The sequence below is a fragment of the Lepidochelys olivacea genome (assembly GCF_965140295.1).
Source record: "Lepidochelys olivacea isolate rLepOli2 genome assembly, chromosome: 13".
NCBI lineage: Eukaryota > Metazoa > Chordata > Testudines > Cheloniidae > Lepidochelys > Lepidochelys olivacea.
In genome coordinates this window covers 22,861,347-22,988,335 of record NC_140423.1, presented here as the reverse complement: position 1 = coordinate 22,988,335, position 126,989 = coordinate 22,861,347, and the positions used below count along the sequence as shown (strand labels likewise).

The window sequence follows — 126,989 nt, the reverse complement described above, 5'->3', positions numbered from 1 at the left end:
TTAAGGATGTGAATCAATTTGACAGCTTGGGATAAGTTTTCAAACAAGGGCATAAGTGACTTGTTGGCTGGAATGCCCAGAGGGCCATGGGACACCAGCAGGGATACATGGGCAGGGCGTAGACAACTTCAACATGTGTGTGAAGTGATGATAGTAAGCACCGAATGGATATCTCAGAGCACAAAATGGGGACTTAATCCACCGGCAGGTATTTATTTGGTAGATGCAAATGCAGGTTTTCACGGGTAGGATAGGTGCACAGGCACTTCTGTAGATATATTGCAAGTGCCCTCCTTTAAGAATATAGTCCTTATTCATTTTTAAAAAGCACTATAGCTACAATCCTGTAATATCTAGCACTTGGGGGCCATTCCGGTAGGATGCTTTGATTATTTTGTGGCGTACAATAGCTGACACTCAGCTACTTTGTTGGAGATTTTAGTGCCACTAAAAAGTTGAGAATAGAAACCATCTCAGGATTTGCATGTCTAGCACTTAGGTTAGTAGAAATTTTTTCTTCTCTTTTAGCGTTCTGTTCTTGGCCCAACCATTCAAACTCTGTTCCCCCTAAAGCCTACACAGCTGTCTAGCCTGCCTCTTTGGTACAATCCTCTCCTTCATGCATGTTCCCTGTAGGCAAGGGCAGCCTGGCTCTGTTAAAATCTGAGTATCAGTGGGGAAGCCGGTCAGACTCTAGCTTTCTTAGACATGAGCCCAGGGTGTAAATTTCAGATCCACCTTTCCCCAAGCTTTTGAGGAGGTTGATCCAGCTATCATCCAGTTATTAGTTACCACACCCTGAGAGTTGTGTATGGGCACAACCTTACTGCATGCAAGCCTTCATGATATACTGGGGCCCTAGGGTTGCTAGCAAGCTAATGAAGAGTTGGAGGGAGCTCCAACTGCCATGCTAAAGGACCTTCTTCAGATGCATAATAGTGCCTAGGAGCAGTCTCTGCCAGCTCTTGATCCAGCCAAGCAATATGCATAGCAATAGGCTATTAATTGTTAGAGATGGGCTTGAACTATAAAGTTAGGTTCTCATTTCAGACCTAGATCCAAACTTTCCCCTTCAAGATGTTGAAATTTCTTGTCCCATTTGAGCTCTTAGAGCAAGGCCTCAGTATGGAGCTGGATCTGAATTTCTTCCACAGTTTTGAGCCTAGTGTTCTAGCTTGGGCTCTGATGAGATGTTACACAGGGCAGAGCCTCCCCTGTGTTAGGGAAGGAAGGGGATGATGGTCACAGGGAGAGTTCCGGTAAATAGCAATAATGAGACAGGGCAATACCCAATGGGTATGATGAATTCTGTTAATGCAAAGTGGCTTTTCGCTGATAAGTTTGTAGGTAGATGTGAGCATTTATAATCCCCTAAATTGCATTGAGCCTCATTCTTAGCACACTTCACCTTGATGTTGGGCATCTGTTCTCGCAGCCTTCTGTGTTGAAACACTATCGGTCATATACTGAAATAGGAATAGTCCACTGGGGGAAGCCCTAGAACTATTCTTTAAAAGATCTCAGTGGCTTAATTGGGGTCAGCCTGCCTCGAGGTGTTCTCCCTGTCTATGGGTATATCTATGTATTACCAAGCTAGCTAAAAATAGCTAAGTGCACGTGGCTACTAGAATGCGGCTACTCTGTACAGCTGGCTTCAACTGTTTTGACAAAATGGCTTTTCAAAGGAAAATCTTCTTTTTTTCAAATGTTCACTTCCTATGAAATTTTTCAATTTGAATTGCAGAGTTTTGTTTTGCTTCTTTTGTTCTCCCATCTCTCTTCTCTGCTTTTCGAGTGAGAGGAGAGGGAATCTTCCCTCCCACCCAAAATTGTATTTGAATTGAAATAAAACAGATTTTCAGCAGTCCTGTGATACCTGGAATAAAAGCATAATGAGTTCTAGTTGTGTTAGTTTGGGGCTATGGTTGAAGTTATACTCAGGCCTGGCATACACCTGAGTTTCAGCTCTGGCTCCTGTCCACTGGCCATGACTTGATTCCAACATCAAGTCTGGTGCCAGCATTAAAATCTTTATTCTTTCTCTAGCTTTGATGTCCTGGTGCAAGCATTATGAGCACTACATGTTCTTCCTAAAGTATTATCTTACTAGTAACTGGCTGATTTATAAATGAAAACTTGTGTAAGGTGAAAACTCCAGGTTAGCTTTGTTCTTCTCGGGTCATAAGGGTACACAATGAGATGCAAGTCCTTGTGTATTTTAACAGATGGTGTTGGCACATCACATTCTGTCCACAAAAAATGTTTCATTGTTGTACAGTAAGTGCCCAAACACAATGGCAGTATTACGAGCTGTAGTCCATTACTACACGACACTGTAATTTTTCTAAGGCTGTAAAGTGGGGTTTGGAGTTACTGAGCAGTTTCCAGGCCTGATCCTGCTGTCTTCATGCAGGTAAAGCTGCCAGTGTATAGTTGCCTACACAGGAAGAGTATGCTTGGATTCTTTACGGGTGCATCTGCTACTGCAAACTTACAGCTTGTAATTCTCCGCTGTTGCAGTTCTATTGGTGGTAGCAATGGTGGAAGGTCTAGAAAGAAGAGTCAGGCATTTAAGTTATCTGGTGTTCAGTCCCATGCCTGAGCCCAGTCTATACTCCAGCCTCCACCTGAGCCAGTGGAGAACAGGTTTTCAAAAGCCAGTGTGGATACACCCTTAGTTGAGCCTTATCTGACTTCTCAGCATCTAGACTGCAATTTTGTCGTTTTTTCCAGGAGAAGGAAGCAGTAAACCAACTTCAGTGGCATTTGTAGGCCTGGTACAGCTAGGTTCGGCTGCTGCATATCCAGGACATATCAAAAGGATGCCCAGCCGTCTGCAATAATTCATGACTCCATTGAGCTGTAGTAAATGATGTACAAATAAAACTAGACAAAATGTATTTTATGTGAAAAAATAATGTAAGAGAACTGTATATTGTATTAGCAGCTTTGTGTATAAAAATGGCATTTTGGCAATCAGAGTAATATATTTAAAACTTTTTAAAAAAGGATATTTGATATTGTATGGAATTAACTTCATATTGCTACTGTAAGTATGAAAAGATGGTTTCTTAACATGTTGAAGCAATGCATTAAATATCAAACTGTACGTAAATCTCATGCCAACAGGATATGTATGACAGTATTAGCATCTGACTTCTCAGTGTCTTTAATAGAATGATTGAATTTTTTAATTTAAAAAAATATATTAAATTTCTTTTGATAATATCAGGAACTGCAGATGGGGTCTTTATTTACTGGCTTAATATGTTTGAAATCTATGGCATCTGATTTTTAATATAACAATGTACCACCACTGCGTGGACTGTACCTAAATGTGTTTCCTCCTCTGATGCAGCCATGGGCTTTGCCAACATAATGTGTCTGGAAGAGCTGGCAGGTGGATAAAATGCAGTGATCTTAAATCAACCGATGATCAACAGAAGTGTGAGGTCTTAGGATGATGGGAATTGACTAGTGTTCAAGCCCATGGCCTGGTGTCCTTAATTACCAGATTTAACATTGCATGGAGCTTTGAGCTCATGGTGGACTCCTCATTAATCCTGTACATGCAGGTTGCCACAGTAGCAAGGACTTCTTTCATACGTCCTCAAATACCCAGGAACCATCACCCTTTTCTTCCACAATTGAGGATTCAGCAGTTATGTTTGACTCAGTGCTTAATTTGTGCCAGGGCTGAGCCCCAGCACCTCTGGGTTTGGCAGGTCAGAGCCCAGGCACCTCTGAGCTTGCCACATCAGTTATAAAAGTAAAATATTCCTTAAGCCCCAGAACATAATTGCTTGAGCACCGGCACCTCTTTCATAACAAATTAAGCACTGCTGCAGCTCTCTCTACTGGGGCCTGAGGGTAACCATCACAGGTATAACAGGAGCAGTAAAAATCACAAACCCCTCCCCATCCCCCATAACAAACAGGCCAATGTGCAACTGTCATGCTGGTCCTTCATCAATTCCACTGTCTGTTTGCTTCAGGAGAGGGGCTATTATCTCTCTGCAAGTTTGGGAACAGACCCTTGCAGAGAGAAGAGGAAGAAAAGGAATTAAGCCTCTTAAGGCTTGTCTTAATAGGAAAGTTTTACTAGTTATACCAGTAGAACATTCTGTATGGACACTTTTTTCAGCTTGGCTTATATTGGAAGAAGAGCATGCACACAGTTACACCGGTATAACTTTCCTGTATAGATAAGCCCTGGAGTGAGGGAAGATGTGTATGTCATCCCTCCCTTGATCACAAATACCAGCAGATCCAGCCACCGTAAGGGCTACAGGAGTTTTCCACTGCCACTAAGGTCTTGTCTTCACTAGGAAAGTTAGCTTGACAGCTGAAAAATGCACCCATGTTAACTAATGTGTTTAAACTGTAGTGAAGACAAGGAATTGTAGGTTGAACCAGTGGTAACCTACCTGCAGGGAGGAAGGGTCACATGCCCCGCCCCAAGCGCGGGGGGGGGGGGGGCATTGCTAAGGACTTCTGCCCTTGGTGCAGGGAGTTTGTTTATAAACAAAGAAGGGGTGATTAAGATTATTTAATTTAATGGGAAGCCTTTTATTAAGGATCCTTAGGTGATCTTGAAAGCATTCCCAGGCACTCCAGTTAAAAGACATGAAACAAAGGATAGGAATAAATGGCCCATTTTCAGAAGGAGAGAAGTAAATAGAGGTGTCCCCAGGGGTCTGTACTGGTCTGGGGTCAGTGCTCTTCATCATATTCATAAATGATCTGCAAAAAGGGGTAAATAGTGAGGTGGCAAAGTTTGCAGATGATACAAAATTACTCAAGGTAGTTAAGTCAAAAACAGACTGCAAAGAGTTACAAAGGGATCTCACAAAACTGGGTGACTTGGCAAGAAAACAGCAGATGAAATTCAGTGTTAAATGCAAAATAATGCACATGGCAAAATATAATCCCAACTATACATACAAAATGATGGTGCCTAAATTGCTACCCATCAAGAATGAGATTTTGGACTCATTTTCAGTATTCCAGAAGCACTGTTTCCAGAGGACTGCAAATGTAAGAATCCTTCTCACTATGCCTGTACCATCCTGAACTCATTCTCCAGCTTCAGAAGACTTAAAAATTATCTCCAGTCATCAATGGGGCAGACGCAACAGAATAATGTAGCTGTCCTTAACATGCAGGTCACCTCGGGGGGCATGTGCCCCCCTTTGTATCCCTCCAACGTGTCCCTGTCAACAAGTACTCCTTTTCTTTTTGTCTTCACTATGGTTCTAACACAGGTGAAAAATACACCTCTTTTCCTTGTGAAGGCACAGCTTCAGGGCAGAAGCAGCTGTCTGCAGAGAAAGCGTTCGCATTTAGCAGAGTTGGAGCTGGCAGTGAAATAACAGAGACCCCTTAAATCTGTGCTACCTCTTCCCATCCCCCTGCAGAAAGGTAATGCCCTTTTCTCCCTACCATTTGCTGCCATTGAAACATTAATTTGCCTCCGTGTTTCATCAGACCTAAAGCTTCTAGCCCTTTTTTCTCTCAGGACTTTCCCCCCTACCTCTGCTAAATGCAACAGGCTCATAACAGGGGATGGGCAGCGGGGATTTTGGATGCTTTCGCTTCTTTGCCCGTACCCCTCTTTTCAAGTGGCATAGTACAACGGTATGTTCCTTGGTTTATAAAGACGTGCTCTGTCGCTTGTTAAACGCAGCCCACTAAATAAGGAGCTCATCATGAGTAGAACAGGTCTGACTCTGCAAAGAGTAATAAGTCCACATTTCCAGATTCACTTTTCACTTAGCCCTTGTCTAACAACCCTAGTAAAAAGCACAGAGAACTGGAAATGATCCAGTGACGAGAGAGCTGCAAAGTAAAGCCTGCAGCCAGCCTGGGAGGGGGAAAATGTTTCAGACTCCCCACACAGCCCAGCCCCTGGCACTGCTCAGGGGGTCGAGGCCAAAACCTGGCTGCCCCGTGCTGCTGCCCAAACTCAGGGCAGTCCGGCTCAGCGTGCCTCCCAGCAGCAGCCGCGGGGTGACCGGGCCAGTGCCGGCTTTACAATGGCTCCACGGAGCCGGGCCCTGAGACCCCCTTGGCTCCCCTCGCCCACAGTTTGCTCCCCTCGGCCTGCCCGCCCCCTGCTTCTCTCAACCCCCTGGCTGGGCCCCAGTGCACCTCAGTCTCTGGGCAGTCTCTGCTTCCCTCGGAGGAGCAGGGAGCGTGCGGAGGCAGGCGCGGCGGCGGGGCTGGCTCGCCTAGCCTGCGGGGCACAGAAGCCGGCCGGAGCTGGCGGCGGGCCGAGCTCGCCCTAGCGCAGAAGGGGCGGGCTTGGCCAAACACATTCAAAAGCAGCCAGCCAACCACAGCGGGGGAAGGAGAGGCAGCGGCCTCCCCAATCCGTGGCGGCGGCGCGGCAGCTCGTTTGGATTCAAACTCTCTATAAAAGGCTCCCGTACGGCCTCAGCTCTGCCCCCTCTCGGATCAGCTCCCCTCTCCTCGGGCTGGTGGTTAGCAGCGGCCGCGGCTCCCCATGGCGAACCAGTCCCAGTGCCTGGAGGACGCGCCCGGCCGCTGGCCCCGCGGGGAGCCGAGCTCGCCCGAGCTCTACAGCGAGGCGCAGCGGCTGGCGCTGGAGGAGCTGGTGGCGGGCGGCCGCGCCGCTTTCCGCGCTTTCCTGCGCCGGGAGAAGGTGCCCGGCTTCCTCTCGGAGCCCGAGATCCAGGCCGTCCTCCAGGCGGCCGCGCCGCCGGCCGGGGCCGAGAACGGGGCGGCCGAGCCCTCGCTCAGCGCCTCGCTGGACTGCTCCTCGCTCACCTACTTCCCCGAGCAGTCGGACGTGGAGCCGCCCGTGCTGGAGCTGGGCTGGCCGGCCTTCTCCAGCGGCTCGTACCGCGGCCTCACCCGCGTGGAGGCGCTTTTCCAGCCCAGCTTCGGGGAGACCATCTACAGCTGCAAGGAGGCGGTGCGCAGGCAGATCCGCTCGGCCAGGGAGGTGAGTCCCCAGCCCGGCCACTGCGCCCCCTTCCTGCCCGCGCCGCCTCCTCCGGGAACCGCGTCCCTTGCCCTGGGAAACCCGCGGGATGCTGCGCTGCACAGCGCTCCTCTGTGCCTGGGGAACTGGGGGTGCTGCGGGTGTAGAATCACCACCTGGCTGGAAGTGGTTTCCATCACGTACAGGGGTGTAGAGCTCGGTCCGTACCCTCGCTATACAAACTGTTCCAGCAGCACCCCATGGAAGCTGGGCTGCAGGCTAGAATATAACCCGCCCTGCTGTTGTGTCCTTCAGTGTGAGCAACCTCTAGCCCCTTGCTCTAATGACTGGGTGAGTGTTTAATCTGGCAAAAAGAAAAGGAGGACTTGTGGCACCTTAGAGACTAACAAATTTATCTGAGCATAAGTTTTCGTGAGCTACAGCTCACTTCATCGGATGTTGTAGCTCACGAAAGCTTATGCTCAAACAAATTTGTTAGTCTCTAAAGTGCCACAAGTCCTCCTTTTCTTTTTGCGAATACAGACTAACACGGCTGCTACTCTGAAACCTGTTTAATCTGGGAAGTTAGTGAGGGTGAGTTGTTGGTACGGAACGAATAAATCCCTGTATTCATACTGTACACATTATTGCAATAACCTTTGTACAAAGAATGCCTTGCCAGAGGTATCCTTTGAAAACCTATACTTTTCTGGTGGTCAGTGTTATTCCTGGTACAGTGTGGCCACACATTCTATGTGAAGTTATAACATTTCTCTGTGTGGGGTTATTAACACAGGTTTGAAACCCCACTGCCCTATACAGGCAGAAAACAGGTCTGTCCTAAACAAAAGAGGGAATGTGTGCATGCTTTAATTTGCATTTAAGCTGAAAACTGAATAATCAAGCAGAGAAGAAAATCAAAGGACGCTTACATATGTGAAAAAAAACAAGCAGGGTATATCCTTTCACATAGACTGTCTCTTTGGGTCTCTGCTGGAAATGTTTTTCAAGAGTGGGACTGAAACTATAAAAAAGGAGATAAAGGCCCCAAGACACCCCACCCCATACACAGACCTTGCCCATCACATTGACTGCCCCTAAAGAGACAAAGGAAGCAGCTGTTAAACTCTGTGGGAGGAGTCCTGACCTGTGGATTGGTCCTTATGACTGCAGAAAGCATGTGGTGAGAACTTTGCTTTGAATCTAATATAGTTTGTTAGGCAGTGTTTTATCTTGTAACCATTTCTGACTCTTATGCCTTATTACTTGTACTTTGTAGTTAATAATAAACTCGTTTTGTTTTATCTAATCCAGTATGTTCAAGTTGAAGTGTCTGGGTACCTTCCTTTTGGGGTAGTAAATTGTGTGCTTATTATTAAGGCTATGATTGTGTCACGGAATCCGTGACTTCCAGAGACCTCTGTGACATTTTCTTCCTCGGGGCTGGAGCTGTCAGCTGGCAGGCCGCGTAGCTCTCAGCTGATGCTGGTGGCCGAGCCCCTGAGCAGCAGGGGGACCCTGCAGCTCCCAGCCCCCGCAGGTGGTGTGGTGGGGACCCTGCAGCTCCCACCTGCTGAGGATGGTGGGGGAACCTCCCCCACAACTCCAGGCAGCAAGGGAACCTCACAGCTGCCACTCCCTGTGGGTGGCCAGGGGTCCCCTGCTGTTGTCCAGCGGTGGCGGGGCCCCCCAGAGCTCCCAGTGCCTGTGGGTGTTGGACCCTCCTTCCTCCCCATTTCCTCAGGGATATTTTTAGTAAAAATTACAGGTCATGGCAATATACAAAAATCCATGGAAGACTTTGACCTGTCTGTGATTTTACTAAAATATTCCTGACAAAATCTGAGCCTTGCCTATTATTCTCTTAAAGGAATAATGGACTTAACCTATTTGTGCTGTCCAGGAGAGGGCTTGGCAGTACAGGACATATATTCCTGAGGAGAAATGTGGGAGTGTGTTGGGATCACCCTGGAGTAATCTTTAAAGCTGGCAAGAGTCAAGGTGTGCTGGTTGTCTGTAGCGCATACAGACATAGCTGGGAGCGATTTACGTTCTGGAGGCTGTTTGAGAGCAGTCCAGGTTGGAGACTACAGCAGCAAGGCATTGTAACCTGAGGTGCCCTTTACAGGGCAGGGATAACACAGCTACTCATTGGCCTGGACTGTACCCTTGTATGTCACACCTGGGGCTAGTCAGACTCTTGGGCTGCGTCGCCCTTGCCAGTTCTAACTAATGCTCTCCAACATCGTGGTTTGAAAAGCATCCCTTAGTGTATTTCAGGGTATGTCTGTAAGAAGGGGGAATTTGGGGCAGTGGGAGGGGAAGGCAAGGCAGCACTGAAACAAACCATGACTGTAGGACGCTTTGATGTACAAGAAAGCAAAACAAACCCTCATAAGCCTCCGAATGCAGGCAAGGGATTCCCTGCAACTTTCATACTATGCTTCCAGCCTGTGCTGCTTGTAAGGAGCAAGGCTGGATTGAGGTGTCTGAGTCAGGGACTTGATCATCACTAAGATGTCCTCTGAGCTGGTTATAACATGTTGTGTAGCTGGGACCACTAGTGCCCCAGTGACTGGGCTAAAACCTTGGACTGTCTGATAAGCTGCATGGATATGGACCTGTTGATGTTGACTTCTCCAGTTGATGCGGATTACAGCAGGAGAACATCTTTAGCACTGTAATGGCCTTCGCTATGCAAAATGGAACAGCTTTTCTGCTATGAGGAGAAGGAAACTTCACATGAGACCGTGTATCTAATGTATGCCCAGCCCTTGTCATTGCTGCACTTATTCTTGCAATGCTAACCAGCAATATGGTTAATTATACCTGTTTAAAACTGGCACTAATATGATATAAAGGTTGAGGAAACAATGCACTTAGAAGTCAGAAATTGTAGAGTGAAGGTTGAATGGCCCCTTGTGCATATGCCTTACTTTGCATGTAGTGTCTGTCACTTTCAATTTGTAACTTGTCAAATATCACACTTTCTATAGAAACTGGAAGCTGTTACATAACCGTGCATACAAGCTGTACTACTGTATAAAACAGACTAAGCATCTAACATGCTATCCTAGCCAGAATATTGGGATGTGTGTCTGCACTGATATGACACAATGTGAGCTTTAATCTCTTCAAAACAAATGTCAAATTATAAAGTCAAAAGATTAGGAGAAATAAGAACATATTTTTAGTGTTAGGGTCATAATGATTTAACCACTTCTTGATTCGCAATAGTTTCTGTATTGCGGAAACGGTAAAGTAATTTAAAAAACACTAAACCTATTACACAATATATTATGAATGTACTGGTCTCTCTCTGCCTTACTATCTCCTATCAAAAACATCATGCACAAACTTGTCCAGTCTTAAACAGCTTAGAAATTTTTTTAAGGATCTGTTTGGATCTGGGCCACAACCATTAATTCTTTCCCTTCTAGCAATGTTACACAGTTACATAAATATTAAACTCCATCCTCCCTTTATGCTGCTTGCCAAGACATTCCAAATCTTTTCATCCAACCGTTCCACTGCTCATGAGCTGAAGTTTGTCTTGGCCAAACCAAACGGACCCTTAATTGCTCCCATATCAAGTTCCTAACCAATTTGTCTTGTGTAGCTGCAGTTCCCTAATAAATGCCATGTTGCCTTTCAAAGTTCTTGCACATGTAGCTTCCCTCTCTGATGCAATAGGGTTTTATCTGCAAAGACAACCCTCTGGCCATAATGCTGTGATTATTTTTTTCCCCCCTCAACTCCCTAGTCTGTAAACAGCTGATGTTCATAGTTTTGCTCAGCAGCACCGGAGTTAAACTTCACCTGATGCTAGCCAGTTTCACTACTGCTAGTGGGACCCCCCCTCCCCACCCCCCAGGCAGCTATGAAACTGTCAAATGTCCATTTTACACTGTTTGTGGGGAGCAAAAGAGGCAGGCATTTGGCTGCTTGGTGGGTGGGTCTGAAGATGCCAAAACTGGGAAGCTGGCAAAAGGATGGCCTAGAAGTCCTCCTTGTTCTGCCCTGCTGCATTTGGGGGGGTGTGCTCCCTCCCCGCCCCAGCCAGAAGGCTCTGCTATGGGGAGAAGAAAGCAAGCTCCATTTTTTTTTTTTTTCAGCAGCTAGTATCTGAGGTAAGGGGACATCCCTCATCTTTGCCTCCAATGTCTACTAGTGAGGCTGCTAAGCAAGACTGAGCCCCTGTGCAGAGTCTAGGGCTAGCAGGCTTCTCGGCAGCTGAACATGGCACAGTAGCTGGGCTTTGCACTAGAGGCTGAGCCAGTAGGAAAGTATTGGTTTTGTTGGTTAAAGTTAGACATTTAAACCATGCCCTAGACCTAATCTAGTTGATAAACACCACACAAACATGCACTTCTATCAAAAACAATTGCTAGAGGCAATGGGCCAGATCCTGTTTTGTCACAGTAACGTAACCTCCAGAATAGCTGTTTATCTCTACTGAAGTAGTGCCCAGATCTTTGGGCCCCATAGCTCCTATAACTTGTATCTTAGGCCTGGTCTACTCTTAAAATTAGATTGATCTAGCTACGTCACTCAGGGCTGTGAAATTTTTCACACCTCGCATGCTATAGCTACATCAGTTTAACTGCTGGTATAGGTGCATCTGGGTTGATAGAATTCTTCCATCAACCTAGCTACGACTGCTTGGAGAGGTGGATTAACTACGTCAATAAGAAACGCCCATCCATCAACGTAGGACATACCTCCTGTGGCCCTACAGCAACACAGCTGCATCGCTGTAGTTGTGTTACTGCAGTGTAGACATAGCCCAAGATGTCCTACAATGCTACTAAGACCCAAGCAGGCATCAAACAACCGAAAGAGAAGGTCTTGCTCGTTTTCTCCCTTGTACTCCAAGGTTTGACAGTGGCCAATACCTGAGAAGACAAAAGCAATATCTCCTCTTCCCCCCCCCCCCCCCCCCCCCCCAAGACTTTTCTATAATTGAACAGTATTTTACAGGCACCTGGAGGATTTTTTTTCTTGCTTACCGGTAACTTACACTCAAACTAACACCGCCTTCCACCCCACCCTTTGCCAACTTGAATTGGTTTCTGGTTGCCATTTGAAGGTATGCGTATTATGGGAGGGAATACAATGAGCATTTGGACAATGCATCTCTGGAGTGAGCGAGGTCAGGCTTTTTAATCTGGGAGGATCATGTTCTGAATACACTTCTTTTGGTTGCTAACAAACAATAACTTTAAAAATACAACTTGGAGTTTAAAAAAAGCAATTTGTCAGGTCAGCTGTTGATCTGTATGTGCATGACAACCCACAAAGATCCCCCCCTCCCCAAAACACAATAGAACAGGAAAGGCCAAGTGCTATGGGGCAGAATTTTTAAAGACGTGTAGTCTTGAGGTCCAGGATTCCATGTCAATCAGTGTTAAGTTATGAAAGAGCGAGTAACAGGTAAGATTTTTTTATGGTGCCCTACAATATGAGGGAAAAGGGATCGCTTGAGGAAAAAAGGACAAGAGAATTTATAATGAATAAAAGAGAACGACTTGAAATGGTGTGTAATCCACCTAAGGAATTTGCAGTCCCAAGAGATCAGTCAATTACTATAGTTGAAGTTAATAAAAATAGCCTAGATAAAATTAGGACCAATAACGTGTAGAGACACTAAAAGCAGTCACTAAATCTCACACTTCAGGGCATAAACTGAGTTAGGAAGAAAGTTATTTTCTTCCTTTCCCACCCCAGCGTACAACACTGTGTACCTGGCTTGGTACTATGTGCTCTGTATAGAGGTTGGGGATGGGTTTCCTCTGAAGCTATGGGTATTAACTACAGCCAAAGGCAGGATATTGGATTAGAAGATGGACCAGTGGTCTGACACTTCTTCAATAATAATAGCAGGCTCCTGATTCAGATTTTTCTTGGTGGTTAAAGACTAGCTGGAAGGAAGTGCCAGGCCTGGCTATGAAAATCTAAAATACGTGAATGGAAACATTGCTCTACTTGTGTTTGGCTTGGATTGCTGGTCTGTCCAATGCAGTAGGAAAACAGCACCTCTTTCCATATTCTTATACCTGACAGTAATGGGAAGTGGGAGGATTGGAGTTGTGTGGCTTAGATGTAGATGTGGACCTACAACAAGAAACTTGACCTTGTGACTAGTCCAGTTGAAGCATACACGTAGCTCACCGAGGAAGGGAAAGGCCAGATGTGGTGGTGGTGGCTAGAAATACATCACGGTACTCAAGCAATGGGCTTAACTCCTAGCATGTTACTATAGCACTGATACCCAAATTCTGGAAATCTCAGATTCAGTAGGGGCATGGTTACTGGATAATCCTATCTGCTAGGGATAAACCCACTTCTTCTACAGGTGCCAGAGCTACTTGAAATCAAATTGTCTGCTGTAACTTGCATACAACTCAAATTTACTACATGAGACTGGCCTCTTCTTCAGGGATTACCTCTGTCACATAATGCCTGCATAGAAACTTCCAAATGTTGCGAGGTATTGTGCATTTCTTTATCTTGGGTTTTTATCACAAAGGAAAGTTGCTGATTCAGGCCAGGACTTGCAGTGCCTTCAGGGGGCTAATCAGTTCCAGCTGGTGTGGTTCAGTAAAGGTTGTTAGTGTAGCATTCTCTCTATTCTATATGGGGAGGGATTAAAACCCCAGAAGAGAAGTGAACAAGTGATTCAGGTACTGGAAATATCAAGGGAGGTATAGCTATTAAACTGTATTGTTGTGCATAGCTGGTGCAATGAAGGGAAACGACAAGAGAATGGGTAACTTATACCCTCCTGTGCCTGTATATGCACCCTTCAGTGGCAGAAACTAGTCACACTGCTCACCTGAGACTAAAACATACTCCTGTGGCCTAAAACACACACTAAAGCTGAGGCCTGGATCATCCTGCAGGGATCAAAATATGGAGAGGGTCTACTATATGCCCATCCTTCATGTGCACACACATCCCTCCTGAAGCAGTGAAGAATGAAATTTCATGAGTAAGAACAGGTGACGGAATGCAACTACACGAGGGGGTATTCTACCCTTATTTGGGTGAACAGTCCCTTGGTCTCTTTGAGCAGTTAAGATCCTCAGTTCCAAGCTTCCTCTTGAAGACCAAGTGTGGTAAAAAGGAGAAATTGCTTTCACTGAGTTTCTCTCCCCTTGCAGAGCTTAGAGAAGTTCTCTATTTAAAACTGCAGTTCAGAAATGTTTGAAGGTCTGATGAATTCAGCACTTGGTTTAAAGACTTGGATGATACTGGCCTTTCTAGTCCGTCCATAAATTTGGATGGAGTGTGCATTATTTTTAAAAAGAAAGACAAACTTACCCCCTCCCAATTTCCAAGCAACTTCTCTGATCTAGTATGTACCTATATCTGCATGTTAATAGCCTGGTATGGTGTGCATCTGTAACATGCCATAATTCCCTGTAAAACCCCAGGTTCAGAATGAACTTTGCCCAAACTGTACATGTGGTCTGTCTCTTCATAGACTTCACTTTTTCTTTCCCCTCCTTTCCATAGCCTTATAACGAGGCTTAAATATCTCTGGAGGCATGTGTTCCCCTCCAAGCTAAAAAGAAAGTTACGGTGGTGGGTAAGTGGTTCTCTAACACTGGTGGATGAGATCATGGTTCCAATGCCACTTCACTTCTAGGTGAGCTCTACTGTTTGCTGAATTGGGGAGCTCATTTGCAGTAGAGGTGACCACCTGGAGGAAGAAATGCTAGCCAAACACTTCATAATACTCTTCTGATGGTCAGTCCAAGGAGTAGCCCTGTCATCTTCCTAGTTATAAGGCTATGTAACTAGGCAGCTTTGATGTATGGCAAAAGGACTAGTGACACTTGTGTATGGGGTGGGGGAGTGGATGGATAAACTTTCAGCTTGAGGTCATGCACAATCCCAAATGAGGGAAGGGTGTAAATGTATTAAACAAAATGAATTAAACAGTGAGAGAGATGACAGCAACAAATTGTTATTGCCTAATGACTGGTGAGTCAGTATTTGATTTTGATTGAACCTTGGGGAAGCTAGTGACTGATGGACTGGTAAGAACGCCCTGAAGCCAGAACGTGTGATCACAATGCATTCACGAGCATCTAGCTTTCCAAAATAAGTCACTTGTACCCTGTGAACCAGAAAGGTAGTTTCAGTCACTGGTATTTTAGTTTCTGCCACTGTAGTTCCAGTCATACAAAGCAAAAGGTGAGGACAGTGCATCAGGAGTCTTTGTCTACACCAGGGGTGGGCGAACTATGGCCCATGGGCTGGATCCAGCCCGCAGGATTGCTGGCCCCATGGCGCAGCCCAAGCCCTAATGTCTACACTACACCACACCTTAGTCTGAGCCCTGCAAGCCTGAGCCAGCTGGCATGGGTCAGACATGAGTTTTTAATTGCAATGTAGACATACCCTTTTTGGCCCGAGGGCCACATCGGGGTTGTGAAACTGTATGGAGGGCTGGGTAGGGAAGGCTGTGCCTCCCCGAACAGCCTGGCTCCTGCCCCTACCCACCCCCTCCCACTTACTGCCCCCCTTAGAACTTCCAAACCATGCCCCCCCCCCCCCCACTCCTTGTCCCCTGACCACCCCCTGGGATCCCACCCCCTATCCAATCCTCCCTGTTCCCTGACTGCCCTGACCCCATCCACCCCCCTCCCCCAACAGGCCCCCCCAGGACTCCTACACCAATCCAGCCATGCCCCGCCCTCTTCCCATGCTGCTCAGAGCAGCAGGAGCTCGCAGCCCCACCGCCTGGCTGGAGCTAGCCCCGCTGCTGCACTGCCTGGCAGGACTGGCGGGCCAGAGCGCTGGCGTCGTGGTGAGCTGAGGCTGCAGAGGAGGGGGGACAGCAGGGGAGGGGCTAGGGGCTAGCCTCCCGGGCCAGGAGCTCAGGGGCTGGGCAGGATGGTCCCACAGGCTGTAATTTGCCCACCTCTGCCTTAGAAGCACCTTCACTAATGACGCCTTTCAAATTGCAAGTGTTGGTGAGATTACAGCTGCGTGAATAAAGTGCAGCCAATAACTTGTTTGACCGATTTTAGAATGGGCTTTTCAAAAGCGGCCATTGTTGGTTTAACTGCTCCCCTTGAATTAAACAGGAGTTTTCTAGCATTGACTTTGTGGGAGCAGAAGTAGACCAAAACTGAATGCTTTGCTAAATACCTTTAGCTTCCCTCTTCTGGCTGTACATTGTCACAACACCTTTATTGTTTCCTCAAATTATTCGCCAAACTTCTGTGAATAATTCTTGGAGTGTAGCTTGTTGCAAGTGCTCAAGAGCTAAAATTCAAGCTGTTTAACTTTCACTGGACACCTAAATCACAGGTACTGTTTATCTTCCGTGATTTGATATGCATGACTTTTAGAATTGGGATTCTTGTGAAAATGTGGAGTTTTTCAACTCAAAATCTACTTTCAGTGGATATTTTCTAATATCTACTTAAGTTTTGGTTTCTGCAAATGCTTTCTACAGTAAACTCTTGTTAGGACACATGCAATAAGCAAATCTGTTTAAAAACACCTGAGTATTTCTGCAGACTCTAATTACCAGTGCTTCGGAACAGAGTACAATGGTGAACAAAAAAGTAAATCTCTGTACTTGTGGGAAGTAACTTTGTGTGTGAGCAATACCACACAAGTGGTGGTTATGCAGCATGCCTGTACGCACCTTGGGGCTGGGTTACACCTGATAAGTGCCGCTCCCATACACCTACATTACTTGTACAGACACTCTCCTTTGATGTGCCAGTACTCTGGAATATGGCGAAACAAGCCATCAAACTGAATTTTTTTTACTCATCTCCATCATCCCCAAGCCAGATGCACTTCCTCTGAATGATGATGGGCTAGATATCTAGGTCTGTGATGACATTTGGAGTTAGCTAGATGGGTTTCTAGAACACACATGGCTGTGGTACTAGTTCTTAATGGCCTGGAAGAGAAGAATCTTCCTGTCTTGGGCCCTGACTACACTAGAGGAATTAATAGCAGAAAGCATGCAGTGGTGCTAATGCTGGTGGAAGGATGATCTTTTGGTGAAGGCACTGGACTGGGATTCAGACTAATAATACCTGGCTCTATCAGGGTTCAGTTCCCAGCTCTACCCCAGACTCCCTTTGTGACTGTGGGTAAGCAGCTTCATCTCTGTGTGCATGGGGATGATGTATCCCTATCATGCAGGGGTATTGTGAGGATCCAATCACTGAAGCTTGAGAGATGCTTGGATACTACAGGGATGGAAGACATGTTAGATTGTCCAGTATAGACAGAAGCTTTTTATTTCTAAAACTCTCTTGAGCCGCAGTGAACTGATCAGCAACTGTAGGGCTAAGACAACCCCCTGCAGCAGGAGGCGTTCAGCCCAGCGTATCTGGGAGCAAGGGAGTGGAGCCAACTCTGCAAGACTGCTGACTGTGCCTCGCCAGCTCCCCAGGTGCTGAAATAAGATGTCATTATCCAAGGTTGTGCAGAAAAGCAAACCATAATGTGAGAGCATTAACAGGTGTGGGAATAATCCATCTGGGATCATCCTGTATACTCCAGGGCATAGTGAGTTTGACTAAATTGTGGGAACATAAGATTATCATTTTGCCTCCCCCCCCCCCCCCCCCAAAAAAAAAAAAAAGGCAGCATGAAAGAAACTTGTCTGGCTGTACAATACCACTGAATGAGAACTGACTGGGGGAGCTACTGATCTAGACAGGCAAAGTCATGCTTATTTGTGTAATGAGAGAGTCAGGCTCTGGGCCTAATGGCTTCTTCTGTTTCTGCAGGTGATCGCTCTAGTTATGGATTCCTTCACAGATATTGAGATCTTCAGTGACCTTCAGGAAGCCTATAGAAAGCGGAAGATTCCAGTCTACATCCTTCTGGACCAAGATTTTCTACCCCACTTCATGGAAATGTGCAGGAGTCTGGGAGTCTGTCCTGAGCAGGAAGGTGTAAGTATTAGAGGAGTTTTCTATGGTAAATTATAGCACTGCCTTTGAAAGACACACCAGTATTTCACATGCTGCCTAGAGTTGAACATTTTAGGTACTCTCTTATGTTTGCTTGGAAGCCTCTGTGTATCCCAAATGTTGGGGATTTATACTGCAGGCTTTGAATATGGGCTCTGCATTAACCCAATGTGATAGGCTCCCAAAACCAGCAAGAGCCATGTAGAAGAAGCATATTGGCCCTTATCCCAACTTATATGTATTGAATTGCAATACTGTGCAGAGGCCACAGTTGTAGTGAGCAGCCCCATTGTGCTGAGTGCCATACATACATGTAAGAGACTGTCCTTGTCCTGAAGAGCATGCATTCTAAATCACTACTTGCAAACAGTGTCTTCTGCTCAAGTGAGAGTTTGCTAAATAGAACAAGCCAGCCCTCCTCCCCACCCAGGAAACAATAAGACACACTATACACGCGTGGCTTTTATAGTGTCTGTTCTACCCTCCCCGCATAACATGCATTTCTTTTTAAATGAAGTGTCAACAAAAGTGTTAATGTCAGACCCATGTGTTGTAGTCATGTAGGTCATGTGACATATTCCAGTTCTTCAGAATCAAAGCTTTAATTATGAATAATAATAATAATAAAAATTTTAGCTCTCGTGGTTGACGAATCTTCCAAGTGTAAAGCTATGCAGTGTTGCCTTAAGTTTTCAGCTATCTTGACGTGTGAGCTCCCCTGTCCCTGATTTACTCTCACTGAGAGGTTGATGCTAAAGCCCAATGATGACATTCAGGGGACAGAACAAGGGAGGGGGTAGGATTTGGAAGTTCCTGCAGGGCAGGAAATGCAGAGGGACAAAAAGGGTAGTGGGGACAAAGGTAGGGAAGAAATAATGGTATTCCTAAAGATGAGGCTATTTTCCCAATAAGTGTTGCTGAATGTGAAAATCTGGTACTAAATCACTAATGATTAAAAGTTCAGTTATTACAGACAAGGCCATTTCTACCTTCGATCTTTGTGCAAACCTCCAGTTGTCATCAGTGTGAGTTTCTTTGTAGTCCTAAGCTATGCCCTTACTAATGACCCATAATTAAAATGGAATTGGGCCATCTCTGCAGATTGAGTTTGACATCTCTGATCTGGAATGTAAACTGTGTGGAGACCAGGACCTCAATCACATTTATCTCTATAGTGTTTAGCACAAATTTGTTGGTATAAACGGTTGTTAATAGTATCACTTAGTATTAATGCTTGCTGGACAGTAAGTGGTATTAAGCAAGTCCGTTTCATTCCTCTCTCCTACACTTCATGGTTTATATGTTATGAAAATCAGGTTTTTGTTTTTTTGTTTTCTTTTAAACAGCTGATGAGAGTTCGAACTATAACTGGGAACACTTACTACACGAGGTCAGGAGCTAAAATTGTTGGGAAAGTCCATGAGAAGTTCATGTTAATTGATGGCATTAGAGTGACTACAGGCTCCTACAGGCAAGTTCTGGGGTCCTTTGCATTTCTTTAGGTCTTCGTGGGGAGGAGATTTCTGCAAGAAATGAAAACTAACTTGAAAGGTATAAGATTGACTCAAAAGCAATATTGGTGGTTCATCTGTTTAATGCTGTATGAACTTTTTGAATCTGTATCAGCCTTGAATAATGTTGGGGAATTGATCCAGAAATTGGCATTAGTTTAAAGCTTGTCTGTTGGCAAACTGTCTCTAGAAATTTCCTCCAAACCTTTGTGGAATGTCTATATGAATCTGGGCTGCTTCTAACAATGTAGTTTGTTCATTTGGGACAAGTCTCATGGTGTTTCTGCTATATCCTTGGTAGGCTTGTCCCCTCTCCATGTCTTGGGGATGGTAGGTTGGTTTCTCAGAGTGGCTGCATTTCAATTGAGTACTCAGATCCATGGAGGAGGGTCATGGGGAGGAAAACATTGGTCTCGTTGCTTCTGTTTCTGGCAGGCTGTGGTCCCTAGTACGCTATTTCCTGTAATGCCCACCATTTTGGGGAACTTTCTATCATTTGTATTATTCAAACACCTACAGCCAGTTGTGCAATGGCAAACATATTTCTCCCTCAGTTTTTGTTGCTGCATCAGAGATGAAACCTAGTTGCATGGTGGGTTCCTGAAAACCAGTGCACAACCACATTACCGTACATTAGCTCAATGGTTCTCAACCAGGGGTATGCATACTCCTAGAGGTACACAGAGGTCTTCCAGGGGGTACATCAACTTATCTAGATATTGGCCTAGTTTTATAATAGCTTACATAAAAAGCACTAGTGAAGTCGGTACAAACTAAAATTTCATACAGACAATGACTTGTTTATACTGCTCTAGATACCATACACTGAAATGTAATGTAATATTTATATTCCAGTTGATTTATTTTATAATTATATGGTATAAATGAGAAAGTCAGCAATTTTTCAACAATAGTGTGCTATGACACTTTTACATTTCATGTCTGATTTTGTAAGCAAATAGTTTTTAAGTGAGGTGTAACTTGGGGGTACAAAAGACAAATCAGGGTAGAGTAGTCTGAAAAAGTTGAGAGCCACTGCATTAGCTCACCAGGCTTCTGTATATTTAATTGCAAGATTAGATGACTATGGCATAAAGTGTCATCGATTGCATAAGGACTGGATATGGATAGCCCTAATGGAAAGTTATACCTCACCTAAACACACAACCCTCCTAATGTGTACTTGTCGCTTGGTGTATATAGCTGTACTATTCATTCTAATGTACCAATTAAAGTGAGTTTAACTATGAATCTTGGTTTGTTTTCAATAGCTTCACATGGACTGATGGGAAATTGAATAGCAGTAACTTGTTGCTGCTGTCAGGCCAAGTGGCTGAACACTTTGACCTGGAGTTCAGGATCCTTTATGCACAGTCAAAACCGATCAGCCCTAAGCTGCCATCCAGCTGCCGGAGCAGTGGAATATTTGATCACCTGGTCAGTGGAACAAAATCACCAAAAGACCACACTGTGGGAAACCTCTTGAGAGCAGAGTTGGCCAGACTGTCAAGCACCCCCAAGAAACCACTGAAAAAAACTGATTTGGCTAACACTGAAGGAAGCAAATCCTATAACCTGGGTCCTTCCTACATTGGCACAGAGGAGTGGTTTGGAAGTCTGGAGGCCATAGTGGAACCAAAGGAGGTGAATAGCATGTCTACTCAAACTGAATCATGGGAAGAGAAGCCCACAGTGACTCTATCTAATGCTGTCACGCAAACCAGTGTTGTAATGGTAGCATCTGGAACCCAAACCTCTGTTGCTGCTAGAATGGCTGGCACTCAAACAGTAGTGCCACGGAAGACAGCTATGACCCAGACAGACAAGAAGGAGAGTGTGGAAGAGCATCTACTCCTGCGACAACAATCAAAAGAAGGATCTCCTTCATCTGGAAAGTCCACATCAACTTCTTCTAGTCTACGGTCACTTTCTTCATCATCTTCCCAGTGCTCTGTGGCAAGCTCTACCAGCTCGCTGTCCTCTCTGAGGTCCATTGAGTACTCTGGCAACCACAGGGCAGAATACTTCCAAAAACTGCATAAAGAGAGGCAGTTCCATTACTCCGTTATCCGATCCAAACTTAACCATATGGTTGCTATCCTCTCCCGAAGGGGACGTGCGCCTGAAAACTATACGAGCTGTCACACTGTAAGCTGCAACGTAAAACAGAGGCATGAGATCAGCACCAGCCTACTCAGCCTCAGAGACGTTTCTCTGTTCAAATAAGTGACTGCTGAGTTGGCTGTACGTCCAAGAGCTCCAGGCTCACTGCACAGTCCTTTTATCAGCTACTGATTTTTAGCGGTACCGTGTGTGTAGGGGCTGGTAACTTACCGGCACTGTAGTCTCATTCTATGCAACTTGTTAAACAATGCACTGAAATATGTTTAGATATTTTTAATGCCATATGTGCCTCCACGTGCTTTTTGTTTTTATATGTAATAACACTAAAATTCATTCTATCTATTGATGTTTACCCCTCAATTCCTTGTTAGACCGTCACCGGCAAAATATACTAGTTAGTTCTTCGTAGTGCTGTCAACATTATGGTTTTAACTTATTTATATTTAGAAAAGTTGTTACTGAGTCAGAATGATTCTGTTCAAATTGGGTTCTGAGATCTTATTCTGACTTCCACTCGCTAACATGAATTATGTTAATGCTGGGTTTTATTATAACTTTATTCTGAAAATAAAACAACTTTAAAAAACCAAAGTGGGGAAATAGCTTCACATATCTGCACTAAATAAGGCTAACTTTGTTCGTAATCTGAATTCAATGATGAATTTAGATATATTATGGGTTTATCACTCTTGCATGATAGTCATAAGGAGCTTACGGTTGTTTTTGTGTTTTGATTATATCCCTTCTGTTTAACTCAAACTAATGAAACTCACTGAGTGGTACCTAACTAGCCAATCTTCCAGCTACATCATTCTTATGCACATTTTGTTTTATATAAAACCACACTTCTTTAATAATGTAGTAAACAACCCTGATGAACGACCACTCTACACTACAGAGTATAACTCCCATTTTTTGGGAGAACTCTCATAAGTGTGACAAGGCTTAAGGCCTTTTCAGGGTCTATGCTACAAAAAGTGATTCTATGGGGCAGCAAAACCAAAACGTATGTATTACCTTGAATGTTTTCTTTGTGGGATATTCTGCTGAAAAACAGTTACTCTTGTTAGGAAGGAGAATGTGTCCTTATTACTGCACACTCTCTCTGTAGTTGCCCCTCAGTAGAAAATTATTCCTGATGACTAGGCACCTGATTCTATTAAATCAATGGAATCTCTGAGCAGTGGCAGCCCTGGCTGGTACTGACAAAGTTTCTAGTGCAGTAATGTCAGGGGTATGATTATTTACAATGTTTTTACACCAGCAAAAATCCTTACTGTAGATGCAGTTGTACCAGCAAAACAGTCCTCTTGGCAGTCTAGTTCATTTTGTTCAGGTAACTGGTATAAGTTTTATAAGGGCAAAAGAACTGGTCAGTATAAGCTACTTCCCCACTAGGGGAGCGTTGCTGGTGTAGGCCTTATTTCAATGTGCCTGTAAACAGCCAGTCTAATAACTTTCTTCTCTATAAGGTATATAGGACTGGGGCTGGGTGAGGGCAGGGGTTAGCTCAGGGTGCAGGGAGAGGGACTAGGGGTTGTGTGGGCAGGGTGCAGGGAGGGCATAGCCTCAGGGTGTAGGGAGAGGGGGTATTGGGAGCTTTGTGTTTGGAGGGCTCCCCTGCAGTCCCTGTTCTCAGAGGGATCTGCCAGCCACAGAGCCAGGTATCCTCACCTGGGTGGCTCTTACTGACTGCCTCTGCGGGAGCAAAGGAGGCTGGGAGCTGAGGAGCAGCTTCAACCTGGAGCTCCAGCCAGAGCAGCAGCTGTCCCGCACTGCCTGGTTCCAGCTTCCTGCCTCCAACCTGCCAGGGAGCAGGGAGAGCTGTGGATCTGCCCCTGGGACTGCTGTGCTCTTGTGCTGCAGTTTAGGGGGTAGAGGGGGAATGCCCTCCATGTCCCCAACTCTGCCCATGGGCTCAGGGCTTCTGCCCCACAGGGAGCATCGGGGCTCTGGGATTCAGCCCCTGGCTTCAGCCCTGCAGGTAGTGCCAGGGATAGGGGCTTCAGCCCTGTGCCTCCCAGCTTCAGCCCCATGGAGGGAACCAGGGATTAGGGCTTCAGCCTTGGGGCCCTATGACCCCCTGGAATGGGCTCATGGACTCCCCTGGAGGCCACAGACCCCCAGTTGAGAACTGCAGATATAGGGGGTGGCAGTGGGGCAATACAAATTACTGCAGTAGGTGCTCTGTCATCTGTCCTAAAATCTAGCTGACAACCCTGCACAGCAATGACTTCACACAATGACATTGCATAACGTTTACATTCATGTAATCTAAATTTTTAGGTTGCAACAAGTGGATGCCATCTTAATTACACTTGTGTGAAGATGTTACCTACTGTTACAAATAATTAAGTAGGAAAAATACAGGAAAAACCATTTCTTTCAAATGTGGTAACTGATAGCACTTTGTCTGTAGCCAGTTCCATTGTTTTCTCCAGTACAGTTTGTTTCCTGTCTGTGTGTCTTTCTCCTACCAAGAACCAGAGAGAGACATTTTAAAAAAAATTAGAAACCTACAACAATTGGCAGAGGGATGTGGGGGAAGTATAATCCTTGAAAGTACCACACCTCTAACGCTGCTGCCCTTGTTTCAGATTAACAGTATTCCATAAATCTTTCAGAAGTGAGGAACGGTTACTAGTTCTGATCTATCACGATCACCTGGAGATATGCTGAGGAGGACAAAGCCAAGTCCTTCTAACCTACTATGGGATGTTTATTCTTGGCAAGCTCTAATAGCAGATAGCTACATGGACAGAACCTTCACTGGCCAATCTCATTTCCACTTTTGTAAAACCGTACCTTCAGGTCTCATAAATGTATATGAATCATAGACTATCAGGGTTGGAAGGGACCTCAGAAGGTCATCTAGTCCAACCCCCTGCTCAAAGCAGGACGAATCCCCAATTTTTGCCCCAGATCCCTAAATGGCCTCCTCAAGGATTGAACTCACAACCCTGGGTTTAGCAGGCCAATGCTCAAACCACTGAGCTAATAAATATACTACAGCGTTCTCCCTTTCAGTGAGTTTGTGTGCAACAGGTGGAACAAGACATCTTTCTAACTGGATCCTCTCCGATATACCAGTGAGTGGAAAGATATGCCCTAAATCTAATTTGTCTACAAAATAAGATAGCTCAATGCAGTACCGTTATTTCTCTGTCAGCATCTGTTCTATGATTCTTGTTGGTAGCGGTACCTACACCTAAGCTCAAAAGTGGCTACTTTATACATTTCAACCTTCCTAGGTGGGGAAAGCTGACCATTCATTGTTTCATGCTACCATGCCCATACCGTGCAACTATGAGGAAAGCCCTGGCTGCACTAACACTGTTTAAAGGAGTTTAAAAAAAAAAAAAAAAAAAAGGTGGCCCTGTGATAAGAAGTCCCCTCATCAGCCACTGCAGGGGTTGTAGAGAGCTAGTCAATGCACACTTTAGCAGCCAGGTGAGGGATTTACTCCATGCTTCCTTGATGGCAGCATGTCTCCTTTTTAAAGTCTATTTGAAAACCTTCCTTATTTCATGTCCTTTTTACAGTGTTACACTGGACTGCTATACAGTATTTTCCCATCAGCAGAAAGTATTTTACTTCACAAATTAAACAGTGAATTTGCCGTGTGGGTTTTCTTAATTATGACTTTTCCTTATCTGTGGTTCTTCCCTTCTATGGGGGATTTTGACTCTTCTTCACTTAATGAAACATTTGCTGTCTGGCTTATATTTCCCAGCTATTAGGAGAGATGGGAATTAATTCTAGTGCTATTAACCCCCATAAACAGTACCTGGAAGAAGTCAAAGTTATCAAGATGTACCGTATTCTTTAGACACTAGACTTCTTTTGGGCGAAAGAACAGTGCTGCGGAAGAGATCCTGGCTTTATTCTTGCTGTTTCAAACATTCCTCTGATATGGTTCGCTCTGAAGAAAAAGGGGAGAAGGACTGTTAACATAAGTGCAGCTGTAGCCTCTTAAGCTTTAGATTTCACCCAGATATCCCTTGGCAAAAGGCGGGGGGGGGGCACTGCCTTGCTTTTATTTTGACTCCTTGCTACCTGGGCCGTAGGGACTCACCACCTTTTGGAAGGGCTCCTTCATATTAAGAGGATGAGAAATCAAAGTAAATAAAATTACAGCCCATTCTCTCTCTCTTCTTCCCCTCTCTCTCTCCACCCGACCTCCCCCCCCCCCCCCCAATGCAGGAATGTAAATGCAAGAACAAGATAGGTGCAATTCTTTGGTACCAGGTCTCCTGTGCTGAGTGTGCTCTGTTTCTACAACAGTTTGAAATAATTCCCTGCCCGCCCCGTGGGGAAGGGTAGCCCTTCCAAGAGTGCGGATGGAGTTACACAAGGGCTTGCTAAGTGGGGAGCATCAGCGTGGGAAGAAAGCAGGCACCAGTAGAGTCAGAGACTCTCCCTTGCTTCTCTCTGGCCCTCTCCAGCAGCTGCCCCGCCTGAGTCAGGGCATCTCCACCAAGGTGAGCTGGGGCATTAGGGAGCCTACCAGCCGCTTGAACTCAACGACCGTCGCTCCCTTCAGCCTGGGAAGGTGCAAGAGAAGGAGGCAGGGCCCGGCGCTGGTTGGCAGGTGGAGGAGAATCGGGGTGAGGGGGCGTTGGCTGGGTTTAAAACTCCCTATAAAGGGCCTGGTTTAGGGGCTGCCCTTTGCGGGCTGGTGGTTAGCAGCGGCCGCGGCTCCCCATGGCGAACCAGTCCCAGTGCCTGGAGGACGCGCCCGGCCGCTGGCCCCGCGGGGAGCCGAGCTCGCCCGAGCTCTACAGCGAGGCGCAGCGGCTGGCGCTGGAGGAGCTGGTGGCGGGCGGCCGCGCCGCTTTCCGCGCTTTCCTGCGCCGGGAGAAGGTGCCCGGCTTCCTCTCGGAGCCCGAGATCCAGGCCGTCCTCCAGGCGGCCGCGCCGCCGGCCGGGGCCGAGAACGGGGCGGCCGAGCCCTCGCTCAGCGCCTCGCTGGACTGCTCCTCGCTCACCTACTTCCCCGAGCAGTCGGACGTGGAGCCGCCCGTGCTGGAGCTGGGCTGGCCGGCCTTCTCCAGCGGCTCGTACCGCGGCCTCACCCGCGTGGAGGCGCTTTTCCAGCCCAGCTTCGGGGAGACCATCTACAGCTGCAAGGAGGCGGTGCGCAGGCAGATCCGCTCGGCCAGGGAGGTGAGTCCCCAGCCCGGCCACTGCGCCCCCTTCCTGCCCGCGCCGCCTCCTCCGGGAACCGCGTCCCTTGCCCTGGGAAACCCGCGGGATGCTGCGCTGCACAGCGCTCCTCTGTGCCTGGGGAACTTGGAGCCTGGAAGCTGGTGTTGCACTAAAGACCCCCTGGTTTTGGTCACCTAATCTCTAGCCAGCTAGGATTAAATTCTGAAACCTGCAACTTTGCATTATTATTTATTGCATTTTTTTAAAATCACGACTTTGCTCTTGCAAAAACTTGTGACAGTCATGGTTGTGGTGACCTTTCCTCTCTGGATAGGCCATCACTACAATCCTGCAGGAGAATGAAGGAAGGGAGAAGCTCCTCAGGGCAGGGATCCTGTCTGCTTTGTGATAAAACCTTTCCTACTTTAGAAACTAGTCTTTTGGCAATGTATGTGTTATATGCAGAATAAATGACAGTGTAGTGTGCTTATGGACACTCCTTGGTCTCGGTTAGTTCAGGTGGGACTTTGGCAATTATGAGTAATGTGGTCATCCCAAAACACATGCTTGTAGCACCTTAGTATCACACCATCACACAGTGTGTCTTTTAAATAAAACCTCATAACTTGCGTCTAACCCACAATGGGTGCTCTGTACATACTAAACCTGGGGATCACTCATGCCACCTCTCGGATGGAATATAGCAGCCTTCTGCCTTGTAGTCATAGAATCATAGAATATTATGGTTGGAAGGGACCTCAGGAGGTCATCTAGTCCAACCCCTGCTCAAAGCAGGTCCAACATCAACTAAATCATCCCAGCCAGGGCTTTGTCAAGCCAGGCCCTAAAAACCTCTAAGGATGGAGTTTCCACCACCTCCCTAGGTAACCCATTCCAGTGCTTCATCACCCTCCTAGTGAAATAGTGTTTCCTAATAGTCAACCTAGACCTCCCCCACTGCAACTTGAGACCATTACTTCTTGTTCTGTCATCTGCCACCACTGAGAACAGCCTAGGTCCATCCTTTTTGGAACCCCCCTTCAGGTAGTTGAAGGCTGCTATCAAATCCCCCCTCACTCTTCTCTTCTGCAGACTAAATAACCCCAGTTCCCTCAGCCTCTCCTCGTAAGTCACGTGCCCCAGCCCCCTAATCATTTTCGTTGCCCTCCGCTGGACTCTCTTCAGTTTGTCCACATCCCTTCTGTAATGGGGGACCAAAACTAGACACAATACTCCAGGTGTGGCCTCACCAGTGCCAAATAGAGGGGAATAATCACTTCCCTCGATCTGCTGACTCGTATCCAGCTTCTTGTCCACTGTAATCCCCAGGTCCTTTTCTGTAAACTGCTGCTTAGCTAGTCAGTCCCCAGCTGGTAGCAGTGCATGGGATTCTTCCTTCGTAAGTGCAGGACTCTGCACTTGTCTTTGTTGAACCTCATCAGATTTCTTTTGGCCCAAACCTTCAATTTGTCTAGGTCACTCTGGACCCTATCCCTACCCTCCAGCATATCTACCTCTCCCCCCAGTTTAGTGTCATCTGCGAACTTACTGAGGGTGCAATTCATCCCATCATCCAGATCATTAATAAAGATGTTGAACAAAACCGGCCCCAGGACAGACCCCTGGGGCACTCCGCTTAATGCCGGCTATCAACTAGACATCGAGCCGTTGATCGCTACCCGTTGAGCCCGACAATCTAGCCAGCTTTCTATCCACCTTATAGTCCATTCATCCAATCCTTACTTCTTTAACTTGCTGGCAAGAATAGCATGGGAGACTGTATCAAAAGCTTTGCTAAAGTCAAGATATATCACATCCACCACTTTCCCCATATCCACAGAGCCAGTTATCTCATCATAGAAGGCAATCGGGTTTGTCAGGCATGACTTTCCCCTGGTGAATCCATGTTGACTGTTCCTGATCACCTTCCTCTCCTCCAAGTGCTTCAAACTGGATTCCTTGAGGACCTGCTCCATGATTTTGCTGAGGACTGAAGTGAGGCTGACTTAGGTTAGTCCCACTTAAGTTTTTCAGAAGAGAACTGAAGAACATCTCTACTTAGATTTTATCCCTATGATATCAGCTATGAAGGCAGAGTGTAATTATCCAAGCTGGATCTTGGCCAGGCCATCTAGACTAATAATGCTTCCTTTGTTCAAAACGTCGTGGGATCCCTAATGACTAGGGCTGTCAATTAATTACAGTTAACTCACGCGATTAACTCAAAAATATTAATCATGAATAATTGCAGTTTTAATCACATTGTTAAACAATAGAATACCAATTGAAGTTGATTAAATATTTTTGATTTTTTTCTACATTTTCAAATATATTTATTTTAAATACAACACAGAATACAGTGCTCACTTTATATTATTTTGATTACAAATATTTTCACTGTAAAAAGTATAAAAAAAGAGAATAGTATTTTTCAATTCACCTCATACAAGCACCATAATGCAATCTCTTTATTGTGAAAGTGCAATTTACAAATGTATTTTTTGTTTGGTTGTTACATAACTGCACTCAAAAACAAAACAATGTGAAACTTTAGAGCCTATAAGTCCACTCAGTCCTACTTCTTGTTCAGCCAATCGCTAAGACATACAAGATTGTTTACATTTTCGGGAGATAATGCTGCCTGCTTATTTATAATCTCACCTGAAAGAGAGAACAGGCGTTCACATGACACTTTTGTAGCCGGCATTGCAAGGTATTTACATGTCAGATATACTAAACATTCATATGCCCCTTCATGCTTCGTTCACCATTCCAGAGGAGATGCTTCCATGCTGGTGACACTCGTTTAAAAAAATGCATTAATTAAATTCTGACTGAGCTCGCTGGGGCGAGAATAGTATATCTCCTGCTGTTTTACCTGCATTCTGCAATATATTTCATGTTATAGCAGTCTCAAATGATGAACCAGCATATGTTGTTCATTTTAAGAACACTTTCACTGCAGATTTGACAAAATGCAAAGAAGGTACAATATGAGATTTCTACAGATAGCAACAGCACTCAACCCAAGGTTTAAGGATCTGAAGTGCCTTCCAAAATCTGAGCGGGACAAGGTGTGGAGCATGCTTTCAGAAGTCTTAAAAGAGCAACACTCCGATGCGGAAACTACATAACTTGAACCACGGAAAAAAGAAAATCAACCTTCTGCTGGTGGCATCTGACTCAGATGATGAAAGTGAACATGTGTCGGTCTGCACTGCTTTGGATTGTTATCGAGCAGAACTCATCATCAGCATGGACGCATGTCCTCTAGAATGATGGCTGAAGCATGAAGAGACATATGAATCTTTAGCTTATCTGACACATAAATATCTTGTGATGCCGGCTACAACAATGCCATGCGAATGCCTGTTCTCACTTTCAGGTGACATTGTGAACAAGAAGCAGGCAAAAAGAAAAGGAGTACTTGTGGCACCTTAGAGACTAACAGCATTATCTCCTGCAAATGTAAACAAACTTGTTTGTCTGAGTGACTGGCTGAACAAGAAGTAGGATTCCGTGGACTTGTAGTCTCTAAAGTTTTACATTTTTATTTTTAATGCAGTTATTTTTTGTACATAATTCTATGTTTGTAAGTTCAACTTTCACGAAAAAGAGATTGCACTATCGTACTTGTATGAGGTGACTTGAAAATTATTTTGTTTTTTACAGCACAAATATTTGTAATCAAAAATAAAGTGAGCACTGTACTCTGTTCTTTTATAATTGAAATCAATATAGTTGAAAATGTAGAAAACATCCAAAATATGTAAATAAATGCTATTCTATTATTGTGTGATTAATCACAATTAATTTTTTAATCATGCAATTAATTGTGATTAATTTTTTTAATCACTTGACAGCCCTACTAATGACAATACGGTGAGGATTCTCAGCATTTCTTCTAATCTAAAGAAATGATAGTAAAGGGGAAACCAATTCACATCAGTGAAGATATTTGCTGCAATGAGAAGTTCCTTTTCCTTGCGTACTCAAACCCTTTGCAGATAATACTGGTGAAGTCAGTGATCCTTTCCAAGTTTTGGGACTCAAGCAATCCTTCTCTTCAAGCAATACATTTGCAGGAAGAGGCCACAATCCCACAATCTCTGATTTAGAATGTGTCTATCAAAATGGCTTGCATTTGTGTTGCATCTCCAACTTGGGGTACTTCAGTGTAAGAAACTTCAAGCTAAGAATTAACCATCTTGCCAAAGTTCTGTTTTGGACTGGATATTTACTCCCTGGCCCCATATCCCAGTTTATGAAGTGGCTGAATGGTATTAAAGTCAATTATTTGATTACGGAAGGCTGGTGGTGAAACACTTATCTTTGTTTTAAAAAAGAAAAAAGTTTCTAAGTAAGCTTCTTACTAGCCCACTCATCTGGTGTTGGAGAGCAGTCCGTGGTCTCTGACTGCCCTGGTGGGTTTTGGGATCAATTTAGAGGTGGGGGAAATGAAGGAACCTTAAGACCTGTGTGGCTTAACCTTGAGGGTAAAGTCATTCAATACAAAAGAGGGAACATAGAATACAAATATAATTAAACAGTGAGCCAGATGCTGCTGAGCAAATGACAAACGGAGATAGTGTTCCCTGATAAGCGATGATTCAGTACTTGATTTTGAATGTATATAAGGTTCCTCATCCTGAGTAACTTATCCATTGGCAGAAAGGACTGACAGCCAACAATCTCTCTTTCCCAATTCACTTACCTGCCTTCAGCTATTTAATTATGTCGTTTGCACCCTATGAACCAAAGAGATGTAGCCCCTATTCACAGACTCTCTAGTTCCTGCTATTGTAATTCCAGGTGTACAAAAGGAAACCATGTGGATGGAGTAGCAAAGAATCTTAGATGTATGCATTTCTTTGTATGTATTATCAAATGGTAAGTGTCAAAGACAGAATAAATACTCTAAGAAGCAGGCTCCCATCATCGTACGAGTTCAATATCTGTTTTTCCATTGTACTGTATATGACTTTGTGGAAGCGATGATATGCAAAGATTGATTACAATGGGTATCCATATACCTTAGGTATACTGTGAAGCAACATATTTGACACCTAATATAGAGGTATAGTACACCTGCAATACCCATGTATTTTTCCCTTTGAAGTGTTGTTAGCTTAACCTAAACTCATTCCCTTACCCTTTCATCCCTCAGTATCATGGTGTCCTCTCTCACCTCTGATACAGAGCAATATAAAAAGCCTTCCCACTGTAGAGCCTGCACATGCTGCTCTGGTTCAGCCAAGGATTTGTCTGTCATCAACAAGTTGATTCAATAAGATATTATGCCATCCACCTTGTCTCTTTAATATCCAGGGGCTGATACGGCTACAACATTGCATATCTAAATTATCCAGTATTTGAGACACTTATGGAATGCTGCTAAGAATGACAGAACATGTTGACCATGCCACAATGAAATAACACTTAAAAAAAGTAGCAAGGAAAATGGAAACTTGTCTAGGGAATATGGTATCGATAAAAGGAAATCAACCAGGGAACTACTTAATTTGGAAGCTAAATTGATTCACACACTCCTCTGCCCTTTCTAAATCTTCCCTGTGGTGCTGAGAAAAATAAGACATAGGTCACAAGATTTTCTTGAACTAATGGTTTCTTCTGTATTTTTTTCAGGTTATTGCTGTGGTTATGGATACCTTCACAGACATTGATATCTTCAAAGACCTTCAGGAAGCCTGTAGCAAGCGGAAAGTTAGCGTGTACATCCTTTTAGATCGTGCTTCATTTCCCCACTTTCTGAAAATGTGCAGAAATCTAGGAGTTGATCATGAGCAGGAGAAGGTAGGCACTGTGATACTTATGGCAAGAAACAATTGGTTATTGGCCCTGTTGCATAACATTTGAGTTTTCAAAAGAAATATGATTTGTGTAGCTCTTGCTCTTTTTTGTAAGGTTTAACTGATCTTGAAAAAGAAGGCATTAACTGCACAAACGATGATGTCTTTAGAGGTGCACTAACACCCATGTATTACACTGAAGTGATTGTTTTGTCTTTAACACTTGTTATGGGATTGCTGAAAGCACTGCAGACACTCTTTTCTTTGTTTAAATACCTTAGCTTGAACCTTCATTTTCTGGCCATCTCATAAAGTAAATTGATTTTCCTTAGAATGGGAATCTTTCTGATGAATGTCTTAATGTTTCTGGCCCAGATGATTAAAGTTCTCTTCCTTTCTCTAGGAAATCTGTTGAAAGAGAGGTTCTCTTCCCACAAACATAAATTATTTAAAGGGGGAGGAGACTCGTACTGTGTAAACACATAATCCACTATATTTTAGTCACTCTTTTGTACGGACACAAAGGAGGGTTCAGTTCAGTTTAGTCCATTTTTTATTCCCTTAAGGACAAATACGTTGAGTGGTCTTGTTAGCCCAACAGCATCAAGACTCACTGCTTTACAAAGAGGGAGACTAAATTCTAGTTCAAATTTTGACTTAATGTTTTGCTCCCTAAGCCACAAGAACCCCTTAGAATGGTCATTTGACTCCTTAGGAGAGTGAATCTTATGCCACTCAGCAACATCCTGTGTTAGCTGATCAGCAGTGGTCTTCGGACACTCTTTTATCGTTAACGTTTGTAAGTTTCCCTCTTAGGTAGAATCATTTTCTTTTGATATGTCAAAACTTAAATAAGGGTGGTTTTCCCCCCCCCCCTCTTTCAAACAGCTGATGAGAGTTCGAACTATATCAGGAAACACCTATTGCACAAGGTCAGGAGTCAAAATTGTGGGGAGGGTCCAAGAAAAGTTTATCTTGGTTGACGGCATAAGAGTGACAACAGGTTCCTACAGGCAAGTACCCTATTTCTTTTCATGTCCTTGTCTCCTATGACTTCTTTGGATTGTGGGGTGAAGGGTAACAGTACAAAACTGATTTTCTTGTGACCTGTTGATCGTATGTGATGTTTGCACTAAAAATTATGTTGCTAACTATCCGTAGTACAATAACCATCTAGTTTCTTGTATTGAAAGGGAACATGTGTTGGCACTATTTCAACCTTTGTGTGGGTGTATTATTTATTGTAATAAATTAACATCATTGTGAATTTTCTCATTATTAAGTTTCACATGGACTGATGGGAAACTAAGCAGCAGTAACATCTTGATTCTGTCGGGCCCAGCAGTCGCACGCTTTGACCTGGAATTCCGGATCCTTTTTGCACGGTCAAAGCCCATCAACCCCAAACTGTCATCCGGTTGCAAGAAGAGTGGAATGTTTGATCAGCTGCTCAGGAGAACAAAGGCTTCCAGTGACTGGATGAAGGAAAACTTCTTGAGAATGGAGTTTTTCTACCTTAGAGCATTTATAGAAAACATGAGAAAGAAACAGAGCTTCTTGATTGCCTCCAGGGAGGCAAAGTGTGAGTCAAATATCATAATGCAGGCATCTCCACCGTTGACTGAGAAGAATGTCTCTGCAGTCATGAGGCCACGTTGGAGCATAGAGAGGTGAGCACTGTCCACTCAACTTGAAAGATGAGAAGAGCCCACTGTGCTCATATCCAATGCTTCCTTGCAAACCAATGTTGTAATGGTAGCCACTGGAAAACAAATCTCAAATTGAGAGAAGGCAATACTCAAACAGTGGTTCTACTGAAGACTACTACAACTCAGGCCAGCAAACATAAGACTGTATTGTTGTCTCTGCCTCCTAGGTGATAATATGTGGATATTATCACCAGCATGTGGATAACTCTTGTTAACTTCTTCTAGTTTTCAGTCATTCTGCTGCACTTTCACATCCTCTACTAGATCAGTATCCTCATAACTCAATGGGTCTGGTTGTTCTAAAGACTCTTGCTACCGAAAAGAACACTGCTTAAAGAGCTCCTTCTGAAAAATAAATGGGGGGGGGCACTCTTCTGCTCTGAAATCAGGTCCAAGCTCAAACTTGTGTTTGGCAATCTCTCCAGCCAGGGACATTTGACTGAAAAATGACATGGATAGCCAAACGATAACATATAACCTCAACCAGATGGAAAAAGATAGATGTTAGCCTACTGGGCCTCAGACATCACACCCTTTCTTCAAATGAATGGCTGCAGCTAGGTGGAGCAAGTTAGTGCATCAGCTGCTTTTAAGCACTGTTGTTTGCAGTGTTGTTGTGGCCAAGTTGGTCCCAGTATATTAGACAGACAAGGTGGGTGAGGGAATATCTTTTATTGGACCAACTTCTGTTGGTGAAAGAGAGACGTTTACACAGAGCACTGTTGTGGTTCTTCCTATGCAACTTATTACACAATGCACAGTGAAGTACTTGAAGCATTAAAACATAAAAGTGCCTTAATTTGCTATTTGAGTTTTGCACATTATTTTAAATTTACACTATCCTTTTTGTTTTGTAATAAAGTATGGATAAGGTTGCAAAAAGATTTTTTATAATCTTTTTTAGATATTCATTTCTCTAGAATACTTTTTTTTTTCCTACACTGAAGCTTTCCCTATTTGCTTTTGCAGAACCAAATGAAGGCCTATTTCGTTATATCATTGTACATTCACCATACCTGGCCTGACAGACACAGGAGCTGTTGCTTTCAGCCTACTCCTGAATTTTATGAGAGGTTTTGAAACGCAAGGAAGAATTCCCCCCTTCCCCACTCACTGCACACATTTCCCCAAAAATCAAAAAAGCTCACCTTAACCTAGGCCAGGCAAATCATCTGTGCAAAAAAAAAAAAAAAAAAAAAAATCAAATATCCTGCCATTTTAAGGTCTTCATACAAATTCAAAGCTCTCATTTAAAACAAATCTAATCTTTTCTGTTGCAAAAATAGTAATTTCAACATATATTCTTGCCCTGTGGTCTCATTAATCCAGCCTTGCAGAAAGTTCTCTTCACTCAAACAATGGCAACTGCAGTAAAGTAGGAACATACTCTTAACCCACTTCATTCATTGAGGCCTTGATTCAGCAGAGCATTCAGGCATGGGTGTGAGTGCTTCACTGAGTCTGGGCCTGAGGTGTGAATATCTAAACCTAACTGAAGAGTTATGTATGTTATTAAGCATAGCAATTAAAAACAAAAAATACACAAAACTGGGGGCAACCCTATAATTGTTGCATTAAGGCTGTTTTAATTCAGGAAAAAATTAATATTCTAGATTTACATTAATTTGCACTTCATATAGCCTGTTATACATTATAAACAAGAAAAAGTCTGTTATGTGCAATAAAGATAACATAATTAATCTTCTGCATTTATTGTAACTGAAACTTAATTTGCCTAATCTAAGAACATTCAGTGTCCATGATGGTTTTTTTTATCCTTGTGTGCTAGTATCCTAAGTATGGGTTTGTCCTTTGCTATGATATGTATCTCTTCAATGCAATAATCCTCTTAATGCCACTTTTGTGATGTGTGCAGAATGTTCCTGTCAGGCTAACTTACTCTTTCAGAATTTGTAAGTGTCTTGCATATTTGTGTGTTCAAAATTGATGGTGGACTTTTCTCTTGAATGAGCTTTTTCTCCTCTTTTATGCAAAGGATTCTAAGTTTACTGTAACAGTGTTTCCTGTATGGGCTATTGTTGCTGTGACTGGAAAAAAAGCAATATTTATATAATAACTGTGGGAGATCTTTTGTATTATTTGTAATTTCAAAAAGTATCCAAATAAACAGCCAGGATTTTAAGATTACATCTCTTATTACAATCAAGGACATAATTTTTCTCTAAAAGAATTTGCCAAACAACCATCGGATTATAATAAAAATTAATTGAAAGACCATATTAACCAGGTAAGGTATAAACATATCACTTACGATTAATTACAACAGTCATAGTGCTGCTCTGTCACATTATTTATGTACACGAAAAAGAGTGCTAGAGATTAAGAAGCAAGTGAAATGTGGCTGGGGATTTTGTGGTTCTGTGAGTTTTTCACCCTCTTTGTCAAAGATTTAATAAAGCATCAGGGTAATTGAACTTAATTGTCTGGTGATTCTTTTCCCAAACCATCAGCTGCCTGGTATAAAGTGCAATGACTTTGGTGCATATAGCCTTGTGGTAGGGAAGAAACTTGACTTGGTTGTAATGAATATAATCGGGATTCCTTATTGAAGCTGTTGGACAAAGATCCTGTGGCTCTCCTTAGGTCGAGCCACCACCTCAAATCCAGCCTGTGCTGCCTTGTCTTATCGTAGAGCAGAGGTTCTCAAACTTAATTGCACCACACCCCCCTCTGACAAAGCCCAAGCCTGACCACCCTGGGTGGAGGGGGGCAAAGCCGAAGCTCAAGGGCTTCAGCCCCAGGCAGGGAGCCTGTAACCTGAGCCCCGCTGCCCATGGCTTCAGTCCCGGGCGGTGGGACTCGGGCTTCGGCCCTGGGCCCCAGCAAATCTAAGCCAACCCTGGCGACCCCATTAAAATGGAGTCACAACCCACTTTGGGGTCCTGACCTACAGTTTGAGAACCGCTGTGATAGAGAGTTTTCTTAAGGCTTGGCTAGGACTAATGAGTCATGCAAGGGATTATGGCTTGCATCATACTTTTGTTTGTTTTTTTCTTCTGTGAATTTAAGGAAACTTTTCACAAGTCAAGCTTTGGGCACGTGCCTTAAACTGGGCCTTGAGCAGCCCTATCCAGCCTGTTGTGCTTCGGTTTCTCCTGTGCTGGTGTTGCCTAAAGTTACATCCGGTCTGTTTGCCAGTCACTGGATGTAGCTTCCAATGCTGTCCATAATACAAATGCTCACAGCAGCAGCCACCAGTTTGCTCTTGCTTCCCTGCCTTTTTACCTTGCACTGCTGAATTCATTTTTAAGACCTAACAGATGAGATTGAACATAAGGAACAATGTTGACTATTAGTTTTGACTAGAAAAATGATCAAATTTAGGTAGGGCTTAGCTAACATATGGTAGCTAAGGTGAATCTAAACTCAATCTCTTTTCCTAGTTGGCCAGGTGAAGTGAAATCTTGCACTCGGTGCGGTGGCATTTTCGACGCTTGTCCGCAATGTGATAACTTTTGAATGTTGCATTTGATCAACTCCAAAATTTCAGGGACTGTTGCAGGTATCAGTGGGCAGAACCCTATTGCTTTGGATGAAAATAAAAAAAAAAACAGCAGGGAGAAATGGGGGGTGCACAGATCATCTGGTTAGCAGATTAAGCAACTTCAACCACTGACTGTGTCTATAGATCAAATAACCAGCTGAAGGCAGCCTTCCAGCATAGCAATACCCCAATCTCAGCTCTGCTGCTGTTCCTAGTACAGTTTAAATATACTGACACACTGAATTACTTATCTCCCAGAGAGAAAGAAAAAGAATGGGTTGGAGGTGGGGGGCTGGAGCGTACATACACAGTCCTTGGCATGGGCAGGGATTCCTGGCATGGGGGCCCATGGAACCGCAAGGGAAGGGGGAATGAGGGATACAGAATCACTAGCAGGAGGAGGAAGAATGAAGAACTCGGATATGTGATGTGGAACACACAGCCCCTGGCACGGAGGGCACACAGAGATCCTGCATAGGAGGGATGGGGAATAGGGAGGCACACTAAGCCCTTGCCATGGTGAGGAAGGCGGAACGGTGAGCATGGGGAGAATGCGGACACAGTGCCCTATGCCTGGGGGCTGGGGAAACTACGAGTATACAGAGCTGCTGGTGTGGGAGAAAGATACGGGGGACAGACAGAGACGCTGGCTAGAAGGGAAGGGGGACATGGAGACCCTGGCATGAGGGAAGGGATGAAGGGGTTGAAGAGAGTCTCTACAACAGAGCGGGAGGGGAGGATGGCACACACGGAACTTGTGGCTGGGACGAGAGAAATGCAAGGACCCTCGAGTGTGCGCAAAGTGCTCAGCCTAGGGAAACAACAAAGTGCGCAACCCTCTAGTTATGAGTGTCATGATGCATGGTATTGTTCTTAAAGCTCCAGCTCCTAGGAGCAAATTCTTAGGTGTGAATATGAGATATGGCTAGGCTCCTCCCTGTGCGCCCATCCCCCTAGCCTCTGGGCGCTTCCTCTGGTGGAGGAGGGAGGTGCCTGGGGCACAATAGGGCCCTCGGCTTCCCTACGACTCGTGGCGGGGAGGCTGCCTGGGAAGGGACCTACGCCATAGCAACAGCCGGCCAATCACACAGCTTATCACATGACGCACAGCCCCTCCCCTTGCGGTGGGCGGGGGCGTCACTTCCGTTTTGACCTTTCACCCCAAGATGGCGGCGCCCGTAGGACCGATGAAGTTTTGGAAACCGGGTGAGGGGCGAACGGGCCCGGGAGGGAGGGGGCCACTGGGGAGCAAAGGCCGGGCATCGGCACTGCTGGTGCTAGTCCCCTCTGCTCCCCTTCACCGGGCGGGAGGCTCCTGGGCCTCCCCTCGTCCCATCCCCTCTTGGCGCTGCCCGGAGCGGGGCTGGGGCAAAGCTGGTCGTTTCTTACCCTTCCCCACCACAGTGACTAGGAGCTGGTGATTTAATGGTCTGTAATTTCCCCCCCTCCTTCCCGCAGAGTCTGAGGGGGGCATTTAAGTTCCCCTTGACCTGGCTGGGTTACAGTCCGGGCGCCCCCAACAGCGGAGCTGCCTATCTCCCTGCTACTGCCTGGCCCCTGGTCAGCAGAGATGCTGAGGGCTGATGGGTCACGAGCTCTGCTCGTGCAGCTGAGGGTGGGCCCTGGGCTGCAGGGTAAAGGCACATCGGCCCGGCTGCATTGAGGGGGCGGGAAGCTTGTGCTCGTGCTCCTGCTGCATGGGTTGAAACTCCCCTGTGGATAAATAGGGGTGTGGGTCTTCAGGGAATCTCAAACAGGCATCTTTCACCAGCACTAAATTCATGTATACCTCTAAAATAAAATAGAATTAGTCATCTTGTAAGCAGGGGACTCCCAACCTTAACTATAGTAGAGCTCAGGTTTCAGAGTAACAGCCGTGTTAGTCTGTATTCGCAAAAAGAAAAGGAGTACTTGTGGCACCTTAGAGACTAACCAATTTATTTGAGCATGAGCTTTCGTGAGCTACAGCTCACTTCATCGGATGCATGCCGTGGAAACTGTAGCAGACTTTATATATACACAGAGAATATGAAAAAATACCTCCTCCCACCCCACTGTCCAGCTGGTAATAATAATAATAATAGCAGAGCTGCAGCTCCTCTATAATAAAAGCAAAGCAGAGAGCAAATCTAACTGAAAGAATTATACTATCTTGTGCTTATGCTCTATGTTTTGGTGTGAGGATCTGAAAACAATTTACTATCACCCAGAGGCTCCAGTAATGCATTTGCCTGAAGCAGCAATCAGTTCATGGAAGAGCCAGAATTTATATTGATTGATAGTAGAGAGAGAGAGAGGCAGAAACATTTTGAATTTAAGTAGTCAGTTTCCTGGGATATACTGAAGTCTCCTGTGTGTCCCAGGTCCCCTGTAGCATGGTCACTGTACAAATGCATGGGAATATGCAGTCCATACACTGAAGATTAATGAAAAATTTATACATTGCTGTAAAATTAATCTAAAAAATGAGGGAGTCTCCCTCCAAGTGGTTTAGCCTTGGCAAGTTGAATTGGTTACCTGATTTAAATAAATTATCTGTCGGGTAGGTCCAGGAGCGTGGTAACAGAAAACACATGGGTGATCAGAGGAATTATTCCTTGTCTTTCTGTTGGCATCCAAATGTTATATGATACTGCTGTTTAAAGCTATGTCTATAATGGGGATTAAATTCTTATTGGAACCATTTTTAACCCTTCTTTAAACTCGTCTATGTTAATACAAAATATAAACAGTTTGTTTGTTGAATGTGGATGGGACCTGTCTGTTTTAAAGCAGAATTGAGCAAATATCGTTTAAATCCTTCTGTGGACATGGCCAATAATGTGCAACACAGATCCTACAAAATGAGAGACATCTCAACTGAATAGCAGAGGAGAAAACTGCAGAAGATGCATTACCTTAATGAGAAAATCCCCCCCATGATTGAGCATTTCCAGCTGTCATGAGTTTCCCAGTTACATGTACTGGGAATAAACAGATTTATGAGCTCAATTTAGTGAGTGGCATGGCTCATAAGCAAGTAGGGTTAAAAGTACACATTAGAATTAATCTCAATCAAAAATGTTCCATTGGGAGACTTATTCTAGTATGGTGTGTTGATTAAATTGATTCTTATTGCCTGTTGCTGGTTTTAAATGACTAGAGGCATTCCTGGGAAAAACAGTGAGAAATACAGTATGTCAAAAACCTTTCTTTAAAGTGGAAGAAAAGGAAAAAGAGAGGTGCCAAAAGTTAAGGCTTTTGTACATTTCTCATGAAGTTTTAAAAATTTTCTTTGAGAGACACAGATACATTGTGGCATGTTAGGAGACTTTAAAAAATAGAGATTTACATTTAATTTGGAACAAGTTCCTGTTTATTAAGCATTAACTACATATGTTTATGATTATTATGTTAGAGATGCTTAACAGCACATGTTAGAAGGCAGACAGATTCCTTTTCCTAAAGAACTTATTTGTCTGAGTTAGACTAAGATATACTGTGCAAATTTCTGTCATCCTCCTATTAAAATTGTCTCATGTCATGTAGGCACGGAAGGTCCTGGTGTCAGCATCACAGAAGAGAGGCAGAGTGCTGCTGAAAGTACAGGTGTTTCTGTCATCTATAATCCCTATGCATCTCTTTCAATTGAACAGCAGAGACAAAAGTTACCAGTGTTTAAGGTATGAAAGGACTTTTTGATATGCTGAATCTCATGCCTGCTGTGTTTCTTTTATAAATTGTTTCTGATCCTCTCTCTTAAAAATCACTTTACAACATGAAAGTGATGTAATGGAAGTCACCATTCTAATATTTGTTGAACTTTATTCTTTGTGTTTAATAGATGTTGGCAAAAGTGAATCTGCTCTTTTTTATTACAACCTTTATGTGAACTTATGTTGTGCACTGCATTGATGGATTTTAATGAATTGTTTAGCTTTCTCACATCAAGCTCTAAACATAATTCATACCTTATACTGAGTGTATGTGTATATGTGCATTGCTCTTTGCAGAAATGTATTGAAAATTCTGTTCTACAGATTTGTTCTCCTAACTTGAGTATGTTCCACCCTTCCAGCTTAGAAACCACATCCTTTATCTGGTGGAGAACTATCAGACGCTGGTGATTGTTGGAGAAACAGGATGTGGAAAAACTACTCAGATTCCACAAGTGAGTGTGCATGTGACATAGCAAAATTGTATTCTTCCAGGAGATCTTGCGTAGGATGACAGCCAACTCTTGGGAGCAGTGTAGAGACCTTATGGGGCAAGGGTGATACCTTAGGCCCAGTCCTAATATTGCAATGCACTGAGGTATGAGAGAGCCTTATACCTTGTCTCTCTCTTGCTATCAGCCAACAGGTTCTGGCATTGCAACAGCATAAAATCCTTCTGCCACATAACTTATTGGCCTACGTAACAAAGGACCATACTCAAGAATCAAATTTGGGTCCACGATTCCCACTGCAAAAAGCTCCTGCTCAACTAGGAGGTCAACTTTTCTTAAAATTATTACTCCTTCAGAATTCTTTTAAATTCATCACCATTTGTAAAGTGTGTTTTTTTAAAAAAAGAAAAGAAAAAATTTCAATCAGGATCTTTCTAATTCTTTGTTCAAACAGTGACCATCTTTATTTCCTGTGCTTCGTTGCCAGAAAATTCTAACATGATGGGAGAAACATATTGCATATTTGTATGGCACCTTTTCATATTCTATTAAAATATTGGTCATCTTCGAGTGCTTGCACATGTCCATTCCACATTAGGTGTGTGCATTTCTCGAGTACAGTATGTGGAAATTTTTCTGTCAGTGGTGCCTGTCAGGTCCACTCTAGCACGCTCTGGTGCTGCGTGCTCATGGCGGAGGTATAAAGGGAACGGCCAACTCCACACCCCCCTCAGTTCTTTCTTACCACCTGTGATCAGAGGACAGGTGGAACTGCTCTTCTTACTACAACAAGCTGTATGCAGTGGTCTTCATTTTTCATCTATTTCCCCTGTTTCTTTCTTCACTACTTATTTATTTTTTTTGTTTGGACTGTAAATAGCTTTTGTACATAGTTTAGTTGGAGCTTCTTGCTTGTTAGCGGATTTTCATCTGCCCCTGGTGCCAAGGCATGCCTCGGTCACCAGGCTTCAAGCCCTGCACCAAGCCTATGCCTTTGAGCAACCTGCATGCCAGTTGCTTAAAGTGCTTGGTTGAGGCTCATGTCCAGGGCCATTATAACTGCTGGGATTTCAGTCCTTGTACGAAGAAGAACTGGGAGGCCAGATTGAAATTCCTATTGATGGAAGAGGCACTCAGACCCTCTTTGGAGCCAAGCCAGTCAGACTCGGCACTGAGTATTTCAGCGTCGGTGCAGAGTGCTCCTTCCACCATGAGGGACTCTCGGTACCGTTCCCTGTCCCCGGTGCCAAGAAAGAAACATAAGAAGCAGCTGGCCAAGACGGGGCATTCCCTGATTCAGAAAAAGGCCAAACATGAGGAGCGCAGTGGAGTGCGACCTGAGTCAGGTCACTGCCTTGCCTCCTCTCCGTGTGGGGTACCATTGATTCTATCCTGTTTGCAGGCTCTGTTGAGTTCAGTACCGGATAAGCCGGTGCCAGAGGGACAGCAAGGCTCTGGCGTGATCGCGGTGTTGACCACACTGGAAGCATTCATGGCAGGCAGATACTTGCTGGTGCTATTGGCACTGCCGTTGACGGCAGAGCAAGAGCCGGTGTAGGTGGGCAGTATGGAGCATGTCATCTCAAACTGCCGCTCGGTACCTGACCCCTTGGTAGCATCTGGGGGAAACTGTCCCTGCTATCCTCGATGCGGGCCTCCCCGCCTCGGCACTAATCTCTGGAACCGATGAGTACTGCACCGCTATGGTCCCCGGAGGAAGGCTCATCGTCTGAGTTGGAAGTGGGGTCGGATACCCAACAGATGGGTCACTGTCGGTACCCTCCTGGTCAGCCCAATGCGGTGATAGACCTGGCGCAGGGGTATATCCAAGTGCTTGGCCCAGTGGGCTCTGGCCTGTGTTGATGCAATGGCCATTTTGGAACCCTTGGTGTTTTCTCCTGATTTCAGGGGCACATTCCAGATGCTTATATTCGGTAGCCTCGGAGAGAAGGGCTCCTCTGTCCCATCGCACAGCACCCGACCTAGACTCTGATCCTGGTACTGATCCATAGGACCTAGACCTGCGGGACACAGTCAGTGCAGAAGGAGAAGAGGAGGGCCCCTGCCAGTGCAGTCTTCCTCCTCCTCCCTGGACAAGGCGGTGTCAGGGGCGGGCATGTCACCCCCGACTCGGACGACTTCAAAGCTCATCAGGAGCTGATGAAGAGGTGGTCTTGAACTTAGGGCTGCATGTGGAGGTAGTCATAGAATCCTTCCACAGCCTTGTCAACATTCTTGGCTGCGCTGTGGCTGTCTATAGTGGCTGCCTCTCAATTAGGCCATCATGTGACCAGTTAAAGCCTTGTGGGAGACAGGGAATGCATGCCCTAAGGCGAAGGACTCAGAGACCTATTTGGTAGAAAGGTTTATTCTACAGGAGGTTTAAAGCTCTGCATATCCAACTAACAGGCATTATTAGGGAGATACAATTTTAATGTCTGGGACTCCATGTCAAGGTTCAGAGACTTGCTTCCCCAGGAGTCCAGGCAGCACTTCTCTGCACTGGTGGAAGAATGGAAGTTGATAGCCAGGGCCTCTCTGCAGGCTGCTCTGGACACAGCAGACTTGGTAGCTAGATCCATGGCCTCAATTGTGGCTGTGTGCAGCTGTTCTTGGCTGCAGTCCTCAGGTCTGCCAATGGAGGTCCAGCAGTCTCTCCTGGACCTTCCGTTTGAAAGGACCTCGCTCTTCTCAGGGCAGACAGATGCAAAGCTCCATGGACTGAAGGACTCCAGAGCTACCCTCAAGTCCCTCAGCCTCTATACCCCAGTGCCTTCGAGGAAGCATTTCAGGCCTCAGCAGAACACCTGTTTCTAAGCTCCACCATCCCTCCATCACCTGCAAAAGAAACAAAGCAGGCTCAGGCAACTGCCCTCATATACCTCAGCATCTGTACCCGCCCCACCCAGATACTTGGGGGGCTCTAAAAACTTTTGACAGGACATCTGAGGGGACGCGGGGTCGGCCGGTCCCTTTATACTGGCGCCATGAGCAAGCGGCACTAGAGGGTGCTAGAGCCGACCCAATGGGTACCACTGAGGGAAAAGTTTTCAGCAACTGTGCTTGAGGCACACACACACCTAACGTGAAATGGGCATGTGCAACACATCCGAAGTACAACAGTTACAGAAACTTAGTAGCTTTTTTTTTGTGGTGAGTATTACTAAAAAAAAAAAAATCAATATTTGCCAAATATATAAAATTAGCTCTTCTTGCCAGACTACATAGCTACAAAACTAGTGAGGTATATTAACTGCTTCAGCATGAATACTTGACTAATGCTATTCGGACATTTTTCCTGAGACAGGACAACTAAATGAGGGGCAGGAAAGGAATCAGTAAGAGGAAATACTTTACAGCTGTGAATCTTCTCTCATCTGAATATCTTAAAATGCTTCCTAAATGCTAATGTACCTGTCAGGTAGGGGTAGTAGTAGTGTACCTATTTTATAGAGGGGTCAACTAATGCACAAAATCTTTGTGTTTTACCTGCGGTGTCACAGAGAGTCGATGTCAGAACCAGGAATAAATCTTAGAAGCCCTGATATCCAGTACTGTGCTTTAACTGCTGGGTACATTGTGTCATGTATGACAAATGCATTCCCTGTCTTCAATGTTTGTTTGCAGTATCTAGCAGAAGCTGGCTGGACAGCTGAAGGGAGAGTAGTTGGAGTGACACAGCCTCGCAGGGTTGCTGCTGTTTCAGTGAGTTCCTTTCTTTTTTGCTATAAAAATTAACGTTGTTGCAGCTTCAAGTTTAAATGATTCTTCTACTGATTTCTCCTTAGGCAGAATTTACAAAAGTTCTAAATACAGTGTCAGAGCTGGCCCTACCACAGAGAATTTTTACTAATCCACATATTGGTTCAGGTTAATTTAATAGCAATTTCCTTTTAATGGATGTATTGATTCAGTTTGTATCAGGTTATATAACTGAACACTAGTTTTCATTTGTCTGCATCACTAAACTAGTAGAGAGACAAGGTGGGTGAGGTAATATCTTTTATTGGATCAACTTCTGTTGCCCTTCTCTGTACTTTGTCCAGTTCCACTATATCCTTTTTGAGATGGGGTGACCAGAACTGGGTACAGTATTCAAGATGTGGACATACTGTGGGTTTATATAGTGGCATTATGATATTTTCTGTCTTATTATCTGTCCCTTTCCTAATGGTTCCTAACATTATTAGACTTTTTGATCCTTTAGTGACTTGTCTTTCTTGGATTCTTTCATTCTCTCTTGTATGAACTGGTTGCCCTCACTGCTAGTTTTGTAGCATCCCCTTTCTCTGTACCACATAGAACTGTATGTACCTCAGTCATGTTCCCTTCTTGAGGTCCTCTTTTCTAATGACTATAAACCTAATTTTCGCAAAATCTCAACATATGAGACATTTTGTTTTGTTGCTCTTTTCCGTGTCATTTCATTCAATATCCTTCCTGTAGCAAGGTCCCCGTTACTCAATATGGGCTCTTCCTGTCTTTAATAATGCTTCCATGATCATTTCCACTGAGTTGTGCTCTTTTCTTCTGATATGCCCCTTGTTCTTTTCTTAACTGCTGCCAGACATTGTGTTTCTGTCCACTGCAGCATTCTCCCCTCAGCAACAATTGTTTTCTTCTTCTGTGTTTTGCAGCTTCTGACCATTTCATACACAGACCTCCTTGCTAGTCTATATCCTGTCCTAATTTCTTTACATTACATTGTTAAGTGCCACCTGTCAACCTGTATCTATGGTAATGTGCTGTCTTAGAAAAATAAATGCTCGATGGATTCCTGTTGCCTTTTCATACTGTATTAGATCATTTATCTATCTAGTCCAGCATCCTGCCTCCAGCAGTGACCTGAGTCTAGTGCTTCTAAAAGAGAGATTCTTGCCTTCATCTTTTCTCTCCCAACCCCCATCTAATATGCCTAACTGACTGTGTAATTCTGTACTTGACAGACTTTGTATATTGTAAAGATTTATGTTAAATTATAGTCTATGTTCTCAATGGTACCTTTGCTTTTACCCCCTTTCCTCTTAAGCTTCAGAGACTGAGATTGCTTGATTATACTTTAGCATATTGCCACAGTGGGGTCTCAACCTGGGAACACCCTTGAAATTTCTCCTGATTGCCTGGCCATTTGAGGGGGCTCGGAGGCAGGGCTAGTGTTATTTATTACCTTGACTAATTGAAACCAATTTTTTTTTTAAGAAGACTCTTCATCTGCTCTCCTCACTAGAGGATAGACATTGCCAGAGGGAAAAGAGGAAGTTGCAGAACTATAAAGGGGAAATAATTTAGAAACTTTAGGACTCCATTTGAATTAGCTTTACATTGTCAGCCCTGGTTATCTGCTTGAATGCTTGGTTTGAGAGAGGAAGGGAGCTGAGAAGATCCCAGCAGAAATAATGGGTTCATGAAGACAGGTTTCAGAGTAACAGCCGTGTTAGTCTGTATTCGCAAAAAGAAAAGGAGTACTTGTGGCACCTTAGAGACTAACCAATTTATTTGAGCATAAGCTTTCGTGAGCTCACGAAAGCTTATGCTCAAATAAATTGGTTAGTCTCTAAGATGCCACAAGTACTCCTTTTCTTTTTGGGTTCATGAAGGAATTCATGGAAGAGAAAATGGGCCATTGAGAAAAATGCATTTTTATGTGCAGGGCAGAGACAAATGTACACATGTGGAGATTATTTTTAAAGCCTGTCAAAACAATGTAAAGAGTGTAATTCAAATGACTGTTAAAAACAATGTAGTTTTGACCAAATTAATAGGATTAAAATGCACATTGTTTAGTTTTTCATGAAAAGTAGGTGTTGGACAGCAGATCTCTGGGTTCAGAAAACCATTAATGTAGAATAGGATCTGATTAATCAAGATTTGAGCTTTCATCCCTAGGCTGTTGGTTCAAAACTGGCCCAAGTTGGCTGTGTTCCATAGTCATTGCTGTCTGATAGTCATTCAGTGACACATGAGAAATATTTAGTCAGTTCAGTTACTGTGTGTCACTATCACAGAACCGCCATCAAAACTAGTTGATACACAGTCTCAGAAGAGAGGCCAGTATTGGAAAGACCATGAAGACAGAGCTACCCTTTCCGCTAGCGGTCCTCCCAGTTGTGTCATATTGGCAAAACAATAGTGGGTTAGCTTGAATTACTTCTGCCTGTTCTCTATCTGTCTGGTGGGTAGAAGATTCTATACTCAGATTATTATTTTTTTTTAAAGCAACATTGTCATAAGAAAGCAGTCAGTGCTGGGTCGGTTGAGGGACAGATAGGAATAATTGATGATTTATTTAATTATAATACTAAACATATTTGCTTAGATCTCGCCTTCCGTTTTGTGTCACTTGTATTGTTGGCTTCTGATCCTGCAATTGATAATGGGCAGCAGGCTGCTGTGCCCGTATGGACCTGTGAGGGCATAGCAGTCTGCCTGCGTACTCTCAGTTTTCAGACAGGGAGCTTAGACTGCAAGTTCTCTTAGGTAGGGATTGTTTGTTTCTAGGTGTGTGTACAATACATAGCACAAAGGTGCCTCAGTTCTAATTTAAAGATTTTATTTTAAAAGCTTTTATAAAACATAAGACCAATAGAAATGTATTGAGAGTTTATATAAAATTCCAATGCAAGCGGTTTTTAATTAAACATTCCCTTGCAATGTTTGAAATACAAGTATTACAGTGCTAAGGACCTGCAGGTGAAACTGAGTGTGAATTGGGTAGAAATGATTTTTTTTCATTGTCCAAGCTGAGAGAAATGCAAAAAGTGTATAAATAAGTAAATTGGATTTTTGTTAACATTTCTGTGCCTGAAAGAGAATTCAGAGCAGGAGGGTAATATTCTTGTCTATTTTGGTGTAAATCAATCTCTGGTATTCTGTCAACTTTTCTTTTTCCTCTTGATGAAAGGAAAGGTTCAAGTCTGCACAAAGACATAATATGGGTCTTAAGTCAACTTACAATTGTGATAGTTTCTATTAACTTTATTTTTGCTTCTTGTAGCAGGCTAATTTTCTTGTGCCATCATAGCTGTCTTCCATCTTCTTTATTAAACACAACAGTTAGGGTTTCTCCAAGCAACTTGCTAAAGACTATGGCAGAAATTTTATTCTTAGTTACACTGGGTGAAACACCCTCAAGATTGAGCCTTAAATGTTGAAAAATGCCATTTTAAACTGCACATCTCGTGTTTGTTACTAAATATCTGCACATTGCAAGAAAGATGGGACATTTTAAGTTTGAACCTTACATGAATGTCTTCAGTCTTCATCAATAGAAGATGAGGTATCAAAAATGAGCACTCCAGTCCTTCCCTTGATTTTTGGGCCAGTTTAGATCACCCATTGATTAAAATAGTAGTTTTACAGCAGAACCTTCCCACCTTCCCTACGTACATAAACACACTCATGTGCACATGTGCTCGTGCTCTTGCTCTCTCTCTCTCAAGATTGCTGGCAACCGCCATGAATTTTTTTGAAATTGGCATGTTATAAATATGGTATAAATTGGAAATACCCATTAAATGTGTGAAGACTTTTATAATAATTATTACTGCAGAACATTGACTGAAAACATGAAAAAAATGTTGACAAACCTCATGTCCATATTTACCAGTGTTGATCATGTGGAGAAAAGAGAGGCTGGTTGAGCAGCCATGAATGTTGCCACAAACAATAAATTACAGATATCTTTCCATTTACCCCAATAGGAAATTCAGCTAAAGCTGATATTTCCAATGTTATAATGTTATATGGATTCATGCACAGTCTATTGAAATAACCTTTAAAAATTCAGTTTCAAATATTCAAGCATGTTTTCTTTTGTTAATGGAGGTTGTTTCCTTCCATTCTTTAGTGTCTTTATTTTGAATTTGATAGTGAAAGCTGTAATCTCAGAATTACCAGAGAAAGATTGTGTTTTGATTAGCAGTGCAGTTACCAAAATGCATAGGCCTGGTAATCAAACCCTAGATTTCTGACTCCCCTTTCCCTGTTCTTCCCACTAGAAGTGTCAAATTACTCTTTATAAACATATAGCTAAGGGTAGCATAAAATCCCTCCTTTACCTGTAAGGGGGTAAGAAGCTCAAATAACCTGGTTGGCACCTGACCAAAAGGACCAATAAGGAAAGAAGATACTTTCAAATCTGGGGAGGACAGGAGGGAGGGTTTTTTTGTGCTCTCTTTGTTGTGCTTTTTCAGGACAGAGAGAGGGACCAGGCAGGAAAAAAACTTCTCCTAAAACCCTACCTGAAATAAGCATCTAAGATTACAAAGATTGTAAGTAAAGCAAGGAAATGCGTTGGATTATCTTTTGTTTTAGCTTGTGAATTTTCCCTATGCTAAGAGGGAGGTTTATTCCTGTTTTTGGAATTCTGAAGTTGAGCCTAGAGGGGAATCCTCTGTGTTTAAAATCTTATTACCCTGTAAAATTACCTTCCATCTGATTTTACAGAGGTGCTTCTTTTACCTCCAAGTGGCCCTTTTCCCTGGATGTTTGTCTAAATCACTTGGTGGTGGCAGCAATACCATCCAAGGACAAAGAAAGGATTTGTGCCTGGGGGAAGTTTTAACCTAAGCTAGTAGAAATAAACTTAGGGAGTCTTTCATGCAGGTCCCCACATCTGTACCCCAGAGTTCAGAGTGGGGAGGGAACCCTGACATGGTGGCAGCGCGGTGGGATCATTTTGAACCAGAAGCACAGACATCAGGATATTAAAAGGACGACTTCTTTTTTTTTTTCTTTTAGGCTTGAAAACCAGGGAGGATTTTTTTTTTTAAAGGACACTTTTTTTAAAAAAACTGAGAGCAGCTGGAGGTTTTCTCTGCCTGAGGGCAGAGTAGTTAAGTTTCTGCAAGAAAATTCAAAAGCTAAAACAAAAGATAATCTAACGCATTTCCTTGCTTTGCTTGCATTTTTTGTAATCTTAGATGCTTATTTCAGGTAGGATTTTAGGAGATGCTTTTTCCCTACCTGGTCCCTCTTTCTGTCCCGAGACAGCACAACAAAGAGAGCACAAAACAAAACCTCCCCCACCCCAGATTTAAAAGTATCTTCTTTCCTTATTGGTCCTTTTGGTCAGGTGCCAACCAGGTTATTTGAACTTCTTAACCCCTTACAGGTAAAGGAGGGATTTTATAATACCCTTAGTTGTATGTTTATGACATACTCAAACTAAAATAATCTAATAGAATCTTTTATGTGCCCTTTCTGCTGCAGGGTGGTTCAGGAAGCCTCTGCCTCCAACCTTTGGCAGCCGGCTGTGTGCGTTTGTGACTCTGTCCTTCCCTCAGCTTTCTGTCTGTTTTGAGGGGCAGTCTCTTTCCCATGTTTTCCGTTTGAGTTCTCCATCACAGAAGATAGCTCCATAGCTTTCTCAAGCAAAAGCAGAGTGAAACTGATCTGTTTGTTGTTGGTTTCACTGTTATCTACAAGTAAAGTGACCATATATCCTGGTTTTTTTTCATCTGATGTTTTAATAATTTATTTTGGAAAAACTGAAATGTCCTGGGTTTTTTTTATTTATTTAATTAATCCTAATGTTTTCTTAAAGTAACTACACAATGTTAGTTCAGGACATATTGCTATACAGAGTAGAATTTGAGTCCAGTGGAATCAGTGCAAACAACATTATTTTCACCGCCCCCCCTCCACCCACCCGCCACCCCCGACTCCCAAACAAGGATATGAAAAGGAAATCTGTTGTAAACCATCTCCATTGTACCGTCTCTGTTGCATTGAAAGACCTCTCTTCTCTTAGGTTGCAGGCCGAGTGGCTGAAGAAAGGGGCGCAGTGCTGGGTCACGAAGTTGGATATTGTATTCGATTTGATGACTGCACGGACCCACAGGCTACAAGAATTAAGGTGAAATTTAAGCAGAGTGCCGGTATCCTGAAATGGTTAGCCGAAGCTCTCAAAGCACATTTGTGAGCATTAATTAAGATTTGTAAAACCCAATGAGTGGGATAGATAGTACTGTACCCATTTTGCGTATGGTGAAACTGAGGCACAGAATGGTGAATTTCACAGAGTGATACAGTGGGTCAGTAGAAGAATGAGAAACAGGCTCCCAGGTCCCTGTCCCAATCATTAGTCACACTGCCTTCAATATTTTTAAAGTTTTAATAAAGGAAGTGGTGTAGCACTTTATTATAATCCTAATTTCCGGGATGGTGGTTTAGCTTGTTGAAAGGAGAATTTTTTTTTTTTTTTTTTTTTTAGGGCTATAACTTGAATTTTCATTCTTAATTTTGTATTTTTTTGCTCATTGTCAGCTTATTTAATGTTCTTGAGTCTACGCTATTTGGGCATTTGCTTAAAATGTTTAAACAGTTATTTAAATCTTAATAAAATGAATAGAACATTAGGCTCTCTTCTGCTAATACCAGCTGCCCCCACTCTAAATCCAAAGGAACTTTTCAAGGTGATCAGATGATCCGAAGTTGCTCCAGTGCTAGTGTAAAGTGGAAAGGAAGGGCTGCAATGAATTGAAGCTAGGCTATCCTAGCCACCTTAAAGATAAAATTAGATTGAGAGAATGAACAAACTAGCTGAAGGTGACTTCATGTGAGCTGTAGCTTTCTGGTATCCCTCCCTCACAGCTTTGTCCTGTTATCACATTGGGAAATATTGCAATTATTTGTGCTACGTGGAGAAGAGAGTTTGCTTTATTTTCTACGGAATAATAACAGTGAATAGGATTTATCTAATACTTTATCTTTATTAGAAATATTGTCAAAAGCTTGAATAATTCAAAGTAATTTTAAAAAGCAATATAAAACAATGGGAAGATGTGTATTTACAAAACAGTTCTTAAATATTTTTTAGTACTTGGGTGCTTATGGGATTGATAATGGGAGAAATGTGGAGCCTTTCGCCTCAGTCATCAGTTCATATCTAGCTCAGGGCCATGTCCAACTCATGAGTAAGCTGAAAAGGTTTTGTTTCTAAGTCCTGAGTAGCTAGAAATCATTGTTACCTGCTTGCTGCTCAGAGGTTTTTTTGAAAAGATGGTGGTTTCATTAGCAAATAAGAGGAAAATGTCCATATCACAAAACATCATCCGTTTTCTGTTCTGAGCTACCTGACACTTGTTAAGCAGTTTCCTTAGAGGTGCTGATGACTGTATGGGCATAGAGAATGAAGAACCTTTTCACTCTACAGGTGGCCTTCTTTAAAGCAGGTTGAGGCATGATGGCAGGCCAGAATGAGGAATTGCTGTCTTTAGTGCTGTCAGTCCATGTTTTTGCACAAGAACTAACTGATTGAATTTCTTACACAAATTTGTATTTAATTTTTTAATCTGCTTATACATGGATTGATTTAGAATCCCGTACTTGTAACTCTTATTATTTTTCAGTACTAGCATTTAGAAGCACGTCTCTAGCTGACACTGTAGAGTGAAAGGCACATAGAAAATGAGTCAAAGGCAATATAAATAGAATTTTGTAATCCAAAATACTTGTTAGTTTCATACAAACAGGTAATATAAATATCGTATCCAAGCTGAGCTTGTTCCTTGTCCCTAGATGACTTATTTTTCTTGGTGTTTGATTTTAGTTTCTGACTGATGGTATGCTGGTGAGGGAGATGATGGCTGACCCACTATTAACAAGATACAGGTAAAGACATGTTACATGGAGCAGATCCTCACCAATGCGTGCTGATGACTGGCAGACCCATAGCAAATGTCTGAATTTTCGCAGACTAAAAGGTAGTTAATAAACATCCCAAAGACTGAAGCCGACCTTGGCATTTCAATGTCAGCCTTATTAGGGAATTATAGAAAATAATTTATATGCAAACAGTGCCCCACCAATGGAAGGTTTCTAAGGTAACCAAGTAAAAAACATAGTGTTTCCTAGCCTAGTGTAGGATTTGCTTTTGTTCATTTAAAGTTGAACATTTCGCTCCTCTGACTACTGTCACAAGCAGCCATTGGACAGATGCACCCTCGCTCGTATCTAAATCTCTGCCTCACAGAACCACTATGCATCGCAGCTCCACTTAGCGCCTGCTTCAAGAGGTCAAGAACCAGCAGCACAGCTGTGGGAGAAAGTTTGTGTACTGTGACATATGCTACACTAAGTTCAGGGGAGTGCATGAAACAAAGACTTGGCATAAGTACAATTTTGAGCATTTTGTTTCAGTCCAGAGACGTTTAAGCAGAGTCAAGATATAAGCCCCCTGGAAAATGAGGTTTATAGTAGAAAGGGAAAACATTTACCTTACAATGAGGGTGTGCTTGAAAAAGTTTCTGTGGATAGGTAGGAAGGCAGTGGTAGAATTCAGTATAGGTTTGGGGTTTTTTCAGTTTCTTTCAGCTCAAATAATTTTTTTCCCCTTACTGCCATCCCTGCAGACACAATTTGAAAGTCAAGCTGGGTTCGTTGCAGCCCGTGCATCAGTAACAATAATTTGCAACCGAAATTTAAATTAATCTTTATTATCCACAAACCAGAATAGAATACATCTCATGCTTTTATAGCTGTGGTGGCTCTGCAGGGTCAACAAGAGTAAAAACTTGTTTTGGCTGGTTAACTAAAGAGCTGTAGTTTTTAATATAGTGACTTTTCAGAGCAGAACTGCACTTTCACTGCATAAACTGAGCTACTGAGAAGATGGTGCAAACAAAAAACAAAATCAAAAAAGGAAAAGCAGCAGTCCACGTCCCTTATGAAAAAATAAATATTGATAATGTTGAGAAGCATCTTTGGATGCAATGGCTTTGTTAGTAGGGATAAAAGAATCTCATGGAGTTTGCAGTTCCGTTAACTTCTCGCTCTTGTTTGGATTTGCTAAATTAGTTTGCAAACCATTTAGTCTGCTAATTTAAACCCACGTTTCCCCTCAGGATTATCACTAAAAAATAAACAAAATGCCTAGCTCCGGGAAAGTCTGTATTGTGTATTAAGATAGAAGAAATTCCCTCTTGCACCTCTTCAAAAAACTAGGTGGCATTGACGATGCTTAATATACAGCATGTGTACTATTTTCCCCCTCCTGTTTCTTTTCCCTCCCCACTTCATTCCATGTTTCAATCTTTATTCTCCCTCCCCACACACATTCACAGGATTGTTTTTTCTCTCTCTGCTCCTCTTCTCTCCACAGTCTCACTTAAGCAGAATGTGAACAGTAACATCTGAGTAAACTTTCAAACCCATGATATTCAAGAAGGTTTAAAATTAGGTAAAATAAGCTTGCCTATCCTTACTTGTAATGCCCGGTGTTATGGTTAGCAAATGAAAGTGTTTATCACTGGTAATTTGCTGCATTCCCTCTGTTTTTGAGAGGACTTTAGTTACAAATATACATTGACTTTAATGAGTGATGTGCCTAAAATTCCAGGCACTTCTCTGAAAGTGTAGGGATTTTGAGACAGGATGTCTTGGTTCCAAAGTCAATCAGATCTGATTATTGAAACCTTGTTTTTCTGCTTTGATTAACAGTGTCCTCATGCTGGATGAAGCCCATGAAAGGACCCTGTATACAGACATTGCCATCGGTTTATTGAAAAAGGTTATTCCTCACTAGCTTCCCTTCTTAGTTTTTTGTTTTGATTTTTACCATTCATCCTTTAATCCTGATGCATGGCTTGGTGGCCCTATTGGGAAAAGTTTCATGAGCAAAGGTTTATAATGCATCTATTGGGCTAAACCCTTTCTTTATACACAGCCTTCTGCCTTCCCTCACTGGCGCTCAAGTTCCACCCTGTTGCCTCCACAGCACAACTCCTCTTTTCTTTTCTCCCACATGGGCGTAAAGTAAGTCTATTTCTATGGCAGCTGATAGTGCTTCCCTGTGAGCGATCTGGTATGAAGTGATTGGTATCCTTGGAGATACTTTCGCCTGATTTCTCTGGCATGAGGAATAGGATTACCGAGATCATTCTGGAACAGGCACTAGTTAGCCTATCCTAGTGGTTGAAAAAAGAGTCTTGCACAGTCCTTGCTGGCTGAGCTTTAACTCATTCAATTGTCTTGTGGCTTGTTAAGTATTTTTAACTAAGAGTTAATGATGGTCAGGATGTTGTAGGACATCTCATGTCTGTTAATCATTCCTGGATGAGTGGCTTTTATCCATTAACTTCTTACTGTCTGTCTTAGATTCAGAAGAAACGAGGGGAACTTCGAGTGATCGTAGCATCAGCCACACTGGATGCAGAGGTACAGTTTACGAGTTTGGTTTAAAAATTAAATGATCTCAAGTGGAAGTTTCACTTCTAGCAATAAAGACATCTTGTCCTGCATGGTCTGCTTACTTGGAGGATTGTCTGAATGGTGGTGATGGGCAAAAAGAACCTACAAGTAGTGAAATTGCTGTGTTTCTATTTCTTTGCAGTTTTGTTCATTATGTAAGCTCATTTTTTGGAGGGTTATTTTAATATGAATCAGTTTCTGTCATGTATTTGTGGCTATTTCTTTCCTAAATGGCTGTTTTTATTTAAAGAAGATGTTCCTTCTGCTTAATCTATCTTGCTTCCTGTCTAATAAAACCAAATGACTTAAGACCTATATTGGTGATGACAAATTGACACAATAATTGATTATTAAAAATGTAAGATTATTAAATGGTCTACTGCAGTAGAACCTTGCTAATTCTCACTATTGATCTAACAGTCCATTGAGAATTATAGAATTTAGTTAATTAGCAAATAAACACAAAGCAAGACTAATGCATCAAAAAAAATATATTGTTCATTTAGCATTTAAAATTAAGTTAGTGCCAATAATGTGTCATACTTGGTAATATTCTACATGTATATTGTAATATATTTTGTAAAAGTAAGAGATATCATTACAATACTCCATTAAATCTTTGAGGAGTTGTATACTATCAAAAAAAGTGTTGAATTTCAAATATTTCGTAGTTGAGATAGACATATTAGTCATATATTTATGTGACTAAATGTTATGTATATGTTTGTTATATCTAAGTATATATGTTATATTTATATACAGTATATTCGTTACTAAATGGATATATTTTGAAACGTTGAGATGTAGTTAACTGCAGTAATTACAGAATCCCTTATGTTCTTAATGTTTTGTTGATAACACATATATAAGAAATTTAATGTATTAAATTAATCCATTAATAATTAACATGTTTTAATAAATCAGTTCCTTTCTGAAACTCTTTAACTCTGTTTTTTAAAAAGAGAGCTCCATGGTCTGCATGTGCTTGATTACTGTGACTGAATGTGTAAATTGTTAGTTCAGCTGTAGGTGTACAAAAGTGTTCACGTAATAACTACACAAAAGAGTTATAGGCAGGGATTTCCAAAGGGTCTCAAGGGATTTAAATACCCAACTCCCACTGAGAGTAAATAGGATTGGGGCACCAAAACCCCAGCCTTAATTTTTTAAAAACAAGGACTTCAACTTTATTAAAATAACAAATTGTCAGATTTGGAAAGATGCAAGTGACGTTAACTTGACATTCTTCAGTATCTCTGGGGTCTGCCTCAGTTCTTTCAAAAACTGACTTCAAACAGAATTTTTTGTATTTGCTTTATCAAGAAATTTAGAGATTTCTTCAATCAAAATGAGACCAACGACCCTAGTAAGGATACCAGCATGATCCTTACTGTGGAAGGGAGAACATTTCCGGTGGACATTTTTTACATACAGAGGTCTGTTCCTGTTTAATCCTTGTAAGTCGTGACTAGAGGAATGTGCACCTATGACTTCAGATTACCTAGTTAATGTCTGGGGAGTTCTCTGGGGGAACTGAGTTATTAAGGGGACTTCAGTCATGCTTTCAAAATATTCCTACATGGTTTTGATGCTAACACATTAAGGTTGTAGAACTGAAATTGTTTGGCAGTTGAATGCGTCTTTCTCCTATTTTGTGAGCATCAGAAGCAGACTTCAGTGGAGAAGGGCTTCAGGAACCCTCCCCTGTTCCCTTCTCTGCTGGAGTGGATTTCAGACAAGTGCTGCAGGGACTCAGTAGCAACTTCATGCTTTTGCTCCCCTTGAGGTTGCAAGCCCAGCGGTATTTCATTATTTACCTCCCCTCCCACCACAGAAGGGATATGGGCAAACCTGGCAGAAGCTTCATGCTCTCTCTCCTCCACAGAATGGGATGGACAGGTCTGATGGCAGCAGTTTGCTCTTTTACCCCACACGTATACAGTGCTCAGTTTACATTCTTGCTGAGCAAAGAAATGTGGGTGTGATTGGTACATTGTCACATATTAGTGACACCCCGATGCTGTTTGCTCCAGATGCTATTGGGGGATGCTTAAAATCAAACAGTAATAATAATGAACTGCAAGGAGAAGAACATTTAAGAAGTAAAGGAATAGCCACTCAAATCTAGGTAACAGTGTTTTCATGCACCATGATGGGGATGAACCACTGCACCTTCTAAGTATCATCACCACTTATGCTGCATTTGGGTTTTATCTAAAGATCTCCCATTCAACTAATGGCCATCCCCCACCTTGGGCACAATGTGGGCTGGCTACCATGATGAGACATACAGTCTAGGTTACAGACAAATTGGTGGGTCTGGATTTTTGGTTTTCCCTTGGTTTGCTTTGAAAGAAATGTGTGTAGCCTCTTTCAAAGAAGTCTTTTCTTAATAATGTCTAAATTTTACAGGTTTCAGAGTAACAGCTGTGTTAGTCTGTATTCGCAAAAAGAAAAGGAGTACTTGTGGCACCTTAGAGACTAACCAATTTATTTGAGGATAAGCTTTTGTGAGCAGGAGAGTGAGTTTGTGTGGGGGGGGGGCGGAGGGTGAGAAAACCTGGATTTGTGCTGGAAATGGCCCACCTTGATGATCATACACATTGTAAGGAGAGTGATCACTTTAGATAAGCTATTACCAGCAGGAGAGTGGGTGGGAGGAGGTATTGTTTCATGGTCTCTGTGTATATAATGTCTTCTGCAGTTTCCACAGTATGCATCCGATGAAGTGAGCTGTAGCTCACGAAAGCTTATGCTCAAATAAATTGGTTAGTCTCTAAGGTGCCACAAGTACTCCTTTTCTTTTTGTAAATTTTACAGGTGAGTTACACACCTCCGGGGCAGAAAAGGCAGCCTCTTGATGTCAGTGGGGTCACTCAGGCAGCAGTCCATTAGGATCAGATGTTCAAATGAGCCTTCTAATTTATGCATCTCCGTCTTTGAGTACCTGCTAACTCACATTTGTACAAACACGCCTTGACATGTTATCACATTTAGTATGGGAAAATGTCACTCTTCCTGCATGTAAATGGGAGCATATCCAAATTTTACAAAGGTCCTGTAAAATAAAGCCTGTAGAATATTAGGAAATGGAAATGCTTATGGCCAGATTTTCAAAAAATTTGCATACAAGGCTTGGGCAATTAGGAGCCTTTGTGAGTGCATTTGCAGTAAACAGTTTCACCCATGTTTGAAAATTTAGCCCATAGTATTTGCACTATAATTTCACCTGAGTGAGTCGCTTGTCATTTGTTAGGAAACAAAATATTTAAAATATTGATTTTTTTATGTACACTTTTACTATAAAAAGCATCATTCATTTTTGTAAAAGCTTATGATAGTATGAACGGAACAAATGGGATGCTTCTGATTTGGTGGATATGGGATTCAGGAAGGCCCAAGAGTTGACTGGTTAATTTCATGGAGTTACATAATGAATTAAATGAACCCGTGACTGATTTGTAATGTCTATGCAAAGTTAACAGTTTGTTCTTTTCTTACTAAAGAGAGAAGATTGTATTGATGCATGTATTTAAGTCTTGGTTGTTTTTTTCTCCCTCACAGCCCTGTTCCAGATTATGTCAAATCAACAGTGGAAACTGTGATGAAAATTCACCAGTCAGAGAGTGACGGAGATATATTGGCATTTCTAACTGGCCAGGTACAGACAAAAGGGATGCTGTTCTTTTTTGCTGAAAGTCTCTACTTTGATGTATGCTGGAGATTTCAAAGCACTCATCCTTGGTGTAACTCTGCTTCCATTAAAGGCACTGGGATTTCTGAAATGAATGGAGCAGAGTTAGGCCAACGCTGAGCCCTTCTGAAAATCCTACCTGAAGAGTAAATTAGATTTCTCAAAGTCAAACACTTGGTGCTATGGTGAGTTATGTCCTTTGATGTTACTGTGCACTTTCATTCTCACTAGCCAGATAAACAATGCAAAACTTTTATGTACTAGTCTAACTCACCAAGTTATTAAAATGGCAGTAAATCCTCATTAATCAGTAGAAATTCCAACTGTGATGACTATTAAGGTTTTAAGTTTGTAAGATTGTGTCAGTTAAGTTAAATATCTTTAAAATGACTTGACCAGTAATATTTCAACCTAGCTGGTACTTCAGATAAAGAAATATTTTCCAACTTGCTTTTTAATTCCTGCTGTTGTATAGATTTTAATCCTCTTCTGACAAGCTTTTTATTACTCTATATGGGTGCTATGGAGCAACATGACTGCAAAGCCAACAACTGCACGGTAACTATTGCTACCTTGTTAGTGTAGTTAGTGTTCCTGCTTCAGATATGAGCTCTTTGGGGCAGGGACTTTCTCTCACTAGGGGTTTATCTACACACAAATTTATTCAGGAATAGCAGAATAGGTGTCCACAAATGAAATTATTCAGGAATAGCTTTTGCACTTTAAATTAATATCCTACCTTAATCTACATTAATTTTCAAGTGTGGTCAAGTCCTATTCATGTGTTTGTATAGCGCTTAGCACCAAGGAGGCCCTGATCTCAGATGGGTCTTCTGGGCGGTACTGTGATGCACAATAATAAAAAAAGTGGTTTAGCCAGTGGTAGGCAACCTGTGGCCTGTGGGTTGCATGCAGCCCGTCAAGGTAATCTGATTGCGGGCCGCAGGACATTTTGCTGATGTCGATCGTCTGCAGGCACATCTCTGCGGCACGCTGCTTCCCGCAGCTCCGATTGGCTGGGAATGGTGAACCGCGGCCACTAGGAGCTGCAGGGGGCCGTGCCTGTGGACGGTCGACGTCAGCAAAATGTCTCGCAGCCCACAATCAGATTTCCCTGATGGGCTGCATTCGGCCCGCAGGTTGCCCACCACTGGGTTTAGCTATCCTGTGTTTGGAGCGGGAAAGGTTGCAGGTGAAGGACACCTGTTGCTGTCTTGCATGCCAAATTTCTTGTTTAATGCAATTTCTTTTCCTGACCATGTAAATAAAGGGCACAAGCAAAGCATTATGGGTAACATATTTACATCTCATTTTATTTCTTTTTAGCTTGTTTACATGCTTTTCTTTTAGGGGTTGAATTGGGCTGGCTCATGGAAGCCTGGCAGATTGGTGCTATTTGTAGTGACTGACATCTTGTGCTCCAGATTTCAAGCTTTTTTTAAAAGAAAAATTCTCTAGCCCCTATTGTTGCTAAATTAAGTTTTGAAAAATGGAGCTAATTGATGCAGTGGTGTTTTGTCTCAGTTTGCTGGCAGCCTGAAACAACAGTTTTGAAAGGAGTCAAATGCCATTAATATCAGTTGGGTGCAAAGTCTGAAGCTCAGGCAGTTCAGATGTCAGTATTGTTACTATTTCACTCCTGATCAAAGCACAAAAGAGAAAAGAGGGATGATTGCAATGTGAAGTTCTTCACAATCTAGTAACAAGATACTCGCGACAAACTTTCTCTGTGTACCTTTTTCTTATGCAACTGGGAGTGAGTTGTGCAATCTTAAGGCTAAATCTCTGTTGGTGTCTTCTGGTTTGATATGGTTCTAGGAGGAGGTGGAGACCATAGTTTCTATGCTAATAGAACAGGCTCGAGTCCTCTCTCGCTCTGGGATGAAGAAACACCTTCGTGTTCTTCCCATGTATGCGGGGCTGCCTTCCTCAGAGCAGATGAAAGTCTTCGAGAGGGTTTCACAGAGTGTGAGAAAGGTAAGGCTGCCATATGTCGTACTGCTGTAGTGCCTCTCATCCAGAAGGATTCCATAGCTCTTTATAGATTGTGTAGGTACTGCCCACCCATCATTAGAATGAGGCAATCTCTGATTTTGCTCTAGGCAGTCTTTATGCACCAGCTATCATTGTCTGTCAGTTTTCAGAAGGCAAGTGAAGACTATCAGTATAGAGGGAATCATTTCATGTTCAGCTACTGCAAACTCTTCTGGCTTCCCTCTATTTCTTCCAGGTTCTCAATCTTCCCAAAACGTGAAGGCTATAATAATCTTTCCCATCCATCCACCTGATCAGTTTCTCCATTCTGAAGTCCCCTGCTGTTTCGGCAGTCACTTCAAGCTTCTCATCCTCTTTTTTTAAAGTATTCTGTGCTTGCCTACTTTTCCAATTGGATTTCTTCCTTCAATTTGTACAGCTGAGGCGCTGTATCAGTAATAAAAGGAGGCTTGGTGGCACACTGGGATAATGCTCTAGAATTGGATCTGAATAAATTAATTAAAACTTTTTTGCACTTGTTTGGCTCCTGTTAGCCTGTAATGGACACTTTTCCACATCACAGAGCTACCTTGCAGTTGGGAACAATTTTCTGTTTCGGTGAGGCCTATGTCTGGAACTGAGATATATTGGCAGAACTGCCTGGGGTGAGCTAGCCTAGCTTTTGCCTTTGCTTGGCTTTAACTAGTGCTATATCATTGACTCGCTGTTGGAGGGAGATGAGCAATTGGAAAGTTGTCCCTGTGGCTCATGGATCTGATACTGGTCAGTAACTAGGAGGATTTAATTTTTGCTGTTTCAGATGAATTAAAAATTAAACTTCTCTGTACTTTGCTGCTCTTTACATCAAAGGTGATAAGTGTAACTTTAAAGGGAAACTGTCAGCTTAAATCAACCATCCCCATTTTTGTTGTTGTCACAAGTGACACCTGAGATTATAACAGACAGAAATTAGAGAGAAACATTTTTTCTCAGTTTTCAGTTTTTGTTATTTGTGAGCACTTTGTATATAGTCAGTTTCATGATTTTCCTCGTATTGGCAGTTTCCCCATTTTTTTTGTTGGGAGAGAACAGCAGTTTAAATAGGAAAATGCTTCTAAAATCATAAGCATTGACAGATTTCAAGTTGTCAATGTCTCTTTAGTGTAATGTGAACTGCTTCATCTATGTATTACCTCTTTTTGCTCTCAGGTGCATTCCGTGTAACTTCTTTAACTGAGTTATTTCCAAATTGTTCCTATCAAAGTCCTATTGCACTGACTGCGGGTTTTAACACTAATAGGAGTGGAAGGTCACAAAATAAATAACTTTGTTCTCTGAAACGTTTAGGTGATAGTGGCCACCAACATTGCTGAGACATCCATCACAATTAATGGGATTGCATTTGTGATCGACTGTGGCTTTGTGAAGCTTCGGGCCTATAATCCAAAAACAGCAATCGAATGCCTTGTGGTTGTCCCGGTATCTAAGGCATCAGCTAATCAGAGAGCAGGCCGTGCGGGCCGCAACCGCTCTGGAAAATGTTATAGACTTTACACAGGTAGGTGATATGTTGCACAGGAGATCTTGCTTTTGTGGGACTTGCAGCGAGCCTTACCAATTTCTATTCACAAACTTAGATCACAAAGTAAAGAATTGGAATCTGTGTTTCAGCAGGAACTATGGACTTCCCTTCACTACTCACGTGGATTTGTTAACCCAGGTCTCTAAACAATGCAGTCTTCACTGGCTCTGACCAAGGGCCACAGACCCCTGTCTGGAAGTGATTCAGCATTTCTCAACAGGAAGTATAAGTCAGTAACACATTCAATCAGTAATCAAGCAAAGCAGTAGCATATGGCAAATACATAGGTGAACTGATTGTCATTATTAAACATTATCTTGGTGTTTATTTTACATTTTCTACTCTTGTGATGTGTGCCCGTGCTTCATCCTGGACACCGGTACAAATATTTTAGTTACAACAGCTGACAAAATTAGGTCTCTTCACATCCCACCAATTCACTTCCAATTCACGCTTCCCACCAGACCTTCACCAGCAAAAACCTTGCAGCATGACCTGAAGGTCAACAGATTTGTTGAACAGAGGCAGGAAGCAAATTCTGTAGTTCTCACCGAGAATGTACTATCTCCATCTCACTCTCAATTAGACCAGGGTGATGTTAGTATAAAGTTCCTTAACTAACCTTGATGGTCTTCGCATCATGTGGACAGAACGGTAATCATCCACCAGAGGCCTCCTGCTAGTAGGTGTTAATCAAATTCATCAAGTTACACTGTATTAAGTTGAACAGTCACAAAGGAACAAATATGTAATAATTAAAACTTTACAGTCAAATTTTCCAACAGCTTCAGAAAATCTTCCCCACAATATATGCAGGCACACCCCTTTGTATGCAAAGAAACCCACCCATGCATGCATATCATACAGATTTATAGACATAGTACTCCATTTGTGCTGCACTTTCAGAGGCTCTGAAATTGAGGCCCTCTAATAAAATGCAAAAGTAGGCTGATAGGGAGACATGCCGTGAGACCAGCAGTGATTGCAAACCTAAGATGCTGCTCGAAGTCTGGACCACAAAGTCCACTAAGCAGTGCATTCTTGTTGATATCTCTGGGCTGCTGTATGCTGAGAATTTACTCCAACTCATTCTACCTATTTATTATGTTTTGTTCTGTATTATGTTTGAAAAGGCTCTTTCAGATACTGTGTCTACCAAAGATGCATGTCTGGAAATCGTCCAAATAATTAAAGGTAAAATTCCCTGCTCGTGTGATTCTTCTTGCAACATTAGCTGTCATAAACAAATGCTTAGCTTGTTGAGTGAGGCTCAGTGCGGCTGGTGTAGTGAGATTACTTCTTATAAATGATTCAGCCAGTCAACTGGTAAGCTTCAAAAATCTGCAGTCTAAATACCTTAGCTCTTGGCTATTTCCTTTTGTGAGGGAAGGCTTTTCAATAAAACAGAATAGCTGCTTGCATGTTTCAGATTCCCTCTAGTTTTCCTGAAGCTTTAAGATTTAAATAGGCCTAGTGTGTCTTTAAAATTTCATTAAAATTTCTAGGCTATCAGCTACAAATGTAAACCTTGGTCTATTCTGTGTATTTATAATGAGCCCACTCCTTGCAATCAGAGTACTACCATGGTTACTATTGCCTTAGTTTTAACAAGAGTGTTCCAGCACTGTGTGGGAGTAAGAGTAGGGGGCACATGCTCTGTGTGCGGTTAAGATTAATTATCCTAGTAAGGTTTATGTAATACCATATTAAAAGGCATCTTTCCAGTAGGTTGTCTGTACACTTCACTGTGTTAGGTCTCTGGTTATGCTGGTCTGTGATTTAAAACACTCTACTGTTATAATGTATGTCTTGTTAACTGTAGAATGTTTTTCACTAATGTAGCCCTCATTCCTTTGAAAATCAGATACCTGTTCCCAGATTCCAGGGGACAGCCATATTGAGAGCTCTTTCTCATCTGTGATCCCAGATCTGACTAATGACTTCTTCCATATGTGAAACAGCATGTAATGCACTAACTGGGGAGACAATCAAAACAATATTGTGGATCCAAGATCAATAAACCATAGTTCTTAGTGTGTTTTATCAATACTGTGACTTAGTAAGCTCAATGGGGAGAGCAACTTTTCAAAATGACTTGTTCTCCTTTTGTGTTTTTTCTAGCCACATGCAAAGGCTTTGTCTTTTTTCTTATGTTGAACAAATACTTTCTACCTCTTATATATTTGTCCCACATTGTTTGACTTTTGAAGGTTGAGTGTACAGTGGGGTTGGTTATACTCATATCCATGCTAAATTACATTATTGTAGTTTACTTTTGAACTCTGAGTTGATACAAATGTCCACATGGCTGCATACCTGGCTGGAGTAAGCACTATTCTACTGTCAAAGCCACTTGTGGGAGTCTTGAGTAGGAATTCTGAAGCAAAGATCTTTATTTGCATGTCAATATACAGTGTAGTGTTCCAGCATTTTTCATGGAAGCGCCAATATCTGGACTCTGCACTCATAAATATACTACAAATCTTTCAAGTTATTACCAGAGTTCTTTTGGATGTTACATAAATAGCTCAAACATCATGGCCATTGTAGTGATTTTTTAAGGGAGTAGTGCTGGCACAAATGTGTAAAGCTCTTACTGCATATGAATTACTTTGTGAGCTGGGAGAGCTAGTTTAATTCTGATAGTTTTAGCTAAGTCTTCACTGCAAAAAAGGTTTGTTTTTTACATCAAAATAGTGAACTTGATGTAAAATCCTAATGGAGACAAGGCACAAGTAGTTTTTACCTTGCTGTAGCTAGTTGAGGTCAATACCAGGTGTGGGCTATAGGTTTGATGAATTCACAGCATTAGAATGGCAAGTTAACTGACTAATGTAAAATACAGCTTTTGTTGACCTTATACAAAATATTTTTCCTGATTTGGGCCTTATAAGGAAAATAATTTAAAAAGGGGGCTGTAAAATAGCAAGTGGGGGTTAAAATACAAAAACCCAATAGTAATGCTGTATATGCTTTTAAAAAACTCATTGCCCTTGTATTAATAACAGGACCCTGAGTTATTCTTCCCAGTGTGAACAAATATTTTCCTCTTTGTAAAAAGCCTTTGCATGCTTTTTTCCATTTAATAAAAATGTTTGCTTTCAGACTGTGTACACACTTGTTTGTTGTTGTCTGACTGCTTAGAAACACTGATCTGTTAAGAAAAAAAGTTTAAATATTTTGTTTTGAAAATGTGTATAAAGTCATTACAAAGTTAATTAAGAAGTATGTCAAATGTGGAGCCTATCAACCCTGACAGTCCCTATTTAAATAGTTTTATTTTTATATTTAATAATCATTTTACCTACTCGGGATTCAAATCGCATAAATGGTGTGGTCAGAGGTATATGTTTGTTTGACTTCCACTCACTTTTGGTGCAGTTAGCACCTCAGTAGTATCTACACTCCCATTAACAATGCTAAACTGGAGACAATGAGAGGATATTGGCTCAATCTTATGAGTGTTTGAATCTGTAACATCATCACAAGGAGCTTTGACTTCTTCCCCCACAGAGGAAGACTTTGAGAAGTTGCCGCAATCTACTGTACCTGAGATGCAGCGCAGTAACCTGGCCCCCGTTATCTTGCAGCTGAAAGCTTTGGGGATAGACAATGTGCTCAGGTTCCCCTTCCTGTCTGTAAGTCCTGGATTCCTGTTTGAAATTCTGTATTACAAGGGTTGTCAAACTTCTTCATAGTGTGGACCGCATAACAGAAATCAAGTAACGTTTCTGTGGCAGCTACAGTAGTCGCTTACGTGCTTGGTTGTGTCTTCCTTGTTTCTTGTTGATTCTACAGATATCCAGGCTCTTCTTTGCAATAAAGATCCTGGATGCCTGTAGATGCACCTGGAAACCAAGACAAAGATCCCATATTATGTGACCTATCTGCTCTCTGTGGACCATCGGCAAGTGCTGTACAGACCATCTGAGGCTCAGGGGTCATTGTTTGCTAACCAATACTCTGTTACTTTGGAAGAAGCAATTGATGACCTCATGCTGTGTTATGGAGGAGTATCAGGTTTCCATGATTCTGCCAGCACTACTGAAATGCCACTATTTTTAGACTGTTGTACAGTTTGTATTTGAGAACAAAGAATGAGCAAGAATGACTTTGAACAACTTCGAAGGTGAAAGCCCTCAATTTTTAAAAAGTAGAATTGTGGAGGCCTTTCCGTGAAGTGGAGAAAAATATAAATCAACAGTATCAAGCCTCTGCACTTACTTTAATTTTTATTAACTAATGGCAAGTAGCAATCATTAGACTTTGTTTACCAGATCTTGTCTTCCCCCCTCCCCCCCCCCGACGTTCTTGTTAAACCCTGGATTTGTGCTGGAAGTGGCCCACCTTGATGATCATACACATTGTAAGGAGAGTGATCACTTTAGATAAGCTATTACCAGCAGGAGAGTGGGGTGGGGGGAGAGAAAAGTTACAAAAGTTACTTTTGTAGTGGTAAACGCCCATTTTTTTCATGCTTTCTGTGTATAAAAAGATCTTCTATGCTTTCCACAGTATGCATCCAATGAAGTGAGCTGTAGCTCACGAAAGCTTATGCTCAAATAAATTGGTTAGTCTCTAAGGTGCCACAAGTACTCCTTTTCTCCTTGTAATGTTTCCAGTTACATCTGCATTGATAAACCCAATACAATAGTATTTAAATAGAGAGAATTCAGGAAGCAATCGGTCTGACACTGTAACAGTATCATTATGTTTGACAATCCAAGTTTGTGTTTTTAGCTTGGACTTATTCCATGTGGTCACAGGATCTTGAGAGCATCATAGTGGGGATGCAGGAACCTGGAGCGGGTTTTGAGTTGTGGGTCTATTGAGCCAGGCTGATCAGTTGAGGCCATCAGGTGATGCTGTGAGACATCTTCCACCATTCTGGAGGAGCAGGCTGGGGGGGAATACTACATCTAGGAAAGAAGGAATATAGAGGGCTAGAATTGATCGCTTTGAGGCAGGAATACTCCTTGAAGAAGGGCGGACTTAAAAATTCTCACTAAGAAACTTCACACATTCCCATATGAGTGACAGCTTAAAAAAAGTTTGTTTTTTCTTCACAGCCACCCCCTGCACAGTCTATGGTGCAAGCATTAGAGCTGCTGTATGCTTTAGGAGGTGAGCATGCTACATTTTCATTGTATTTATAGTATGTTACTAGAGAACAAATGCAAATCCAAGTGTGTTTTACAAAGTCGGTTTTTTAATGTGTGCGTGGATATTAACTTGAATGTTAACCAGATCTTTATTTTCAAGACTACTGTTTGTACCAGATGCTATTGTGGTCTCAGTCCACGACTTTGTCAATGTACCTCAGTCTTGACTTGTAAGTATCTTCTATTCCTTTTCCAAACAAGAATACCCCAGGAATTTTAGAAAGGCTATAAACTCTCATGCACCGAGCGTAAGCCAGTCTTTAACTGCTGTGATTTAGGAAGGAAATACTATTCCATTATTGTCTACTGCATAGTTTCTTGCACTTGCCTCTGAAGCATCTGGTTGGGCTAGACAGACCACTGGTCTGGCTCGCAGTGGGAGTTGTGTGCCTGATTTTACAATATTATGAAGTGCTTATTAGGAACTAGGTTGAGGATGCTAAGTTGATCAGTACCTAAAGTTAGGCACTTAAATCGACATTTGTTCACGTGGATAAATTGCTTGGTACTGAAGTTCTTAATTGGTACAGTGGATATGTCTTTCATTTTGTGTTGCATGCTATAGCAGTAACAGAAATCTTTCCCAATAAAACGATGCCACCTTCACACTAGCATTAAGAACTTTTGACAAGAAACCTAGGGACTAAAACAAACCAAAACAAAAACAGACCTGTGCTCATTTCAGAAGTATCCAAAACAAAGACTATGTGCTTCCCAGTTGAAACACTGGGAAGCGGGCAGTAAATTTGAAATACATTGTGCAGGCTTTTGCGGCTCCAAGAGGCTTGTGTTTGTTTTTTTCCTTGGACTCATAGATGCCATGCTGTAACATACAGTATTAGAGCTGTAAGTACTTTTGTGATTGTTGGCAACCCTTTTGAGCTGGGAACCATTGGCTCAGAAGTGTAATGCAAGGGTAGATACACAGCAAAACCACCTTAGGGAGGACTGAGACTGAGAGGGAGAGGTAGATAAGATTCCTTATTCGCTCTTTGATGTTCTGCCAAAAATCCTGCACCCTTAGACAGAATCACAGAAAGGTGCAGAGATGTTCTCCACTGGTTTCCCATATGTTTTATAGAAGTGCAAGAAATGCTGCTCACGCTGCCATTTGGCTTGGAGTGGGTTGTGTTTTGTTCAGATTGAAACTGTTACTCTCAGATATCCAAGGCTTTTTTTTATTTTATTGTGGAGGCAGTAACTACAAAGTTAAAGTTGTGTTGGTGTCTGCAGTTACAGTAGGGATTAAATCCCTTTGTTATGTGAGTAAACTGATGTATATCTGCACCACATTTTTTATTACTATTTTTACTGCGGGAGCATCAAGAAGCCCATTCATGGATCAGGACCTCATGGTGCTAGGCATGGTACAAATACCAAACAAATAATGGTCCCTGCCCCAAAGAGTCACAATCTAAGTAACTGGTTCTTAGGGTAGAGAATGAAGTTTAGCTCTTCAGATAGAGCAGAGGTGGGCAAACTATGGCCCGTGGGCCACATCCGGCCCAGCCCCTGAGCTCCTGGCCCGGGGGGCTAGCCCCTGGCCCCTTCCCTGCTGTCCTTCCCTCCCCCGAAGCCACGCCGCCACCCAGGCAGCGCTCTGGGCGGCAGGGCTGCGCGCTCATACAGGACAGTGCGGCAGCGTGTCTGGCTCCAGCCGGGCGGCACGGCTCCAGACAGGCTGCTCTGAGGGGCATGGTAAGGGGGCTGGGATCGGGGGGTTGGATATGGGGCAGGGGCTCTTGGGGGGCAGTCAGGGACAGGGAGCAGGGGGCAGTTGGATAGGGCAGAGGTTCTGGGGGGGGACAGGGAACAGGGGGGATTAGATAGGGGGTAGGGTCCCGGGGGGCGGTTAGGGGCGGGGCTCCTGGGAGGGGGGCAGTCAGGGGACAAGGAGTGGGGGGGGGGTTGGATGAGTGGGGGGTTCTGAGGAAGGCAGTCAGGGGGCAGGAAGTGGTAGGGGGCAGGGGCCAGGCTGTTTGGGGCGGAACAGCCTTCCCTACCTGGCCCTCCATATAGTTTCACACCCCGATGTGGCCCTCGGGCCAAAAAGTTTGCCAACCCTTGAGGAAGAGAGTACTTAGACTGTAAGCTGCAAGTCTTTTCTTTTTGTAAAATAACATAACTCTGTGCTCAATAATAATAATAATTTGAAAATCATCCTTCTGTTCTGTGCATCATCACCAACAACTACTATTCTTGAACTAGAATGTAGCTGCTTATTTAGCTACTGATGCATGAGGCAGAACAGATTGCAGCTAACTTTCCCGTAGCTGGAATAGGTGCTGTAATGCTGATGGTATTACATTATTTTTGTCAATGAGCCAAGTAGATATGACTCAGAAAAATCACCCCAGAGACTTGTTCTGTATCTGCTAGCTGTGACATTCCGCTCTGGTGTTGTCTGGACCAGTGATCGGCTAGGCCACTCCAGTCCTTGACTCTGGGAGCCAGCCTTACCCTACTCTGCTGTGAGAACCCCCACTCCTGGGCTGTTCATGCACAACCTCTGGCATGTAGGCTGCTCCCAGCTACTTGCAAGCGAATGACACTAGCCAATATCTCCGGTCCCAGATGCAACCCTAGGAACCTCAGTCTTGCAGTGTTCAGTAATGCCCGCTGGATGCTGCAAACTTATATAAGTTCGTCAATTTTACAAAGAAATTGATATGTACCAGGCTCGTTATCCCAAAGGGGGTCACTTCAAACCAAATGTACTGCTTCAGGTAGAATAAACAAACAGATTTATTAACTATAAAGATAGATTTTAAGTGATTATAAGTTAAAGCTTAACAAGTCATATTTGGTTAAATGAAATAAAAGCAAAACTCATTCTAAGCTGATCTTAACACTTTCAATGTCCTTAAAAATGTAGATGCTTCTCACCACAGGCTGGCTGGTTACTTTTCAGTCAGGCTCTCCCCTTTGATCAGCGTTTCAGTCACTTGGTGGTGGTGGTGTCTGTAGATGTAGGTGGAAGAGAGAGAGAGCATGGCAAATGTGTCTCCCTTTTATCATGTCCTTTCTTTCCTATTGACTTTGCCTCCCCCGCCCCTTCAGATTCAGGTGAGCATTACCTCATCGTAGTCCCAAACTGCCCAAAGGAAGGGGATGACTCCCTCGAGGGTCTTACAGATTCTTTTGTTGCTGCCTAAGTCAGGGTCCATTGTTCCTGTGAAGCTGAGCTGGGTTTGTTCCATTGACGAGGTGTGAACTGACTCTCTGTTCTTAGAGAGTTTTTGCATGGGCTTGCTTTAAGCCACGAGGATACGTTTTCAGCCTCATAACTATATACATGAAATTATAACGTATAACTTTACTATAATGTTACTGTAACAATTACTATAATATTGCTATAACAACCATGCTCCGTGCATTATGAGCCTTCCGAAGACACCCAACATGACAAACTTTGCATTGGATACCACACAATCATTTTATAAAGATGAACATGGGGGTGTAGGGTGTTCTCACGAGGTACAGAGTGTCACGCTAGCCATTCCCAATCTTTTTGTCTCTTATCAATGCTCCTTTTTTCTAATAACTTGGAAGAAAATTCCAGAAGGGTAGGTGGAAGTTTTCCTACAAAACTTACTTTGCAGAGTTAAATGGTTTCCAAATGGTGTATACAAAATGCATTACAGAATGTATCTCTGTGACCATGGTATTGCTGCATTGACCTTGGTGGTTACATATTTCTTGAATGACTGGAGGTGCCAGTAGAACTTGGTCGCGGATCGAGTGGCTTGTGTGTCTGGCAAGAAGCCAGTGTTTATGTAAATATAGTGTTTGCTAAAGAGTACTGAGGACTCATGGGAAAGTTAATGGGTATTTATAAGAGCTCTTGATTTCCCAGTTGGATACTTGCTAGCTCAACAAGCTTTTCTGTGAGTTTCTGCTACATATTAGCTGATGGCACAAAGATTAAGATAATTTTCTATGCTATTTTGGTCTGCTTTCTAAATACTTCGGAGTATTCTTGCAGGTCTGGATAAACATTGTCGCCTAACAGAACCTCTTGGTATGAGAATAGCAGAGTTCCCTTTGAATCCTATGTTTGCAAAGATGCTGTTGGAATCAGGTAGGTAAAAGGCAAGGTGCCATCAATAGTCTTGTGCTGAGTATAAGATACTGTCTACCCAGGGACAATAATACTCAATGTATCTAAAAGAACCTATAGTCAATTTTGGTGTGATACATAGTTAAGAAGTCAAGAAATCATTTGGTACCATCAGTGCATCCCATTGGCCTACCTGTAATCTTAACTTCAGAGTTAGTCTATCTAGAATAATTTGGCATATTTATATTCTTGACACGCAGTATTGCACCAATGTACCCTACAGGGTTTGAAAGTAATTGGTCCCCATGCCAGCAGAAAAATGCTTTGGAGTTGGTTGCATTTTTGGATCAGGACAACATCTTTTACAGATTTCAGAGTAGCAGCCGTGTTAGTCTGTATTTGCAAAAAGAAAAGGAGTACTTGTGGCACCTTAGAGACTAACAAATTTATGTTTTTCCACTGAATGCATCCAATGAAGTGAGCTGAAGCTCACGAAAGCTTATGCTCAAATAAATTTGTTAGTCTCTAAGGTGCCACAAGTACTCCTTATCTTTTACAGAGTTGTTCAGCTTCCACAAGGCTACCTCTTAGGTAATAAACAATAAATAATAGTTCCCAACTGCAGGGCTCAGTGGTATAATAGGAGGCTCCAAATCCTACAAAGACTCATGCACATGCTTAATTTTATGCACTGAGAGTAATCCTATTGAAGTTAATGGGACTAGTTATGACGATAATTTTAAGAACATGTGTGAGTCTTTGCAGCGCAGTGAGTTAATGCTTTAACTTCTTATTTCTGATTACCTGGTTTGAAGTGCTTGCTAAGGCCACCAGTGAAATAAGTTTATCTTCAATTCAGTCTTCAGTGAAAATATGCATTCATCACAGAACCAACATACATTTCTTTACAGTTCATGGGTTGTTCTCAAGAGTGGCCTAGGACTGAAATACAGAGAATGGGGTATATTAGCAAAGGTGTGCATTGGACTTAATCTGCCCACACTGTACTGCAGGCAGAGCTGCTTTTTGATATCTTTCACAAGCTCCATAATTTGCCAAGTTCTCTTTTAAAGGAAAAGAAGGAACAAACCTTCTTAAGAAAAGTTGTTTTTAATGTATGTCCAGTACAGACAAGCATACTTTGTAACAAAGGTCTCTCTTAAATATGTAAAAAATCATACACATTCTTTATTTCTATACTCTAGTATAAGTGCAGACAAAAAAGTAACAGGCATTTGCCAGTCCTTGATTCTAAGGTCTGTGTATGACAACATGCAGATGTGATGACAGAGCTGATTGCATGTACCTGATTGCTGCTGCAGAGACTGAGTGATCCACTGCTGAGAAATTCCTAAATGTCCCCCCTCCACCTCCCCATCATATGTTACAATAAGGGGCTTTTTATCAGCAAAGTCCTCCTTTGCAATGAAGTAAGGGTTTTTTTCCCCCATCGTTGCCGTAAAATACTTTCTTCTGGGAAATCTAAGAGTAAATTCCTCCTTCCTTTTTTGTGGTATTATTTATGTTTCATAATCTTGAAAGCAAGAAACTGTATTTTCTTTCACCACTTATTTTACAGGAAACTTTGGCTGCTCCCAGGAGATCTTGAGCATTGCTGCCATGATGCAGATTCAGAACATCTTTATGTTCCCTCCAAACCAAAAGGCTCAGGCTGTAAGTTCAGTCTCATAATTTTCTTCACTTATTCCACATCTTTGAGCGTCTGCCAACTCTGTTATTAATATCCGTTAGGGACATGCAAAGTCTGGTGTGCTAGATTGGAACTGAGGGTTTCTGTCCTTGCCCATACTGCTTGGTAATGGAGAAAGGGGAAGCTGTATGGTAGTGAAACCTGCAGATAGTCCTCTGCTAATGATGGAGGCCTTGTACTACAGAGGGTTAGGAAAATGTTTGGAAATGTTAGGATCATAAGTTGGTATTCGTTTTGGGGAGCGTGGAAAGGAAGTTTGTTCATTTTGAGCTTCTCTTTGAGAGAAAAAGGTAAATTTATTTTCAGGCTGATAAAATTATTTAATATGAAATGGTTAACTCAGAGGTAGAAATACTGCTGAGCCTAACCTTACATACAGTAAGTAAATCCCATTTCCTTTGTGTAAATGAGTTTTAATTTCAGTTTTAGAACTCTGCCTTGAAAATATAGTATGTTGGATAGTGAAACATCCATATCAGTTAGGGGAGAGTTGTTATATGATAAGAGTTAAAGGTCACTAAATACTCAAGACAGTAAGAACTGAGGGTAGCAGGAACGACCTTTGAAAAAAACTAATTTCTGTATAAAAATACATTTCTACTCTTGTTTCCAGATCAGGAAACACAGAAAATTTGCTGTGGAAGAGGGAGATCATCTCACTATGCTTAATGTTTATGAAGCTTTTATTAAAGTAAGCAGGTTAGAGTGCATGTGGAAGGGGAGAGGGTGGGTTCCAGTGGTTTTAATGCCTGATGCTCAAAACTAAGGGCAGGTCTACACTAGAAACCCTTCTTCAGTGCAGCTGCAGCGCATATGGTGAAGACTCTCTATACTGACACCGGAGTGCGCTCCTATCGGCATAGTTACTTCACCTCTGCGAAAGGTGGAAGCTATGTCAGAAGGAGAGCATCTTCCCCCAACACAGTGCCAGTGTGGACAGCGCCTAGGTCGCTGTAACTTGCGTCGCTCCAGGGGTTGTCTTTCACACTGCTGAGCGATGTAAGTTAGATCGACTTAAGCGGTAGTAGATCAGCTATAAGAATCCTAGAAGCTTGAGCCTATGTAAGATATGGACCCAAGTGTCTAGTATACCTTTTTTGTTTAATTAATTAATTGGCTACATTTGTCACAGATGCTCACGTAATCCCACTGAGTTGGTAAGACACACAGTCTGTGGCTGTGTAATGCACAGGCCCTTAGCTGTAACTTCCATGTCTTCAGTTATCCTGGGACATTCAAAGGAACATGAGAAATTCATGTTCTCATTTATTTTCTGTTGATAGTTTTGAATTTCAATGAGAGTTGCGTTCCTAACTCCTGAAGGCTCCTTTTGAAAATCCCATCCCTAATCATTATATAAAGTCTTGTCAATGGCTTAGAGTGCTTGGTGATCAGTGAGGTTTAATTGAAATCTTAGTGCTTGTCTAAATACTCAGGTTGTACATCTTTAACTGTACCAGGATAGTATATGTGTAGAGAAAGGTAATAAGCTATACTAATGTAAAGCACATAAATAGCTGTGTCTGCACTAGAAGCTCTGCCCTAACCGAAGTTTGTTACACTGATACAAAAACTGTGTAGACCAGTCCTTAAATGTATTTTGAACTGATTGTCTTTGTGCATGTTGGAAAACACAGTACAGAGATGTCTACTTATGTCTTGGGCCCCCAAAAAAAGTGTGGACTCGGATTTAATTTATATTGAGATGAAACACTTTTATGTGATAGTATGAAATAGCTGACACTATTCTCCCCTGCCACACCCCAGGAAATGACTCAAATATATTAGTAGGAAATAAGTGCTGGAAATGTTTATGAATTGGAAGCCATTATTTCTATTTGAAATACACTGTGCAGGCAGTGGCAGTTCATATGCATACTGGCTGCAGTTAACTTCCCACTGTAAACAGGCAAATACCAGAACAAAACACAGTAGTTGGGGAACAGAACTAGACTACCCTTTGCAGTAGGGAGATTTAGTGTGGCATTTGTAACTGTTCTTGTATTGTTGTTGCTATACAGCACAGCAAGAATTCTCAGTGGTGTCAGGAACACTTTCTAAACTACAAAGGGCTTGTCAGAGCAACAACTGTGAGGGAGCAGCTGAAAAAGCTTCTTGTCAAATTTAAAGTACCAAAGAAATCCAGTGAAGGTAGGAGCCACGGAATGAGGATTTTTGTGTGTCATACCTGTTGGAGTTTATCTGAATATTGAGTCGCCCAACTGTCAGTTTATTTTCTTACTATATTCAAGAAATACTGTGTCTTGTCAGCCTAAAAATAATGTATGTTAAATAAAACTGGGATTTCAAAATATACTTTTCAAGAGCAGCCCCTGAGCTCATTTTTACAATTAGAATTTCTTCAGACCTGGGTGGCTTAATTGATAGCAGCAGTGTTGTGTAGTGATAGTTAATAACAATTTCATAGATATAATCTAATGGGAGATTTTCACCCACCCCTCATTTATACCTTTTGAAAATCTCTCATTACAATCAAGGCACTGTATAGACATTCTGGAGCTGACTTTCAGTTGGGCTGAAGACCCCTAGCTCCTGTTGATTTCAGTTGGAGTTGCAAGTGCTCAGCACCTCTAAAAATCAGGCTGCAGCCACTTAATCCTTGTGAGATAGCTGTGGTTGGTACTATCTCCAGGGTAGGTAATCTGGCACCTTCGTTTTTTACATAGTAATTGAGATTTATTGTGAAACCGGAGAGAGGAAAATAAAGAATCCTGAGTCTCTTGTCTTAAGCTTTTCCTCTGAAAGCCCCAAAATTGCTTTTGATGACAGAGCAGTATTTAGGGGATTTTTTGTCACTGCATCAGCTCTTAGTTTATCAAATACACTTTGCAGAATAACATGTCAATTCCCTTCTTTAGGTGACCCAGATCCTGTTCTGAGGTGTATAGTTTCTGGATTCTTTGCTAATGCAGCTAAATGCCACTCCACTGGAGCTTACAGGTAAAATATGGATGTAGATCTATAAAATTCCTTAGAACTGTTCTTTTATTTAGCATGCTTCTATGAATTGACAGATCTGGATAGTCAACAAACAGATGCTTCTCTAGATAGACTAGCAAGAAAAGTTTTGTCAGCTCGTTAAATTAACGAGGTCTTGCAGTGTCACATGTAACAGTTTCCAAATGCTCTTTGTTTGTTTATCGCCCCTCTTGTTGGTTAAATGATGACCATTAGTAAGGCTGATAGTGCGGAATTGTTAATAGTTACTAACTAATGTGAGCAGGAACTATAAATGCTTCAATTCCATATTCCCTCCAGTGCACCTTAATCTAAGCCTGCAGGACCCTGTTCTTGTGATGTGGGCAGAAAAACATTCAGTGTTAGGGCTTGTCTAAAATACATGAAAAGTATTTTGGAATGATGTAGGATATGAATATAAAGTGAATTAATTATTTCTGATGAACTCCATTTGTTGATATTCGTATTTTGGAATAAGAATGTCTATAAATGGAGTCACTCAATCAGGAATAACTCCTTCTGTAGACAAACCCATAGAATGATCACTCCAAACTTTTGCACTGGTGTCTTGGCCAGAATTTGGGCCTGAACTCTGCAGCTGAAAGGCCAGTGTATTAACTTTGCACCTCTTTAACTTGCTCCAGCTCTTTCAGTACTCAGATTTATGAGCATTTTGACTGGAGCTTAAAGGTCACCAATAAATACATTTTAAGAATAAATTTACAATTGCTAAGTCTGAAATAATACCCTCTCTTTAAGGACTATCCGTGATGACCAGGAACTGCACATCCATCCCACCTCAGTGCTGTATGCAGAGAAACCTCCTCGCTGGTAAGCTAGAGCTGCTTTCGCTTGTCTGCCTAGACCAGGAGGCACTCCATACCAGGCATTGTTAGGAGATTCCCATTAATAACTCTGTTCTGCATCAGTGTAGCAACACACCGGGAAGATCCTGATTCCCAGATTGTAAGTTCAAAGGAGGCTTCCTCTGCAACAGTCTTTAGGTAACACCCAAATAAAACTGCTAGGTGGGGAGCATTTGGAAAAGTGGTATTAACATCATACTAAAAAAGTGTTAAGAACTGTGAAGGCGAGAGAGGGGAGCCAGGTGGCCCCTTCCTAAAAAATACCAGAATCAAGAGCCTTGTGCTGCAGGTAAAATCACTCACAGGAATTGCTCTCTGAGGGGGGTCCCTCGACCCACTGGGAAGACTATCTTAGTTCAGTGATGCTGAGGTTAATGTGGAGGCTAACGATGCCATCCCACTGAAAGACATATTTGAACAATACAAGGTGGTAGTTACTTTTATTACACACTTATATAGTGCAGTAAATGTACATGGCACGCTGGGACCCTGTTCCTCCTCCAGGAAGTTTACATTTGTACAGGTGTAGCTGATTGGAACTCAGCAATCAATTCTGTTGATGTTCAGGATGGAGATAGAATTCAGATCACTCAGTTTTAACTGTGTTGATTCTATTAGAACTTACCTCATCCATCTTCCTTCCACCTCCACTTGTTTAGTTGTGGTTTTAGGGCACATTCATATGTGAATCAATATACTGGCTATGCACAGTATTCACTGGGTTGATTTGGTTTTACTCTTTGTTAGTAAGGAAAGAGCGTAGTCTCTTGCTCAGTGTTTTGTCTATCAACTGTGAGTATATGACTTCTCACTTCTTGTTTTAATTTGGTTTTCCTCAAATTTTAGATGCATTCAAATGGTCAGTGGTTGTCTTGGGGAAGAAGGGAAGAGTGAGAACTTTCCTCTTGCTTCCATTCAGTAACCCTCTGTTCTCAAAAGAGTTCCCCCTCCCCCCTAAGCAGCATGGCAATTGCTTTGTCTTTTTTGTTATGTATGGAAGATGGCTCTGCATGGTGGGGTTATGAACTGGATGAGTGAGAGAGCAGGGTGTGGGTCTGGAGATGCTTTAGTCCCTGTGGAGGGTCATTGTAACAAGCCTTAGAGAGAACTTTCCTGCAGTCTTGGCTATGGCTGCCAGATTATTTCTAAACTGGTGTGCTTGCTGTCTAAAGCTCAAAGTGGAGTGTGTCCTGGCCTTACTCAAAACATACTCTTCCTCCCGTGAGCCTTGTCCTGACTAGTATCTGCAGCTGGGGATCCCACCGTCACATTAGGTTGTGGATCGTTACTAAGCTCTGATAGGCCTAGGATTTTGCACTCACCCCTTGACATCCTTCTCAGTTATGCTCTGCCCACAACACCTAAAATCTCCCCTTCAGAGGTGTTTAGTATGAAAGCTCTTGGCCCCATATTTACAAGTGTCCCCTCCCTTTTCTTCTTGTTACACCCTCCCCTCGGTCTGTTCTTCCAGGTGGTTTTGTGGAGATGTTTTTTACTGGAGTTTTAAAAATCTTTTTATTGCCCTGCTATACAATACTCTGAGCACCTTGGTGGGAGTGGGTCGGAGGGCATTTTATAATTGACTCTCCTCCCACATAGCAGAGACTACCCAATGACATCTTATATATCAAATAACTCTGTAATCTCTATAATTGGAATGTTCGGACAATCAGAGCCAAGTCCCTCTCTGCTATATAACATGGTCTCATTTTTTTTCCTCTGTGTTTTCAGGGTCATCTACAATGAAGTCATACAGACCTCCAGGTACTACATGAGAGATGTGACTGCTATTGAATCCACTTGGCTATTAGAACTGGCACCTCACTTTTACCAAGAAGGAACGGTACGGACTCGACATAGACACCAAATGGTATCATTGCTGTACTGACAGCTCTTGTACTTAAAGCTTTTTTTTTCAGTATTTTTGTTTTGTTTGATGGGAATAGAAATGAATTGGGGTGTAAGTCATTGAAGGGGATTTAATATATAAAATTCTGCTTCGCAGTACCCTTGAAAGAACCGTGTTTGCCATACAGGAGTACAGCCTGTCTAGACGTTAACTCAGAGTTGCATTTCTCCATTTGAAATCCATTTGGAAATTCAGCACAGAGCTAGTCTATCCTCAGATATGTGTTCAGTAGCACTTCTCTCAGCGGTTCTGTTGACTTGATGTAGGAAGTGTAAACTTGAGATGGCCCGAGTCTTCATGTGCCTTGCAACATCTTTCTGGGCAGTACTCAACACTTTATTATTTCAAACAAATAAATGATAATTGCTCTTACTTAGGAAAATAAATTAGAGGTTAAAATTTGGAGTTATGGAGAGGAGCTTCCTTCTATAGATAAACTTAATACAAGTTCATTTTTGTACTTAGCACCTTTACATTAAGGAGATTGGTTCAAGACCTGAGGTAGCTGGATGTATGGTTATATAACATTTATTCCTGAGGCCCCAAGGCACCATAACAATTAAATAGCAAAAATTAGGCTTCAAGCAGTTAAATTGGAAGTGGATTAGAGCCACAGGACTTGAATGAGGAGTACTGGCTTGTTCTTTTGCTGTGACCTTTTAAATAGCACATCCCTTTTTTTTTTTTGAAGGGTTATTGCTTTGCTTCCCTGTACAGAAAGTGGCTCAAATGCACAAAGTGAAGTAATTGAAAAATGAGCCAGGTTTGCAGGTAACCATAATGATAGCAGGCATCACATTTTCAGACAGATGTTTCTTATTTTTTCCAGTTGATGCCAACCTGGCTCATTTTTCAGTTATTTCACTTTGTGCATTTGAGCCAGTTTGTGTACAGGGATGCAAAACAATAACCCTTCCAAAAAAAAAAAAAAAAAGGGATGTGCTATTTAAAAGGTCACAGCGAAAGAATAAGCCAGTTTAAAAAAGCCTATTTAAAAAAAACAAAAGCTTTGCTCTGGGGGGCCTGAAAGTAGTCAAACTCTGGCCTTAGCCCTAGCCCCCTGAAAGGAGTAAGTGCCACAGAGAGAGCCCTGCCACCAGTTCTGAACAGCAAGAGCATCCAGCAGATAACTGCTTCAATGGGGAACAGGGGAAGAGGCAACTTTTTCGGTAACAGGGTCCTAGACCAATGGAACATCCTTGAATAGTATCCAAAAGCGAACAGGTAGCTAATGCAGAACATGAGGCATTGGCACAGTAGCCTTGTAGCATCTCAGAGGCAAGTTGCTACATTGTGTTACAGCTAAAACTTCTGAATCCTCTTCAAGAGTAGCCCTAAGCAGAGCTTGTTGCTGTAATGTAGCTTGGGAATGATGGGTATGTATCAATCACTGTGGCAAGGTCTCTTTTAGAGAGAGGAGATGCTGCAGTCTCTTGATTGACACTGCGTGAATAAAGGTCTTACAAGTTCTTGCTATCTGGGAATACAGAAGCAGTGACAGATTGAGTGTGGCCCCTAACAGTCATGAGTCATATCCACAAAGAGCATACATGTACATCTTCAGGAGCTGCCACTTGTTCCTGCCAACCTTCATCACCTCGTCTTGTTTAGACTTTGCTCTCATTCATCTACCCACCTTCATTAGGCACTATCAGAGCAGCCTCGATGGAGAGTGGAATATTATCGCTGTGCTTGTGACACTGAAGCTAGTCTCTGCAATAGCAGACTGTACATAAACACTGAACAGTAGGGATGACCAAATGGATGTCGTGTGTGATCATGCAGGGAGGAAGACTAATTACTCAGTCCTAACCTTAGTGGAATTTGAGAGGTACTAACTATAAAGCAATGCCAAACAGCCTCATTCCACATGCGTCATGAGATTCTGTGGGAATCTTCATAAAGCTCTTCTGTGGGCAACATTCCAGGAAAACAGTGATGTGGGAGTATCAGTGGCAAAGAGCCACATTCTGGTACTTCTCGGGGTGGCCATAAAATAGGCACACAAAGAGCAGTATTATTGTGAGGCTGAATTCAGGCCAGCCACTACCATCTGTGCAGGAGTAATCTGCATGGAATAGGAATATGCAGCTCCCCTTGTGGAACAAGCCTCTTCTGATGTGGAGGGATCCAGAATGGAAACCTTCTGTGTTAGTCTGTATTGGAATGAGATCTGGTATTGTGATGCTCAAATGCAGGACAATACGGTAATAAAAGCTTCAGACATGATTTTTCAAAAGATCAAGTGAAAATTATGTGCCTAATTTAGCTGAGCAAATTCCACAATTGCACAGGCAAATAAGAGAATTGGATGTGGAAATGTAGCTAAATAGCCATGTGTGTTTGGTTTGTGGGTTTGTTTTTTTTTTGGTGCACATAGTTTTGCATGCATATTTGTGCGCATGACCTCTTGAAAATCTGATCCCTATTGTTCAGATCTCTTCCTTGGCGACACTGAAGGAGTTTTAGGGAAGTTTATCCTCTTAAAGATTTGATATACCTATGAGAGCCTCCTATTATTAAATGACCTTGTGAGTTCATTTGTTAGCAAGACATAGCGATGTGATTACAGCAGAGCATTGGCATTATGTCCATGTAATTGATTTCAGAGATTTTTTTAAAATGTGAAACTTGGATAATTCATCTGTTATATAGGATGCTTACCATGCATCAGAGTAGCAGTGGACTTCTCAGGTAATTGGTAGATTTCCAGGCCAGAAGGAACCATTGTGAGCAACTAGTGTGACCCTGTGTAACACAGACCAGAGAACTTCCCCAGAATGATTCCTAGATTGAAGGGTTTCTACTTGGTATTCCATAATGCACTTGGCTGAGGTGGTAACAACACCGCAAGGCAGGCCTTGTGCTTCTGTTGTTGCTGTTCAACACACGTGCCTCAAGCATGGCATTAGAAGGAAATGAGCCAACACTCCCACTGTACCAAATCTGCCTGTGGAATCCTTGTGATTCAGATCTTTACATGGATTATGTACATGGTGTTTTAAAACTCTGTAATCTAACATCTCCATGGGACAAAGCTTTGGGACAAGATTTCTTTTTAAGTGGGAGTTGGTTGGAAATCTGGTGTAATTTTCAATGGCTCATGCAAAGGACTGTTCCATTTTAAAAGGTTAAATTATTTTTGTAAATTAAGCTAATTTGGAAGAGTTGGTGTTTTACACTATACCGATGGCTTAGGACCTGCCTATCTGGAGTGACTGTCTCTCTCCCTGTATGATACTGCCACCATTATGATGATTGAAAATGCTTGATCTAAAAGCTCCTTTGGTTTAATAGAGAGGGAACTGCTAGTAGAGTGTTCTCAGTGATGACTTTAGGACTTCACTCCACCACCACCCTCTTGTTTGGTCTTAAAGAGATGAAATCTGTTCAGCTTTGCCACATGCCCCAAGAGTCATATTCATCCTCAGAAGGGGAAGGTTTTGTTGTTTTTCAGCTTGCCTTTCCCCCCGTGCCCCCAAAGACTTAGGTGAATTTGCTGAGTGTATAAAATATTGTTTTATATTCGATCTGTGGTGCCTAGAGCCATGGTTTAGTTTCACATAGCTTTTTTTTGGTAAAAATCAGAATAAATGAAGTACTTTATTTTGTTACAGCATATTTCACTAAGGACGTGTTTACACTGCCCTTAAGTTTGGGCTACGGGAGTGTGAATAGCATGCGCACCAAAGTGTTGCCCTGTAACTTCTCCGTGTGGACACTGTGAGCGCCAACTAAAAGGGGTTCCTAGTTCACATGGATGTAAACCTGTGTGAAGAGGATTATGTTATTGTAAACTAGGAACCTTTTAATTGGCACCCGCAGTATCCACACGAGGTAATTACAGCACGGCATGTTGGTGCACACTGCTGCTCACACCCACTGTGGGACAGTTTAATCATAAGCCTAATCTCAAACCCAGTGTGCAGTTCATACAGAGTTAGTAGCAGAGGAAGTGAGAAATTACAAGCAATAGGCAAGGAATAAAATACATTAGTTATTTGGGGGGGAAGGAAAGACTTGCTATGGCCCTGCATGTGTTCTGTAAGACAAACAGGAGCTGCAGGGGAGAGACCGAATGAAATCACAGGGTGGTGGACAACACTAGCTGAGCAGGGAGGAGTAGAGAGAGGAGGTTTGTGAGGTAAGATTGGGCAAATCCATGGAGGGTTTAAAAAAAAAAAATTAAGTGCTCCTAAGTCCCCTTTGGGGTCTTCTCTTCTGTTAATCATGAAACATGTTCGCATGACACGAATATAAACCCACTTAGGTGATCTCTGCGTTGTTTCTCTTCTCACATAAGTGTGATTGTACAAGCTATTTGATCCCACACAAAGACAAGTGATTATGAACTGTGACACTCTCATATGAAAGAGTTTTTGTTGGCTGCATATATTAACATACAGTTAGCTATGGATGTTTGAAGAATAAGTTAAACTTTCCTAATTTTTAAGGAATAACAAAATTTCCCCCCACTGGTGGTGATAGAAGAGTCCACAAGGGTATAGGAAAGAACGCCTTTCAAAGAGGCATTGGGAAAGCTCACTAGTGCACTATCTTGCTGAAGTGTCTTAGGTACTTTTTAAGACACACAAAGGACAGAAGTTAATTTATAAATGGCTCTGCTGCTTTCTCTTGCATGGACTAAAGGTCCGTGAACCACTAAACCAGAACCTCTGTTCTACCCTTGGTGCACCATAAAAACATATGAATGGATGCTTGCAGAGGCAGTGGTATTTGAGTACTGCAGGCAAACAAAAATAAATCGCCCAAACATCTGTAAAGTTGTCTCATGTTGAAAGCACTTAGGTCATGATATCATCGACTGAAAGTGCTTAGCAGAGAAATCTCTGCGGCTCACTAAGAAGTTCCAGAAACATTGGAACCTTAATACCTTCAATCACTAGATCTAAAACAAATTATCCCTGATCAAAAAGCTAATTTATGTTCTTACTTTTATTTTTTCGTTTCCTGTGGTTTGGGCACAAGCATGGGCAGTAATCACCCATGCTTCACTCCTTAAAGTTAATGTACTTTACAGGGATTGTACCCTTTCTTGGGTCCTCTTCGGTATGCACTTCCTCCATGGCGCTCTTTTCCTTCCTATTAGATTTTAAGGGTGAAATATTCAAAGGGCCAACAGAACTGCAGCTGCAGCATTAGTAAATATATCGCTTTGCATGCACACATCTGGTAATTGTACCTTCAGGCAGGTAAATACTAGTTTGGGCATACAGAATCTACATTAGTAGACACTGACGAGTTGCTTCCTCTTGCAAGTTGTTTAAGTACTAATGTGTGCACTAGGACCAATTAAATACCTTTGGGAAAATTTGGTTTTGGAGTTTCTGCATTTATTTCCAGAGGAGCATAAGATTTGATGCATTTTACCAAAACCAACAAAAAAACAACCCCCCCCCCCAACCACAAAAACAACAGGATTTACTTTTTGTTGAGTCTATAAAGTATTTTGAGATAGATATGGAGACTGATTTAACTAGGGATTAAAAATTCAATACACTTTACTTCAATTTTTATGAGAGTGTGCCATATGTACTAAGCACTTTTTTTTTCTTTCTCTTGCAGCATCTTTCCTTGAAAGCAAAGAGAGTTAAAGTAGATGACCACTGATTTGGTGTGCCTGTTGAGCCTTGTGACATCAGATGCAAAACCTACTGCTAATTCAAAGCTGGCTACAGTCCATTCAGCAGTCAGTTCCTTAGCACCTGACCCCACATCAATTAAATGTTTAAATGCCTGCCAGGATCCTGTAGGGGTTTATGCATGACCAATACATTGTAAACCTAAGTAGAGCTTGCGTTGTGGACATATTATTCCTAATTGACCACTCTCTGTAACCTGGATATGTTGCTCTTTTTAATAGGTAGACAAATGATCAGAATATAAAGGGGGGGACACAGGACCACAACGAATCAGAACTTCCAGGAAAAAAGCCAAATGCTTAGCATGGTACAGCACCCTTTGAGAGAGAGGACCAGGGTTCAGGATGCCCTGCTTCCCATTCCTTGGAGCACTGTGAATATTACTGGCCATCCTGAGACTGCCTGCTGAAAATGGGTAGATGGAGGGCAATGAGTTGGCCCTTAAAATGTAAGGGGCTGCCATGGAAACCTTGATACTGTGTTTAACTGTGCCTAATTGGTATGATGTTGTCCTGAAGCAGCAGAATCCTCCTCTCTGTGAGTCAAGCTTTCCCCATCCTGTAACAATTGTTCTGTAGATAGTGCTGTATTTGAAATTAGTGGTTTCCATACTTCATAGAATCATAGAATATCAGGGTTGGAAGGGACCTCAGGAGGTCATCTAGTCTAATCCACTGCTCAAAGCAGGGCCACTATTCAGAAACACTATTCAGCAGTGGGGAAATCTCTTTGGGTTTGCTGCTGCTCAACTGTTTAGGAAGGGGTACATTTTGATCAATCTTGTGGGATGCTTGCACACGTTCTGTTGTGGAACAGGATTCATGCAGACTCACAGATGGGGCTTAGCTTTATTTTCTGAGTAAGAATAAATGTGCCAGCCTCTCTTAACACTTAGAAGCCTCATGAGATTTCAGAAGGGAAACCTCATAGGAATGCTGCTTTTAGCAAGATTCAGCAAAGATTAAAATGCTCTGTACTTCCCTCGATCAGGAACATGGTCCTTTATATATTTTTATTAAAACAATCTGCTCTTTGCTGTTGAGGACTCTCCTCCTCTTATGCCAGTGGGACGGGTATTGTCAGCAGCTAGTGGTTTAACTGGGACCCTATGGCTGTCTTTTTCATAAAGAACGTTACCCCCTTGTGTTTAAACACAGTCGCTTGGGTACATGTGTATTTATTTTTCTTACCCTTTTTATGATATTTATTTTAGAAATGTGGTTTGAAAGTTTTATTTTTGTAAGGACATTGGTTTGGTTGATGTGCTTCTTTGGAAATGTTAACTATAATTTTATTTCCATTTCTAAGAAGTGTGTAAATAAGTGAAACTTTCTACATAGAATAAATGTCTTCTTGCCATAGGGCTACCTTGCACATAATTTCTGAAAACTTCATTTACATTGCTGCCTCCCACAAAGCTTGTTCTGTTGTGGGAAATGTGTGGTCTGTGCAGTGTCTAGGTCCTCCTCACCAACACAAAAAATAGATATGTTAGCCTCAATGTATGGCACTGGGAGTATGACAAACTGTCATCCCCACCCTCCTGGATTTCCCAGTGCAACCCATCTTCTCTGTATCTTTCTCTTAGATTGTGAACTCTTTGCGGGCAGGGACTGTCTCTGTGTGCTGTACAGTGGGAAGAACACAAAAAGCACTAAATAAAAAGATCCAGTGTAGTTTTTTTCCTCTAAAAGGGGCAGAGAGAGAGAGCTGAATGCAAAGACTTGTAAACTTTCCATGTTGCTCTGTCCTCCAGAAAGTCTCTAGAAAAATAAAATCATTGAATCAAGAAGGCTTGAGAACGTATCCCTTCCCACGCATCCAACTAGCTAGTGATTATTGCCACTCTGCTGTGATGGTAGCGTGCTGATCTGCATTGTGATGTGGCCATGCAATGAGCATCCAATTAATTTGGCATTTCTGGGAATACCAGGTGCACTTGAACTCTGTGCTCCAGAGACTGACCCTGCTACGTGGCCAGTGTTTCTTCCTGTTGCAAAATAATTTGATTCTTGATCATTTGAGTCCTTGTACCCGGCAAGGCTTCTGTGACTCATGCAAAGTTAGGGGCATAGAGATTTGAAAGTGGTGTTACAACATGTAACCAGTTGCATCTTCAGTTAAGCAAGTAGAATAGGTGTGTGTAAGAAATCCCAATCTCCCCAGTAGAAAAATTACTTACTTTTCCTCTGTACTGACAGTGCGAGAGGTAGCACCCTGTCAGAACAGACACACCTGATTCTGAAGATTTGGGCCAAGAGTGACTAATGATACTGGCTGCCTTCATATCTTGGTATTCAAACTGAGACAGCTTAACAGAAAAGAACGGAGTACGACACCCCACCTGTCTGAAAATCAGGCCCTTTTAAAGGGCTTTCACCCACAGCGTGAGGCTACTAAAATCACTAGTTGATTTGTGAAATTCAAGCCAAAGGCTTTGCCTGCTTGATTCATAGCACTGTGTTTTAAGTAAGTTTGGTTACAGAGACTGATAATGCTGGCTTGAAGCAGGCTCTGCAATGCAGAGAGTCTTAGCAGAAACATCATTGGTGCTGAAGGGAGGGTGATTCCAGGGTGCTGCCATGTGTTCATAAAGGAATTTACTGGAAAAATGCAAAGATTTGACACCAGTTCTCCAGTGGGATGATGTTAGAGTATTATGCTCTTGCATCACGAAAGCTGTATTTGAAGAGATGTTTCCTGTAAAAATAAAGCAAGTTATAGCTCACTCACTACCTACTGAAGTTAGATGTTAAATCACCCAAAAGCAATAGAAGCTGCTGTTAATATTTCTGCATAAGACCGTCACTGTACTGATGGCCTACTATAAAAAGGATTGCCAATGGTAGAAATAATATGAAGCTAATTGGAGTAGAAATTCAGTCAAAGCAATAGTAATTGAAATGCAAATCACTTCCCAGAGATTAATGGTGGCTGTGACAAATTGATAGGGAAGCAGTCACAGCTGTGGCCCATTCTTCAGCCAGTTGTAGGAAGAGGCATGGGCTAAGATGAAAATGAAAAGCTCAGGCAGACGGATTTAAAGTGATGCAGTTTCCATTAGTTCTGTAGCCATGCCCTGTTACATAAGTGCCCAGTATATTAACCGGATTGCCTGCAAATTCTAATTGGCTTATTTTATTTAAAAAAACCCCAACCCACTAGAATATTCCTTTAAATTCAGGATACAGTGCTGTACCTTAACTTCATTTAGTGCCCTTGTTCCTGGCCACGGCATTCACTATCCTTATGGGAACTTTACATAATCTGTTCATTGCAGATTAGTTTGCATGTATTCTTAAACCAAAAAAAGGGTTTTTTGGGCATTGCTAGAATCAAAGCAGGTGAACTCTGCTCTGTTATGTCTATATGCCACCTGACTAATGAAACACCAGGATCTTCTGTACTCCTCTATCTAATGGGTCAGTGCAGGCAGTGCATGTTTATCCTGTGCCAGCAACTGGAGACACAAGACCAAGAAGGGAAGGACTGGCAGCATGGGGACCCCCTCCAAGCACTTCTGCCTGAAGGGAGACATGCCTGCAGGAAGCTGAGGTGGTAGATAAAGGGTCAGGCTGGTGTTATTTTAAAATTCTTTTAGAAAGGGGGAGTATTTCTGAACCCTGAGAGAAAGCTAAGCAGCCATCTTGTATTGAGTTCAGTGAGGAGAATGGGAGAGTCAGGAGAAAGGAAGCAGTGAATCAGGAGATGCACCTGAGGGGAACAAGATTAGCTTAAGGGTGCATAAATTTCTTCACACCAGTCATATAGCTAATAATTAATTGTGTACCTAGAGGAGGAAGGTGGCAGATATCCTATTGAACCTGGACATAAAGGCTGTCGAGCTGATTGCACCTTTGTTATGAAAGTGTTTTAGACTCCCTAAACTGGATCGTGACCCAGTGGCTCTACCCTCACACTACATAGGTCCTCATTGTTTAAACTTGGCATTTTGTAACAGCAGAGGCATTCCACTATTAGTCAGCTGGCAGAGAGTGGGTAGCAGAGCAGTATCATTCTGGACACTTACAAAGGTGTAGAAGAAATGAAGTTGCCATCATTTCAGTGCTATGCTTTGAGGAGCCTGTTTACCAGAAACAAAGCTCTCTGATTCCCCTCTGTTAAGTGAGATCAGTCATTCCCCATACAGTGAGGATCAGATGTTTCTAAACAGTATTTTAAAGATCTAGCACTAAAGAAGTGCTAATGATTACTAAGTATATTGTTTGGGGGAGGGGACATTACTACAGTGTACTATAATATTTAATTGAGGAGGCTCTTCATCTAATTTATTAGAGGCTGTTTTGTCATCAATCAACACAGTGCCTGGCTTGTGGGGAATTCCCGCACTCTAAAAATGAAGCAGGTTTGCAGCCTGTGGGACACATGCACAAAAATCCATTCTGATCTGAAAGTGTGGTTCTGCTATGAAAATTGCAAATTCTAATCTCCTTACATTGCAGATCTGCTGCTTTGTGTATCAGTGTCTGAGCTGCTTTCTTTAGTGACTAAAACCAAGGTTTTTTTATGCCACTTTACTGCTATTAACTCTTCAGATCCAACTCAGCTGTGCGAGTGAGCTTGCAGCTGTTCCTTCTCAATATTGTTATTACTAAGTATCAGTTACCAGGCCAGACAGTCATTCTTGAGCAAACCCAGTGAAGGCAGTAGGTTAGGATAGGTGTCATTAGGAGCTTAATTGGAGGAGTTTAGGTTGCATTGGTTTTACCTGAGGGCTGATTTTGGTAGCAATCCGTGAGAAGGAAAGAAGCCAGCTTGACTCTCAGATCTAAGGATGAGTTTACAGGACTGGCACTTATGAAAAAAAAATCACTTGCAAGCTGAGCACATTTGACATGGAAGTCAGAGAAATAGCCACACTGTCCATTTGTACAGTCCCTTTTTCAGAGAAATGAACGCTGGCTGCAGTTTGAGAAATCTAACAGTAGGTGGCAGCAGATCACAACTTCTCACTGAAAAGGTATTTGGCCAATTTTTTAATCTCTACTTCTGCGGCCCCCCCAATTTGTTGAACTTTAGAAAAATTGACAGGTTCAAAACAGTTGAGTGATAAATAGAGGGAGGGGAAATTGAAACAATTTCATGGGTGCAGGTAGTACTAAGGAGTAGGAAACTAGTGGAAAAGATGGCCCAGATAGCTAGGTAATACCTCTGGCATCAGACAGGGTTGGGGGAAAAGCCCATAAAACACAATTTGTTACCTAGGTGGACTCTCCCAACTATCCATCAGGTCATTGAAATGGCAGCTGTCATAGGCTGTGTAGGGAAGAATATGCTGGTAGAGGAGTGAAAGCTTTTAGTATTGCTCGTTTATAGTTGTCGGCTTGTTTGACTTATTAAATACCCAGAATGTTTAGCCTCCACAGAATTAAAAAAAAACAACAAAAAAACACATTGTTCTTTTGTTTTAATACCTTGGACTTCTATGGTGGCTTCTAATCCCAGATCTCAGAGTTTACAATGCATTAAGCTTTGCAGCCTTCCTGGCCAGAAGAGGTATTATTCTCATTTTACAGATAGGGAAACTGATCCACAGAGAGGTAAACTGACTTCCTCAAGTGCCCAGTTCCTGAAATTAGTTTTGTGGAGCTGCAGGAGTCCCCCTGTGTGGAACTCATTGCAAGAGCTGGACATGCATGAGGGAAAACCAGGAGCAAAAATAACTCATGGGCTAGGTATTTACTAGTATACTGATGTAGTACCAGTCTCAGGCTCCCATATGTTTAACTAGGACAGTCCTCTTTGTCTGTGTTGAGATAATTGGTTTCTTTTCTCTCACAGCCCTTAGCTTAGTTACAAAATACAGCAATACGCTTGTAATGTTAGAATGGTGAAGCTATTTTGCTGAAAGCTGAGCATTAACCCCCTTGATTCACCCATGAGGCTGGATTAACTTTGTCCTGTAGAGCAGTGTAGTTAGTTTATTGCTTCTGAGTCCTACTTGCCTTGCTATAGCAAAAAAGAGGCAATCCAGCTGATCCCCATAGGACTCCCCTTATCTATAGCTAACCTCTGCAAAGCCCTGTAGTATCTAGTGTCTTTCTTCTGAGAATCTCAGTGGTTGCAAACCTTAACTGAGGTGTGGATCAGCCTGGACTCAGCAACAGCAGCCCCACCCAGTTGCATCTGTTGTGGTAGACCACACAGTCGGTCATCCTTAGGAGACAGAATCAGGTCCAAAAGTGGATGGGCAGGTAATCTAGAAGGCAAAGCATTGGTGCGACATGCCCTTTTTCCCTTTGTTGCTAGGTAGGCAGGTTGCTGCGAGCTGGACTATTAGTTTATATATAACCTCTACTGTCAAAGCCAGGTAGAAAATGTTTTGTATCAGTCCAGCCTAGAGATGACAGCATAAGTTGCTATGGCTAGGTCTATGCATGAACAGAAGGGGTGCAATCTTGTGGAGAAAAGGCATTATTGGCTACTGCTATGAATGTTGTTGGTACAAGTACAGCCAAGTACTACCAAATACATCGCTGTAGTACTACCATGTACTACCCTGTACATGTTTCCATAGTGACTGGATTTTCCAGTGTTCAGTGTATTGGATGCTGAACTGTGCAGGTGAGCACCCCAAACATAGGAGGGTAATTTTTGTAAACAAATTTTTCCAGTGCACAACCTTTGTCTCTTTAGCAGTAAGGTGCCCTGCCCTCCTGAACAAACTTTTGTAGGACACTTCCCTAAAAAGCCAATAACCTGTATGAGGGCAAAAGTTCACTTATACTTATTTGTACACATGCATATCCAATCCTACACAGCCTCAAGTTCCTATTTCCCTGTAGTACTTCCCCCTCTTTGATCTATTTCATACAGAGGAGTTTAGCGTATTAGCACAATAGAGGCTTCCTGTACAGTACATTAACTGAAGGATGCATGAATAAACACTAAACTTGACACTAAAGTCCTTTCACTATTGCTCTTCAGTGACCCAAATGTTAAGCTTTGAACCCTCCTACCCACAAGAACCTTTTTCCCAGGCCATTCTTCCTGCATGTGCAAATTCAGGGCTCTGTATGAGGAACCAGGCTAACAGCTCTGAAAAGCTCATTTCTACCCACAGCAAGTTTAGTAGCAGCATAAGCTCCTCTGTTACTCCTTACCAGCAGCCTCAATCCCAATCCTAGAGAGGGTACCTGTGGAGGCTGAGTGGGGAGTTCAATCTCCATGCACCATTTGCTGCATGGCCTCTCCCCCTGGACTGCCAGCAAAGGGCTCAGTTACTACCAGCTGTGGTTGTTTTGGAGCTGTGGATCCTTGACCATTGGAAGCTATACTGAGACCCACAGAACTCATTCCATGTGGGTTAGGTCATCTAACAGCCAGCAAATGCCAACGTTTTTCAATCCCTAGTAACTTGACGGGGTACCTAGAGGTGAAAAGTTATTATTAAAACAAATACAAGTAGATCTTTAAGGAGCTCAGATGTAAGGCAGGGAGTTGCAAAGGTCTCTCAGATTTTCTAAGCTTTTTCAGGTAGTGTGAGACTTTTCCTGCATGCCTGGTGGCCAGCGGATTGATCCCACCAGCTAGAATGGAGCAAGCTTCATAGAACCAGCTGGGATGGATAATGCTTAAGAATCAGATATTGCTCTCCTTCCCTTCCCCAGGACATAACAGGCTATCAGGAGTTTTTAAATGACCCAGAGACTTAAGTGGCTAGGAGTCCTACTTATCTGGAGCCTGCTGGATAGAGCAAGGATAGTCGGAGTTAGGGCATTGGCCTGGAGCTCAGGAGATCTAAGCTTAATTGCCACCTCTACTGCAGACTAAATGTGACCTTGGCAAGTGTGACTTAGTCTCTGTGCCTTAGTCCCCTCCCCCCATCTGTAAAACGGAAGTAATCCCTCCTCTCCCTCATCCCTTGTCTTGATTATTTAGATAGCAAGCTTCCTGGGGCAGGGATCTTTGCACTGTGTGTTTATACATCTCGTGCCAAAGGGCTGGGATCTGAGTTGAGGTCTCTAGATGTCGGCGCAATGCAAATAAGTACAGGGTGTAGGAGGTGTGCACAGAGCCACTGAGGAAACTCCTATCTTCAAGGATAAAAAGAAAATGAGTAAAAGTGCCGAGAAGTGGCTTAGTACTAAATGAAAGAAATCAGAAATGTGGTGTCAGCATCTCCATCTCACACAGCCTAGAAGCTCTTCGGCATTTTAGGGACTGACTGTTAGGCGGGGAGCCAAACCCTGAGCCAGAGACAACAGGCCTCTGACGTTATGAACTTGCCATAGATTAGGGTTAGTGTTTCTGCAAAGCGCTGATCACAGCGGCAGGCCTGAAATGAAAATACAGGCTCGGACAATATAAAGTAGTGTTGCTGGTAGCCACTGGTAACCATCCAGTTGGTCTGAACACCAAGAGGGGCTCTTCACTGCTCCCTTGGGAAGGAGCTGGTTGGGGAGGAGAACCCAGGGACGTATTTCAGAGCTAAATTACATGTGTGGAGAGCAGAGAGGGGATGAATTTGTCTTACTAGAAACTGTTTCCGTTTCTTGGAAATTGCAGCTATTGATCACTTAACCCTTTGCATGGCAGGAAGAAAGGGACTTTCTATGATCAGGTGCCAGAGAGGGGGTTGATCAGAGTGGCTGCAAAGTCCTCTGGTTTTAGAGAGACTTCTGGTTAGATGTGAGGCGGCTGGTCGGGAAAAGTGCCCTGTTCTGCTTGAGTGTAAGTCTTGGCAGAGCTGTTAATTTCCAGCTACACGTAGGATAAGAACAGCATCCCCAGTCCTGTAGATCTCCCTTTCCAGCTCTACCAAACGCTCATTCTAGCACCTCTATAGGCACACTTAGGGTGTGCTTCACTTCAGCTGCCTGTGGGGCTGGTGCGCATAGGCCTTCGTGCTCTTTAAGTTCTTAAAGACATTGGTGCTGGTGGAAAGGCTGGGTTACCAGCTCTGCAGAGTGAAGCTGTCTGGGTTTCCCCAGAACAGGTTCACTGTACACAGCACCCTGCACCTACAGCTTGGATCCAAGCTGCAGGGACCACGTATACAGAGGGTTTCAGAGGAGCAGCCGTGTTAGTCTGTATTCGCAAAAAGAAAAGGAGTACTTGTGGCACCTTAGAGACTAACCAATTTATTTGAGCATGAGCTTTCAGGAGCTACAGCTCGCTTCATCGGATGCAATCAGTGGAAAATACAGTGAGGAGATTTATATACACACAGAACATGAAAAAATGGGTGTTTATCATACACACTGTAAGGAGAGTAGCTCACAAAAGCTTATGCTCAAATAAATTGGTTAGTCTCTAAGTGCCACAAGTCCTCCTTTTCTTTTTGCGGATACAGAGGGGAGGATTTAGGGCCAGTTCAGGAGGAGGGACAGCTGGGGGCCACTTCACCAGCCCCTATGTGTAGCAGAATCACCGATTCAATCGAGCCACATTTCCCTGGCCCCAGTCCCCCCATCTCTGCCCCCACACCTAATACCTGGATGCTGCGAGGTGAGAAATAGAGCAACTATGGCTGTCATATAAGAAGGTGGGTGTGACCAGTGTTCCCTCTAATTTTTCCCACCCACGTATGGAATGAATTTTATAATGTGCACCAATATAGAAGTGATGTGTGACACATCATCTCCACATTGGTGCACATAACAACATTAACGTGGTGGGGTGGGGCCGAGGGATTTGGAGTGTGAGAGGGGGCTCAGGGCTGGGGCAGAGGTTTGGGGTGTGTGCGGGGGTGAGGGCTCTGGCTGAGAGTGCGGGATCTGGGGTGGGGCTACGGATGAAGGGATCAGGGCTGGGGCAGAGGGTTGGGGTACGGTGTGGGGGGGGCTCTGGCTGGGGGTGTGGCTTTGGGGTAGGGTCGGGGATTGGGGTGTGGGAGGGGGCTCAGGGCTGGGGCAGAGGGTTGGAGTGTGAGGGGTGCGGGCTCTGGGGTGGGGCTGGGGATGAGGGGTTTGGGGTGTGGGAGGTGGCTCAGGGCTGGGACAGAGGGTTGGGATGAAGGGGGCTGAGGCCTCTGGCTGTGGGGTGCGGGCTCTAGGGTGGGGCCACCCCTGGGGCTACAGCGGGGAGAGAGGACTCAGCTTACAGGGAATCTAGGGCGTGACTGACAAGGCCAAAGATCACCCTCCAGTTTGGAAGAGGGTCTGTTCTATGCATTTCCTCCAACACTACTTATAGTAAGCGTGACAAACAAAATCAGACAGGACAGAGCCAGACTTATCCTTACAGTCCTGACCGGGCCAAGACAAGCTTGGTTTCACCTATGTGTCCAACCATTGTTCAAACCTCCAACCATTCCTCATCTCCTGTCACAGGATGCGAGTAGTGTGCTTCATCCCAACCAAGCAGTTCTCTGCCTCAGGGCATGGCTCCTCAATGGTTCATGGCGTTAGAATCCTCCTGCACTATAGAAATACAGTGGGTGTAAATAGTAGAGAGGGCAACCCGCACTACTTACCTGCCGAACTGGAAGAGATTCAGTGGTGGGGGTGTCACTGCCTCCTGCCCGATTCAGTTCCACTTTCAGCCATCCCGGATTATCTGCTGGCTATAAAGAAATCAGGGTTATCAGTTAGTTCAGTCAAGGTCCACTTGGCCGCAATACTGGCCTTTCATTCTCTGGTAGACGGATTCTCCATATTTGCTCATCCAGTATTGTCTACGCTTATTAAGGGTTGGGGAATCTCTATCCACAGATTAGAAACCCTACCCCGACCTGAGGCCCCAGCCTTGTACTCATTTACCTTATGAGACCTCCATTTGAACAAATGCCAGCCTGTTCTCTGTTTCATTTATCTATGAAGCCATCAGTAGCCATCACATTGGACCATAGGGTTGTAGAGATTGGAGCCTTGATGACAGATTCCCCTTTTATGGTGTTCTTTAAGGACAAGGTCTCTTTACAGCCATACCCTAAATTCCTACCTTATGTCCTATCAGAGTTCCACCTTAATCAATCCATTCCCCTACCAGTGTTTTTCCCCAAAGCCACACAGTTCTCTACAGGAATCTTCTTTACATACCCTGGATGTTAGAAGGGCATTGGTCTTCTACCAACCAAGTTAGGAAGTCACCTAGGCTCTTCATTTCCTTCGAGGATATATCCATGGGGTCCCCGATCTCTTTCAAGATGGATATCTGGATGTATTATCATTTGTTATGATGCTGCAGATATGTGTCCACCACCCAAAAGAGTAATAGCATATTCATCCAGATCATAGGCAACATCTGCGGCATTACTGAAGAATGTACCAGTATCTGAAATATGTAGGGCCACTACAAGGGTTTCAATACATACATTTTCAAAACATTATGCCCTGATCCATGCTGTCAGATCTGATGAGGCACTTGGTTCTGCAGTACTATCTTCAGTTCTGGACTCTATTCCGAAGCTCCCTTCTCCAGCTGGGGATACAGCCATAGGGACGCCACTTAAAGAAGAAGAAGATGTTACTCACTTTGTGCAGTAACAGTAGTTCTTTGAGATGTGTGTCCCTATGGGTACTCCGCTATGCACCTTCTGCTTTGGACTGTTCCTTCGGGGATGTTTGGGTGGAGAAGGAACTGAGGACGGTTCACCTGCACACCCCATATTGACTTGGTATCTGGCACAAGCAGGCATAGGGTGCATGTACGGGATGAATGGGCACTGCTAGCTGAAAATCTCCAATCAAGTGCTTGAGCAGCGCATGTGCATCTGGCGTGGGGCACCCATGGAGAGACATATCTCAAAGAATTGCAGTTACAGCACAAAGTGAGTAACCTCCTCTTCCCATCGCTGGGTTCTGTAATGTTTAAATACAAAAGATGTTGCTGTTAACTACAAGCTCTCCATGCCTTATGGAGAACTCAGAGCTGGCTTGGCATCTGGCACACGAGCTCTCTGCACCCCGGGGTATTCTCTGGGGTATTTACCAGTATTGCCAACCCCAGGCTTTCTGAAGTTGTGAATCAGTCCCCACAAAATCATGAGATTGACTTAAAATAATAATATTTGGTTTCTTTGTGTTCTGGTTTCTGAGCCTTTAGGGTACAATCATGTCATATTTTCAAGCTTTTCTCCATACCCATGAAGGCTAGAAGCTTATTTTCCCAGGATCCCAGGAGCTGGACCTTTTGAGAAACACAAATATCGTCAGATTCCTAAAATTAGGAAAGTTAGCAATGCCGGTTTTACCCCACCCCTTATAGCGTTTCCACCTCCTGGCTCTGTCTTCCTCCCACCTTGCCTTTCCATAAAGCACAAATAGCTCCAGGTTACACATGGCAGAGATCCTGACACCACATTTCTAATTTATTTCTAGTGCTAAGATATTGTTGACTCCATGTGATTCACTCCCTTGTTTTCCTCATTCTAAGCAGTAAGATTTTCTCCCACCCTCCCTTTCTACCTCTCCGGTCCCACCTCTTTTATGACTTGGTTGTCAAAAGGGTTGTAGTGCAACAATGAATCCAGCCCATAATTTACAGAGCATGGTGTCCTTGGCCTCTTCACAAAATCTACCTTTGCAGTTGGCACAGCTAGTCTGAGCAGTATGGGGACCTGTACACTAGGAAGTCAATCAAGGCGACTAGACCAGGACAGTTTTCTTCTGACTTGGGTTGGATTCAGACTCCTATCCTAGAGGTATCCTGCCAACACTCACCCTGGAAAATCAGGATGTTGATTAGTTCTTACAGACAAGTGTGGTTTCCAGCAGCAGGATGCTTTCTGGATAAGTTTATTTACCATTAATTGTACTTACAGTTCTCATTGGCTGCCCTGGATTAGATCTAGTAACCACGAGGCTATTTGCATTTTACACACCGCACAGATTATCATGGAGACACTGCCACTAGGGAGCAGCTATGGCTCTATCACTGACCTTAGTTGTGCTTTTCAGTTGACAGGTCCTTTGGAGAAGATCTCTTGGGCGGGCCCTGCATCATGGCTTGTCAAGACAATTGGTGCTTTGGAGCCCCCTGCTTGGAAAATGCTGCTGACCCTGTGCAGTGAGTCTTCATCTGGTGGAGTCTTCATCTGTTCTTACACCGAAGAGCAAAGAGGAGGGATAAAGGTAGGTTTGTACCCAGATTCTATCCTCAGTTTTGAGTTGGGGTTGTTTCCCAGCTGCCTTAATGTCCATGCTTCTATAACAAGTCTGGGGATGGTCGTCCATACACACTTGAATTCTGAAGGCCAGCTGTAGAAGGTTATATTGTAAACCTTTCATGTTTCAACATGTTACCCAGACTGCTGGGAAAGACCCCAAGTGGTCCAAATTGGTGCTGGGAATACTACAGTTAATGAAACCCTTCTCTGTAGCTCCTGCCCCCTGTTTTTCCTCTTCACACATTCTCCCTCTGAAAGTCTGTTACCTGTACCTTTTAGTACCTGTCCCACTGCCACAGTTTGCTCTTAACTCCATTTAACAGAGGTTACCGTTTGCATGACGAGTGCTCTAGAGGGGAAAGATGTATTGTATGGGCCAGGAGGAGAGCCAGTAGACTGGGAAATATAGTAGATTGAAATATATGGGAAACTACTACTCAGTTCTTGGTCATTTGAATGAAGTTTCCATTAAGGCTTGGAATTCTTCCAGGAGACCTTATACCTAAAGTGAGCAATAATTCCTGCCAAGGCAGGTGTTTCAGGCTGAACTAGAGTCCCTGCCTCAGGTGTATTGTGAGTCACAGTGTCCTGGACAGGACAACATTTGTCCATTCCCAGGCAAATACTGCAACTGGAGATAGTTACATAGAGAACTCCAGGACAGCTTCCATAAAAACAACTATGGATGCCCCACTGGTCTGCCATCCCCAAGGCTGGCCCTGAACTGGCAGGCAGTGCTACAGCCTTAGAGAGCTGTGAGGTATTGATTTCTGTGGAGCATGCCTCGCTTCTTGCCGTTTCGTATATACACAGCCATGTGGAAACTTTGATTACATGGGGTCCTTCTTCCACCTCCTTTATCATAGAGGCTGGGACCTCATTACAAATTCTGGGTTCTCACCCTGGGTCTGTTACTTAGTGGGTCATTCATTTGCCTGCTGTACCTTATGTTACTCAGCTGTAAAAATGGGTGCAATATTTATCTCCTAAGGGACTGGGGGACTTTAATGTTTGTAAAGTACTTTGAGATCTGTGGATAAGATGCCTTACGGAAGAGCAAAGGTTTTTTGACAAGTTGGCCTGAATTAACTATGGTTCTATTTAGACGCTAGTTGATATCATTCAAGTGAAGATTTTTCCTGATGAAAATGGGGTTTTGTTGAAAACTAAATTTTGTGGGAAAGTGTCATGGGATGAAATGTTTTGATTTTGACAGAAAAATGGAATGAATGGTTTTGTTTTGAGTTGCACTTTTTGTTTTTAAAAAGTTTTTGTTTGTTTATTGTTTGAGATTTTTTTATTTTTTTGTGGGGAGGTTGAATTTGTTTTTACTCCCCCCTTTCCCATTATAGAAAGGGAGGGAAAGAGAAAAAAAAACACTCCCTTGTGCCCCTCCACCGTCACTTTGCTGAAGTGTTAGAAAAATGGGTGCAAAGACTTTTTTTCCATTGGAAAAGTATGGAAAGAGTTACAGTGAGAGACAGTGAGGTTTCTCTACAGCTCACCCCTTCCTCTTCCCACTGGAAAAAAAGTGATAGAAACAGGGAGAACAATGACCATTTTAATTAGGCACAGCATAAAAATTTCCTGCTTAAGACCTCACCATTTTGAATGAAAAGCTTTCATGAGCCAGCTCTGGTTCTCGTGACTGAAGGCATTGTATAAGGCATTCAGATTGCTGAGATTGTAAGCAGCTGTACTATTACAGTGAAGCAATACGAGCAGATCCACGCATGACCTGTTGAATTGCTCTGCTGATTATCTACAGAAAATCAGGGTACTAGCCGTTAGAAATACTAGCCGGGCATCTAATCACCTATTCTGATCAGGGCCCACAGGCTTCAGCTCTGCAGGTTTTCTCTGCAGCCCCACACAACCAACTCTCCACAGCCACCCGCTCCACAGTCCTACTGGCTACAGCCCTTCCAGCTTCAGCTCTCCACAGCAACATTCTTCACACCCACACATGGCGTGACAGCCCTCCAGCTATTTAGAAGGAAATGAGATTCTAGGCTGTGGGAATTTCTCATTCACTGATTCTGCATTGGTTTGGCTGGATTGGTCCAAATTTGTCCTGTGAAGGGGCCTAGGCAGGAGGTGCTGAGAAACTCCTTTTTATTAACTAGCTTCTATAAAACCTTGATGTTTATCACCCCCTGGTGTACATCTTTATCATGATGCATTCCCTATGTTCCTAAAGGAGGAATACTGCCATACTATGGAAAATATAACTAATTAAAGTGGCCAGTGTATCAGGATTAGCAGTAATGGCCGTAGGAGTTTTTGCTAAAGGGCCAGCTTATTTGTGAAGCTCAGTCCCTTGGCTGTGAGAGGAAGAGTGGTCCAGGGGTTAGTGCACCAGGGATTTGGTGGACCTAGATTCAAGCCTTTCCTCCACCACCACAGACTGTGTGAACTTGGGCAAGTCACTGAGCTTCTCTGTGCTCAGTTCCTATTTTGAATAGGGGGCTAATAGCACCTCTCTAGTTCATTAGGGATATTGTGATACTATGGTGATGGGGCCATAGAAGTACCTAAGATAGATAATTTGCCTCCCTTTGTGTGATCCAGTCTTACAGGGTGCTAGGACGCTTTCCTGGAATCACTGGCTCTCACCACTTTTTGTGCTGGCTCCAATCCCCTTAGACTTGGGGAGTTAAACCCAGGCACTCTGGGCAAAAGTGAAAGCTACAGAGAGTCTGGGATGCTGACAGCAGAGACAGCCAGGCTCGGAGGCACTCAAGTAACAAATTGAACAAATTGAATATCTTAAGACGACTCTGGTTTATTGTCCAGATCAGGTCAGCAGAAAATATATTGGGAGGCTGAACAAAGAGACAGGCTTCTTTAGTAGATAAATGGACTGATCATTTCATATTGAGGAACAATCTCTAAAATGTAGTTTACTGCGCAGTTGAGGGCTGAGGCATTTGCTGATGCCAAGAGCTCCTCCTTTGACCCTAGGCACAAGTGGAATTAACTGGCGCAGTGTTTTCTGATGGTTAAACTCCCCGAAGAAGACACTCCATTTGTTACCATGGCTCTGATGAAGTAAAGTGTGGTTCATATGTACAAGGCCGGCCTTCAACTCATCTCAGAATGAATGGAGAGGTAAAATTGAATTTTACACTCCTGCTGCTATGATTAATGTTCAGGACACCAGGTGCATGAGCTGACCACTAGGGGGCGGTGAAGGTTCACTTTGTGCACTTCTGTAGAGACAAGAGCCCTGCCTTAGCCCATTTATGCACAAAGATGCCCAATAAAGGGGAGTCTGCATAAATGAATGTACGAATAAACTTGTTGGAGCAATAAATTCTCTGCACACCCGTCTCACCAAAGCCCTTTAAAGAGGAGGCTGCCCCTGACAAAGGAATAAACTTGTTCGGGGAATAAAAGGGCACATCTACATTAAATCAGAGAGTGCAATGCCATGCCAAAGATACAGGGCCACAAGGTGCAGGCTTTGCAACATGAGTGCCACCCCTGGCCAAGAAATATTAAACCCAGTGAAGCCGTTCAAGGGAAACACCAAGTGTTTCCTGTGGATGTGCTACATGGGATGGAAATCTCCCTCTCCAAGCCGGGGTAGCTGGCAGCCCCCTCGCCCCGATGCCATGCCCATAGTGAACGGAGAATTCTCTGCAGAGGCCTGTTTGAGGGTGAGCACTTAGCACTTTTCTAGCCCCAGAGGATCTCTGTGTGGTAGGTCTGGTTCTAGGAACGCTTTAGAGAAGGGTAAAAGAGGGCACAGAGAATGAGTCATTCTACAGTGGAAAACACTATCCCCTAATTGTCCCTTCTCTGCCCCCTTCCTCCAGCCTGCCTGGTGGAGACTCAGCTAGATGACCTATAAAGTTCACCCCCTGAAGCTCTCCTTCAGGTGTTCCCATGGGAGATGAGATGATCTGGTCCCAGTCCCAAGAAAGTGCTCCACATACCCCTTCCCCATTAAACAACTATCTGTTTATCTAGTTTTTAGTAGCATAAACAAATCGCTCTATGCTGAAACACGATAAGGTTAGTGCAAATGGGTACTCTCATACAGGAATAAACTCTCAGGGCACCAATCAGTGAAATGCAATAGAAAGTTGACCTAAGGTAACTGATCTTCTCTGAGCCCCAAGACACAAGGTATTTCCAAGCAGCATCTCAGACCTGCCTTACCTAAAGGAACAGGCCTGTTAAAAGAAATAGGTTGTGATTTGTAAGTTTAATGGGATTTTCCTACAGTGCTGTGTATCAAGTCTTTGCTCACAAATACAGGGACTGATCCAGGAAATGTTTGCTAGTGATTGTAATGCTTGCTACTACCACTAGCATGCTAGATAGGTAATCCATCCTGTACGGCAATGGTGGGCAACCTGTGGCCAGCGGGCTGCATGTGGCCCGTCAGTGTAATCCACTGGTGGGCCACAAGACAGTGTTTACATTGACCGTCCGCAGGCCTGGCTGCCCACAGCTCCCAGTGGCCTCAGTTTGCCGTTCCCGGCCAATGGGAGCTGCGGGACGCGGTGGCCAGCATGTCCCTGCAGCCAGTGCCACTTCCTGTGGGCAGCCGTGCCTGCAGACGGTTAATGTAAACACTGTATTGCGGCCCACCAGCAGATTACCCTGGCGGGCCACATATTGCCCACCACTGCTTTGAAAATTCACATGAATAGATGTGAATTTCATGTGGGTGTTGTTTTTTCTAATAACAAACTCTTCTAAATGAAGGATGTGTGAGACTCTTTCTGCAGGTGCCAAATGCGGGGAGGGGAATCTGCAATTAAAGATCCCAAAGTTCTGGGAAGCAGGAGCATTTGTGGGCGGTGACATTCGTGCCCTGGGATATTTCTCAGCCAGACATATTTCATGAGAAATATTGATTTGATTCTCCATGGCCAGCACCTTATTAGTTTTAGAACCAACTATTTAAAATTGATGATGTAGCGTGATAGGTAAAAGTCTGCCATGCTCCAACTGTCTCAGGACAATATACAGTGCGATTTAAACAGATTGGGGCTCGGAAGTCCTGTGGGAAGATCTGTGCTTTGTGAGTTTCCCAGGAGATCCTTCACAGTTGGTTTAAGCTTAGATTACTTTAAAGTAGAGAGAGGAGCTTGGGAACAATTTGCCAGGAGGTTCAATGTTTTTCGTGGAACATGAAGTGCACTTTATTTTGCATATAATGTTGCAAATAATGTTGCAGGAGAAAGGTGAATGTAAGAATTCCCCTCTTGGCTAGGAAGGTAATTCTCCCACTGTTCATCTTTGATTAATTAGCTAGATGGTGTTTAATCCAATGCAGTATCTGCAACTGGCCACCTCTGCCAGTACTAGATAGATCAATGTGTCAAATGACATTAGTGGATTTTTTTTTTTTTTGAGTATGTGGTTTTAGTGCTAGTGTAAATTACAGTCCTTGTGAATCAAGTCATTTTGTGGTACAACACTAACAATGGAAGTGCAAACTTCTCCCACGCCCTACCACAGCAATGTGGTGCAGAGTGAACCCTGACCAAGACAGTCAACTCTCATCCTCTCAAGTCTCAATTATTGCAACATCTCTCTCTCTGGCCTTGACAAATGCAACCTTGTCCTGCTCAGATCCGTACGGAGTGCTGCTGCAAAGATCATTCTCCTATTCCATCACTCTGACCACCTTGCCCCTCTCTTTGCATCCCTCCACTGGCTCCCCCTTCTCTATCGCGTTTAAGATAAGCTGCTTGTCTTTGCTTTCAAGGACATTTGTGGCCTATCCCCATCCTGCCTTCTCACATTCAGTATCAAAAGATTGACTCCCACCTCCAACGGGCCCTTGATGCCTGCCTCCATTATTAAATTTTCAAACAAGCACCTTCGTGCTTTCTCCCCTCTCATAAACATCCACAAATCTCCTTCATCCTCCTCCTTCAAAACTCTCCTTTGCTGCGATGCCTACAAAAAACGAAACAAGGGTTAGGCTGCTGGTGTGTGGAGACCACTGTCTGCCATGCTGACCAGTTCTGTCTCGTTGTTTTCCCCAACTGTTGTCTCTTGTCTTATAAGGAATTGTAAACTCTTTGGCTGCAGGGACGTCTTTTGTTCTGGGTTTGTACAGCACCTGGCACAGTGGGGTGCTGGTCCATGAGTGAGTCTCTTAGGTGCTACTACAATACAAATAATAATAATAATTCATCATCATCATAAAAAGGCACAATCTTTAGGCATGAGATGGCAGTTCAGTTTGCAGGCCCGTTCGGTGTTCACCCTCTCTGCTGAGACTGCTAACAAAGGTGTCTGCTTGAGACAGGATATTTCCAAGATTGAAACTATCAGTCCATTTGACACAGATTCCCCCAAGAGGGATTTCTATCATTTACATTTCACATTTACATGGCAGTGGTGTAATGTATGGCAAGAGGCAGTCCCTGCCGCAAAGAGCTTACACCTAACAACTTGTGCTTGCTACAAACCTTGGCTGGCATCCAACTGGGGGTGATGGGTTCTATAGTCACTACTTAGCCTGACCCAGCTGTTACCATTACACTGAAATTAATAGCAAATCTTAGCATATTAATTCTAGGTAATGAGGGACCCAGAAGCATCTGAATCATGTGTTTTTTCTCACAATAGAGCATATAACAGGGCAAATCCTGCCCATGCTAATCTCTCCCGGACCTCCCCGGAGGTAGTTCTTCACTGATAGTGTTACAGAAACACTTTTGTATTCACTCTTTAGGAATGAGCAGGCGCCAGCAGGCTGAGTGACTTTTGGACTCTGTTGTAAGTGGGTAGTTCATGGTATTATGGCGAGCCCATAGCCTAACACAGCAGAAGAGTTCAGCACCCCTGGTTTACTCCCAGTCTCAGTGAGGCAGTGTTTGTGTGGGTGCTGAGAGCAAAAAATGTGGCCATTGTAAACACTGCCATTTTTTGAAGGAAGAGTCCTAAACAGTGACTCTTTTGCTAACAGCTGCATTGTGAGCCATTACTGTAGAGTCTGAAGGAGCTGCTGGTGGGGGGAAGTCTGACAGTGTGGCAGAGAGATCTAAGGGACGAATGTGAAGAACGGAGTCCTCCAGAGTAGGGTTCTGTGGTGGCAGAAGGTTTTGCACCCCAGCACGGAGAACTGAGGATTAGAGTTATGTGAGGGAATGCCTGGATGAATTTCTAACAAAGGTTCCAGCCTACCAGTCTCCCCATTTCAAGTGTGCGGGGGTGGGGTCGGGGAGAAAGCAGGAGCCCAGATGACAAAGAATAAACGGCTGAAGGATAACAATGAGTCAGGCAAAAAAAGGAAATTGTTTTTCTGACAATCTGCTATTGTGTGTGTGGGGGAAATCCCTGTAAGAACGAGGCACCTGGGAGAAAGGGGATAAGTTAACATTAAATGGGCATCCAGTGACAAGGGAGAAAATGGTGGGACAGCTGGAAAAGCAGTAGGAGCCCAGAGAAAATCGATACAAGATAAGCGTTCCAGGGGTAGTGCTGTTCATCAGGTGACAAAGTTAAAGGCAGCCAGACACTAAAAGTGAGAAAATATCACTGACCCCCGCAGTACTGATCAAAGAGCTGAGACACTCAAGGCCAAACTCACTAATAAAGTGAGACGTATCAGCAAGGAGCCCATCAGAGCAGATGAGTTGGCTTGTGAAGATCATAAAAATAAAATAAAAAAATAAAACCATAGAAAAAGCTTAGCTTGTGAAAGTTCTTGTTAACCACCTTGTTCGTCTTGTTAAGTGCAAAGGGAAGAAACAAAGCCTGGTGAAGAGGCTCAGTCGGTGGGTTTAATCCTCATCCCCCAGATTTCAATATATTAATAAGACTCTCTGCAAATTGGGTGGATCTAATGTTTGTGAAACAGAGGAGCTAATAGCAATGTCTAGAGTCAGGCACTGTGCCAGCTTCTCCTGCAAAGCACCTGTCTGAGCAGAGCTAAGCCATTTTGTCCAATTTTGTTTACGGAGCCTTTCAGACTGAAGTCCCCCCATCCTAATTACTCTTGCCCATTTAAACCCGGTGTTGGTCAAACACACCCAAGTTGTGGCGTGGACATTGGGGCTTTCACATGTGCCATGCCATACATACGCAGCTGGGGACATACCCACAGACAGGAGCCCTATGGTTGTCATGGAAACTCAGGGTAGACTAACAGTCACAGCTCACTTGTACCAGCCCAGTGTGGATAACTTTAGACAAGTTTCCTGGACAGAGCCATTCTATGTTGTCTAATGGGACTAGTCCGGGGACTTCCTGTCTTGCGCTCAGGGTTCTTTTCCTGAAGGCCATGCCCTTGGATTTTGGGTTTGTCACTACGCCTCTGTCTCACTTTCCCAACCTGAGGAACAGGGAGAGTGGAACACCTTTGTGAGTGCCTGCAACTCCTTTTGGAAGTTCCAGGCTACACTTGACTTTGTAAAGCTAAAACCCTTCCTCCCATTTTTGCCCCTCTCTAAGAATGGGAGCATGACCCACACAGGGCTAACTTTAGAGAGCATCAGGTGATGACTACTTTAAAGGTTGGGGATCAATGGGCTTTGAATCAGGCCCTTGGTTAGTGGGCTTGTCATTCAATTATGAGCTGTCATGTAAGTAGTTGGGCATATACCAGTATTTTTAGTTTCCTAAGAGTAACTAATCTTATGGTGATTGAAAGATTTATTTAAATTTCTCAAACCATTTCTTCTTACAGTCTTCTTAAGATTATCCAGCTCCACTTGTGACAGTGATCATGTGTGTAATGATAGGTCTGCCATAGAAAATGGGTACAACTTCCAATGGGGCCAATGAATCAGCTAACGTAGGTACAAATCTCTTGTAAGTGTCCTTGGATGACTGGATCTAGAGTCATAGCGTTTAAGGCCAGAAAGGACTGTGTGATCTTATGGTGTATGCTTCCTGTGTATCACAGCCACAAGTGCAACAACCAGAATTAGATTGAAGACAAAACTGCTATGTGCCACAGGCAGAAAACAGGAAGGACCGAGGTGCACCAGGGCCTGAGATCCCTGAAATGGCGGGGAATTTATTTAGTTAGCTCTGCTCAGATGATTCTAGCAAGTGACCCAATTCATTCCTTCCATTATCTTTTTGATAGGGCTGCCTTTGAAGAGACTAATTAAGCAGCAATTAGGAGTACCCATAGAAGCTGCAGCACAGAAGGGGATGGATGGGACAGAAGTGGCTGTAAGCCACCTTAGCATCCTTGGGTTTCTAGGCTTTCTAGGGACCTGAATAGCCCCCAGTATAAGTTAGAGAAGCCTTGGGGCTGCTTGAATTTATGACAATGTCCTGATGGCTGCATATTGGCTGCTGGAATGTCTAGAGCAGCCCGGAATATCCCATATCCCATAAATTCATGTGAAATTACTCCTTTTCAACATGTCCCTTACCATCCCCTGTTCTGGGGCTTGCCAGGAGTCCACATAGGGTACTTTTGGCAGCTCTGTGCTGGGAGAATGCTCCTTTGGATCTTTGAAGCCTGGGTCTGGCATCTGAATGCTACTCGCAATTTATGTAGCGGCCACGGAGCAATCTTTTTTTTTTTTCCCTGCAAAGCCCCATGTGTCCATCTGAACTAGCATCCATTTTGCTCTGACACTGATTTTTCTTAAGGAGGAACAGGTGGAGAAAAGAGGTAGGCTGAAGAGGGAGTAGGGATGTGCTGGGAGCCAGCGAGGGGAAGGTAGAATCAGGTATGGAAAATGGCTCTGTAGTGAAAGGTGCAAAATGAAACAGGGACGGGTCTGTGACACCCTAGCACCCCAATATTCACCACTGTCATGTAATTAGGATATGTTTTGTACAAAGTATGCCTTGTGAGGTATCATTCTAAAAGTCTTGATCTGCTAGACATTAATATCTGATTGGATTGTATGTGCTACTGTCGTATGTGACGTTGTGAAGTTCGGCTATGTATGTGTTACTGAAATATGTTGTGAGGTTGAAAACATCCACAAGCAGCCTTTCAGGTACAACAGTAAAAAGGCCAAACAATGTTAATGGCTTATTGAGGAAACGCACACAAGCACAATGATTACCCCAGGAACTGTGTGCAATTGAAACCTCTCAGAGATAGCACTACACAATGGAACTGTCTCACCCAGGTCACAGCAAAAGAGCTTTCCAGCAAGTGGGAACAAGGTATAAAAGGGGGAAAACAACATCATGATGGGACCTCAGTCTCCCTACAACAACACACCGAGGGCCAAGGACTGAACTGTGAGAAGTAACGGCCCCAGGCTACAGGGATTTTTATCCTGTGTATGAAAACCTGGGAAAGCCAAGGCAACTTGTGCCTTAAGAATCTGCCAGCATATTTATCACTCAGGGTGAGAGTTTGCTAATTCATATCTATCTAGTTTATGGTTTTGTTTATTTACAAAGGTAATCTGCTTTGATCTGTTTGCTATCACTTATAATCACTTAAAATCTATCTTTTGTAATTAATAACCTTGTTTTTGTTTTGTCTGAAACCGGTGTGTGGAAATTATAACATGGGGCAGAAGCTGTTGCATATCTCTCTCCACATTGAGGGAGGGGGCAAATTTTATGAGCTTACACTGTGCAGTTCCCTTTGCAGTGCAAGATGCTACAATTTTGGGTTTACCCTATAGAGGGGTGTGTGCACTTGAATACTGGGCAGTCCTTGGCTGAGCCTTCCCATGCAGAGCTGATCTCAGCATCTGTGTGTATAGCTGCAGCTGGGTGTGTCTCTATCTGTGTGTATGCTGGTGAAAGAGCAAGCTTGGAGAGCTTGGCAACTTATCACTGCACCACAGTGTGAAAGGGAGCCCAGGCTGGTAAGTCAGGCGGGCTCAGTTGTATCCTGGTTCCAAGTGGCACCCTGGGGGGAACCCATCCCAGGGTCCATTTTCTGATGCATATAAAGAGACCTGGATGGGTTTTCCTCCTGCTTTCTTGGTTTTAGAAAATTCAAGAGTATCTAATCTCCCTCTGGAGGACACCTTGGCTGACTCAGATATGTATTGAGAGGTCTCTGTCCCTAATTAAAGGGGGAGGGGTACCAAATCCTCAGAGCTTTTCTCCCAATTGTCAAATTAAATTGGGGTAACAAGAAACAATTGCATGTAAATAAGGCCATGTCTACTAGAGTTTTATGAATAACTGACTTGTTTCAGTTTGCTGGAAGTTCCAAAAAATTAAAGAAAAAATTTAGATTTGAGTTGAATAAAATGTTCCATTCAACCCCAAACAAAATCTTTTGTTTAGATTTTTTTTAAATGAGTACTCTAGTCTCTTCACATGGGAATCTCTCTACCTGTCTCAATTATTCAGCTGCTTTTCTTCCGGCTGCTGTTATGCGGACACACTCAGGACTAGAGGCAACACTGGTAACCATGCCTATAGTTAGGGGATTGTCTGACAATTCTCATTTTAAGACTATTTTCTGTTACCTACAAGTTTGCCAAACTTTAACCCTCCAGGCTGAAATTTTCCATGCTGGGGGTTTGCATCGGGCTGATACATTAAAAAAAACAAAACAAACAACTTTCAGAAAAATCCTGCTCAGCTGTTTTCTAGAATCAGGTTGGAAAAATATACCTTGTGCATGTTAAATGCTCACAACAGTTTTTAATTTAAAAGCTTTAGTGCCTCCATTCCCTGGAGTGGGGATTAAACATTTGGCAGGGGGAGGTTGTCCTGCAGTCAGAGATGTGTCTCTTGCTGTTGCTGTGAAAATGTGCCTAAATTTGGCCAAATTACAAGCTTCCAAAAATAGCACTTAGCACATGCTCATTGGAGGTTAGCAGCATTATTCTGTAAGATTTCAGTGGCACTGAGCATGCTCCATTCACGCATACAGCTCCTGTGCACTTATAGGATTGTACAGTTCCCTGTGCAAGATGCTACAATTTTGGATTTACCCACTAGAGGGGTGTGTGCACATGAGTACTGAAAATGACATCATGTACAACCTCTTGTTCAGTTGTTGCAGGAGTTGGAAGGTGTCTAATGAATGAAGCAGGGCACTGTAGGAAGAGAAAGGAAGGTGCCATGGTTAAGGATGTTGAATGCCTCCCTAGAGAACTGGGTTCTATCTTTGCATCTCCCAAAGGATTCCTATATGATGCCGGGCAAACAACTTAAACCAAAATTTTCACAGGTGGCCACTACGTGCCTCATTTTCTGGATGCCGAACTTGCATGAAACAGCTTGGGGCCTGATTTGCAAAAGTGGACCATTCAGATACTATGGTGAGGGGTGCCAGAGAAAAGTCCACAAGGAAAGGAACACTTCTGTATTCAGTATAAAGTCTGCATAGTATTTAGATTCAGATGCTTTAAAGTGGGGAAGTGGGAGTGGGGGAGAGAACCCTTTATTTTAAGACAGTCAAGACAACATAATCTTTCTCTAGGATCTCCAGCTCATTGAGCTGTTTAATCAAAGTTTGCCACAAATCAGTTAAATACCTTTTTGGAAAAACCTTCCTAGAAGCGGATCAATGTTCATTGCAGATCAGTAGCAGGCTGCCTGTGTTGTAGGTTAGTTGCAGCTGTCCTGCCTTCTTCCACCTATGCTTCCAAGGCAAGCTTGTTTGGCCAAACTTCTTGGTTAATATCTGATTGGGAGTGAGATTTTTCAAAAGTGATCTCAAGGGTTTCCATTTTTCATTACCTGACTTGAAACATCTTGAAGGGGCCCGATTTTCAGAGCGTGGGGGCTCAGCACATTCTGTTAATCAGGCCTTTTTCGAGATGCGTGAAGTTGGGCACCCAAAAATCACAAGTCTTCAATCCTGAGCATTGCATTTTGTTCGGAGAAGTAAGGTACGGGGGAACAAAGACCACACAGACCCCTTTGGGGTTCCAAAGGGTCTGTACCAACCATCTCAAGAGACACAATTCTCCTTTACTGAAGAATAATTGTGGCTTGTCCCTATGACGTCATCTAGAGGTCTTACAATTCCACCAGTTAACTAAATACACAAGGAAGAGTTGCTGGTCTAGTTCCCAGATCACCCCTAGCATCATCTTTAAAGGAATAGCACGAACCTACCTGGCCACATTGGTCAGTGAATCTGAGTTTACAGCTGCTTTGCATTGCCACCAGAACAGTGCATGTCAGCAAGTGTAGTAATTAATCTGTCTCTTAATTTGCTATTGACTTAGTAGCTTAGTTATCTGAGATGCAGAGTACATTTTTTAATATTTAATTATCTTAAATATACAAGTAAACATCCAGAACATGAAACTGGAACTCATCTGTCATAGCTAAAGGGAATATCTGTTTCCTTTTGACGGGGTTATCTATAGAAATCTGGCCACTGGCTGGGCAGCAGAGAGGCAGGTGGTGGGGAGAGCAAGGCTGTAACTGAGTAGCATTGATGGCAGGGGAGGAGCTGGTCAGGGTGTAAGAAGGGATGGAGTGGCATGCAGGGGATTGAGTGGTAATACTGGGGGCAGTGTGGGAGGCCAGGGATGTACATGAGCCTGGCAGGGAGTGGGGAGAATGTCATGTTGGGAAGACCAAGGCTATGCACTGGGCAGAGGGTAGGCAGCCCAGTCATAAGGGTTCCAAAGACTTGCCATGGCACTGTTACTTCGGCTGCATCATGTTCCCAGGGAGCATTGCTGAGGCCACAGCACAGTGAATATCCTTGAAGTGCAGAGACATGGGCACTCAGAGACTGGGCTCCTTCCGCCCCCACATTTTTAGACTGCGCTGGACCTTCCAAAGCAGGGGCAGATCTACCCCTCCAGCTGGACACCCCAGAACTTGGGTGGACTTTTGGCCATGGGCTTCTCTTGATTGGGTTTTAGCAGTTGTTCGCGGGGAGTTCCAACTGGGGTAAGCTACACTGGTGCAGTGCAGGAAGTTCGTCCTCAGGGATTTCACCGGTGCAGAAACCAAGTTCAGAAAACCCCTAAGCCATCCAGAATTCTGCTGGGGGTGCCAAGTGCAAGGTGGCCAAGGCTTGTTTAACACAAAGCCCCTGGGTGTGTCACTGGCCATGAGACTCAGTCCCAGGATCTCTGGATCTAGAAGGATGAGCTTCTATTGCCTGAGCTAAGCGACCTCAATCTGTTAGCTCCAAGGCTGTAGCTTACTCAAATGCCTAGCGTGGCCCAGCCACTAGAAGGGGACAGAGCACCACATTGAGTGAGCGTGGGTTACATTTGCATCCCCCCTCCATTATGCACAATAGACTTCAGCAGGCTGAGCCCGTGGTTAACCACCTGAGCCCCGGCCAACTCCTGCCTCGTCAGCCCTCCAATTTCACAGGGCATTGGCATTATTGCTTGCTAACTGCCTGGGAACAGGCCAAGATGCTGCTTCTCCCTCCCTCCCAGCGCAGTGCTGAACTTCTGCCTAATTTGCTGCTACTACAAAGGCTTTCACAACTCGCCCTAGTAAGAAACAATAGTTCCTCCTGACGTAAACTGATGGGGCACCCGGCCCTGGGCAGCGTCTCGTTTCTCCGAGAGGCCAGACCAAGTTGTTGGATAACGGATGATGTGCTACTGCCTGAGCGCCTGTGAGCTGTGTTAGATCAGCACTCTGCCCGCTTGTTGGTATGGTAACGGCCCCTTCTTTAGTGGAACACGCCAGCCATATCGCCATCTGGCTATTTGTACTTGTCTAATTATTATTACTCTTTGCATTTTCTTCCAGTGGATGAGTAATGGAGGAGGGTTAGAGGGAAGGGAAGGTGCAGAGGGAAGAGAGCGGTGATTTGTGGGATAGGTATCTCATCTCTGAGAGGAGAGCATTTATCTTGCTGAGCTTCAGCTACAGGCAGGACAGTCCGGGAACACCAGTGTGTGTGTGTGTGTGTGTGTGTGTGAGTTTGTTTGTGTATGTACATATGTACACGTCAGCCCCCTAGTGAGTGACAGTGCGGGGGAACTGTTTTATTTACGATTATTTCATTAGGATGAGGCAACAGACAATATTCATTCACATTCTGTTTCCTAAAGTTCATATTCATTTACATAGAACCGAGGAGATGTTCTGAACAGAGCGGGACGACATTTTTTGGCTGAAATATTTTTTCAGCAGAAAAATGAAAATTTGGAAACGTCAAAAAGTTTTATGAGTTCTTGTAGTTTCACTGAATTGTTCATGTAGCAGAACAAATCAAAACCACTTCTGAATTAATGGAAACATTTCAGTTTGACATTTTGGAACAAAACTACTCGATTCTTTTTTGTTTGAAATGACTTTTCATTTAAAAACTTCCTTTAATTTTATATAGAAAATTGAAAAATGTTTAAAAAATGGTCCAGGTCTAAGTGAAAAACAATTGATTTTGTTGAAATGAAACATTTAAAAAATCTGTTTATATGTACAGCTTTAGTTCGGAAAGCAAACCACCACCTTCCATCAAGATCCAAACAGTTGCAAACTGTATGGGATGTTCTGATCCTTATCCAAATTGTAGTTTCAAGCCCCTTCCTTCCAAGTGTTTTATTTTTAATTTGTTAGGAGTCCTTTTAATAATAATAATAAAAAACTTCGAGATTATTCAAGGCAGTACTCTGGTGTTAATTGGGACAGTAGAAGTAGTTTTTTAACCAGTCTTGGTGAAGTCAAGTATGTCATCATGCCCACTACAGCATAACCAATCACCTACCACCCTTTCTCCTAAAGTTTGTGAAGGTATCTCACTGTTTTCTCCTTCTGTGCAGGTATAATGATAGATGGATGAATGGTACTTTTGCCTTCCTTTATATGCCATGAGGAACAGACTGCAGGGTAGTTTGACACCTGACAGATTTTGGAAACCATTATTTCCTATTACACAAAGGGAAAGAATAAATAAGCATAATGCTGTGCATGTCAGAAGGAAGCCACCAGGCTGTGTCAGCTGTACTGAGCCTGCAGTGTTTGATCATGCACTAGTCATCAATGGTACCACGTAACACTGCAAGCTGTTGCAACAAGTAGAATCTATCTGGGTGATACAGATAGTCCAAAGCCCCATGTTCATTGGCTGGTTAGGCCTGTGTTGTCACAGCGATGAACCAGTTCTCTCCAATGCACAGCTGGGACATTGTCTCTGATACCAGAAGATCTCACCGATTGTGAGCAACAAATATTAGGAACGGGTGAGTAGTATTTAGCACTTGCTATTATTTTCTTATCCCAGTGGCCGTGGTTCGCCGTTTCCGGCCAATGGGAGCTATGGGAAGCAGCGTGAGCCACAGGGACATGCTGGTTGAAAGGGGACGATACTGTCCCCACATTGTTGCTGCATTGGAATTGGGCTATGGTGCTGGTCTGTGTTCTTTTTTTGGGATCCACCCTACTCTTGCTTGTGGCCTGCACCAATCTTTTATCAATATCTAAAATCTGCTTTGCATTTGACTTGATATTCAATTATCAGTGAACTCCACCATCCCCATTTGCTGGGCCTTGAAGTTCTCTCACTTGGTTGCAAAGATCTGTTTACATTTTTTTACTGAAATGAGGGTTTTCAATACTCTGAATTAACTCCTTTATGTCAGAAGGATCTTTACTTGGAGTTAATAAAGAGCAGAAAAACAACTCTCTGTCTGTCTCTCTTGGGTGTGTGTGTGTGTGTATAATATAAAATGTTAAGGATTAAGGGAGATCTCCAGTGTTTGACATCAGAGAGCAAGTAAATGCAGTACCTGATCTGACACTCGACTTGCATGTCCAGAAGATTAATGTGTACTGTCTGTATTTACAGTATTTCATGCAGAAGCATCGGAGGGTACTTGGCAGCCATTGTAAGTGAAAATCAAAATAAGCCACTGCTGCAATTAGACCAGAGGAAACCAATGTGTTATCAGCTAAAACGGAGACAACAATGCTCAAGGAAGTTACAAATGTGAAAACCCCAAGCTCTGAATTTATGCATTGTATTTCCAACACGTCTCAGATTCCACTGCAACTCAGGTGCCCAAATTCACAGCACTGAGGGCCACATTGGCAACTTGCCTGGAACCTAAAGCATGCTCTGAATTTTTATATATTGGCTTGGAGTCTTAAAAATTCACCTTCAGGATGCGCCTACAGGGGTTTTCCTTGGCTGTAGGGTCAATTGCATTGACTGACAGAGTTCCTGTAATATGAAACCCTCCCTTCCTGCAGGGACAGGAGGAGTTTTAAAGCTCCAGGACTGTAAAGCTATATTGTCTATTGCAGTCAAAAATCAATGCACTCGACCGTAATATCTGCTTGTACTTGTATGTTCCTTGGTAAATGAATTAGAACTTGCTCGTTGACTGAATTTGCGAGCAATTACAAGTCATAGATGATCATTTTTGTCCTCCCCTTGCACTGATGCATAGAGGGGACCTGCATCTTAGAATTCCAAAGGCCATGCTTTGCCTACCCCTTGGGTTGCGAAACTTAACAGGGGGAAATACATAAGATCTCAGATAAAAAGGCCCCTAGAACAAGCCAATCAGAGGGCAAACTGTGATAACGGCCAATTATGGCGGTATTATAAAAGATGGCATTACAGCACTGAAAGTATTGATTGAACCTTTGGCTGTTGCAGACATTGAAAGAGAGGAAAAGAAAGAGGGCAAGATCAATATATGCATCTTTAGACCTATTTATCTTTGGATGATTTCTCCATTCCCTTCCTGTTCGATATGGCATAATTTACCTTCATAAAGTGTTCAGCGTCAGGGGTCCATTATCAGAGTAATCAGTTTTGATTAGTAGAGAAAGGGTACAAAATTGTTTAGCCTCTAGATAGAACTGTGAAAAGTGAGTAAACTATGCTTGACAGCACCTAATGCAGTTAGAATGTAGACTTAATTTGATTCCAATTCTTTATGGCTTTCCGTGATTTCAAGCATCTATTGGTTTGTTAGAAAAATATAATAGGAAATGGGCCGTGGCAGGTGGGAGGGGAGAGGGAAGAGAGAGATAATTTAAGTTTGCAGGATGCAATTTTCCTCAGTATAAACACTCTAATGCAATTTGATGCCCATTGTGTTTTGGTGCACCAGGCGGGGAGCTTTTATTCTGCTTATTTATTTTTAGAGCTGTGAGTGTGTACATGGGATAACCCAGGCTGGATGGTTTGCTTTTTATTTCCACACTGCTTGCTGAGTTTTAGAAATGCTAACTGACTGTCCAGGTTTGGGAGTTAGGACTCCTGTGTTCGCTTCCCCTCTCTTCCAGAGATTCTGGAACACATTGAGTTAGCCTCTCTATCTGCCTCAGATTCACCAACTGAAAAATGGAGACATAAGGCTTAATTCATTGTTTCCATAGTGCTTTGTGATCCTTCATGGGGCTTGTAAGTCATTCATTCATGGGAGAGTGATTAGTCCTATTGAGTCTAATATCAGTGGAAGAAAAGCCAATTAAGATTTTATTAGACATAGTGACTTCTCAACAGCTGATTCACTCACTGCTCCAGTTCTTGATACTTGGAGGCAGAATCAGAATAGTGGCATATTGGAAACATTCATTCATTTCTCTCTGTTCCATAATTGATTGGTCCAAATCATCAGGCCCATCAATCTAGTTATGAGGACAAAACTGCCTGCCTAACGCAGCCACCACATAAATTACTCTTCTGCCTGCTCCCCATTAGAGCCTATATGTAGGGTACGTTAGCTAATATGACCCAATCTTTTCCCATCTTTAATTCAGTTTAAGGGTGTTTTAATTGGATTAGTTCATCTGCAACCTCCTTTTGTCCTTGTGAGCCAAGGAATGTCAGAGTTACTGTTTAGAAAGTTTGTAGGCAATTCCAATCTGTTTTGAACTGGAGGCATGTCTGTTTAAGCATTTTTCACGTTCTTACTGCCGCAGAAAGTCAAATATTGTGGCAGGATTCATAACAGGACAGGGTAATTTTGTTAACAGTATTATCACTAGTATTGATATAAAAATTCAGAGCAACAGTAGTATTGCTATTTATACATGTAAGGATAAGAACTATTAAACTAGGTGTAGGAAGGGGGATTGCGTTCCTTTGAGAAAGGCCAGAGACAAGATACCAAGATGGGCCAACCTGGGATATGTTAAGATCAAAGGACTTTTTTTTGTTCCATACTCCTCTGTGATAAGAGCATCTGTTCCTGTACAATTCCTTGACTGCCTGTTTTGTTGCTCTGCTTTTACAAGACAAATAAAAGTGGTAAATCCTTTAAATACAGAAGGAGATTAGAGGAAAGGAGAATACTGACAGATAAGAAAAGTCTTTGTAGTTGTGCAGCAGAGTTCCCTATTTTCAATCTCATCTCAACTCACTCCAAATATGCCACCTGGCACATGGCAGGCTTGGGAGAGCAGTGGTGCCAACTAACAGCTGGGTACATCTGGTACATGGCGATAAGACTATTCCACTAGCATTCCGTCCTCCGCTGCATTTTGCTTGCCCCACAGCATTCACCCTCACTTTCTTCCCCTGATCTGGAGTCCTTACCCCTCCCAAATTGTGGGAAGTTCTGGTGACTGCAATCAGTGTGTAGGTCATATAACGTTCGATCCCTGCATGCATAACATTCAGCACCTGCTGCAAATTCTTCCGCTTAGTTCTACAGTAATTGGTCTTTGAACAGCTGATCTAGTGAATGAGGAGGCAGTCCTTTGATGCTGTGTAACTGGCTTGCACTGGGCTGGGCTGTGTTGCTGGTTCTTGCAGGTTGGCAGTCAGCACTGATACCTGCATGCAGCTCTGCTTGCTCTCTTGGAATTGATCAGCAATATGCTAGGGGCCATTAGCCATCATTTCAGGGTTCAGAGATTAGGTCTATAAGACCATACATCCAATGGTGAAATCCATTCTTTATTAGATGTGTTCCAGTCCTCTCCGCCCCTTTCTCTCCTCTTACAGTAAACTGACATGAGGATTTAATTTCAGCCTTGCCTTAGATAAATAATCAATTACGGAGAGAGGCAGGGAGATGTGTGAGCCAAGCTAGGGCAGCGGGTAGGTCACTGCGAACATGGCTGGTGTGTGAGCAGTGCTGCGGATCAGACACACACGCAGGGTCGCCTGCCACTGTAAAATTTTATGTGAATGTAAAATTGACAATAAAACCTGAGTGCACCAACTCCCACTGTATTTAACTGAAGCTTTTAAACCCTTTCCAGATACCGAGGTTCTCCTCTCTCTCTCCCCATTAAGGACATCAGCAGCTAGAAGGAAAGGAAACAGACCTGCCTAAACAGACCTGGAGAGAGCTGGGTGTTACAGCCAAACCAAAAGTCTGTTTTGGCTTCTACAGCTATAGAGACTCGTTCAGTGGGAGTGAAATTCATCCCATGCACAAGAGCCAGTCTATACACCACTACACTCTTCCCCATCAACAGAAAGATTACTTCCCCAAAGTGAGTCGGAGAATAGTATTTTACCAGGCATATTTACCTATAGAGCTTTAACTGTAAAATTAGAGCTGGGCAAATCAATTTGTGTCATAGGTTTCCTAGTCACAACTCCTTAATATTTAGTGTATGTCCTCTTGTGAGCAGAGCTTTGAGCAATGTTGCCAACTCTTGTGATTTTTATCAAGAGTTTTGAAATATTTGGTGATGTATTTATAATCCCAGCTGCTGAAGGCAAGTGATTGCAGGAGAAGTTTTGCTTTCATTTTAAAAAGCTTCCAGCCTTTTTGATTGTGCAGAATAACTTGAAAATGCTATCTAAATCCACCCTAAAGTCTCAAAAGCCAGATGGCAAATAAAAACCTAATGGTGACAAAAAAGCCTCATGATTTTTAAGCCACTTGTAGTTTTTGGGGTCCGGAATCATGTTTTTTGAACATTTGCGGTTGGCAATAATGGAAACTCGGCTCCAAGGAATGAAGTGGCCAAGAAGTACAACTGTTTGTTAATGGTGTTAGAAAGTCCTCATTTTCCACCCTCTTTGTGTTTCTATGCTATCTCTGAAATCAGGACCTGCTATGGTAGCAGCACCAGGGGTCTTGGAAGCTGCCATTAAATGGTGAATTTATTTCCACCTTGAAAACAACCCAGAGTTGGCTATTGGGCTTCTACAGTTGGAATTTAGTCCAATACAGCTACAATATTAAGAAGTGAGCTACATCCGTGGATCAGAATTGCTAACTAGCTCAGATTCAGAATCCATTCTTGAAGGTTAGACCTGGCAGAGTACAGCCAATATTTTTTCCAAATTTCCTTCAATGGTATCCATAACCTTTGAATTTGCTTTTCACAAGTGTGTGTCAAATTTGTATTTGCGTAAGTATGTGCTCCAGTGCTAGTGTGGGAATCTTAACATTCTTTAAGTAGGCTAGCTCCTGTAGTCAGGGAACAGAACCAAGCAATATAGGTGACCAATCACTGCTCAGATATCAAACCACAAATACTAAATACTTGAATTTTTGAAGTGAACCATTCACAAAGCAATCTATAGGCAGGCTTTTGTTTGATCACAACATGGTATTTATGGATGCTGTGTATTACTGCATTTTTATCTATTCATAGTGAGTTTTTAGACAATTCACAAACCAGGAAAAAGGCTACATGTATCTAATGAATGGTTCACGTGAGTTATTCTCCCAGCTCTAGAGATTAGCAGAATAGAAAAAACAAACTTGATTTCTGGAAGCCATTGTGAATATACAGCCCAGACAATAAGAAAAGCCTTGCCTGATTCCCAAATTTAATCTGGAAGCTGATGTTGGAAGACTAAGTATCAAGACATTCTTACTGAGGTACTAGTTTAAAAACAGCAGGACTTTGGTTTTGGCTGTGTCAACAAACTCTAATGTCTTAACAAGGGTTGTTAACTCAGCTATGGCAGAGCCATACTGTAACATTGTTCCTGTGTGGGTATGGAATAAAATTGTTAAAACAAGCATTGAGTGAATAATACAACAATTCCAGTGAATATTCATTGGGGCTCCAGTTCAGAGTATTTAAGCACAGGTGTAAATTCAAGGACATGCTTAAGTGCTTGATTGAGAAGGCTTAGAATTTTAAATGAATTTGCTTCAGCTATGTGCAAGCCTTTTTGTCAAGCACTTTCCATGAACATTTGGACTATAACATTTTGCTGGCATAAAAGTTTACAGAAAGCAGAGTTCAAAGTCACATTCAGGAAAATTGCATATACCAAATTAATAGTTGTCATGTACAAGTTTTCATACAAAAAATGTCTGGGCTTAACCAGACAAACACTATGTTACTTATCTGATCAATCACAAAACGGTTCCCATTTTAAAGTTACAATCCATGGAATAAAGGGGTACTGGCTTGTAGGTGTTCCCATGAGAAGAGGCTAAATTAATGGAGTAAGTTATTCTTTGTAAATTACTGGCTTATCTCTAGTTATAACCCGGTGAAAATCAAACGTGTTTTATTCACACTTGAGCAAAAGTTGATTATAGAAAGCTTGTTTATATCCAGAGGTGCACCCAATCCCTGGATTTGAGGAGGTTCATCTCTATTCCCAAACTTCATAGCTTTCCACACTTTAGAATGGGTGAAACCCAATTCCTGGATCTGAACACCCCCACGTTTGAAGGAAATTTGGTTCCAAACTTTGAGGCTGTGGCCTATCTCTTGCTCTATCACAAGACCTACAGATGGCTGGAAGTCACACTTATACTGAGCAGTGGTCACCACACCTATCTTCATCAAGAATTACCAGCTCTGACTGTAGGCAAACATTCATCTCTTGGCCTGCAGGTTTTAAGAGAGGTAACATTTTTCAGTAGTTATGTCAACAAGCCACACCACTTGCATCTCTCTGACTTCCCAAAGTTCATCCGTGATAACAAGACTCGTGGCATTTGGATAATAAATCCATAAACTAAGGGCCCCCATAATCAAGTTCAGGAATTCAGAGAGAGACACTAATGATGCAAATGTAATAACCTTTGAAAACATCTCTGGAACAAACAAAAAGCAACCAAGTGCAAGAGTGAAGCAGGATAACATCATCCGCAGAACCCTCCATACACACTCCCCTCGTGCATCAGAACCCACTATTTGTTTACTCAGTGCCAAAACTTTGGGAAAAAATCCATCAACTACATATCTACAAGTACTCCTTTTCTTTTTTCGAATACAGACTAACACGGCTGTTACTCTGAAACATATCTAAGAATGTATACTGGGCAGTATGCGATAGGAGAGAAAGGGACACATTTTCCAAGTGGTATTTCACCTGAGTAGAGTTGTGTGAGACTGTATCGCAAAAGAAAAATAGCATTGGCCTTAAACTGAGTATTTGAGGGCTTATCTGCATAAGAGTTGTACTGCTTTAAGTATCCTGGTATAGTTAAAGTGGCACCACAACCCCTCCCCCCCCAAGTGTGAGTGCAGTTATACTGGTATAAAGGTGCTTTATACTGATATAGCTATTCCCATACAGGTATAAGGTGCCTTTATTCTGATATAAGTGCATCTGTACTAGGAGCTGTACTGCTTTAACTTGTTTTTAAACTAAAATAATCCCCCTCTGCCCCAACCAAAATAGTTACACCAGCACAAAAACTGTGTGTAGGCCAGCCTGTTAAGATAGGTTTCAGCCGGGGGGAAGGGGCGCTGGGGCTCAGGGCTTTAGCTACAGAGGGAATGCTGGGGCTGAAACCAGCACCTCCCTTGTAGCTAAAGCCCCAAACCCCAGTGACCCCCACAGGGCTGATGCTAGGAACAGAGCCGCAGGGCTGAAGCCCCGAGCCCCAGCAATCCCCGCGGGTCTAAAGCCATGAGCCCTGGTACTCCCGAGGGTCAGAAACTCTGAGTCTCTTCCTCCCCACCCAGAGTCCTGACCCCCCCGCCCCCCGCAGCTGCAGCCCCAACTCCCCGTGGCTGAAGCTCTGAGCCCCAGGGCTAAAGCCTGGAGGCAGTTCAGTACTTGCTGTGTCGGGGATTTTTTGGTCTTTTCATTGCTGCTGTGATTGATCACTTCTGGGTCCACATGGTTTCCAGTTGACCGGTAAGTCTGTAACTCTGGTGTTCGTATCTTTGAGGGTCTACTGTATTGCCAATGCCGAGTGTTAAATATGATACACAACCCACAGGATCAGTGACAAGCTGTGTAATAATCATAAATGTACAGCAAGCACTGCAAAATTAATAGGTGCATTGATAGTGTTATATTCATAGACATCCATCAAGCAGCACACCGTTCCTAACAGGCCCCAAAACAGCAGGGCCAGGCAGAACACAGTACACCACACTGCATTACTGTGGCTCACTTTCCCCCCTTTGCTTCACCGACACTGTGGAGGACAGTGTTCAAATAGTAAATGTAGGGTTCTTTTTATTTGCCTCCTCATTTTTGAGCCCTTAAGGTGCACTTAGGTCACATTGTCAAGCTTTTCTTTGCAACCACGTGACTTAGATCCTTTTATGAAACACATACATTGAGATTCTCACATAATCATGTGACTCTAAGAAGTGGGGCTTTGAGGAAAAACACCAAATGTCACACAACTTGAAATCCCACAAAAGACAAAAACCAAGCCCTGCCTATTCTCGAGCGCCAGAGTTTTGGAAACAGCATACTCAACCCATGGAATGGAGAAGGTGAATGGAATATTGCAGTTTTCAGCAATGTCTTCTGGCCTGATCAACCAGTTTCATAGGAAGCGAGGCCCAGGCTGAGGAGGGTGGGGGTAGAAATAAAGAGGGAGGAACTGCTTTTTTGATATAGCACCTTTTGAAATCACTTTACAGAATGTCTAGTTACATGCAGAATACCAGCTCTCTTCACTCAGTACTAAAATGCAGCCACTTCTGGGATGGAACATGGCAACTGTTTAACTGTCCACAGCAATGTTATGTAAGTGTAGGATAGAGAGGGAAGATGACTATCTTTTGTAATCAAAATTGAGGGGAGTATCAAGCTGACTGGAGTGGCTCCAGAGCACGAGTACGACGCTCAGGGCAGACTGTTACAAACCCCAAACTGCTTGGGACTTCTATATTGAGCCCCGGTCTACACTACAGAGTTAGCTCAACAGAAGGCAGCTTATGTCTACCTAAATATGTAAGCATCTACACTAAACTTTCACTCCCGCTGACGTAACTCGCGTGCTACACTGACTAAATAACTCCACTTCCATGAGGGGTGTAGAGCCAATGTCGATGTAGGTAGGCTGATGCAGTGTCAGTGTAGACACTGCTTTGCTTACCCTGACTGTTGCTGGCTTTCAGAAGCCATCTCACGATGCCCCACAGTGACAGTTCAATCAGTGTAAGAGCTCTTGGTGAGGACGCGCACTGCAGACACGAGGAGCAAAGTGTAGGCGTGCACAAGTGATGTAATTATTGTGGTGACTGTATGCTGATGTGAGTTAGGTCAACTTAAATTGAGTAGTGTAGACATGCCCTTCGATTTCACCAACCAAGTGTCAAGTGTGAACTTCTCAAGCACTATAACAGCTTTAACAGTGGAGTCACACAAAGTCCCCTTGGGTACGCTGGTCTATTTTGCCACTTTGGCAAGCTTGCCTTTGTGATAGAGGGTCCCTCATACCAAAAATCACAACAATATTTAGGTTACTCCCAGTCCCAAAGGACCAGTCACTTACCCCAGGTCAATTGCTCTTTAGAAAGGGTACGATTTAGTCACAGGTATTTTTAGTATAAGTCATGGACAGGTCACAGGCCATACATAAAAATTCACGGCCTGTGACCTGTCCAAGACTTATACTATAAATATTCCTGACTAAATGTTAGTGGGGGGTGTTGCTGGAGGGGGTACCTGGGGGGCTGCTGCTGCCGGGGGCACCCCGAGGCCAGATGCCTGGGGCCACCCAAGCAACGGTAGGTGCAGCTGGCTGCAGAGCTGCTCCAGCAGCGGCCGGCATGGCTGGCCCTGAGGCCAGCTGCTTGAGTGGCCCTGGAGTCAGCCACACTGGCCGCTGCAGAAGTCATGGAGGTTGCGGAAAGACACGGAATACATGATTTCCGCAACCTCCGTGACAGACACGGAGCCTTACTCTTTAGATCTTACACTAAAGACAACGTTTCTAGCCAATCCTATAATTAACTAAAGATTTACTAGCTAAGAGAAAGAAATGAGTGTTATTTATAAGGTTAAAGCAGGTAAACATACACATACAAATGAGTTACAGTCTTAGGTTCCAAAAGGTAATAGAAGTTGCTGTAATATGCAGGCTCTATATGTCTTCTAGGGCTAAACAGCTGGGCATCCCTGCCTTATGATTAGACATCTTGCCCTCCCAAAGTCCAAGCAGCACAAAGATTCAATTTCTTCTTGTCAGGGATTTTTATTTCCTTCCCCGAGAGTGCAAGCTGATGGGATGAGTCCACATGGACTCCTCTTCATGGGGATGAGGGGGAGCAATTAACAGACTTTATTGTCTTCTGATGTTCCACAATGGTTTGTCTGGTGGGCCTATGGGCCTTCTGTTGTTGGCCAGGATACACAACTGCCTGTGGCAAACCAGTATTTCACACCTGGAAATGCTTCTCTCCTGACTGGTGGTTTACAGTTTCAGAGCAAACACTTAAAAATTACCTTATAACATGGGATACAGTGGTTATAAGTGAGATTAATGCATGCAGCATTTTACAAGCATTCCAGAAAGTCTAAACACTAAACACATTTTTGTAAATCGAATACCTATTTTAACAATGCTAACACACAGGTGAGCCAGACTGGGTTCCAGCTATGCATTTGTCAATGTTGAGTTTAGGCCTAGGGGCCTGGGTGTGAGCCCAGCATCACAGGGAGTATTTCAGGTGGCACAATGGAATTCTGAATTGAAACTGGGTCAGATTAGGGTTTGCCTCCCACCTCCCATGGGATGTGCCATGTGCTTTTTTAATATCCACAAGTGCTCAGGGTCTTGGATTTGTCTCTTTGAAAAAGTGATCCTGAAGCACTGTGCAGTTCCTTACTGACTCAGAAGGAAGAGCTGCAGCAAACTGGCTTTTCTTTTGAAATCTCCCATCCAAATACTGGCTTAGTCCAAACCTGTTTAGTTTAAGGGAGAACAAAATGACAGCTCTAGGTTACATGGTTGCAGAAGGAGGACTTACTCCATTCTCCCCCACAATATATGTAACAGAGCAAACAGCATAAGTTAAAAAAGCATTGGATTCTCTAGTGATAGCATAGCGTGAACGAAGGAGCCTGCATTGAGGTAAAAGGATGTCTCATATATGAGTGGACAGGGCTTCTCTGACCCCTGTGCTCTTGCAGAGCTGTTGTCCTCATATCTGGAGCTTATGACCACACAGTCAGTGTGAACGTAGCACCTGGAATGAGCCCATCACTTCACCCCGTGTATCAGCCCACACATTCTTGGCATACTGCTTGGTCTGTAGGTCAGGAACTCTGAGACCTAGCTGGGGCTCAAAGGGAATGTACAATGCCAGCACGTCCCCTGTATTTTGAAAAATAAGGAAACTAAAGGGCCTTGTAACAAACTAGACGGAATGGCACAAACTGAAACCACAAATTGAAACTGAATCTAATTTTGGGTTTCTACGATCTGTTGAAACATATTAGCTTTGGAGTGTGAGCTAAACAAACAGCCACCCTTTCACTCCACCCTCAAAATACAGAGTTTGTGTGTGTGTCCCCGGGGACGGGGGGGGGGGGAGGGGAAGGGAAGGGGAGGTGAGAGAGCCTGGATTTGTGCTGGACATGGCCCACCTTGATTACCATGCACATTGTAGGGAGAGTGGTCACTTTGGATGAGCTATTACCAGCAGGAGAGTGAGTTTGTGTGTGTGGTTTTTGGAGGGAGGTGAGGGGGTGAGAGAACCTGGATTTGTGCAGGAAATGGCCCACCTTGATTATCATGCACATTGTGAAGAGAGTTGTCACTTTGGATGGGCTGTTACCAGCAGGAGAGTGAGTTTGTGTGTAGGGGGGTGGAGGGTGAGAAAACCTGGATTTGTGCTGGAAATGGCCCAACTTGATGATCACTTTAGATAAGCTATTACCAGCAGGACAGTGGGGTGGGAGGAGGTATTGTTTCATGATCTCTGTGTGTATATAATATCTGCTGCAGTTTCCACGGTATGCATCCGATGAAGTGAGCTGTAGCTCACGAAAGCTCATGCTCAAATAAATTGGTTAGTCTCTAAGGTGCCACAAGTACTCCTTTTCTTTTTGCAAATACAGACTAACACGGCTGTTACTCTGAAACCAGAGAACTTAAAGCAATTCAGTGGTGCATTTTAGGACAGGGACCTAGGCAGTTTGTGCAGCTACTACATTTCCCTCATAAAACTCAGTTTCCACACCTCAGTGCTGGCATCCTCCCCTTTCTAGTTCTGGGTCTCTCCAAAGCAGACTGCCAATGGCACCAGGATTTTATGATATGGACAGAACATGTGGCAAAGGGATATAGAATGGAACCTCCATAGGGATCTGCACACATT

The 126,989-nt window shown here is 43.1% G+C and overlaps 3 protein-coding genes and 1 long non-coding RNA gene across 7 annotated transcripts; 3 read left to right on the top strand and 1 right to left on the bottom strand.

The window, feature by feature from the left end:
• Positions 1-6,197: 6,197 nt before the first annotated feature.
• Positions 6,198-22,103, top strand: LOC311530048 (protein FAM83D-like). Its single transcript, XM_084646384.1, has 4 exons — positions 6,198-6,967; positions 17,719-17,886; positions 19,251-19,375; positions 20,687-22,103. Exons 1-4 carry the CDS (start codon positions 6,506-6,508, stop codon positions 21,639-21,641), a joined length of 1,710 nt encoding a protein of 569 aa, XP_084502510.1. The 5' UTR covers positions 6,198-6,505; the 3' UTR covers positions 21,642-22,103.
• LOC311530050 lies at positions 21,318-26,657 on the bottom strand. Of its 3 annotated transcripts, none has more exons than XR_014713902.1 (3): positions 26,528-26,657; positions 25,327-25,461; positions 21,318-21,449 (listed from the first exon to the last, which is right to left on the bottom strand). It is a non-coding gene; the product is annotated as an uncharacterized lncRNA (long non-coding RNA). The 3 variants fall into 3 exon arrangements; XR_014713903.1 differs by lacking the exon at positions 21,318-21,449 and adding an exon at positions 21,463-21,568; XR_014713904.1 differs by lacking the exon at positions 21,318-21,449 and adding an exon at positions 23,834-24,012.
• Positions 26,217-35,020, top strand: LOC311530049 (protein FAM83D-A-like). Its single transcript, XM_084646385.1, has 4 exons — positions 26,217-26,705; positions 32,334-32,501; positions 33,386-33,510; positions 33,781-35,020. Exons 1-4 carry the CDS (start codon positions 26,244-26,246, stop codon positions 34,169-34,171), a joined length of 1,146 nt encoding a protein of 381 aa, XP_084502511.1. The 5' UTR covers positions 26,217-26,243; the 3' UTR covers positions 34,172-35,020.
• A 3,841-nt stretch (positions 35,021-38,861) lies between these two features.
• DHX35 (DEAH-box helicase 35) lies at positions 38,862-87,440 on the top strand. 2 transcript variants are annotated; one of them, XM_084645908.1, is made up of 22 exons: positions 38,862-38,917; positions 41,240-41,373; positions 41,769-41,861; positions 45,486-45,563; positions 51,610-51,714; positions 53,410-53,471; positions 55,299-55,368; positions 55,956-56,015; positions 57,372-57,484; positions 59,613-59,709; positions 61,561-61,719; positions 63,064-63,274; positions 66,812-66,936; positions 68,368-68,422; positions 72,446-72,541; positions 74,100-74,194; positions 74,845-74,922; positions 76,253-76,382; positions 77,111-77,192; positions 77,970-78,041; positions 79,808-79,919; positions 85,572-87,440. In XM_084645908.1, exons 1-22 carry the CDS (start codon positions 38,878-38,880, stop codon positions 85,614-85,616), a joined length of 2,112 nt encoding a protein of 703 aa, XP_084502034.1. In that variant the 5' UTR covers positions 38,862-38,877; the 3' UTR covers positions 85,617-87,440. The 2 variants fall into 2 exon arrangements, with proteins under 2 accessions (XP_084502034.1, XP_084502033.1); XM_084645907.1 differs by having other exon boundaries at positions 79,808-79,946.
• The last annotated feature ends 39,549 nt before the right edge of the window (positions 87,441-126,989 follow it).

Bases quoted from the DNA above. Each gene is read 5' to 3' on its own strand.
- DHX35 (XM_084645907.1), top strand. From the start codon at position 38,878: ATGGCGGCGCCCGTAGGACCGATGAAGTTTTGGAAACCGG. The intron at 45,564-51,609 runs GTGAGTTCCTTT...CTCTTCTCTTAG, and splicing joins GCAGGGTTGCTGCTGTTTCA to GTTGCAGGCCGAGTGGCTGA. The intron at 55,369-55,955 runs GTTATTCCTCAC...TGTCTGTCTTAG, and splicing joins CCATCGGTTTATTGAAAAAG to ATTCAGAAGAAACGAGGGGA.
- LOC311530049 (XM_084646385.1), top strand. From the start codon at position 26,244: ATGGCGAACCAGTCCCAGTGCCTGGAGGACGCGCCCGGCCGCTGGCCC. The intron at 26,706-32,333 runs GTGAGTCCCCAG...TATTTTTTTCAG, and splicing joins AGATCCGCTCGGCCAGGGAG to GTTATTGCTGTGGTTATGGA. The intron at 32,502-33,385 runs GTAGGCACTGTG...TCTTTCAAACAG, and splicing joins TTGATCATGAGCAGGAGAAG to CTGATGAGAGTTCGAACTAT.
- LOC311530048 (XM_084646384.1), top strand. From the start codon at position 6,506: ATGGCGAACCAGTCCCAGTGCCTGGAGGACGCGCCCGGCCGCTGGCCC. The intron at 17,887-19,250 runs GTAAGTATTAGA...TCTTTTAAACAG, and splicing joins TCTGTCCTGAGCAGGAAGGT to CTGATGAGAGTTCGAACTAT. The intron at 19,376-20,686 runs GCAAGTTCTGGG...TGTTTTCAATAG, and splicing joins GTGACTACAGGCTCCTACAG to CTTCACATGGACTGATGGGA.